This window comes from Micromys minutus (genome assembly GCF_963924665.1).
Source record: "Micromys minutus genome assembly, chromosome: 19".
In the NCBI taxonomy this organism is placed as follows: Eukaryota; Metazoa; Chordata; class Mammalia; order Rodentia; family Muridae; genus Micromys; species Micromys minutus.
In genome coordinates this window covers 25,432,631-25,572,021 of record NC_137954.1, presented here as the reverse complement: position 1 = coordinate 25,572,021, position 139,391 = coordinate 25,432,631, and the positions used below count along the sequence as shown (strand labels likewise).

The window sequence follows — 139,391 nt, the reverse complement described above, 5'->3', positions numbered from 1 at the left end:
AGACCCCACCTCGGGGGCGGGGCCCTCTCGGTGACACGTCGGACAGCAGCTGCCTGGGAGGCCCCCGGCGCGCACTGCTTGCTCTAAGGGCTGTCGACTCGTCCGGGGGTTCCGGGCTTGAGCTACTAACTCTGCTCGGCGGGGAGGGAGCGGGCCCTCCTGCTGGACCCCGGCCCTCCGGTTCCGCCCCCTCCCCGGTCCCGCCCCCTCGGAGCGGCCTCGGGCTGCGCGGGGGCCGGGGACCCGCTGTCGGGACGCCATGCGGGCGTCGCTGCTGCTGTCCGTGCTGCGGCCCGCGGGGCCAGTGGCCGTGGGCATCTCTCTGGGCTTCACCCTGAGCTTGCTGAGCGTCACCTGGGTGGAGGAGCCTTGCGGACCGGGGCCGCCCCAACCCGGAGACTCTGAGCTGCTGCTGCGCGGCAACACCAACGCGGCGCGCCGGCCCAACTCGGTGCAGCCCGGAGCGGAGCGCGAGAGGCCCGAAGCTGGCGCCGGCGCCGGTGAGAACTGGGAGCCTCGTGTCTTGCCCTACCATCCCGCACAGCCAGGCCAGGCCACCAAGAAGGCCGTCAGGTACTGATTCGCTCCGTCCGCCCTACCCCGCCAGGCACCAGCCAGGCACCAGCCAGGATGCGCGCGCTAGGGAGGCCGCCAGAGGCCGGGTCAGGCTCCGGAAGGAAGGGGCCGGTCCGCCAGGAAGTCCTTGGGCCTCGATTACTTCCTATGACCCTGCCTTACAGGGAGACAGAGGGCCAGTTTGAAGCTTTTTCTGGATCCCGTCCGGATCCGAGCTGAGCTAAATCGACTCCACTCACTAGTACTCCAAAGACCCTCTTAGCCCCCCACTGGTCTGTTTAGGATTAGAGAAATTAGTGTTTTGTTGGATAAGTGTCGAAAAGGGGGGAAAGAAAAAGGGAACTGGAATTTACCTGTATTTCATTCCTAGATGGGTTTCAAGGGCCACCTTGGGATGAGATGGGAGAGGGAGGAATGTACTCATCACATTGATGTCTCTGCCCACGAATTGAAGTAATTTCTTCTAAGTAACAGTGAATTCCAGTTGTACAACTTACCTTCTACCTTAGGAAGGTGAGTCACTGTCTTAGTTTGCCCCTCTCCAAAAGACTCTGCACCACTGTGCCATATACTTCTACACATAGGACATATTTGGGGGATGGGATGACGGCATATTCACACAGCAGGAAGTATATGCACGGTGTGCCAAGCTTTTTACTGTTTAAATGCGATCAGTCCCATTTTACACATGGCACAAATTAAGTAATATGCTCAGGGACACAACTACTAGGTTGTGAAATCTGGAATTAGATCGAATGCATCTCTCTCTTAACTGCTTCTGCATTGGAATTGCTGTCTCCTAAATGCAACACCTTCTGTAAGACCAACATTTCACTCAAATCCTGTCTCGTGGGAGAGATGTTATTCTTATCCTCTTCGTGGGTGCAAAACAGGTCCAGAGAAGAAATAACAAGCGAAGCTGTATGCTATCTTGTTCATAACTGTCTTTTCCCAGAACTCGGTATATCAGCACGGAGCTGGGCATCAGGCAGAAGCTGCTGGTGGCAGTGCTGACCTCACAGGCCACGTTGCCTACACTGGGTGTGGCTGTAAACCGAACTCTGGGACACCGATTGGAGCATGTGGTGTTCCTGACCGGTGCGAGGGGCCGCCGGACACCATCAGGCATGGCGGTGGTGGCACTGGGCGAAGAGCGGCCCATCGGACACCTGCACCTGGCGCTGCGCCACCTGCTGGAGCAACACGGCGATGACTTTGACTGGTTTTTCCTAGTGCCTGATGCCACCTACACTGAGGCTCATGGACTGGACCGCCTAGTTGGCCACCTCAGCCTTGCTTCAGCAACCCATCTCTATCTTGGCCGGCCACAGGACTTCATCGGTGGAGAGACTACCCCAGGCCGCTACTGCCACGGGGGCTTTGGAGTGTTGCTGTCTCGAACACTACTACAGAAACTGCGCCCCCACATGGAAAGCTGCCGTAATGACATCGTCAGCGCTAGCCCAGATGAGTGGTTGGGCCGGTGCATCCTTGATGCCACAGGCATTGGCTGTACTGGTGACCATGAGGTAGGAAGATAAGCCTTTCAATTAATGTCTCCTGTCAGAGCTTGCATACTTCCCCAGCAAAGGGTAGCAGAGATACAGGTCTGGGTTTTTTCTGTTAATTTATCTTTTTTTAAAATCCCAGTGGCTCTAGGTAAATGACTAGATCTGAGCTTCAGTAGCTTCATGCATGCTAATGGAAACAATTATTTGTCAGGGGTGTATAGGGATTAGGGAAAAGTAAGAGATCTTTGCACATAATATATATTCAGTGTCTGCTATTTTATTTAGCTCTGTGGACACCTCTGAGGCAGCTTTCACAGATGAGCTCCCAGGGACCGGATCAAACTTGTACAACATCAGCTGGTCAGATAGACTTCAAATCCACAGAACACTGACTTCCCAGGCCATAACTGGTTATAGGATTAGAAGATGAGATACTAGCTAAGAAATGGAGGAAAGACAACTCTGTCATTGCTCCCATTTTTGAATGCTTCCCTTCCTCTCCCCAGGGAATGCACTACAACTATCTGGAACTGAGCCCCGGGGAACCTGCGCAGGAGGGGGACCCTCGTTTCCGCAGCGCCTTGACAGCCCACCCTGTGCGTGATCCTGTGCACATGTACCAGCTGCACAAAGCTTTTGCCAGGGCTGAGCTAGACCGCACGTACCAGGAGATTCAAGAATTGCAGGTACAGCCTGGGCTGGAGGGTAGGGAGCCAAGGGACGAAGGGTGGAGCCTCCAGGAAACTCCCCTTTTAACTTTTAAACTGTCTTAATCTATGGAAAGTTTTGTGGGGCCCTTGGATTTCCAGGGCAGGGGTTTATGGTAAACTGCAGGTTCTCCCTGAGTATCACTGACTGCTCACAAAGCCCCAAAGTGTATCCTGGCTGTGTGACCCCCTGCCTTGCTCATGCCCTATTTTTCCGGCCCAGTGGGAGATCCAGAATACCAGCCGACTGGCTGCTGATGGGGAGAGAGCTTCTACCTGGCCAGTGGGCATCCCAGCACCGTCCCGCCCTGCTTCACGCTTTGAGGTTCTGCGCTGGGACTACTTCACCGAACAGTATGCTTTCTCCTGTGCTGACGGCTCGCCCCGCTGCCCACTGCGTGGGGCCGACCAGGCTGATGTGGCTGATGTCCTGGGGACAGCCTTAGAGGAGCTCAACCGTCGTTACCATCCGGCACTGCGGCTCCAGAAGCAACAGTTGGTGAATGGCTACCGGCGTTTTGACCCAGCTCGAGGTATGGAGTACACGCTAGACTTGCGGCTGGAAGCGCTGACACCCCAGGGTGGCCGCTGGCCCCTCACCCGAAGGGTGCAGCTCCTCCGGCCCTTGAGCCGAGTGGAGATTTTGCCTGTGCCCTATGTCACTGAGGCCTCTCGGCTCACCGTGCTACTGCCTCTGACCGCAGCAGAGCGGGACCTGGCTTCCGGCTTCCTCGAAGCCTTTGCCACTGCAGCACTGGAACCTGGCGATGCAGCAGCTTTGACCCTCCTGCTGCTGTACGAGCCACGCCAGGCCCAGCGGGCAGCCCATGCAGACGTCTTCGCCCCAGTCAAATCCCATGTGGCAGAGCTCGAGCGGCGTTTCCCTGGTGCCCGAGTGCCCTGGCTCAGCGTGCAGACGGCTGCACCCTCTCCGTTGCGTCTCATGGACCTGCTCTCCAAGAAGCACCCACTAGACACTCTGTTCCTGCTGGCCGGGCCAGATACAGTGCTCACACCCGACTTCCTGAACCGCTGCCGGATGCACGCCATCTCTGGCTGGCAAGCCTTCTTCCCCATGCACTTCCAGGCCTTCCACCCTGCTGTGGCTCCACCTCAGGGCCCTGGGCCACCAGAACTGGGCCGTGACACTGGCCACTTTGATCGTCAAGCTGCCAGTGAGGCTTGCTTCTACAACTCCGACTACGTGGCGGCCCGAGGACGGCTGGTGGCAGCCCCCGAGCAGGAGGAGGAGCTGCTGGAGAGCCTGGATGTGTATGAGTTGTTTCTACGCTTCTCCAGCCTGCACGTGCTGAGGGCGGTGGAACCAGCCTTGCTGCAACGCTACCGGGCCCAGCCGTGTAGCGCCCGGCTCAGTGAGGACCTTTACCACCGCTGTCGCCAGAGCGTGCTTGAGGGCCTCGGCTCCCGCACCCAGCTTGCCATGCTGCTGTTTGAGCAGGAACAGGGTAACAGCACCTAAGCCCCTGCACCTGTCCCCGCTCTTCCTCAATAACCTGGAGCCACATGCCAGCCTCGCTGGACAGGGCTGGTTGTAGCCTCAAACCCTAGGGCAGCCCACTGGTCCCTTGTCTCTTGCTTTGTTGGACCCATGGGCTCAGGACAAGCCCTGAGACAGGTGCCCTAGAGCCACCCCTTCTTGTCCAGTCTCCCTGCCCCCTTGACGCTGCTGATTTAGGCTGTGGCCTCCGTGTTTATGCCTAACGCCAGCCATGCTTCCTGGGCTCTTGTCCTGGGGACTGGGCTGTAGATGAGTTGTTGGAGAAGGTGAGAGCTGAGAAAGGAGGGGTACGGTATCTACTACCCTCTCCCTTCTGGATCCATGATGAAGCCCTGGCTTAATAAACTGGCTAAGAGTGTACTAATGAATGAAGATTGGTAATTCGGTTTTGACAAGGTAGGCATGGGGGGTCGGAGAACTGACTAAGGATGGAGGAGCCCTGGTTCTGTGAGAGCCTTCTTTTCCTTTTACAAGGATCAAATCATATAGATGCCTGGACCCCAGCAAGTGCATAGACAAGCTCTCTCTCACCCTCCATCTCTCTGTCTCTCTGTCTCTCTCTCTCTCTCTCTCTCTCTCTCTCACACACACACACACACACACACTGAAACAGACACAGAATTCTTTGTGCCTCTTTATTCCCAATTTCACCAGCACTTTATAAAACCAGTCTCTAGGGAGCAAGGCCTGAGAAGGCCACTCCCTCTCCCCCTAAGCTCAGCCAAGGTCTGAAAGGTCTTTCCACCCACTCCCCATGAAGGGAACTTTGTGGTTGGGCTGGTACAGGGGGAACTGGGAGCTGGGCCAGGCCTGCTGGGCCACCCACTCCCCCTGCCAAGAGGGAGCTGGGCCTGGAAAGAGGGAAGTAGAACCAGCCCAACATGCCTGGGTCCCAAGAAGTTGCCTTCTGCCATTAGGGTTGGAACCCTGACTATCCTGTGTCACCCTCCCCTGTAGTCCCACCCTTCTATGTCTGTGTCCCACCCCCACCCAGTCCCTAAATATATACAAATGTACAGAGGGGCTCTGCCAGGGTTCCCCCTTAGCCCCTCTCTTCCCCCCCTCCCCACTTCAGGGGCCTCTAGTCTGGTCTCCAGCCCTTCCTGGACACCTGCCTGGGAGCAGGGAGTGTGGACAAGAAGGACCCTTGTGCAAGGCAGCTGAGCCTGGGTCAGGGAGAGCAGGACCTTAGTTAGTCCTGGCCTCTCGGTGAGCACCACCCCTTCCCTTAGCCCTGGGCTGCCCCAGACCTGTCCCAGGCATAGAAGATGTGTGGGGTCTTGGTAGAGTCCCAGTTTCATGGGTACTTCCCCACACAGCACCATCCTAGCAAGCAAAGTCTTCAAAGAGGCTTCCTGGGGGGCCAGGGGGATGGTGATGGTTGGGAAGCAGGCTACTAGCCCCCCCACCCTCAGCACGGCCTCGGCTTGGACAGGGACTCTATAAAACACAAAAGAAACAGTGGTCAAGTTGTGTACTAAGTCTCAACAATATCTTTTCAAGTTGTATACTCAAGTTTCAACACCTTTGCCTTCTCCCCTGGGGTGTCTTAGGACTTTCAGGAAGTGGCTCTGGGGAGAGGGTGTTCTTCCAGGTTGGGGGGAGAGGTCGCCCACCTGTTCCTTCAGCTCCTGCAGCCCCAAAGTGGAGATGCCCCCAGTGGATGTCCGAAGTGGGGTCTTGGGCCGTCGCCACACCCTCTTGAGTCGATCCCAGGAGACCTTGCAGGTCAAGGCGGCGTGTCGAAGAAACCTCAGTTACAGGACTTGGTGCCTTGCTGGTAGGGCTCCGTATCCCTCAACCCAGCCTCTTCAGACCCAGGTCCTCAGGCACCTCTAGAACCCTGAATCCACTACCCGCCCAGGAGCCTGCACCACTTTCTGCCTTTCCTTACCTCGTAGATGTAGTCAAGGATCTCCAGCAAGGTGAGGATGCTAGCCCCAATGAACAGGCCCATCTGTCCCCCAAGGTCCCCTGAGGAGAAAGGGAAGGGTCAGTGGGAACGGGCTGGGCTGATCCACACGAGTGGGGCAAGGATCGGGGCTTACCCAGCAGGGCTGACAGGCCGTAGGAGGCTCGCTGTTCCATGGCTTCGGAAGTTAGGGCCTCGAAAAAAACATCCAGAACCAAGAAGTTCTCCCTGGGAGACATGAAATGACACCTGTGGGCTGCTGGTCTTGAGGCAGCTGGCAGGGTCATCCCCAGTCCAGCCACTCCTCATCTAAGGCCCCATGTGCTGGGAAGCTGGCAACCTCAGGCTCCCAAAGGTCCGTCCATGTTAGTACCATGGTTTTGTTGTGGTGGTTGTTTTGCTTTGTCTTACTGAGAAAGGGTCCCATATATCCCTGGCCTTCAACTCCCTGTGCGTCTGAGAAGAAAGACATAGAAATAGGTCTAAAGTAGTGTCATATAAATAAATGGGCTCTGTGCGGTGGCAGGGATACAAGGAGCTGTGGCAGCTCAGACTTGGACTGGGAAGGACTCTCTCGGAAGAGGACCCGGATGTAACTTAGGGTATGAATGACACTCCTAGCAGGAGACCCAGTGTACACAAAGAGGGCAGCTCCTTCCCAGTCTTCTGTGCCCCGGGCCTGTTGAAGGGCTCTCTCCATAAAGCTCATCGGTGGGCATGTCTTACCTTATGTAGGTCTCATTGCGGTTGTACTTCCTTGCCAGGTACCTGGCTGAGCCCCTGTTGGGGATCTTGACCATGGAGATCTCTTTGCCATAACGAGTCAGGTTGCAGGGTGTAGGGCAGAAGCATGGACCCTCAGAGCCCCCACCTAGGGAGTCTGCAACACAAAGGCACCAGTTGCAGCAGGGAGGGCGGCCCACAGGCATGGTAACTATGGGGACAGGTACAGAGGCTATCCTGAGCTGGCATGTCTATTCAGAAGGCTGACTGGAGTCCCTCTAAGACCAACTTTAAATGACCCATGACAGCTGCATCTGCATGTCTCTCCCTCTGTCCCCAGCTCCCTCGGACAAGGAAATCCCATGGCTCAGAAGAAAGTGAAAGAACATCTGCCAGAGTTAGTCAACATGGGATCTCAGACACACAAGCAAGGGATTAGGGAAAGGATGCTGGGATGGGTGATGGATGGATGGATGGATGGTGGATCAAAGGATGGATGGATGGATGGTGGATCAAAGGATGGATGGATGGATGATGGATGGAAGGATGGATGGATGGATGATGGATAGATGGATGGATGGTGGATAGTGTGGGACCATGAAAGGCACCCTGGTTCCTGGTTGAGCTAAGGCTAGAAACCCTGGTGACACTGAAGGGACGGTTGGCATTTCGCCTGACTCCCGGGGAACTAGGCCACAGGTAGAGGATGTGACCACAGGCTCAAGTCAGATCTCCATTGTAATGAGGTACCTAAAGGCCTAGAGGCTTAGCCAATAACCTTTCCTTCCCAGACACTCCTCCCTGCAAAAGGTATTAAATTTTAGGTCCACCTTGAGAAGTAGGGTACAGTTTCACTCATCCACCTTCTGCCATGACAATAAATGTCTTGGCATATAAAACCATGGACTGCCTCTTTTAATTAGGATCTGCCCTGGCAATCCATGGAGAAGGCCTTTGCCTATGCCCCCCATTTAATCTCCCATAGAAAGCCTCTCTGCACTCCCAGCCTCAGCCAAGACCTAGCCAAACTCAAGCCCGCCACAGTCAAGCCAAGGACTCTATCCCCCCGAGACCAGCTAGAGCTTACCCCCTTGGCCCCAGGTTAGATCCAGCCCTCGGGCCCCCACTCCAGCTCCAGCTGTCCCAAGCTTCAGACTGCTTCCCCACCCCCAGAGCAGTGTCCCTCAGCTTCCCTGCAGCCTGGCACCTGCCCAGCCATGATGTGGAGTAAGCACAGTTGAACTTCCTGTGTCCTGCCTCCCTGAGTGGCCCTTGCCCTGTGGTGAAGTTGATGTGGGCTCCCACTCCCAACCCTATGGATGGATGGATGGATGGATGGATGGATGGATGGATGGATGGTAGATGGACGGATGGATGGAAAGAGTCAGGGGGAGGGGAAGAGAGGATGCTGACTGGGAGAATGGAGATGGGTTTTCTGTAGCATCCCCATGGTCAGTCATCACTTACCACACGTCTGAACCTACAGAAGCCATTAGGGCCCGCCCCCACCTCCACATCCTGTTGAGGTGTGAACAGAGCTCAACTTCAGCAAGACCCCTCCAGGACAGATTGGGAGAAGAAATGACAAGACACAGGGGAGATGGGCACACGGAGGGATGAAGGAATGATGAGAAGCAGGGAAGGGGAAGGCAGCACACACCCAGTGTGTGGTCGGCACATTCAATGTAGATATTTGGTGGGCAGATGGTTTCATTGCCTGAAAGGAGAGAAGAATATTTCTGAGATCCAGAGTCCTTTCCTTTCTCCCTTACCACACACCCTTGTAGACATCTACATTTCACACACACTTGTAGACATCTACATCTATGCATGTTGGCACATATGCATAACAGATCAATGTATACATACACACATGCACTAAAAACAGTGAAAATGCATACATACATATAGGCAGGTAATTGTACATTTGCTTGTACATACAAAATCATATGCACATTCTTCAGTTCATGCACACAACCCCAAGACGCATACACATAAATATATTCTAACATGCATGTAAACATGTGCATCCATGCGTTTCCAAATACATGAACACCTGCATAAGTATCCATACATATACACACGAGCACATGCTCGGGAGTGTAAATGCGTGTACACGTTGTACACATGTCTGCCCCTGGAAGTTCAGGAGCTCAGAAGAGTGGCACCAAAGACTGGCTGGAGGTGCCCACCTGGCATGTGCACCATCCGGCAGTGACAGCGCTGAAGCACGGCCTCCTTCTCACAGCGCAGTCGGCAGGCAGACACACTATAGGCTGAGTAGCCCTGAAGCTCAGGCTCCCTGAGCTCGCTTTCCGCCCGGCAGTTGCCCCAAGGCTGGGGCAGATAAGTTAGCTGCAGAGATGGGGCATGACAAGGTCAAGGCCAAGCGTGTCGTCAGGGCCAGTCCTCCAGTGTTAATAGCCCGAGCAGGGGCCGTGGGGCTGGCAGGCTGAGTATCTGCAAGGCAGATCTGGCCAGCATCCCTTTTGAGCAGTGATTTGCCCTGTGCCCAGCCTAGGCCTAGCTGGGGATGCTCACCCGCTGTTCCTGGCAGGACACAAAAGTCTGGAAGCCTGGGGACACACCGAACCCCAGCTGGTGGATGTACGGAGGCTCCTCCTGGCTGTGGATCTGCACCCGGATCCCTGCCTCGAATGATGTCTCATCTGCACAGCAGAGATGAGGGGCTTCAGAAACCCCCTCCGGGGGGAGAGCAGAACCCAAGCCCCATCCCTGAGTTGGCCCTTATCCCTCTCCAGCCTGCATACTTGTCTCCCTCCATATGGGTAGGTATTCCTCCTGCTGGATGTCTAGCATGATCTCCAAGCCACTACCCATGCCGCCTGCCCTGCTGGGCAGTGAACTCTGAGGATCTGCATTGAAGGTGTAACACTTCCCATAGCGAGTGTAGACCTGGAGGAAGAGAGAGCACATCAGACACAGAACTCTTTTGTTACTTGTTACTTTCTTTCTTTTGGCAGGTTTTTACATGTGGTTCAAATCAGATCTGCTCCTCCCCAGGACCTTGCAGTATCCCAGAAATTCCCCTACCCGAGATTTGCTACACTGTGTTAACAAGAACCCCCAGAGTGGCTGGCCTTGAATCCTCTGGCTTTAACCACCCAAGCGCTGAGACTATAGGGATGCACCACCATGCCAGGCTCAGAAAGCTTGCTCCCCTACCAATTCCTGCCCTCCCTCCTCTGAGTAAAGGGTCCTCCTATTGCTACTCAGGGTTTTATTTTGAGTAAGAATCCCTAAAATCTGCATTCCCCCCATAACAATTCTAAAATGGTCTCCACATACTAGATCTATCTTCATCCATCATCCATCCCTTCCCTCTGTTTTCCACACAGCAGTCAAAAACACTCCAACCAACCAAGTCCCCTGCCAAATTCTAGTATCTGTAGCTCACACATCATGTTGTAAACCTCAAGTATACACAATAAAACTGATCTTCTTCTTTGTGCGCATGTGTGTATTTACATGCGGTGGAGGCCAGAGATTAATGTCCATGCCTTCTTCAATCATTCTCTCCCTTACTTTTGGAGACAGAACCTTTCACTGAACATGGAGATCATCAATTTGGCTAGGCTGGCTGGCCAGTCAGCTCTAAGGGTGCTCTTGTCTGCCTCCCTAGCACTGGAACCACACACACACACACACACACACACACACACACACACACGCCCCAGTGCACAGCTTTTTACATGGATGTTGGAAAGCAGTCTTCATGTTTGCACAGCAAGCCCTTCATCAACTGAGCCATCTTTCCAGCCCCATCGAAACTAAACAATGATAGCTTCTCATTTTCCAGAGGATAGTGTCAGACCTTTCCTTAGCCTAAAACTTGCCCTTCAGTGTGACCCTGGCCCTCTTCCTTCCTCCCCTTTCAGTCCTGAATCTGTGAATCAAGCATCTAGTTCTTCTGTGCGCCTCAGGCCTTAGTTGTAGCTCCCTCTCCAGGAGCTGTCCTGCACCTCACTTACCTCAGACCTGAGACCTTGCTCCTCTGTTCATCCACCCATGTCACGGTCCATTGCCCATGTCCCCCACTGGAGAGCAAGCTGTACAGGAGCAGGGAGCCTGCCTGTTGTCCCATGCATTTGTCCCATCGTGGGGTACCTAAGGAACTTTCATAAACCTTTACTATCTTAGGTCTCCTTGACAAGCATTCTCCCAAAAGGACACCAGATGGCGATAGTGACCCAAAGATGAAGTCACAGGCTCAGACTTTTCGAGGCTGCCTGGAGTCACTGAGCATCCGGAGTGGGAGATTCTAGTCGTCCCCTCCCCTCCCCACCCCCACCCCGCCCAGCTCACCCCACAGGATGTGCCCCTGGGTCAAACCCATCACAGGCAGTACCTTCTCTGGGAACGAGGGGTCAGTGTGCTCCAACATTACCCCCACCCCTTTTCTTGGGAACGTGTTCACACTGTAAAAGCTGGGAAAAGGCATGAAGTGGCTGGGAAGAAAAAGATCTCCTCAGACTTGGCTGCAGCGAGAGAGTGATGAAAGCAGAGGACGAGCGGGGGTGGGGTGGGGGTGGGAGTGGAGTCCTGAAGCAACCTGAGGGGACCTTCAGGGGTAAAGTTCCTTTTCTAGTGAGTTAGTTACCTGCAGCTTTGGCAACCCTTCTTCTACCTACCACCCCCACCCCCCACCTAGTACAGCCTTTACCCAAACTGATTTCTGAAACAACAGAATACTCAAAGCAGGCACCTTGACATTTACAAAACATGAAAATGTCTACTGCTACGCCATGTCATCCACCCAGTGCCTCTGATCTCAGATGTGTTTGATGACCTTGGTTCCAGAGAAGGAAAAGGAAGCCCAGAGAGGTGACGTGATGCTAATGAAGCCACACAGCTCGTGAGTAGATGAAACTCATGAGAACGCAAAGCTTCAGATACTCCCATAATTCATTGCTAGCATCCTCCCAACCCAAACCTACCCAGCTCCCACCTCAGGATGAAAAGAGGCAGGATGTGCCTCATACTGGGACTTCCCTTCCTTTGTTCCTCTTTCCCTTCATCTCTGTTCCTCAGCCCCATTCTCTCATCTGCCTTGCCCTTCCTCATCTGTCCCTTTCCAGCTTCTAGGTTCCAGTCCTCGAACAGGCCCACCTCTCTCCACCTGTACCTTCCACCACAGCAGTCCCTGTGGGGCAGGAGTGGGCATCACAGACATCTTAGGTGCTCAGTCTGATGGAATCGCCACAACTGCCCCCAAGGGCAGCATTACTATCGCCTCATTCCACAAAGACGAGGAGACAGAAGCTCAGAGTTTTTTGGACCAGTTTGCAGAAGTCTCCAAGATTAGCTTTCCTCAAATGCCAATTTGTACCCAGGTCCCCTCTGTAAAGTGCTGGTTCTGGTTTAACAGATGCAGATAGACAGATTCCCAGGAATAGAATTCTGCTTTTTTACAAACCTGCTGATCTGTGGACCACACAGTAAGCAGAAAGGTCTAGAGGAATAAGGTGTGGTGGCTCAAGCCTGTAATCCCAGCAGCTCTGGACCAGTGCAGGAGGACTATAAATTCATGGTCTGAGTGGGAACAAACTGGGTTCAAGGTTAGCTCTAGCGACTTAGTGAGACCCTGTCTCAAAAAGTAGAGGGCCATGGGTTTAGCTCAGTGGTGGAGTGATTGCCTACTGTGGGGAGGTCCTAGGTTCCATCTCTAATACTGAAACTAAAATTAACTAAAAGCCACACAGGAGTCAAGCAAGCCAGCTTGGGCCTAGTCATGGACTTTCAGGACATGACTAGAAAGAGAGGAACCTGAGGTGTGCTGAGTGCAAGCCTCCTAGCTTCCTAGTGGTATGGGAAAGGCAGATACAGGAAACACACAAGTAAGTGCCCAACATCTTCCTGTTTCAGGCCAAGAGAATTCTGGAATCAGTTCCTGCCAACTCAGCCAGTTTTGAGTGCATGCTTGAGTTGAGAGGCTAAATGAGGCCCAAGCGATGTGAGGGAACCCCGTGTTTGTGTTGCCCGCATGACGATGTCTGCCACGGTCTCCAAAGCGCTTAGCCTTACTCACAGGTTTTCAACTCCCTGAAGCCTGGGGTCCTGTTTCCCTCTTAGTATTCCAAGCCCTAGGAGACTAGGAAAAGGAAGGGCAGAGAACAGGAGAAAGGCAAGCATGATCAAACATCCTCATTTTGTCCCAGATCAAATTTTCTCCCCCCCCCCTCTCTTTTTCTTTTAGAGTTTCATACATGAGCACGTCTCAGGTCTTTTGAGAAGTGCTTCCGAGAGATCTTATCCTTGGATCCTTTCCCACAAGCCACATGAGGTGATCATTGTCGCCTCCTGTGAGGGATGAAGCTCAGAGAGGGAAAGTGGCTCAGTGCACACAGCAAGCAAAGAGCAGTGGAGATTCAACCAGGACATGGAACGCCGTATAGGGTACAATCAGGACTTATGAAAAAGCTGGTGCAGGCTCCAGGGACGGTTGAGGGGCGCCTAGCCCTCGGTGGAACTGTACTGTAGGCTTATATGTCAATGGGTGTGCACAGGCACGTGCTGCTGGACAGTGAGTCGAGCCCCCTGCGGGATGGAGCTTATCCCTGACCTGGGAGGAGCTGGCTACCTGGCAAATGCGAAGGAGAAGCCATCGTATACTGGAGAGGGAGCAGTGAGTGACACAGGCAGTGGGTGAAAGTAGTCCAGGTCCAAAGGACACTCTATAGAAACTGGACAGGCCAGACTGGCAGGACCGGGCCACCTGCACCGCTTGGATCAGGCCCCACTGCTGGGAAGAGCAGGTCGTTGCCCTGGAGACAGTCCCTGGCCCAGGCAGTAATGGTGGAGCCAGCCACCAGCTCCTAAGTGGTAGAAGTCTGGTGGCAGCACAGCCCACAGCTTCTTCCATGGAGACGGCACGACTGTTCAGCCACAAGGTCCCCCCTGGCTGTCCACTACTCCCTCCCCACAGGCTGGCCTGAAAGGATGTGTGTACAAGAGTTAAGAGCCTAGAGACCCAATCATAGAGAGAGTTGGCGCTGGACCAAGAAGTGTTCTGGTGGTGGAAGGACCATCTCCTGATAACCTCAGGTTCTGAGCTCTGCCCATGGGGCCTTGATCCTATCAGAGTCCAAATGCCTCCTTCACCATCTTGGCTTCTGATCCTATGCTACCTGCCCTAGCTGGAGTATGTGACCTTAGAGCTTCAGGTGACTGGTAAGCAGGTCAGCCTAGGATCCCTCTGCCAGCTTCCTCTAGATAGCCCTTACTGGTCCCTCTCTGACTATCTCTCCCTGCAGCACTGGCCTGAGTCGCTGCCTGTTTCCTAGATCTGTCTCCTGACTGCTTTTGTAGATCCCTGGGTCTACATTTTCTGGGTACCCAACCCATTTTCTCCTTGGTTCTCCCAAAGCCTAGATGCCCTCTGCCCTCTTTGTCCCTTGCCCCCATCTGTACCTCAATTTGCTTTTCTCTCTGTCTGTCTTTCACGTAATTATTCAGTTTCTACATCTTGTCTTCCTCCTAGATTTTACTACGGGAGGGGGGTGTCCAAGGTTGCCCCATTGTCCTCCCTGTTCTCCCTCTCTCCCTCCCTATCTGCCGGAGACAATGATCAGGACCTGGAAGAGATCTGTCCAGAGCTTGCTTTCCTGAGCGATGGCTTCTCTCTCAGCCCTCTGAGCTTCATCCATCCACAGCTCCCATTTCCCAAGATAGCTCTCCCTGCCTGACTGCTGGCTCCCCCCAACCCCCACCCTGGCCCTCCCTAGCTCTTCTTCCTCCCTATAGCCACAGAGCCCACAGGGTTAATAGCCAATTAGTAGGGCCAGGGCTCAGCTATGTGGGAGAAGGCCCTGGGCCTCCGGGAGATAAGAAGCAGCCAGAAGCGCAAGGACCAGGCAGGCAGTTAATCCCACAGCTAATCTGCAGCTTGGGCTTTATCTCCACAGCCTTCTGGGCACCCAGCTTCTGCCAAGACCCCAGTACCTCCCGCCTAGCTACTTCTCTGTGGATGGTAACCCCTCTCCTTTATCCCTCTGCCCTCCTCTGTGAGGACACTGCTATACCTCCTTCTTAGGTACCCTGGAATGACCTCCCCCTCACCCTGTGGTACCCTGGAATCCACTGTGGATGAACAGAAGAGGTTGGATTCATCTTCATCCAGTCCTGACTAGCATCTCAGGTGGGAGTGCTCCTAAGCCATGAGTTTACTCAGGGGTGACCCAGGATACAGGCTCAGTGCTTCATCCTCTCACCTCTCCAGGGGAGGAAGAAACTCAACACAAATTGCTTTGATGTCTGTGCTGGTCAGAAGCTTAGGGTCACTCAGACCAGCCCCCAGCCCCATGACCCATTGTACAAAGGCTAAATCAGAAACTGTAAGATGCCAGCTCCCTATCCAAGAACACACAAATAAGATTGAGCATCACAGCCCAGCTTGCCTCCCCAACCAGTGCTAGAATTCTTTGCTAATTTTGTCCCCTCCCTGGGAGTCAGTAGACACTAAGGCCAGCTGCCTGTAACCTGGATTGGTGGTTTTTTGACTTTCCGAACCTCAGTTTTCTCTTCTGACAAATGGAATCTTCCAGAGGTAGTTGTAAGTCTTGAAGGGAAAAATAAAAGCAAGCACGAGTAGTCCCAGGTACTTAGGAGTCTACGGCAGGAGGATTGCTTCAGTCCTGGAATTTGAGGCGATATAGTGCGCTCCCCTTATGTAAACAGACATTTGTAAAGTGAAATCATGTTCATGACTCCCTAGCATTGGTCTGTGATGCTGGAATACAAGCCACAGAAGGTGGGAGAAGGGACAGAGTTTGGAGCCTGACAAAACGGTGTTCAAATCCTGACTCTTTCACTAATCCTAAACAGCTTGAGACACTCTTTCAAGAGCTGGGTGCCTGACAGCTCTTCAGGCCTCGGTTTGCTCCTCCATAAAAGGCAGGCAGCAATTCCTCCTCCTCAGATTAGGACTGCAGATTAGAGATAAATCCAGAGTGAAGTATAACCTGCACTCAGCTGGGGGGGGTGGGGTGGCCCAGGGGAGGGAGCATCCAGGCAGACAGCACGGCAGGGCCATCTTCACAGGGCATCCTGCCTCTTAGTAAAGATGTCTGCCCTTGGCAGGTGATCAGCGTGGAGCGTTTTCAGAGAGTACAGCTCACAGCAGATAGGAAGCTCAGCCTGGCTCACCTCCAGGACTTGTTTTTATTGAGGTCTGTGGGATTCAGACCGCTTTGATCCCCCATTTTTCATCTGTGAAATGGGAATAAAATCAGGTACACTTCCAAGTTGCCATGAGAAAAAGAGGTAATTCTATCACATATTAGCATCAGCAATGTCTTGGAATGTCTGCTCTGAAACAAGCAGTGATTTGAGTACTTTACATAAATGAACTCTTTAATGTTGGAGGAAGAGATGATAGAAAGCTATTCTTATTGCCCCCATTTTACAGATGAGATGGTGGAGGCACGGAGAGGGTAGAAACCTTGCCAAGGTCACAGATGTAGCAGGGCAGAGAATGATGGGTGTTGGAACAACCCATGTATCAAGCAGTATTCCTTAAGCCTTTACAATGTGTCAGGCACTGTATTTGACACAGGGGATACATCTCAGAACAAAACAGTCTTCCTCAAGTAGTTTGCTGTGGGATGTGGAGGCATGAATTCATTTAAAAACCTGAGCACCTACGCCATGTGCCAGGCATATTCAAAGTGCCAGGGCTACGAGAGGGAACAGAACACAAACCCAACAATCACACAAATAGATACTACTGGCCACGCTCCACGCTGTGGTGGAGATCCCAGCCAAGGCAGCTGCTGCAGCAACAGGAGTTTGCTTCCGGTTGGAGAGTTAGGCAAAGCTTCTTTTGAGTAAACTGGCTGGCCCCCAGGAAGGACATCAGAGAGACCACGTGTTCTTAGTGCCCAGTTCTCGGTGCCCAATGCCACCCACGTGCTTTTCATGGAGTCTTCCTCCCCAAAGTGGGTCTGGGAATGGCGGTAGCGTTGGTTTAAACGTAAGCGTGAGAGCTGTGGTGGCTGCGAAGGAGGAGTTGGCTAAGGTCCAGTAGCCAGAGTGTGTGAGGAATTGTGGAAGCAGAAGTGTGGAACTGGGGGCTCGGGGTTGTTTTTCAAGTGGAAGAAGGCGGGACTCCAGGACCCAGGTAAACAGGCACACCTGTTCCGGGGCAGCCATTGTCTAAGCCTTAAACCCAGGAAAGACTTGTGCGGACGATAATGTTTTTAATCGGTAACTAAGGCCTTCCCTGGCATCCCCAGCGCCTGATGCAAACAAAGCTGTTGAAGAGTTTAGCACTCACAGTTGGTGGGCGGGAGTTTTCAATTCCAACAAGATTTGGGGAATCATAGAGTAGGGTTGTGTGTGTGTGTGTGTGTGTGTGTGTGTGTGTGTGTGTGTGTGTGTGTGTGTGTGTGTGATGTATGTAGGGTGTCCATTCGTCCGTCTGGTTGACGAGTGGGTAGGTTCCCATCAGGGACCCCCTGCACTAGGCTGGCTCACTTTGCCAGCACAGGCCTAGCTGCCCGCCCCGCACTGCGAGGCTGCACCCACGGGCAACGCTTGCTGCTGGCCGCCTCTCCTGCAGGGCAGGCATCCATCACCGAGCAGCGCCCTCCCTCTGTCTCCTCCGGGCTCCTCGTCTCTCCTCCCTGGGTTCGCTTCATTTGCATTCCCTCGGCTCCCGGCTCCCCGGCAAAGTGACCTCCGTGCACACAGCAGCGCCAGAGGCTTCCACCGCGGAGGGAGACACCGTCGCTTGCCGCCCGCTGCGGCCCGGGAGGAGATCAGAGGGGCGGGAGCAGGGACGACGCTGACCGGTGTAGACTGAGCCCGAGCTGGGCGTGGCCAGTGAGCCTGGAAACTACCTAAAGCCCTGGTGCTGAGGCAGCGCTGAAGGACTTGAGTGAGATTTGAACCTGTGACCTCAGTCTCTAGCCCTGCTGAAGGGAAATGTGGAAGTCACTCACCCCAAAGTCTGGGGAGCTGTGCCCCAGAAATGAAACCTTTTAAAACCAAAGGCTCTCAAACATCCCACCCTCCATTCGCATCCCCGCTAGGGAGACGCCTGCTCCACTGTGCAGTCACCCGGGAGTCTCCAACCCTCCCCAGGGTCTGTCCAGTCCCTTGTCCCCTCTCCCCTGACCAACCAAGCTGCCTCCCCCCGCCCCCTGCTTGGTATTTACACCTTTCACACATTTGTAAGCTATTATCCTGTCCACGCTTAGTCACCGCTGAGCCAAGCGCCACGGATTTAGCTCCTTTAATCTTTCCTCCTAAATCAATCCTCCATTTCCCCTTAATCATCCCGTGGCTCCTCACTGAACTCTCGCTGCTGCCTCGCCTGCCGCAGCCTATGCCTATCTTTCTGGAACTGCTCCCCCCACCCCCAGCCCTAAGCGGTGTCCCAAGGGCACTGTGAACATTTAGGGGGTGGACTGGATATTCTGCCCTGCTGCCCCCTGCTTGAGAGCCAAGAGAAGAAACAAAGGCATCCCTGCCCTTTCTGCAAGACACACAGCATTAGAACTTTGCTGTTCTCAGTCTGAGGCTCTCTCTCAGTCTTCCTGCCTACTCCCACAGCACAGGGGGGATGGGGTGGGGGTGGGGTGCTCTGAAGATCCCAAGCCTCTGTCACAGCCCACCAAACACAAATATAATGACAACAAAATGCATAACACGTCTGGTAGATGAGGGCTTTCCCCCACTGCCTGTGGTGCTAGCTGTCCCACCACCTTGACCCAGCTGCAGGAGAGCCAGAAAGGGGGTGGGGAGTGGGAGAGCTGGTATCCCCCCCCCCCAGCCTGAGGTTGCTGTCCTTTATCCTCCTCCAGGGAGCATCCTTAGCCTCCATCCCCACTTGCTCCTCTTCCTGTCCAGGGTTGGATCCAGTCGCCTAGAGGCTGGATTTTTTGAGATCTATAGGACCCTTTTACCTCCAAGTTTGTTCCTCTCTGCCCCCCAATCCAGACCTGAATCAGACAACCTTGCTCTCCACCACAAGAGGGGGCAGGTTCCTTCTGGAAGCCCAAGGACAGGGATGGGGGTTCATGAAGGAGGCCAGGAGAGGTACGGTATGGGGGGCCATTTCTTCAGATGCTAATCAGCATCTTCCAGCAGTGCGAGAAACTGGGTTGATAATGAGCCCAGCTCGGGGCTGATTCCTGATTAATGAAGAGGCTACAGGGCTTCTTGAGTGGGGCCGGGTGGGGCACATCTCTCACGACCCTCCCCACTGCCCTTGAAGACCAGCCCTCTGTGATGATTTCCCCTGCCCTTCCCTTCAGGCACACCACCTTAATCTGATCCACGATCTTCACCGCCAATGCGGCCAGACTGCGAGCGCCCCCTGCAGGAGGACTCGAGGAGCAGCAGCGAGTACAAAGTAAGAGGTGTGCTTTATCCGCCTGGGTTCTGCAATCTGAGTTGTAGGCAGTCTACAGGATTGTTAAAATCGGGGAACTTTTTGTTTTTTAATTGAAAGAAACTAGATTTGGAGCTTCTTTTGACACCTTGGAAGACTACCGACATTCTCACATGGGCAACAGTTAGTTGGAACTGAGACTGAGTCCACACTCTTCACCATATAGGATCTCATTAACTTTTCTCCTAGTCCCTCAAGGTAGGAGCAGCCTTCATCTAGATGTTCACTGAATGTGCACAAGGGTTACACCTCGGGACACAATGAGACCATAGGGACAGAGGACTGCCTGGGGGTGGGGGAGGATCCAGGCAGAATTAATAAAGTTTATCTGGAAGGTAAGAAGCCTGAACAAACATCAGAAGAAACGAACCCCTCCCCAACCCCCAGAGCCAAGGGTTATAGGAAAGGCCTGAACTTGGGAAGAGAGCATGGAGTAGCCCCTTCAACAGACAGTGGCAGTGGGTTAGAGATTGAACCTGCCAATATTGGTCGAACTATAACACTAGGCAAGACCAGGGACCAAGGAGGAGACAAATGGAAAGAGGAGATTGCTGAAAAGCCCCGAATTGGGTGTCAGGGCAACCAGAGTAGCACAGGGCTTACATGAAGTCTTTATTGCCTCGGAGCTGTCCTGGGTATCGAATGGGGAGGGCTGTGAAGGGAGGGGGAGGGCAGGGGGGACTGCCCAGCTGGAAGAGGCCTTGTCTAATTGTGCCTGATTAGTAGAGAGGAAGAGAACAGGGCTAGTGATTAATAGTCACGGCAGTCACCAGCGTGCAGGGAAGGAGGGTTGGGAGGGGGAAGAAGCCTGAGAGCCAAGGGGGGATGGAGAGAGTGAGGTGCCCATGGAGAGAGTGAGGGGTCCAAGGAGCCTTGGCCTCCTGCCCTTCTAGGGGCTGTCTGCACCCTTGATCCCAGGGTGGGGGGGGGGGCTACAATGAGGATCTGGGACCTGCCCCAACCTCTTAAGGGAGTCCCTCATCCTTTCTGCTTCAATCTTCAGGCAGGGGCACGGAAGAGAAGAGAGCAAGGTCATTCGTGCCTCTGGGAAACGTAGTATCTGCATTCACGAGATGCGTTCAGGCACTCCGAAGCCCCCAACCATGCTCAGCTTAACCTGGGACCTCAGCTTGACTTTCTCAGACCCTACAAAGCATCATCATGTAGTTCCATCAGTAACTGCAGCCCTGACTCAGCCAGGCGATCTGAACCTTAGTCACCAGCAGGTTGTCCACGATCACACGCACTCATTGCCCACGCCTAAATCACATTTCAAATGCTCAACAGCTATGAGTGGCTAGAGACTACCATGTTGGAAAATACAGACAGGATGTCTCCATCTTTCCAAAGGTTTGTCATCTAGCACTGGTGTATAGAGTGTGTACTCATGTGCACATGTGCACGCTTGCTTGGGAAGGCTATAACCACACAACAGACAGTGAAGGTCTGCGTGAAGACCGCAGGACGAAGAGCACGTTGCTCCAGGGCAGGGATCAGAAACCATCAGGCGATACTGAGAAAGAACAGTGAGATTGAAAGATGGCCAGGAGCTGCCACCGTGGTGTTTGCGACAACTGGCACTCATAGAGTGTGCATTGCATAAGTGCCAGGCAGTGTACTAAACTCTTTTCAGGCATCTTACCCTCAAAACCACCCCAGAGACAATGTCATAAATACACAAAAGGATGCTCATGAAAGCATTTTGGTTTCCTCGAGGCTACACAACGGAATAGAACTGAGGTACAAGTCCACCTGGTCAGAGGGCTCCAGAACTCACACATGGTGTCCTGTCCCTCGTGGAGAGGGGACTCTTGGCTTTTAGAACTGCCACCTTTGCATTTGTACAGAGCAAGCATGAAGGCGAAGGAGAGAGCTACTGCCTCCTACCAAGCTGACAGACTCAGAATGAGCCATAATGGGGGAAGCAGATCTGGGGCTTGGCACACAGTTGGGGGATAGTGGAAACAAAGAGGCAAGGAGAGCCCTCTACTGTGTGAGGGTGAACGGGGTGATGGGGAAAGTATTAGGTCCAAGTGGGAGAGGGCTGCTGTGGGTTGACTGGAGGAGAAAAGGGAAGAGCTGGGGGCTATGCATGGAGGACAGTGGAGCCTTCAGAACCCCTGCCTGTCTTTCTGTCCTCTCCAAACCTCACTCTGGCTGCCTCATCCTTTAAGCCCCACCAGCCCTCTTGTAGCCCAGTGTGGCCTCTCTCTCTGAACTCAGGCTCTTGCCATCCACGAACCTCATCTGGCAATTAATCCTGGCACCTTATGACATTGCTTGCACGGATGATTAACTCTTGCATGGTTGCTTAAGCTTCTGAGGATCCCTGTCCCTGTCCATGAGACTGAAGGCATCTTGAGGACAGGGTATTGAGGACTAGGGCTTCCATCCCTTGGCTGTCCCCCACAGGTCCTAGCAGGGAGCCCAGCATGTCTCAGTCCACAGACCAGCATTCTGAGCGCCCCGACTAGGAGTAAATGAAGGGATATTTGGGAGCGTGGGGGTGAGAACGAGATCGCAGTGGCACCGGAAGCAAGAGCGGCGGCTTAGGGGACTGGGGGAGGGCACATTACCCAGAATAAAAATAGGCTGGAAAATGTGACATTTATTAACTTGGATTCCGGAGGAAAGGTCACAGTAGAGTGGGGAGTGGGAAGGAGGAAACAGAGAAGGCAACAGAAAACACATAACAGTCCCTTACTGAAGCCTGTCTATCACCGTCACTGGACATTTTGCCGCCCACTCCCTCGCAGGTGCCACCTCAACCAGTTCACATTTTCATCTCCTCACCAAAAGCCTCCAAACCTCCACCATGTACCCCACCTCCAAACCCCACAGGGCTGAATTACAGACTCCCATGTCCCCACCGGAGGCCTCCAGTCCCACCCAGGCAACACATCCAATCTTCTTCTCCAACACCACGGGTCCCAGGCCAGTTCCTAACTGTCTCACACTCAGCTGAGTACTCTAGGCCCGGGGGTGGGGTGGGGGGCGAGTCTATGCAGCAGGTGGGGGAAGGGGTGTGAGCAGGAGGCTCTGAGTCTAGGCAAGGATGGGCACGGGGGAATAGGAACCTCGAACGTGGAATTTTGTCCCACAGTGGTTGCTTTGTCCACTTGCACTGATGTCCCTGGAACAGCCCCACGGCACAGATCTACCAGCCTCCCCCGATCCCCTAGGGTACCAAGGCTATCCCTGTCCTTCCTCTTCTCCATCCTTCCCAGGATTCCAAGAACTTGGGTTAAGCTTCCATCAAGGGAATCCCTGACCCTCTATTCTCTGGACACCGGTACCCCAACAGAAGCCCTGGGCCACCTTCCCTTCATTCCTAACTGCTCACCATCTCTCCTCCATTGATGTGTGTCATCGCTGCCCTCCCCCTTTTCTGCCCACCCCAACTGGAGCTAAGATGCAAACTCAGGGACACAAAGACCCCATTGATTTCTGCCCCAGCAGCACCTGCTGAGACTGAGTTCCTCCCCACCCCCATCACAGAGGGGTGAAGCTTCAAGGCAGGAGTCCCATAGATCCCAAAGGCCACACTCACTTCACACACCACTCCCCTCTTGGGTCTTGGAGAGCAGTGTTATATTTTCCTAGAAGACAGAGTGCGTAGCTAGACAACAGACTGCTATTCCCTAATTCCACTCCTGGTACAACCTCCTTCCTCCTGCCCCTCTCTTCGTGTTAATTCCTCCCACCAAACCCACCCACACAACCCAAAGCAAGAGGCCCTAGACACTGTAGATGTGGTGGGGCCAGGAACCTGGTTGATACATGTTTCCTGGTAACACTGAGGCAGGGAGAGAGGGAGAGCTTGTGGGTGAGGAGCTAGGCTCTCAGGAAGGAACGTGCCCATTTCTGCAGGAGGATGGGTGTGAGTGGGCACCTGGATGGCACTATACATCTGTCCATATCCCAGCCAACAGCCACATGGATGAGACCCTCCCCACATACAGATAGATGTCAACTGGGGACTACTGAGGACAGACTCAAGAACACTGTGAATAGCTTGTGCGTGTATGTGAAAGGAACTCTGATAGACCTGACAGCATCCAAGACACATGCCCCACGCTCACACACCTGATGGCGGGAGGTGTGCAAGGGGAGCAGGCTAGCTGGCACTCCACTTCTGATAAGGGTACACATGTTTGTGTCCACATACATGGGGGTGATGGTGCCAGTTGTCTCTGCCTGGAGAATGGTGGGCAGAAGTTGGGGTAGGTTGGTGTCAGGAGCTAGGATGCTATCCCCAGTATGACCCCATCCTCGGCAGCTATGAGCCGGGGTACAGGCATGCAGTGGGTAGCTCTCTCTGGGTGTGTGGGTGTGCAGGTGTGCATATGAGTGTGGTGACAGGGACGCTGAACACTGAACATGCATGGCAGGGACTATGCAAGGAAACCATGTCCCTGAGCAGTAGGAGTGTGTGTGTGTTCCTGCGCCAGCTCTGAGGATGAGTTATGCACTTAGAGGGAATGAGTGATTCCCAGTGTGAGAGCCAGAGCCAGGCAAGGGAGCAGCAGGAACAGGGACTGGAGGGGGTGGGGGCACTGGCAAGCAGGACCGACCAGGGGGAGCATGAAAGAGGGGTGTGTGAGAACAGCTGTGAAGGGCTGTGTGTGTGTGTGAAAGACACAGAGACGAAAGAGACTGGCATCCAGGATACACGAAGACCATCTCCGTCCAGCTGGCTGGCTGGCTGGGCCAGCTCCCCAGAAGGCAGCCCCGAGTTCTTTCTTAGACAGGGATACCTCTCTCCTCTAGCAACCCTCTCCCAGTCACTCTGATTTGGTGGGAAGAAGAACCCAGGAGGCCCCAAAGCCAAAGAGAACAAGAACAAAGTGAGGCTCGGTCTGTCTAGCTTTGGGATAAAGACCAGCTTCAGGGCCCTGAGTCCCTCCTGAGGAAAACCCCTGTTTCCTGAACCCTGAACACTGCAGCAACAGCAGCAGAAGAGGAAGAGGAGCTACACCACTGGGGTAAGCCCTTTTGAGCATCCACTGCTCCTGGGCTGAGGAACCAGAGGGAAGCACCAATTGAGGAAGACACGAGGCCCGCCTCTGGTGGCAGAAGGAAGGGAAGCCCTCTTGAAGATGCCCTCACGTACCACCCTCCACCTCCACATTAGCTTCTGACCACCCCAGGTTTAGGTGGCCCAGCTCTTAGAACTTACCACAGAGAAGTTGCTGGCGGAGCAGCGGTGCCCACTGAAGTTGCAGCTCTTGAGCATGTCAGCAAGCTGGTGGCCAGTGCGGTTGAGGATGTCTACCATGTCAGGCTCTGGGTAGCGAAGGCCAGCTGCACGGTGCCCATCCCGGTCTTTGGGGGGCAGCCCTGTCAGATTGGCCAGGTGGAAGATATCAGCATCGCTGAGAGCCGAATGCCGGAAACGGTTGATGTTGCAGAGGGTGACAGCCGGAAAGCCCGCCACTGGGGCTGGGGCAGCAGGGTCCATGGCTACCAGGTGAGGCCGGGTCAGGTAGCCCTTGGCTAGGCTAGCTGCCTGGTACAGGAAGGCAGCCAGTGAGGTGAGTAGGGCCAGTGCCCATAGGGTTCTGCGCAGTCCATGGGGGCCTGGGCCACAGGCCCGGCCCAGCCCATGCAGAGTGCTGGTGCTGGCAAAGGTGGCCAGGTCCCGAGGGGCTGTTGGCCCCTGAGCAGCCCCCAGGAGGCTCTGCTCATCCCCTGCCTCCTTCTCCTTGGGTTTTGCATCCTCCTCAGCAAATTTGATTTTGCACACAATCTCGATCGGCATCTGTCCCCGGCTGCTGGGACTGGCCAGAGCCTCACTGCTACTGTCCCTCCCTGGACAGCAGCCCCGGTGCCCTCCGGAGTGGTGGTGGTGGCAGCGGCTGCTCTTCTAAACTCAGGGCAACCAGGAGGAGGATGGGGACAGGGTGGGGGCCCGAGGTGGGGGCGTCACTCCCACTCCCAGCAGCTCCGCAGCCCCGGTGCTGCCTCTGCCGCTGCTGCCTCTGCTGCCGCTTGTCTCTCTCCTCGATCGTCTCCTTGTGGCTTCCCTTATCAGCACCCGCACAGCTGTCAGCCCCTGCGTGTGTCCCTGCGAGCAAGCGAGTGAGCGAGGGAGCAAGCGCTGCTCCGCCACGCCGCGCAGCCCCAGCAGCTCCGCTCAGCATGTGCTCTGGAGCCCACCCCGTGCTTAATAATTCAGGACATGTCAACAGCGTTTCACCGTCGGGCACTGGCACGGGAGGCAGGAGCCAGGCCAGGGAGGGAAAAGCCCCACCCTACCCCAGCCCAGGATGGAGATTCCAGGATCAGGGGTGCTTCTGAAACTCTCTCGCTGTACCTTAGTCAAGTGTGGGGGCCACAGATAGCCTAGTCTCGGGCCAGCCAGGGAATGGTGCTATGTTCAGAGGGCTCAGCCCATTCCTTGACACTTTTTCTGGACCACACCCCACTGAAGGTTCAATCAACCCGACTGCCTGGCATCCTTGACTCCTGACTCCAGCCTTCAGCGGTTCTCACTGCCCCACTCACAGCCGCTTGCAGCAACTCCTTGTGAGAGCCACTTGTTTGAATGAGGGAGGGAAGGAAACGGAGGGCAGGCAAGAGAGATGAAGAGACAACTGTGGCTTCACTCAGACTCCCCTTCCTTAGAGCCTTGCTGCTGATTTCAACATCCACCACACCCCTACCCGCTCCAGGAGGGGCTCTGGCTCCCTTTCTCTGACTTTGCCCCAATCCCAGGTCCAGCCATTCTTGTGGCCGAAGCAGAGGCCACCCTGGCTGGCTTGTAGCCACTTGACTAGTCCTTTAGTCTCCAAATCCCTTGTTATGACCAGGCTTGGGGAAACTGAGGGAGCTGGCTAAGCTAGGCCAGGGAGCAAAGAGTTCAGAGGCAGGGAAAAAGAAAATGAAGAGCCCAGGGGAGGTATTAGAGCTAATGGGAAGATGAGTGGGGGCTTCAGTGGAAATACTATGCTAAGGAAATCAGTGCCCAGAATGTCCTGTCCTCTGGCATTGCTAGGCAGGGTTGCCTCCGAAGGCTGCTACCTTGAAGGGGAAACCAGACACATGGCTACCATCACAAGAGGAAGTGGAAGCCCCTCTGGGCTCACCAGGAGGGGGGGTGCACTACTGTCTCCCACTTAGGGATAACAAGAATGGTCCACTTGTGCTCCCTGGGAGGTGTGTAAAAGTGTGAGTCCTCATGGGGGAGAGGAAGCACTTGTCCTGAGAAGAAAGGGGGGGTGATTAATCGGGGCGCTAATGAGCAGCAGGGAGAGGAAGCTCAGAGGGGAGGGGGAGGCGGCTCCATCGATCCAAGCCGCGGAACCAGCAGCTGAAAAAAAAAAGTGAGAAGGGAATCGATCTGAGGGAAACGGCAGCTGCCGGGGATTAGAGCCCGAGGTCCACGCGCTGTCCTACGGCCACCCCTCCCCTGCGTCAGCCTGGCCCTGCAATCTCAGGCTGGCCCCAAGGGAGAGTCACAAGCTTAGCTCCCCTCGGGGGTTCAGGTTGCTGCTCAGCCCACCCTGGCTGCAAGGCTAGGTCAGGCCCCTGGTGAGGGGCACCCCAGTGTGTAATCCACCTGCACACCTGGTCCTAGCCATGCATGGTGCTCCAACTAGATGTCCCCAGCCTTTCAGCAAAGTGGCTTCCTAGAGCCCCACAGCTGGGTTTTCCCCACAAGCCTCCCGTGAGTCTAGGTCAGCAGGGTTCCCAAAGCTGCAGAGATAAGACCCCTGGGGACAGGTTCAAGTGCTGCTTTGGGCTGGGACACAGCAGAAGTCAAGTTGGCGTTGGAAGCAGGCTCTGAATTCCTATGGTCCAAGTGACCACAGACACCTAGCTCCCTCTCTACCCCATACCTTGGCAGTAGTCTCCCATTCTCTTCCCCCACTGGTCGACTTCCAGACCTTTCCAAAGCCCCACCACCCCCACCCCCTGCACCACATATGCACTTTATCCCTCCTTTTCTTTCTTCCTTTTTCTCCCAATATCGATTTTTCTTTACTGGGTTTTTTTTTTCTAAGGTGATTTAATTGCTTTTTTAAGGTTACTTCAGTTTGGGGCTCTGCCAAGAAAGTGGGAGCTGCCCCCCAGTCTTCACTCCAGCGCTCACCACAGCCCTGCTATCCTGTCTGAATTCCTTGCTATCTTCTGAGCTCTTAGGGTCAAGCAGTCTCCACCGCACGCTGACCTCCACCATGACAACCTCTCCCCCCACCTCTAAAAGGAAAGACGTTGGGTGGTAACTCCGTATGGGGGTGGGGGTGGGGTGTGTGTGGGAACTCCGGGGCATTGGAATGAAGCAGCAGTTTGTAACCCGAAGACTCCCACCACTGCCCGGTGGCCAGCTGTCTCCAATTGTCCGTAAGTCCCTACCATCCAGACTCCCAGACCTCCTGGAATCGGGTTATGCTTTGTGGGGACCCCCATCCTTCCAGCCCATCTCTTGGCGGTTTCCACTCACTCTCCCTCCCACCCCCAGCCCCTTCTGGCCCCCTTTCTATCCCTCCATACCCCCTATGCCTCTGGCCCTGTCCCCTCTCCCCCCCTTCTCCCTGCTTCCCTGCCTGCCTCCTTCTCTGCCCGGCTGCAGTTGGGTGATAATCTCCCTCATTTAGCCTCCCGGCTGCTTCCCCGGCTCATTGCCCAGCTGGTCCCTGGGGCCCGGCCCAGTTTCTTCCCCACCCCCACCCCAGCCCTGCGCCCAAGCTCCCTCAGCCTTTTCCTGTTTCTTTCACCCATTCCCTAGGGACCAGCTGCCCCTGGGGGCGGGGGTGGGGTGGGGAAGCAGGGCTGAGAGGAGCTGGCTAGAACCTGAGTTTGCTGTGAGAGTTTGGTGTGTGGGAAGGGGCTACCGGGAGGGCCGAATGTGAGCTCCACTCAGCCTCCTTTGCCCTCCAGTTAGCCCCATTTCTCAGATTTGTTCACAGCCCAGTTCTCCCCGCCCTGGGATTTGAATTGGGCTTCCTGAAACCGGGAAAGAGCAGGTTAGCGGGAAAGGGGGGCAAAATTCAGATTACATCGGGTTAGGCAAGCCGGAGAAAAGGTTGGAGACAACAGGAAGGGCAGGGTGGATTAGTCAGAGGTATTGGGAGGAAGCTTGGAAGTTTTACTTGAGCAAAATGTCTCCAAAGGGACACCCAAGACTCCCAGGACAGAGCCTGAAGGGTTTCCCTCTTTACAGCCCAGGGACTCCCCCAAAGGAAGCCTTTTCTGTTCTTTCCTGTCACTTGAGGGCTCCTGACTCCCTTGGCTGGTTGGCTATCTTCATAAACTACACAACCTTTGAACTCCTAAGGAGCATTTTATAGATGGAGTCCCCAGCCTCCAGATCCCAAGGGACGCCTCCTTGATACCCACTCCAGCTCAGAAACCAGAACCTGGTGCTGACCAGGGGGTGGGAAGCCAGTGTGGGACAGACGTGGGTGGGAAGGGACAGGGATAGGGGGGTGTGCCTGGCCTGGCCTGGCTGGCTGGCGAGCAGCAGTGACAAACGGGCTGTGCGGGGGCCGAGGGGCGGGGGGCGGACGGCGGCTGATTTATCTGGGTTATTTATGCCACGGACGAGGCAGGAGAAGCGGTTAATGAGAGTCCCAGTGAAGGGGGATGGGAAGGACCGGACGTGATCTGAGGCAACTGAAGAGGGTTAGTGTCCCACCGTCAGGCCCTGCCCCCACTGTCACCAGTTCTCTCTGCACCCCCACAGGGCCCTTCCTGGGCTATCCCAGGTATCCTAGGAAAGCATCCGCTCCTCTGCCTTGCACTTACAGCATCTATCCCTATTTGGGTATTCTCAAGCGGAGGTCATTGGTCACCAGGAATGGAGGGGGTGGGATTCAAGTTTAGGGAAATCCTGGAGGAACTAGAGAGGGGACAGGAGGTGGGGGCAGGAAGAAGAAAGATACACATCCTGACTGGCTAGAAACAGATGAAGTTTGAGGGGTCAGTGGAGAGGGCTGAGGTAGAAGGGGGGAAGTATGTGGGCAGCCCGCAGACCCTGAGCAGACGCTAGAGAGAGAGCAAAGGGCCTTTAGGCACTAATCTGGTGTCAGACAGGGACCCCCAAGATGGGGGTCTGAGTGACAGAGAGGCTAGGCAGGAGGTGGCGCTGGTCAGGGAACAGAGAGAGCAGGAAGGAGGGAGAGAAGATCCAGAAAAGGAGGGGGGAGAGGGCTTTGCAGCGGCGAAAGCTGCTGGGAGCAGATAAGGCAGCGCGGCAGCAGGAGGGATTAAAGCTCTGAGGGGCATGGGGGGGGGGTGCCGAGTGGGATGATGGGAGGGGGCAGGGAGAAAAGGGTTGAGGGCAGGACACGGGCCACAGAGACGGGCAGGGAAGGGAGATCTTTGAGGAAGCAGGTTTAATCAGGGGCTATTAACTAGGAGAAGGAAGAAAACTCTTGATCATCTGTTCTGAAAAGGAAGACTTTCCTGTCATCAACAGTCCCACACCCCACACATGCCCGGGGTGGCAAAGCTAAGCCAAGCGATGAACCGGAGAGGGTAGAGGACTGCCGAATAATAGGGTTGGCAGAGGCTGGCCCCGGGAGCTACTCAGAAGGGATTTGGAAATACTGAGGGCACACTGCGCCTCCTTGCGGTGTCCAGCGGAACACAGGAGAGTCCCAGGAATAGGTCACTGATGCTCAGTCCACTGGCATAGACACCTACTCGACTAGGGGTAGGCCCCTTTATGGGGAGGGGGACAATCTGGGGAAAGGAGCAAGTTGCTACCTAGGGTGGGCTCCCAAGGCATTCCTTATCATCCCTTGACCTACTAGAAAGGTGTGCTTGGTGCCAATGAAACCCCTTGCTCCCCTAAACCTAGCTAGCCTAGGACAGTTCAGAGATGGCTTGGTGACAGAAGGCAGCTTTATTGGGAAGAAAGGAAGGGAGAGGGGGGTGCGGGAGGGGAGCGGAGGTGGCAGGCGGGGCCGGGTAATTGCGTGTTTGCCAGTTCTCAGTCTCTGCACACAGGGAGCGTGTGTTAGTGGGTGTTGCTTCCCTTTGAGGAGTGTCTGTTGGCAGAGGTGACAGTGTGTCTATCTCAGGGGTCTGGGTTCTTCTTGGTTCCCACCCCCTTTTTGTTTTGGGGAGCATGGCTCTGGGCACACCCAGCTGTGCTCGGTGCTGATGCGGCAGATGTGGCGGGCCCCAGCTGTGCCTGCTTCCCAGAGAGGGGGAGGAGGCTGCAATCTGCTCCCCCATAATGGCTGCTAAGTGCCAGGGGGAGGGGCTAAGATAGGGGTAGGATTGGGACCTGGGAAACCCCAGCAGGATGTGAGCGAGTGAGGGCACCGACTCCCTCAGCCCACTCTGACCAATCCCCCCAACACTAGCCAGTGTTCTTGGCTCTCTAATCTCTACCTCGATTGCTCCTGAAGCCCAAATTTTTCTCCATACTCCGTCCCTGTCCTCAGCTCTCCTCCCCTGTCACCTCATCCAGCTTGATGCCAGGGACCCACCCACCCCCATCCCCGGCCCCCAGCTCGCTCCCCTTCGCGCTGATTTTACAGAATAATCTTTTTATGGAAACTGGGGGGGGGGGAGAGCACTAATGGCAGGGAGCATACCCCTCCTCCACATCCTCCCCCTGCTCACCCTCTCCCTACTTTCCACCCCAGTTCCTTCTGGTTTCTCCCTTCTCAAACCCACCGCTAAGCCAGTACCCTCCTACACCTATACTTCCACGAAGCTAAAGGAGGTTGGATGCAGGTCCCCAGAGAAGCAGATAAGGGGGCTCCTGGTTACCCCTCTGGAGGCAGAGTGCTCCCACATCATGGCTGCCCCCTTAGACAGATGGGGCTTTGGCTTCTCCCAGTGCAGAACAGTACTTGGAAGGAGTGAGGGCATCATTTCCTCACCCTTAAGACACTTTGTGCCTGTGACCCCCTCAGCCTGGGCAACGTTTTGAAGGCTTTGGCTTCCCTACTCCATACCACCTTCAAACGCTGACCCTTTCCCCTTCTAGAGCCTCTTGCCATCGTGTCCCCACCCCCACTAGGTCTAGGAGGGGGGTCCCGGGGGCCAGGGCCTGACACAGACTTATTGGATTTCACGGTGTTTTGCTGAGAAAATAATTAAATTATCATATTTATGATGGAGCTGCCATGGCCTCTGCCAACCACTTGGAACAGAAGGGTCAGGGTAGGGGGAGGAGAGGAACCCATAGCTCAGCCTTGTGGTCCAACCCTCTCCTAGCCCCTTCCTTAGGGAGGTGACCCCAGGCCGAATGGGTCTGCAACTCTGCTGATGGTTGCAGACATGACAGGTCTGGGTTGAAGGCAGGCTGGGAAGAAACCAGGGGAAGGGGCTGTGGAGACTCAGGTTACAAGTTAGGATTGCTAAGACCTTGGGCCATCTCCCGTGGCTCTCATCTGGCCCTCGTGACATGGGAGGTCATCTCTAGGGCAGTCCCCAGGTCAGCCTTGGTCCAGTTCCCATATTTCTCTGTCTGCCTAGAAAGCTATAAAATCCTGAGCTCTGTCCCAGCCCCTGGTGTTGACAAGGTCTTGACACCCTGCTGCCTGCCACCCAAGCCGGCTGCCAGGACCCCCTCCTGTCTCCCACCCAAACCCTGCCCCCCTATTCTCTTCGGGTAATTAGATTCCTCTCAATTAGCAGATTACGATCATTACCAGCTCATCTGGCAACTAAACTCAGCACCCACAGCTGTGGAAAGGGGGTGCCAAGAGGGGCACACTGGGGTCATGGGCAAACATGAGATGTGCAGAGAGCAGGGCTATGACCTGTTAAAGGTTTCAGACTGCCAAGAGGTAAAGGGGCCTCTTCTAAATCAGACCTCTGCCAGAGAAGTGGGGGATGGATCCTGGAAGACCCCTAGGTAGGGGCAAAACCCCCAACTCCCCAAAGCCAGCCTGGGAGCAGATGGAGCTGGAAAAGCGTTAAACAGGCCAGGGCTGGGTCTTGGCATGGAGCTGAGGAGAGCTGGCTGCTGGGTGTTCAGCCGGGGTCCAAGCCTCTCAGCAAGTGTGCCCACTGGAATCCTAAGGCTTTCAGCATTCTGGAAAGCCAAGCCCATGGAAGCAGGCAAGCAAGCAGGGTGAATGAAGGTCGTGGGGGGCCAGCAGGCCAGGTAGCCTGGAGGGCCTTCCTCTAAAGCAGCTAGTGCAGAAGGCTGAGGCAGTGGGAGGGGGAAGATTTACCAAGACTCCAAATTCATTATTCATGAGCCAGCAGCAACGACTCCAATTTAAATGCTAATGTGGGGGGGCCTGACTCAGCTGCCCCTCTTGTACCTCCACCCCCAGCCCAGGCACAAGCGGAGTCCAAGCTGACTCCAAGGTTCATAGGGGTTTATTTGGGAGTGGGAAGGGAGGCCAGGTATCCCTGGCCACATACATGGCTCCCCACAAAGTGGCTTCTCAGGTCCTTTCTGGACAGAGCTGGCCAGGCAGGCAGTAGCCCAAAGGAGAGTGGGTGGGAATCCTGGGGGCCTTTTGGCAGCATCCTCACAGGATGATTTGGTTGGTGAAGCTTCGACTTAGCTCTTTATGTGGTAGAACAATCGAGTTCAAGATGAGCACCTCGGCAGGGATCCGTACCCGGCAGCCTGGAGTGTGGATAAGGGCACCAGGAACAGGTCATAAGAGGTGATGAGGCAGAGAGCTGGGGCCATGGCTAGGCCCTGCCCATCTGTGCTCCGGACCTCCTCCCTCAGTGATTCCCTCAGGCTGGGTACATGGTGGGATCTTGGTAAATGTTTACTTATGGGTTATGCATACATACTCATGCACACGCACGCACAATACATACAAGAACAAACGTTCCCTGCAGACCCCAGACATCACCTGTGGAGCTTCCCAACCCTTACCCCCCTAACAAAACCATACCCAGGATCGTGATGGCAGGAAGCAGCTTCCCATCTTTGAAGAGGCTCTCACTGTCCATGCGAGCTCGGGGGTCATTGGGATTGGGGTCATTGGGAGTCCCCTCTACGCGGGCCCAGCGCCCCACGGTGCTCCCCCAGCCCACAATGCTGTGAAGGACACAGGTGTGTTCCTGTCAAATAGAATGGCTCAGGTGAGTGGGGTAGGAGGCAGGCACAAGAACGTGTGGAAGGGAGATGCAGAGCCTGGGGGTAAGCTCACCCCTCTTGCTCTGGAAGGCATACCTGAATCCTCCCCCTCAGCCTCTTGGGTACCACATACTGTGTGCCTGGTTCCTACCTGCAAAGTGGCTCCATGGAGGACAATACTCTCTCGTAGACGCACACCTTCACCTATGGTCACTCCTTTCCCAATGGAGACATTGGGACCCAGCTATGAAGAAGACCATCATACTTTGAGAGTGGAGGGTCTTGGGGACACAAGAGGTATTCCAAAGCAGCAAGACAGACCAGCACCTGAGCTTAGTCCCTAGGTATTCCCATGGATCCCAACAGCCTCTCCCTGAAGTTGGGGCCACAGCTTACCACAGCTGATGGGGCCACTTTAGCAGTTGGATGGATGTAAACATTTCCTAGAAGCAGAAGAAACAACCTGGGGGCAGGTACCCCAAAACACATCTGGATAGGGAGGGGAGGAGACTGAGCCTTCACTTCCACACCTGAGGTGAAGAGTGTAGGTCCAAGGGTCGGGGAGAGTAAAGGGTAATAATGGGATGGGGTGGGTACCTCTGATTCGTGGGCCCCCAGGAGTATGTCTGGCTAAGCGTTCTGGGTGAGTGAGCTGGTATCTCCCCAGATAGAGGCGGGAGGCATAAAGGGCTGAGCTAGGGACCAAAAAGGGGAGGGGCACTCAGGGTCCAGCTGGGCCTGTGCCTCCCACCTCACTGCCACACTCTCAAGAGACTCAAGATCTGTGGCACAGGCTCTTCCCCCACATACCCTGCAGACTTGATCTGGCTCCAGATACCATCGGTAAGGTGCACATAGATTTGGCCCTGCCCAGCCAGGGCTGAGAACACATCCTGCTCGAGTCGGATGGTCCCTGCGCCAGGCCAGGAGCCTGGAGATTCCTCCCTGGCCCGGAAAGGAGGAGACATCAGTTCCCTAGGTGAGTCTGAATATGGAATCTCTCCAGGAGCACATCGAAGGGGCTGTTGCTGCTCTCCAAGCCCTCCTCTAGCTTGGCTCCTTTACCAAGGTCTATTCAAATTCTAGGCACCTCTTCTACCACCCTTGACTGACTGCTTTCACTGGGGAGCCCCAGGCCTAGACCCCACCTCTCCCATCCCTGCCTATGCCCACCCTCCCATCCTCATTCACCCATCTAGTCCCCTCCTTCACTGGATGGCACACACACACACACACACACACACACACACACAAAACCCAAACTCACCCCAGAGCAAGGCAGCTGGTGAGGGCAGACACAGTCACAGAGAGAGGGGGGGAAGAGATGGTAGAGATGCCAGCTCAGCGGAAACAGAGATAGAGAAGCCAGGAGAGATGGAGAAAAGCAGAGACATGGTGGAGTGAGAAATGTTGTCAGCAGATGAATGAGGCGTGAGATAGGAGCTGGGGGGGGGAGTAGGAGGGGGAGACCTAGTAGCTAGCTTTCAGGCTTGGGAGGGACAAACCTGACATTAGCCAGCAAGGCTCTGGGCAGCCCAAGTGAGTGTGTATGCGCGCGTGTGCGTGTCTGCACTTGAGCGCATGTGCACCCAAGTGTATTTTGCCGTCTGTTCTCAAAGATGTCTCTGGGACAACCAGGGCTGGAGAGAAATGGACCAGAAGCAGAATGGGCAGGCGGTGACAGAGGAGGAGCTGGGGTGTGTAAGGAAGAGGGACAGAATGAGGCTGGAAGGGGAGGGAGTAGGGGAGGCGGGCTATAGATGACAGTGGGAAAGGATGAAGGGAGAAAGATGGGGGTGGGAAGCAGGGTGACATGGAACCTGCAGAGCCTAGCAGGGGGCATGGGGCTGGGACTGGGATGCTTGGGTTGGGTCACAGGGTCATGGAGCCTGCCTCACAGTTGCCCATCCTGCTGATTACGCTGGAAAACATCCCGGAGAGGCTTCAGGGCTTCTGGGGAGAAAAGGTAGATGCCACAGTTGATGATGTCACTAATAAAGGTGCTGGGTTTCTCCACATAGTGCAGGACCTAAGGAAGTGAAGGCAGAGTTCATGGTGGAGGGCGGAGAGCCCCCCCCCCATCTCATACTACATTACCCTCAGCCTCCTCTACTGCCACAGCAACTCCTGAAGGGGTAGTTCACACCTTGCCCTACCTGGCTTTACATCCCCAGGGGACTGCCTGTGCTCCATCTTCCCTAACTATTGGTATTTCAGGAAAATAACCGACCACTGGGATGTCCTTTTCTGCCTCCTCCTCTGCACAAGCCTCCGTTTGGAGCCCAGCTGACACTGTTACTTGGCTCTTCGGACCTGACACCCTTAACCTCTGGTCACACTTCGCCCAGGCCACTGTGCCAAGGATTGGCTTTTGACCGTCTTCTGTGCGAGACTGAGGTTTCCTCAGAGGTGGGGAATGCGTTCTGAGGTCCTGTTTCTTTCACGTCTAGCTGGTGCCTGCCACAAAACTGCATACGTATGTCAGCAGACACATGTTCATTCCATGTAGATTTTATATTTATTAAAACTATGAACAAGTAAAATGGATTGTGTGTCACAGTCTATGAGATTCAGGGGCAGGGGGTTGCACAAACAGGGACAAGCCTCTTCTTGCTTTGGTGACTATGACCCCACCTCAGTAATTCTGGGTCACCATGCACTTCCTACTTGTCTCTGCACAAACTGTTCTCTCTGTCTGCAGTTTCCTTCATCTCTACCTGTTTCCTGAAGGAAGCCCTGCTCCCTCACGTCAGGCTCTTGCTGGGCCTCTCCTCTGTGTTCCGTAATGCCCTGTGCATACATTTATTAAGACACGACTCCTGCACCCTTACCCGCCATTCTCTCTTAAAGGGCTACAGGATGATTTACTAGAGAGGGGTAGGGGAATGGCACACAAACTGTCTTATCTGTTTGACATGATGGACCATTCCTGAGAGTGTTCTCAGCATCCTCTAGAGGTGTAGGGTATGGGGTTGAACTTACAGAGAGGCATCCAGCCCCGGCTCTCACCTCATGCGTCTGTGGATTCTCAACGATGCAGCCGTAGTTGAGAGATTGTGTCCTGTTAGCCTGAGACAGACATGTCCATGACAGTGACCTGCCTCCTCCCAGGCATCCAAGGCTGTTTTCTCTCCCTTTCTCTCCTTGCCCCTAGCACCTGGCAGGCAGCTCTGACACTGACAGGCCTTCAGCAGAGTTGAGAGCTGACAGCTGCCCTCCCTCCCCCCACTTCCCAGCAACCAAAGGGCTCAGGGTTGCCAGTGACACCTCTGCGACTGTTGGAGTAGCACATCTCCCTCCCAGCACCCATTTCTACCTATTCCAAGACCCCAGAGTGGCCCCTGTCTGTCCACAGCCTTCAGCTCTCCCAGCCCTCTCACCGTGGTGCCAAGGAGTAAGAAAGGGTGGCGCTGGAGTCTGTGAGCATCCAACATGGCACTCAAGGGGAAGTCAGAACAGACATCAGCGTTGAGCACGAAGAAGGCCTCAGGTGCACCAGCCAGGATCTGGTCCCGAAAATGGTAGAGGCCACCCCCTGTGCCAAGGGGAGCAAACTCCTGCAGGTACCTGTCCCCAGGAACCCCAGCCAGCTTAGTGAGATACCACGAGACACCTGACACACTCTCCCCGATGCCTCCACCCTTGTTAGAAGTACTTATGGCCTAGGCTTGCAAGGAAATCTCATATTAAATAATTCTGATGCCCCAAAATAGTACCTCTTGGGAATGAGGTGAACCCTGGTGAATATTACTGACTCAACCCATTCCCAAGAACTTTGACACACACACACACACACACACACACACACACACACACACACACACACAAAATGTTCAAACACCTGACTGGAACGTTAAACTCCTGTTGGGCAGCTTCCAGGAACTGGGTGAGAGCCTCATCAGGCTGGTAGAAGCCAATGAGTAGAATCTCCTGCATCCCAGGGACCTAGGAAAAAGGAGAAAAACTTCTGATGGGAATTGGGAAGGTCTGGGTACTGGTCCAGAAGTCTGGAGGATACAGGTTCAGCTCCAGTGGGTATCCCGGGTAATCAGCCATTCTGCCCTGCTTTCCCATTGGACAGTGAGGAAGTCAGAGCTCTCAGCTCCAGTCTTTCCATTTATTTATTTATTTTAGATAGATTTATTATGTGAGTACACTGTCACTGTCTTCAGACACACCAGAAGAGGGCATCAGATTCTATTACAGATGAGTGTGAGCCACAATGTGGTTGCTGGGAATCGAACTCAGGACCTCAGGAAGAGTACTCAGTGCTCTTAACCACTGAGCCATCTCTCCAGGCCTTTTTTTTTTTTTTTTTTTTTTAATAGTTTCCCATGCATCTAGACTGGAACAACCTCATCCACCAAGCCACAGTAATGTCTAATCTAGTCATCTTTTCTGCCTTTTCATCTTTGTAACCTCCGCCAACTCACTACTGGGGATTGAACCCAAGACCTCACACATATTGGACAAGTATTCTGTCTCTGAGTTGTATCTGTAGCTCATGTATGTGTGTCCATGCATATGTGGGGGTACACATGTCCTTGTGTAAACATCCACATGGAGGCTGAAGGTTGATCTTGGAACTCCACATGGATCTGTCCTCAAGAGTAGCCCACCTTGTCAGGGTCTCTCACTAGGGTCTGGGACATGATTAGATTAGACTGCCTGGCCAGTAAGCCCCAATGATCCCCTGTTTCTACCTTCTCAATGCTGAGATTATAAGTCCATCACCAAGCCTGGCTCTTTCAAGGGTGACTGACAGAAATCGAACTTATGGCCTCATGTTTGTGCAAGCAAGCACTTACCAAGTGATCCCTCTCCCATTACATAGTATTCTAAGTTTGAAGTCTGATTCCAGCATAAGACGACAGGGTCATTTATCAAGGGTCTGCAGTGACTTAGGCATTTTACAGCTTCAACATGCTACCCAGGAGGTTTAATCTCCTCTACAGATAAGACGACTAGAGCTGAAAGAAGTTGAAATTTTGCTTGCTCCAGGTCTCAGCAGGAAGACAGGACTCAAACCTTGCCCTTCTCAATAATAAAGAAATAAAGAAAAGGAACTATGGCATGGGGCTCTGTGATGTATTATCGATACCTCCTGTTATAGCTCTAACATATCCTTTAAGATACCTGCCTGACTTCACATTCCATACTGTATAACTAGGTGTGAAATCCAAGCAGCGAGAGGCAGGGAAGTCAACAGGGCTGGCTACACTCACAACCTGAAGCAGTGCCATTCACACAGACATCTGTGAATGACAGCCTGTGGAGTTGTACTTGGTGGGAAAAGATCATGCCTGGGAATCGAAAAACAGACATGAAGACAGCATGAAGGAGATGAGCAGGAAGTGTGCACTGTGAGGAAGACCTACAGGGTTACCTGGGCACAGGCTTCTATATGGTGCTGGATCATAGGGACGCCTGCCACAGGAAACAGCGGTTTGGGCACCTCAAAAGACAAAGGCCTGAAGCGAGTCCCTGAGAGAGGACAGGAGAACATTTTAGCTTCCCATTTCCTTCCGTCCCAACCCCATCGACTGCTCCAGCCTACCCACTCCCCCATTCCCCAACTCCTCACCCTTCTGGGGGCCTCCAATGAGGATCACAGCTTTAAGCATGATGGTCGTTGTTACCTAAACCTCAAACCACAACAGGAGAATTAGAACCATACCCCATATTGCAACACATAGTCCTTTCCTAGGATGTCAACTCAAAAGCTCAGTATAGTCCCTTCGTGGCCACACCAACGCAAAGTTCATCCCAATCCAGAACTCAGTTGGCTTCAAAGAACTGTACCCCACCCTTTTATCGCTAATGACTTCTCTTTCACCGTAAACAAATTCTGTAAACTCCGGTACTCAACGGACCCTCTTCTCTGATCCCAAATCTCAAAAACCTGAAACCTCCCATCCCAATGCTTCGTGAATGCCTGCTTCCTCTTTCTAAATGTTCAGCTCCGAATCCCAGTGGTGAATATGGAACCACAAACGTCGAGTGAGCTCTGGGTGTTTAATTTCAATCCTAAGGATAAGCCTCAAGTACTGAACTAACACTAATCTACGATGAGCACCGACCCTAACACCTCTAGGTGCTGAATGTGAATCCTACTTGCATGTGCTAAAGCTCGAAACAAAACACGGATTCCCTTGACATGTCAAACTCGGAGTCTACTACTCCAGTAGTGCGCCTACTGACCACTGATGCGGAATCTCTGGATTCCAAAGACTGATTGCTGGACCTTCTGGATCCCACAATTGAGTCTGTCCAATAGACGTCAGCTTCTCGTAGCCAAAGGTTATGGAGCCAACACAAGCGTGGGTGTGAAGAGAGCAAGACAGGCCCTGAGAGCCCTCCCTACGTATAGGGTCTGTCCCCTACCCCTACCCTGCCCACCACTCCCTCCACCATGTAGGTCCTTTTACCACTAGCTCCCTTTACGCCAGCTCTGCCGCCTGCCAGTGCTTGCTCCTTCCGCATACGTGTCTCCTTACACAACCCGCGAGAGCGCCTTCGCAGGGGTTGCTGGGAATTGTAGTTTTGACAACGTCCTCATTGCAACTCTAATTAGACAGTTGGGAAGCGTGCTGGAAACCTTGGATTTGGTCGAAGCATCGTGGGGCAAGGAGAAAATCCCTTAAATGAGTAGAGAGAGGAGTGAGGATGGGGGCTAAAAATTTAGGCCGGGAAACTAAGATCGAGACCTAAGCTTTTCCAGTATGGGCTTAGGCACAGCGGAGAACTAAGTCACAGGAGAATCCTCTGGGTTGCCAGCTTTGGAAGGGGCAGGAGTTGGGATGGCAACAGACGCAAGGGGCGGCACCTAGACTGAGTAAAAGAAAAGAAGGAAGTCATAGCTCCAAGGTTTGTCCAGCTGAGAAGTCTGACACTGAGAGAAATCCTATTCCGATTACTACTGCCTGTAAAATGAAGCACCAGACTAGGCGTGCTTTCCAGATTTTCTAGAGACTCTAACATTCTGTGACCTTGGCATATAGGTCTTGGAATAAGTATGGGGCAGGGTCAGGGAGAGTAAATGGAAATGAGAAACAAACAAACAAAAGAACCAGCAGAGGGTCAGAAGGAAAGCAGTTTTATTAAGCAAGGCAGAAGAGGGTTTGAATCCCACCAGCACTTTGGGCTCAGCCAAGGTAAAAGGTCTGATGGTCTCTTTCAAGCCATGTCCACCTGAGCCAAAGCTCTGGGCCATGCCCAATGGGATAGGCAGTGGTGGTGTTGGTACTGATTTCAACACCCTAGGGAAAGACGGGGTGGAGAGATGGGGTAGAGATGTGGGTCAGTTTATCTGTGTAATGAACTTAATTAAGTATAAAGCTCTGTTCTTTCCAGTCCAGCAACCATTTCTGTAAAGTTTCTGGGAACACTACCACACAGGTTCCTGTCTCAGACCCTGCCTTTGCTGCAGATCCTAGGCCTCCTTGTCATAGTCCTTGATGATCTATCTATGCTAGGTCTGGCAGACATAGAGTGGGCAGTTAGTGCTACCATGGTGTCTTTGAGGTCCCTTTTGTACCTTAGCACGGACTCGATGAAGAGCAGGAGAACCCAACCAGTAAGGGACCTAATAGAGGGACCAAAGCATCACCTTCCCAAGGAATAGCTAGCTGGCCCTAAATCCACAAGTTACATCTGAATTCACAGTATGGTATCAGACAGAAGACTAGCCTTTAAATTTTATCTCTTTAGCTATTAAACAGGACTTAGCCCTGTCCCTTTTTCTCTGGGTCAAGTAGAAGATCAAAGAGATACAGCTCTCACAAGTGCTTTGGAGACAGCTTTGTGTAAGGAAAGTGACCTGGGTTGGGAGCCAGAAAACTAGATTTTAAATCTCGGCTCACAATGTGACCTTGGGCCCTAGAATCCTAGGATGGGAGCCCAGGGTTGACTTCTCAGTCAGGGTGGGATCGGGTCCTGAAGTAGGAGAGGAAATTACTAGGCTTGTCATGCCCTCCAGTCAGTGTGGAGGCTGGACTCCTCATCACTCTGTCTGGACTAGGCCCAGCTACAAACGCCCTTCTTCCAGGATACTGCCACTGCAGATACCCATGATGTGGTGCTGTTTTGAGCATAAGGCATGTGAGCCTTCCACAAAGATGCCCATGGAATCTAAGCACTGGCAGGAACACTTGGTTATGTTGATACTATACTGGTTCAGGTGGCCGTTCAGATTCTTACACTATCAGAGCCACTGCTACATCAGGGTCCTTGGAGACAAAGTATTACTTAGGCCTATGGAAACATAGTAATACTTAGTCCTATGGAGACATAGTATTACTTAGTCCCATGGAGACATAGTACTACTTAGTCCCATGGAGACATAGTATTACTTAAACCTATGGAGGCAGCTTCTTGTATCTTTGCTCCAGCAAATAGGCAGGTCTGGCAAAGTTGGACTTCATCACATCAGCTTGGCTGCACTGCTTTCGTCAGAACTATGTCCTTCAGAGGCTCTAAAAGCCAGGGCAGGCCCTTCTTGCTCCGTTCCTTCTGAAACACTCTCACCCCATCAGGCTGGGATAATCTTCAGAGCTCTCGGAATAGAACTGAAGCCTGCTCCCAGTCCAGTCTGCCAGCACATCATCTCTGTCCCTTTCCCTTAACCCACTAGGCGCCTAAGCTGGAAATCTGGATAGGTAACTCTTCTCCATCTTTGTGACAGGACAGCATCTGGATGGTCATCATAATTGACTCCCCACTCCTTAGGTCTGCTGAAGTCCTTTGGGGGCATAAACCCCCTAGTCTTGTACATAGGGGACAAGACTGCCTGTGGTAAAGATCATTTCTCAGGGCCTTGAATGGAGTGCTGTCAAGGCAGGCTAGGGCACGGGTGGGAGTGTTGTCTCCCCTACTGGCTTACCTGTGTAGGTACTTGCCACCTTTTGCTCAGAACAATTTTGATACCACTCCGCTGCCATAAATTACCTTTGCTCCTCCGTGTTTGGAATAAGCAGCTAACATGCCATTTCCAATGGAGATGGGAAGGGAACTGCAGATCAAAGGGGACGGGAGAAGAATTTTTTACTATTTATCAAGATATGAGTTCAGGCACCTCGGTTTTATATGAACGCATTTGCAATGTGTGAGGGACTGGAGATCCCTGCAGGCAAACTGTGTATCTTCGTAACTGGAATGATGGCAGGCAAGGTATCTCTCTCTGCTTTTTATCATCTTGTTATTTTATGATGGTGAGCCTTGCCTCCTTCCTGAGGTCCTGGAAGCCAGAATGGCTGCAGAAGCTTGAGTCAAGGGGCCCTCAAACCAGTGCCAAGCACTCTGCTTATAGCCAGAGGATTGTTCCTTCCATTTTGCCAAGAGTAAAGCTTCAAGGTAGAACACAGGAAACCTAGCTCCCTCTGTCCTCTAGCTCAGGTCCAGGACACTCATTTCTGGGACCTGGTGCTGCATGGGTACATCCAGTCACAGTCCAGCAGACTCCTAACTTGCCTTGGAGACAAGAAGGTCTAGCCTGATGTGTCCCTCAACCCTAGGAAAATGAGCACTCACGGCTGCTCCATACAAGTAGATCTGTGTTTTAAATCCCAAGAACCTGAGGCCAGGGCCCCTCCTAGTTCCTTCTCCAGCTCTTCACACTGTTTCTTTTTACCTAATTACTGAGATAAAATCCATTTCTAGTCCTGAGGCAGGGCAAGAGTAAAGGAGGCTGAGCTAGACCTGGGATGTGGCTGGTCCATTCTAGAGCCCAGCATTCTTCAAGTTACAAAGAAGGAGCATATGAGCAGAGGTGGGTCCCGGGTGTCAAGAGCGAGGGTGGTTATGGGAATTCAGTATGTCTCCCCGCATCCTAGAAACTGCCAAGTGACTTCAGTCTATATCTAGCAACACAAGGGGGTGAGAGGCAAGGGAGAGATTGGAAGATCCCAAGGGACTCAGTGGTAGATCCTTGAACACATTGTTCTTGCCTGGAGAAGGTGAAGCTCAACCCAGGACTCCCTCCAAGACACCCAACCTCCTCCTCCTCACCCCACCCAGAGACCACACGTAGGCCCTGCTGCTTGCTGTTTTTTTTTTTTTTTTTAATTTTTTTTTTTAATTTTCCTTGTGACAGACAAACAGCTGGATGGCTGAGGGGATGGTTGGGACAACAAAGGTAATAGGGATTGAATAGAAAGGAAACTCCACAAAAGACAATAAATAAATAAATACAAACGGGAAAGAGGGCAAAGGCCATGGAGAAGCAGTGAAAACACCCCTGGGCCAGTGTAGAAGGCCCAATGCTGCATCAGCTGGGACAGGAGACCAGCTGGGGTGGCCTTAGGCACACATTTCTTTGTCTCTCTCCTTGATCTTTCTTTTCTTTTTAAAAAATTTTTAAAAGATTTATTTATTTTATGTATACAGTATACTGTAGCTATCTTCAGACACACCAGATCCCATTACAGATGGTTGTGGGCCACCATGTGGTTGCTGGGATTTGAACTCAGGACCTCTGGAAGAGTAGTTGGTGTTCTTTAACCACTGAGCCATCTCTCCAGCCCCTTTTAATTTTTTAAAAAATTTATTTATTTTATGTATGTGAGTACACTGTTGCTGTCTTCAGACACACCAGAAGAGGGCATCAGATCCCATTACAGATGGTTGTGAGCCACCATGTGGTTGCTGGGAATTGAACTCAGGACCTCTGGAAGAGCAGTCCATGCTCTTTAACTACTGAGCAATCTCCCCACCCCTTCCTTGCTCTTTTTGAAGAAGCAGCTGCTGGCCTGCCCTGCCGCCCCTAAGCCCATTCCTGTTGCCTTCCACCTTTCTGCCCCTCCCTTACGTCTCTACTCTGGCTCCTGGCATTGTCTCTATGCCCTGTCCTCCTCTCAAACATACTCCCACATTGTGGGATTCTTCTTCCTCTTTAGCCATGTCCTCTTCTGGGTTCTCCCTGAGATATAGCATTCCCACTCTTGCCCAGAACCTTCCTCAAGCTTCTCCCTCCCTCTCCACCCCCCACCCCATTTGTTCTTCACTTCCCAGTTCCTCCCTTGCGTCTTTCTGTTCTGATCCTTGCCCAGCCTGGCCAGTGGGTCTCCTGCTCTGGTTATAGCCGGGGTGATATCCGGCTGAAGCCCCAGGGCCTTGTCCTCTTAGGTCCATGAGGTAATAGCCCAGCCAGATGTTGCTGCTGCTGGTATCTGAAGCCCCCCGCCCGTCCAGCGTCCAGCTCAGCATGGGCTCTGGAATGTCCCTTGGCAGCATGAGTGAGAACCCGAGTTGAAGCCCGTGGCCGGGCTGTGGTCCATGCCACCTAGGGGCTGCCAGGGTAGGAGCGGAGCAGCACCTTGTGACGGGTGGCAGCCTCAGCCCGACGGCGCCGCTGCTCGCCCAAGAATTCCTTGAGCCGGTTGGTGGTGAAGGTGAGTGTCTGGCGGCGCAGCTTCATCAGGTAGGCATCTTGCAGCCATGGGTGGGCCAAGCAGTCCTGCAGTGAGGGTCGGCTCCTGCCAGGCAAGCCAGAGATCATGAACCAGGAAAGAAGCCCTTGGAGAAGGTAGGCTGTTCCCTTTACCAATCCCGATTCCAATACCAGATGGCTCAGTTTCCCAGTCTCTGTGATAGGGAGTGATTCTGTCCCAGGGCTGTTAGGGGCTTTAAATGGCAGGCAGTGTGACAGCTCCTACAGCTGCTGCTCTATATGGAGGAGTTGGGAGTCTCTGGCCAAGCGAAGCCACCATAGTCTGCATTCAGAGGTTTGTAACACTGAAGGGTTGGCAGTTGGGGGCCTACTCACCAGGGATGTACTGAGAGAACCTTTCTCAAGAAGAGAGTGGCACTCTGGGATGTGTTAGGGTACAACTGGAAGGCATCAAAGCGACCCCCAACAATCCGAGCCTCTGTTTCCTGGGGATCTGGCTCATAGAATGGGGAGTACCCACTAAGCCTGTTGCGGAAGAAAGGTTGAGCTGGCATCTCAGATACCCCTCTCGTTGCCTCTACCTTACGATGATGTTTAGTTGAAAGGCTTAGAAGACATTCGTGTAGGGCATCTGGGAGGGGCCCAATATTCAAGGACAGTGCCACTTTGCTATTGGTTGTGTGCTGGGGAGATAGGGCATGCAGGATGAGGGGTGTGCAGAAGAGGGCTGAGGTCTAGAACAGGTAGAGGGAAGGATCATGGGCAGAGAGAGGGAAGGATCATGGGCAGAGGAAGCATGGGGCTGGGCCAGACCACTCACATGATGTAGGTGAGCACACCCGCTCCCCAGATGTCTGTGGCAGAGCCAATGGGGTCTCCCTTCACCATCTCAGGAGCTGACAAGAGACAGAGGTCAAGCTGACCTAGGTTCCCTATGGCAGGGGAACAGGGAGAGGCAGGCCGGGTTGGGGGATGATTCTGGAGCCTTAAGAAGCAGGACCATGGCCGAGTTAACCGCAGCATGATTAAAATCAGAACAGCGGGCCTTAGAGGTCAGCAGGCAAGACAAGAGTGGGGGTGGTGTGGGCCATCCGGGCATTGAGATTCCAGAAGACCCAAGAGTATGGCCAACACCAAAACTAAGAGCCTTTGAAATCAGCCTGGCTGGCTCGAATCCCAACTTGCCCCTTCTCACTATGTGCCCTTGGGCGATTTACTAAACCTGCCTGGCTCTCCACTGTCTCATCTCTAAAGTGTGGCTGGTAGAATAACTCTAAGGAATGATGTTAACAGGTGGCAGTTAGCAGGTAGCTAAATGCTCGGCTTTCCCCACTCTGTACAGTTGTAATTGATTCGCTCGTCTTTGCAGCTTTTGCAAACCCCATTGCAGTTATTTGTAACTGTCTAATTGGACAAATACGTAATGTCAGGGTGCTTCTCCTTCCCCATCTGTAAAAAGGGAGTACCATTATGCGGAACTCCGGGGCTATTGTAGAGATCAATGGAAAGAACTCGGTTCATTATTTACATAATAGTTAATGTTTATGCATGGTACTCGTTTGGGTGAAGCGGGTGAGCTTGAAATGCCCTTTGTGGCAATTCTCCAACCCTCAACCGTGACTGGCTGCTGGTCCTCTTACCCATGAACTCCAGAGTGCCTGTGCGGTGGCCAAGTGGCTTCAGGGCCTGAGGGTTATAGGGCTGAGCGCTGCCGAAGTCCACAATCTTAAGGGCATTGTCAGCGGCCAACAGTAGATTGTCCGGCTTGATGTCCAGGTGTAGCACATTGTGGCCATGGAGGTAGTCCAGGCCTTGTAGCAGCTGCACCACGTAGGTGGCCACATCATCTTCTGAATACCGGAATCTAGGGTTGGGGGTGGGGTATCACCAGAGGCAGAACAGGTGATCTTCCAGTCAGCCTCCTCCCGGACCTGCTGGACCTGCTACCCGTATCCCCAGGAATAGCCAGCAGCTACCTGTCGCTGAGCCCACAGAGAAGTTCCCGGTTGCCACAGCTCTCAGCGATAAGCACAAGGTACCGAGGGGTGATGTAGGCCTCATGCAGGGACATGAGCCGCTCGTGGTGCAGCGTTCGAAGCACCTCATACTCCTGAAGCACTCGTCGCTTGCCCTCTGCGGCGTACGGCACGATCTTAGCAACGAACGTTCGGCCTGTGGCGTTCTCCCGGCATGACCGCACAACGCCAAAGCGACCCCTGTGTGTGTGTAAGAGGGATGCCACAGACTCAGGGTGGACACTATCACTGTGAGAGCTGAAATGGGAAGTGGGAACAACAGTGCAGTGGGCTTGAGTGTGGGCTTCAGAGTTCAGCGCTGGGAACAAAGGATTTCAGCTCTCCTGGCTCTCTACCTTGGGGGAGAGCATATAGTCTCAGTTTTCTCATCTGTGAAAGGGGTGACGGTGACAAGGCTGTGCCTTCCTCTCACAGTTGTGAAGAGCACATGGCTCGAGGTTAGGACAGTAGCTAGCTGAACTCGAATGGTCCTAAAGACCCACATCTCAGTATCTTCCTCCAGGTCTAGCCAGGAGAATCTGCTCTGCTCCCCGAAATCAAACCATATCCCTTGTTCCCTGTGTCCCATCCACTCTCCCACCGTCCCCTCCCTATCCCTGCTTGCCTGGCCTTCTCCTCTAGGAAGGTGTACGGTTTCTGAGGAGGGCCCTGTCGAAGACTGGTGCTCTCAGGTGTTGGGGAGCTGACTATCTCCTTGGCTGGGCTGAGGCTCCGCACAGTCACCTTGGTGGGCTCAGGAGGGGGCTCAGGAGCTGGGGGCTGGGGGGCTGGAGGTGCAGACACGAAGGAAGTCACCATATACAAGGAAGTTGAGGAAGGTGCTAGTTTAACCCCTTGAGGACTAGAGGTTGGGGTCAGGGTTCCAGTGTCAGGGACAAAAGACTTGGGTTCACTGGGGGTGACTAGGATACTGGGTGGGGATGGCTCTGCTTTCTGGGTGGCCAGAAGCCCCCTGTGCTTTCGTGGAGGGGTTGCAGGTGGTGGACCCACAGCCTTGAGAGAGGACAAGGCTTGGTCGGCAGACATGGAGGAAGTTGAAGGGGAGGCTGGGGGAGCAAGAGTGGGGTTGGGGGCCAGTGAGGTAGGAGAGTCAGGCGGTGGGGCCCTGGTTGGCCCTGAGGTAACAGGGGCATCTTGGGGAGCAGCAGCTGGCTGAGCTGGAGAATCTAAGAGGAGACAAAGAAAATCATCTCTGAGTGTTCTGGGAGCAATGCTCCGACGCTGCTCCAAGGAGTAGTGAGGATCCTGGGTTCCGACACTACCACCCTACACCACTCGCTGACCTTGAGTTCCTCGGATGAAGACCTTCTCAGAAGGGTTGCTGAAGGGCCCCTGTCCGGCACGATTGGAACAGGCCACACGGAACCTCACAGTCACACCGGCAGGCAGCTGAGTCACGTTGTAGTAACAATCGGAGATGCCTGAGCTCACAGGGTGCCAGACAGACTCCCCTGCAGGCAGCACAGTGGAGGGTTAGGGTTCAGGCCCTAGAATGGATGACCCTCGATCTCTATGCTATCTATAAAGACCCTAGAGAAGCTGCCTCTACCTAGAGAGGACACTGCCCTTCCCAAACAGCCCCCTCCCCCGTCTGCCACTTGCTCTCCCTTCCCTTCATCCTGCCTTGCTCTCACCATCTACCCGCCGCTCCAGAGTGTATGTGCAAGGTGCCCGGCCGTCTCCAGGCTTCCACAGCACCAGCGCTGTGTCGTGGTAGGTTTGGGGCACCTCTGGAGGAGCTAACTTTCCGGGGATGCCTAGGAGAAAGAGAGTCCCCAGCTAAGAGTTCATCAAGCCCTAACCCACTTCTGCATCCGTTACATTGGCCCTATCCCAACCCCCCCACCCCGTACCACCACTAACCCCACTAACTCACGGGCCACTGCCACAGTACAGGAGCTGGTAATGCTGCCCAGGACATTGGTAGCTGAGCATTCATACAGTCCAGTGTGCCGCTTGCTAGCCCGGGGTATGCTTAGCATCTGCCGACCATCTTTGCAGGACACAATGACCACTGAGGGCTCTGACCGCAGGGACTGCTTATCTGGGGACAAGAAGGCGTAGACGGAATAGCTGAGTAAATCCAGATTTCCCTCGCTTGCCCTTTATTTCCTTCTGCCTCCCTGGGGCCCAGCCTCTCCCATGCCCTTTACTCGGAGCTGCGTGTCACTGCCTCCTCTCTCTATGGAAGGTACAAACTATTTACCTTTCATCCAGGAGATTCGGGGTGCTGGGCAGGCTGCCGGTAGGCAGAGCAGGGTGGCTGCTTCCCCCTCCAACAGCACCTGGTCCTTGAGTTTGATGTGGAAGACTGGGGGGAAATCTGAAGGAAAAGAGAGACAGCTCAGGACCCTGGCTGTTTGCTGCTGAGGGAGAGACAGATGTCTGTGAGCGTGGTAGGACAGAGCCAGTAGGGAACACAGTAGGCTTTCTCCTCTCTGCCAAATGTAGGGGAGTGTGCCTTTAAGGATTTTCTTGTGGAAGGGCATCACCTTCTCCAGGCCCTCAGCATATGCAGAACCATCTTCTCCCTGACTGAAGATGCTTACCTCACGTTTGTAAATCACTTAGAGCTGAGACCAGCACTAAATAAGTGTTCTATGCGCATTTGTTAAAATAAAAACAAACACAATTTGAAAAAAAAATGATAACAGTTCTGACGCTGCAATTTAGACTCCCTCTGGGCCACTGCAGGGCAAGTGAGAAGGGAGAAGTAGTGGCCTGAGCTGCCAGGGGCTGTGTGCAGCTTCTGTAATCAGAAGCTTGGGGCCAGCGTGGTGACAGCTCAGCAAGTAAAGGCACCTGCCACCAAGCCTCATGACCTGAGTTCCGTTCAACAAATCCACATGATGGAAGGAAAACATAAACTCCTGAAAGCTGTTCTCTGCCTTCCACACACATGGCATGCCATTCACACATATGTAAATGTTTAAAAATAAATAAAAAGAAGACTGCAGTCCACACTGAGATGACACACACTTTCAATTCCAGCACTTAGCTGGAGGATCTCTGAGTTTGAGGCCAGCCTGTATTACACAGTGAGTTCCAGGACAGCCAGGGCTACACAAAGAAACCCTGTCTCAAAATAAATAAATAAATAAATAAATAAAGACCGTGCAGTCTCAAGAGAGCTGAAGCCAGCTCCCCTTATGGGCAGCCCATGGAAGTGTGTCTCTCTGTCTATCTCCTTGGGGTATAGGGGAGGCTCCTGACATTCCTGCAAACTCCTTCAGGCCACTAAAAAAACGAGCAAGAGAGAAGAATAGAGACTACATGACTCTAAGCAAGTTGCAGGCCCCTTTGGAAGCTGCATTTCTAATCTGTGAATTGAGAGACTGAGACCGATCAGGCCTGGGTAGGGAGGGTCTGCTGTAAAAAATGAAAGGAGAAAGGAAACAGTCTTGACGTGTTTGGCATGAAGGAAGCGCCCCCAAACATTAGCTTTTCTTGAGGTTGTTACTATGATCTCTTTATACTCCCAGCAGAGAAGGCAGGAGCTGAACCTGGAAAAAGGGATTGTTTGAGCAAAGCAGAAAAGCTGCCTGGACCCTGGCTGGTGACCTTGTCCAAGGCAAGGGGCCTGAGTTCTGTGCCAGTTCTTCAGGGCTGGAGCTCCTCAGAAATTAGGCACGGTTATTTGAATTTGTGGTTCCTGGATTGTTCCTTAAGGAAAAGAAAAATTCAATCTGGTTTAGGCCACAAGAGGTGGGGCACGATATCTTCACCTGGGGAGAGAAAGCTAACCCCCCCCCCCCAGCCAGTGTTTGAAGAACCAGGAGGGAGTTGGAATTCAGTGGAAGTACATGAACTATATGTCTCTTCTCCCTGTACCCTATTGTTCCCCAAGGAGGGGACTCAGTCTTATCCAATGTACTTGCTGCCCCCAGTTCTAGTGGGGGTACTGGGGAGGGAACAAAGCAGGCTAGCATAAGAGGTAAAAGACAACCTACTGTCATCAGCCCAGGACCAGCCCCAGTTGATAAAGTGGGCCTGGGAGGGGCTCCTTCATTCAGGGGAGGGGGAGGAGAATGGGGTCTAAAGGCACTACTCAGCGAGGAATCAGCTACACAGAAAAAAATGGAGGCCCCAGGTGGGAATCAATCCTGCGTTTCTCTGCTGATGCTCTTTCCATATCCACCCACCTCTTCCAGTCAGCCTGTCCCCCACTTCTTCCTACCAGCCATTCGGGCCCACAGCCCTGACCAGGGCTTGGAAACAGTCCTCTCAAGCCCAACAGAGGTAAAAGCGAGTTTGCATCCAGTCTACCCAAAACGGAGCCAGGACAGAGTAGATGGCTTCTAAAGATCATGTACACACACCCTGGCTTGGTGGCTTCCTCCTGAACAACCTGCTGGCCTAGAAACCTGGCGGCCTTCAGTAATGCTTCTTTTCCAGGTAGGAGGACATCAGCTGGAATACCTCCTTCCCTGCAGCCCCAGGACATTTGAACAAGAGATAGACAGTGGGATACTGCAGGCAAGAGTGCCTGATGACCATTTGTGGGTGACGAGGTGTGGGTGTGGGGGCAACCAGAAATTCAGAGTTGTGTAGAGTGAGGGTGTAGTCCAAGCTGGAATGTGAGTTGTGTCTTTGAATGCACATGGTCTGAGACTCTGGGTGCACAGAAGCAGGATTTTGAGCAGCTTTAAAACTACACCCAGATGCAGAAACCTTCCAAGAGACACAAGGCCAGCCAAACAAAGGCCTCGGCAGAGTGGCCTAGAGACACTTTCAGACTCTGGCTGCTCCCCTTATTAGACCTGAGATTCGGACAAGCCACTCAGCATCGCTTCACTAAGCTCTTTCCCCAACGGTAAAATAGGATGCTGAGGATCATCCTTCTAAAGAATGCTGTGGTGTTAAACAAGACAGCGTTTGTGACATGCTTAATAGGACACTTGCCTTCGCTAATTAATGGCAGCTGCTACTGCAATTATCGTTGTTGTTTTTCCTAACTCGAGGTCTCTTCCAGGGCTGCCCAAAGTCCTCATGGTGGTCCGTTTTCACCCATCCCTGAGAGCAACCTAAGGCTTCTCACCTGACTCACTGGGCACATACTGGTGACCCAAGTCCTCTTGGACACTGGCGGAGAGGTTTGGCTGCGATAAGCCCTTGTCCTTGCGCAGCCTGGAAAGGCCCCACCGTCGCCGGCTTCGGCTTTCCCCTGGAGCTGTACACACCCAGACTCATGAGCTCTTGTGTAGCCATTACCACCACACAGCACCCACATTCCTGTAGCTCTCAAAGTAGAAAAACCAAACAACAACAACACACACACAAAACAACAACAAAAAACCCAAACCCAAACAAGCAAAAAGCCATTCCCCTCCTCTTCCTGGCCTCTGCCTTCCCACCATCCTCTCTATCCGCTCCTGCCCGGCCACAATTCCGACTTCTGGAGCCCCCTTCTTCCAGAGCTTTCTCTAGCACACCACCCCCCATTCCTTGCCTTGTCCCTCCTTACCTGAGGAGCCCGATGTGCCGCTGGCCTCTGAGCCGAGAGACTCAGCGGAAGGTGTGGTGGCACCAGCCTGAGTGGCCAGTTGATTGTGCGGAACACCGAGGCGTCGCAGGCTCTCCCCTTCGGAAGTAGCCCTGCGCAGCCGTCCAAACAGCGGCGTGCTACGGCCCGAGGCGCCCCCAGAGTCCTCGCTGCTGCCGCTGCGCTGCAAACGGCTGGACAGACGCTCCAGTGTGGAGCTAAGCCTCCTGCGCACCGCCAGGACCGGGGAACCCCGAGCTGAGCTGCCGCCCTCGGAGCTCTCCCCGTCTCCACTGCGGGACTCCCAGGCAGGGTGTCGCTGCCCCGGCGGTGTCCGCCGCAGCTTCTGCGACAGGGACAGAGAAAGGCGACGCACAAGGCTCGGCTCTCCGGCTACCCTGAGGTCCTGCACGGAGCGCGAGCGCTCCGGCCGTCGCACCAGCTCTAGCGGCGTTCCCGCCGGGCTGGGCCGGTATATGCCATCGTCCTCTGCCCCACGGAAGGGCCCGCGCTCCTCCGAGCGCGAGCGGCTTAGTAGCCTCAGGCCCCGCGACAGTGGCGATTCGCGGCTGCGCTTGAACTTAGCCTCGAACACAGCCTCTGATTCGAGGTTCTCGATGCTACCGCTGAGGCTGCTGCCTGGCCTGGGGGGCACCGTGGGGACTCGGGCTTTCTCGGCTAACACTGGAGGAGTCCTGGCCGAAGGCACGCGCTTCTCAGAGGCTCCAGGCGGCGGGGAAGCCACCCTGGCAAACACAGCCGCATGGGGCTTGGGCTCTGATGGAGGCACAGCGGGGTCCTGTGGGGACAAGGTGGGACTGGACAGTTGGAGCGACTGCATGATCTGGGCATAGGGGGTGAGAGGCTGTGCTGGCATTTGCAGAGCCAAAGGGGGTTGTGCTGGTTTGGCAGCTCGGACTGGTTCTGGTTTGGGTTCTGGTTTGGGCTCTGGGACCTTTTCTGGGACAGGCTGAGTTGCTGGGGGTTGGGGAGAGTCTCTGGATGTGGCAGCGGAAGGTTCCGGAGACTTGGTGATGGTGCGTTTGGAGACACTGGGCCTCACAGGACTTGGTGGCTGGGTCTCGCTAAGGGCAGATAAGGAGGGAGACTCCTGCAACCTGCGGGCCCCAAGTCTGGCTACGGGGATTTCAAGGGGTGCCCCTGCTCGGCGGTGTCGACCCCGGGGCTCTGCCTCACCCTGAGAGAAGCTGCTGCTCTTTTGCAGACCCCGGGACTCAGGAGGGGGCTGGTGGTGGGGTGCAGCCTCACTGGAGGCAGCCCGCGCCATCCTGGGATCCCGTGCACGGCCCCCCAGACTCTCCAGCAGGGGTCCCCTGAGGCCGCTGACCTTGCCATCCTCGGGGCCTCCCCTCTGCAGCCGCTGACGCAGGGCCTGCAGCCTCTGGGCATACTCGCCCTCACCCAGGCCTCCCCGAGTCAGGCGAGTGGCACCCGGGCTGGGGCTCCTGCGCTGGGGCAGCTCTACCGATGCTGCTTTGTGCAGGCTCCGGCCCGGCTCCCGCGACCCGACCCGGGGCAGGGCGCTCTCAGCAGAGCTGCCCCTACGGAGCTCTGGCCGCCTGGGGCTAGGCCCATCAGGGGACTCCTGGCCTGGAGAGAGGAGTGCCTCAGGGCTGGGGGCCTCCTGGTCCTTAGAGGGAGCCCTTCCCTGCTCTTGCCAGTCCATAGGGGTAGCAGCCCCAGCTTCCGGGGTCCCCAGAGCCTCATCTTCGGTGGGAATATCGGTGAGGGATACCCGAGAACCTGAGAACTCAGGTTGCAGGGGGCGGGGTACTGAGGGAAGTTCCTCCAACTCTTCCTCTTCTGAGTCTGACGAGGATGACAGTCCCCCGCTCGGGGGTTGTCTTCTAGGCATGGCAACCCACACCCGCTCCGGGGGAGCCCGCAGCAGTTCCGGAATGGGGCGCAGCACCAAGTGGCACTTGTAGCTGATTTGAGAACGCTGCAAACAAAGTTCTACAGTCAGACCAGAAAGGCCCAGAGGCTTAATGGGCCAGAATGGGGGGAAGGGTTTCACCAATGAAAAGAGATATCGTGGGAGGAAATTAGTGTGAAAAGGACAGAGGCAGGGCCAGGACAAACTCACCTGCCACCTCCTCCGTGACAGAAAGAGCTTCAGGTGATCTGTGCTAATCTCTGCACCCTTTGCTTCTGTCTGCAAACCCAAGAAAAAGGGCCTGAGGGACAGCACTCTGTCAACCCAGACCTTTGTGAGAGACAAAGTCCACTGTGGGGCTTGGAGCAAGGAGTACAGATTACTGAGGGTCTTGTCCTCATGAACTGTCCGTCAGGCAAGAGCTACACCTGAGACAGATTCTTTGACAACCGGAGGAGAGGCAGGGAAAAGGCAATGCCCAAGAGTGGTTTTCCCTGGTATATTGGGTATTCTGACAGTCCCTAGTTCACTTCTGTCTCTGTACCACCAGCATCCTAGACATTTGAAATCCTGGTGGTCCAGACTTATAGGCGCTGCCTGCAGCAGCCCACCCAGGCTCACTCTGATGCTACTTGTTCCTGATTCAAGGAAGGGAGCTCTTCAAGAGCTGCTAGCAGAAAGGCTTGTCTTCAGCTGACTCGGCAGTGTTCAATGACAAGTATTTTGTTTTGTAGGATGATGTGCTGTTATGCCCGGTGCCTTGAACATGCTAGGCAAGCAGTCTGTCACCGAGTTATACGGCACCATCCAATGGCAAGTGGATTTAGATGCCTTCTCTGAACTCATTTGCCGACCACCTCCTTACCAGTGCCTGCCACTGCGTCCCAGGATGTTGGGGCTCAAAAATGATAAGAACCACTCACATGAAATTCATAAATGAGTGAGTCAGGCCACGCAGTCACCGGTGTGTGGAACCAATCCAGGACAGAGATGGCCACACAAAAAGGAGGCAGTTAGGCCAGAACTGGTCTTGTGCACCAGTAAGAACCCTAAAGAGGATCCCCCTCCCCAAAGATAGGAAAAAGAGTCCAGGCCTATGCTTATAGTCTCTGCTACGCCAACTTGATCACTGACTTGGGCCTCAGTCCTTATCAACAAAATGGGAATAATAGTACAATCCTTTACAGATCTACTGTGAGGTTAATAGGTCACACCCATATAAAGAAAGTACATATCATAGTTAACATGCATAATACTCAGTAAGTGAAGCTGTTTGGACTAGACTCACTTTGAACCAAGGATGTTCCAGTGTCTCTTCTGCTGTAGGTCTCCTGTAAAGGAATAAGAAGTACTAATTTTCCATTCATTCTCTTGTGAATGGTTGAGAAAATGGGACCTCTTAACGATCAGGGATTTGATGCTATAGAGATGTCTCAGTGGTTAGGAGCAAACTATGCTCTTCCAAAGGACCGACTGGGTAGATTACAGCTGTCTGCAAATCCATCTCCCAAGGTTCTGATGTCTCCGGCCTCCACAGACACCATCACTCATGTGCAAACACACACTCATGTGCAAACACACATGCACACATAATTAAAAACGATAAAAAATTAGCTAGGCAGTGGTAACACATGCCTTTAATCCCAGTATTCCCAAGGCAGAGACAGGTGGATCTCTGTGAGTTTGAGGCCAGCCTGGTCTGTCTACAGAGTCAGTTCCAGGATAGCCAGGGCTACACAGAGAAACTGTCTTGAAAAAAAATCAATTCATCAATCAATAAAAACAAATCTTTGATTTAAAAAAAAAAAGCCAGGGGTTGCATACTTAAGGGCAGGGGTTTGGTGGGAGTAGGCAGGTAGTTTGAGGGGGGGTTTGCAGTTAAGGACTCTTGTACTCACAGTCGATCCTGCACCAGCACTTTGATGAGGAAGCCCCGGGCCTCCCTGCTCAGACTCAGGAACGTGGTCTCTTCAAACGCCACGTTGTAATTTCGGATATTCATGAGTGTTGTCCGGTCATTCTCCCCAACAAATGGGGAGATACCCGTCAAACTGCAGGGGCAGAGTGGGTTATGGTAAGAGGTAGGCAGGGCCTTGAGGTGAAGTACAATTCCTGTGGTAGAGGGCCAGGAATAGGTGGAGACCCAAGGTTGTGGGACACCAGAGGCTGGGCAAATCTGGACAGGAAGCCACAGTTTTCATAGGCTTGTCCTGCTCCCATTTGACGCCTTTGGATAGGCAAAGAGATCGTCCCTTGGGAGTTGATTGCCTGTGCTCTGGAGAATTTGTTCTATCCCTCCTCCAGTGTGGCTTTCCCATGAGGAGTTGTATTCCCCCTTTTAGTCTAGGCTCTGGGCTTTCTAGGATCAGGTCGTTCCCTGCCAAGATGATGCTAAACCTTCACTGGCCTTTGGATCCAGTGTGCCCACATCTCATGGAGCTGCAACATGCCAACCAGGGTAACCAGACTGGTGTTTGGTTGTGAAACCCCTTAAGTGTGGAAGAGAAGGGAGAGGGATATGGACCTTGCAAGTGTTAGGGGTGTCCTTACCAAAGGAAGGCAACGACGCCCACGGGCCTGTGGGAAACAAGAAATATATGTGAGAGGCCAGCTAGACTACTCAAGGCAGAAATGAGGAGCTTTCTCTACCACCATTTTGAAAAGGATGAATCCTCCCTGGGAAAACTGTGTAAGAGTTCCAGGGGTCATGGCAGGTTTGGCTGAGGAAGCTCAGAAGTCTGAAGACCAGTAAGCTTATACCAGGTCTCATGTGTGGAGGCCCAGCCCCAGGGAAGCTGGAAGCCAAGGCCCAGGAGGACTTGGTTAGTCCCGAATGATGAAAGGTGAGAATCACTTGGGCAGAAGGGAAACCTTCAGGTCACTGCTACCCACTGACTGTCAGAAGAGGAATCCCAGAAGCTCTTCCCAACCAGTAAGCAAGTCCCCAGCGTGGCCAGCATTACCAGATGTCAGTGACTCCAGACACAGGGCTCTGGTTGACAATCTCAGGCGCTACAAACTCTGGTGTGCCATACTGACAATACTGGGGCTCCCCCGGAGTGAGTTCCTGGGCGTTCCCGAAGTCACAGATGCGCACCTGCTCTTCACCCCCGGTGCCATCCCACACTAGCAGGTTCTCTGGCTATAACCAAGGCACAGGAGCTGATTAAGGAAGAACAGCCTACATGGTAGCCCCTCTTTCTGCATGCTTGTCACAACCCTCCTCACCTTGACATCCAGGTGCAGCACATGGCTCTGATGCAGATAGCATATTCCCTCTAGCACTTGCCGCATATAGGTCCGAGTCTGTGGAAAGAGGGAGGCCAGAGTCTGTGGAGGTGGGGGAACACTCTACTTGATCATCGCCAGAGATGTGGCAAGAGGTCAGGCCATGCCCAAGCAGTGGTCTTTAGACGGTTCATGAAAACTTTCGCCATACAGGATGAAGGATGCTAAGGCTCAGGATTACCATGTGCTGTTGCACAAGTTGTGCACAGTACACATACAGAGAATAGTGATTTCTATTATGCTAATAGGACCGTGCAGTATACAGCCATGCAGTGAGACCAAGGTGAGTCTTGGTGGTTTTCCCAGAATGTTTATGTTAGGGAAACTGGGAAGCAATGGAGTTAGAAATGAGTCTCCTGTGGTTCAGAGGACAGTACAAGTCTCGTCTTGTGGAGTAGGGAATTGTGCTGTCTGTGTAGCTAAGCTCTCCACCCCCAACCCTGGCTTCCTCGTGGGCACAAATGGCTTGTGAAACACCCACCCATCATTCTTGGAGTTCACACAGGTAAAAGATGGTACACAACCTTGCCCCTTCCACCCACTGCCCTCACCTCAGACTCACACACGGTGGGCTTCCTGGCCATGCGCTCTAGAAGTTCTTCTGTGCAGCTGTGCTATAGGTCAAGGAGTAAGGGTCAAGCACTAACTGCCCCACTCAACCCCAGAACCAAATCCAGCCCAAGCTCAGAGTTCCTAGGGCCCTCATTCCCCACAAAGCACATCGATGTGGTCAGACAGGTCAGATACTGTGTTTCCACTTTCCTGGCAGCGGTTACATAGATAAGGAGACCTGCTTGAACTTGAACTCTAAGGCAAATACCTTACCCATCTGAGCATAGATTTCCTCAAGGCATGAAATGAAGGTGACAGAACCTCTCCAGGCTTATGAAGCATTTTATAGGGCTCGAAGTATAGTAGAATCCTATTGACTACAGATGGAACCTCTTGACGATATTTGAGAGTAACCCAGAGGTCCTCATATTGAAATTATCTGCCATTTTGCTGAGGTCTGGACTTGAACAATGCAGACTGTGAGACTGTGAGGCTGGGGTGCAGGTCGGAGTCACTCTGCTCCAGGAGGATCAAGCCAAGCGCCAGCATGGCTAACTCAGTGTGTCTTTGTTGAGCCAAAGGTTTTTGTACAAGAGAAAGGCGTGGCTTTATGAAGAGAGTCCTGATGAGTAAAGCAAAGTCTGGGGTCTCATCTGGAGCAGGGTCCTGTCAGATGTGCAGATACAGTGCTACTCAACCTGTGATGGAAGACTGTGTTTGCCAGCTGCCAGACCTTACACTACACTAACCACTTTATGCCTCTTTCACCAGCCATAAAACAAGGATGAAGTTCTACCAGGAAGATACACATGAGGACTGGGTATGTACTAATTATAAAACCCATGCAGCATTTCCAGGCACACACTAAACGCTGTATAAACTTAAGGTTTTTTTTTTTTTTTTTTTTTTTGAGACAAGATTTTTTATGTAGCCTCTACCTGTGTAAACTAGGCTGGCCTTGAGCTCACAGAAATCCATTTGTCACTATCTCCTGACAACTGGTATTAAAGGCATACACTACCATTCCTGGTATAAACTTAAGTATTGAGGGGAGGGGCTTGCCTTTTTGTTTTTTAAGACAAAAGATCTAGAAATGGCTTTCACTCCAACTGTCAACATGCCCACCTTTTATTAAGGGTTTGGCATAGCTTGGACTGGGGCTGTGTAGACAAGAATGACCATAAGTTTCTGATCTACCTCCCTGTAATGGGGTCAGAGCATATGTGTCTCCACACACATTTTTATGCACTGTTGTAAACTGAACCCAGGGCTCTGAGCGTGCTAAGTGAGCTACATCCCCACCCCAGTTATGGCCCTACCTCAAAGTGGCCCTAGACTACTTTGCAAAGGGTAAAGCACGTTCCAAATTTGCCTTTACAAAGAACAGCCTTTTCATCCCTGTCTCGGCCCAGGATACAGCTCTGTGACTATGACAAGTCCCCTGCGCCTTTCAAAGGCTTCGTGGAAGTAGAGCACACAGTCATGCTGGAGTTGGGCCAGCAACCGGGCCTCGCGTCTTGCTGATGCTTTAGGCTTAGCCTGGCTAGGGATGAACTTGGCTGCAAACTCCAGGCCAGAGCTCCGCTCCACTACCCGCCGCAGGTAGGAGAAGGCACCCCTGGATGGCACAGGGAAGGTGACAAGAACTCCTGTTATTACAGTGTTGACCTTCCCTCCTTCCTGGCCCTCAGACCCAGCAGCCCCTCCTGGTCCTTGAAGCCAGCTCTTCCTCGTTCCCATACCTGCCGATCTCTTGGTGGATGTCATAGTAGTCACTAAGTCTTCTTCCTCGGTGTTCCTCGTCCTCTCCGACCCCCTCGACCTCCATGGCTGTCTGAGCTAGTGAGGAGACAAATATCCCCATGTCGGGAGGACAAGAAAGAGACAAGGGCAGAGAAGGGCAAAGTGGGACAGATTCAAAAGGCAAAAGACAGAATGCTGGTACAGGGCAGGATACTGCCTGTGTCTTCTCCCTAGAACACTAACCCACCTGAATGCACAGACAGCTCTGCCTTGCAGGAGACTTCACCGGCCAGATTCCGGGCTATACAAGTATAGACACCTCCATCCTGGCTTCCCGCACTGAGCACCACCAGGGAACACTCGTTCTCTTCATACACGAAGCTCACGTGATTGCTCTCGGCCAGCAGCCCCTCATCCTGCAGAGGTGGGTTGTCACTTGCGGTCTGGGTCTGGCTTTACTGACACCTGGGCCTAGCTATTCCTCCGCACCTGACAGCCTCTTTCATCTGGACCTGAAGGCCAAGAGCCTGCCTAGCAAGCCCCTCTTCCGTCTCTGCTTGGTTCCTCTGACCTGGGGACCAGAATCAGCTTCTCCATTTTCTCTTGGTGATAGCCCCTAACCCATGCCAGGTGATAGTGGCACACCTTTAATTCCAGCACTCACTCAGGAGGCAGAGGCAGGCAGATCTCTAAGTATGAGTCCAGCCTTGTCTACAGAGCAAGTTCCAAGTTCCAGGACAGCCAGGGCTACACAGAGAAACTCTGTCTTGGAAAAACCAGAAACCCAACCCAACCCAACCCAAGGAAGGCCTTCCAGGACTCCACAAACCCCTATCTCCCTGTAAGCTACCGCAGCCTGCATTACCCACTGACCTTGTACCACATGATGTCCGGCAGTGGTTTCCCCTCAACCACCACAGCAAAGCGAGCCGTTTCTCCGGGTGCCACCTCCACATCTTCCATGATCGACTCAAACCGAGGTGCCTCTGCAACAAGGATGGGAGAGGACCAGATGTCATCACTACAGAGGCCTGACTCTTCAAGTCCTGTCCTTATCAGCAACTGGACGGTGAGAATACCAGGCCCTGCCCCCAGCTTCCCTTTCGCCTGAGGATACCAGAGTTCCTGGCTCGGCCCTCCCTGTAAATCCTAACAAGGTGCTTTCCAAGGCTCTGAATCATGGTCACCGGTAGAGGTTGCTTTGTGCGACCCTCAGGAGTCATTTGATGGTTTTGAAATCAGGACATTTCCATACACAAAAGAAATCCGGATGTCCTATCTCTCTGGTCTGGCTAGTCAGCGCTTCCTTTCTGCAGTAACAATGAGGCAGGTGCAGTGTGGCTCAGGGCTGCCCCCTGTGCGTGACTGCTCTCCTCAACACCCCACCTGGTGGCCTCAGACTGCCTGTACTTGGCCCCTGCAGGAGGGAGCTGGGGCTGTGACCTAGCATTCAGCTCCTGAAGGGCATAGCCTCTACCGGGAGGCCTCTCTCTCTGATCTCTCTGATTGTTGTTTAAATTGTCTAGGAAGCCTTTTACTTCTAGAAGGTAAGTAGAACAAAAAAAAGAAAAAAGAAAAAAGGAAAAAAAAAGCACCGCCCAGATATTAACTGGACAGTCTAGGAGTGAACTCTCCGCTTACTTCTGCAAAGCACATGAAGCCACAGTATCCCCTTCCCCTGCAAAGCAGTTCTCAGGGTAGAGTTAAACACACTTTGTGGTGTGCCTTGTGAAGACTGTGAATCCCAGGCCCTGTGTTCTGAGTGCATCTCGAGGACCCCAGAGGAATGAAAGTAATCAAGCCCCAAAGGGGAAAATTTGAGCAGCTGGGTATAGATTACCACCACCATAGGGACCTGCCTAGCTTTATATAGACTACAGGAGAGGCTCTCATGGGGCTAAGGAAGAGGCTGTTTTGTGGCAGTCAAGAGAAGGGGCTGTTTTTCTACCTCCCCTCCACAGCAAAGCAGGGCATTGCAGAATGGGGCATCTGCTATAAGACCCTGGTCCTTTTTGGCTCTGGGTGGTTAAGATAGTCTTTCTCCATCAGTATCCATGTCAGGCTAGGGTGCAGGGCTCCTAGGCCTCTCCAAGCCCCCTGAAAGGGTGAACAAGTCTAGGAGATACGACAGTCAGGGGATAGAGTGGTGACTGAGTCAGAAACGTAAGGTAGGAGCTGGACAAAAGTAAAACTCCTAACATGGAAACCCCATCAATGCAGGGCCAGAAGGGCCCCAGCTCCCCCTCATCCCGCACCCCCCTCGTGGTGGCTGCTCCTTCCCTCTAGGAACTTGGTGACCTGTCTGCTGAGAGAGGAAGCAATTTGTCAAGATCAAAATGCTGGGGGTTTTAAGTGAGCTTCAATGATTTTTTTTTTTTTAAACAACAACTGAAAATGTCCATTTGCTCATGGATTGTCTATGCTAACTAAAATGTCACTTTGTTTGCTTTTGGCTGGAATTGTATCCACTCAGCAGGTAACAATATTCAGTTCGGGTAGTTCTGAAGTTTTAAGTGGAGGTTAGAGATGCTGGAGTGAACTAGCAATTCAAAACACAAACAGCGGCCACACAAGGCATGCTTTATCCCCCGGAAGGTCTGACTTTGGGAGGGGGGAGACTTTGGTTCTGGACCGCTGTGCTGTCAAAATGGCTGTGCTAAAGGGCAGCTGGGAGCTTTGGAGCGGGGCACAGGCGACAGGCTGTGCTTGAGGGCATTTGCTTCTTAATCAGCTTTTCCTTTCATGCTGTTTTTGCTGAGACAGTTTCCTTACTGGTTTTAGCACACAAATTAATAGTACTCAGAGCTTTGCAGTCTGGCATGGGGACTTGAACCTAGCTCTTGTACTTAGAGTCTGTGTTAGGCCAGGTTACTTAACACTTTGACTGTGTTTCTTCATCCGAAAAATGGGAATGACAGCCTGCCTCATCTCATAGGGTTGAGGCAGTGAGATATGTGAAGTACTTCACAGTGGTCCTGACACTATGAGACGCTAAATACTATATACAACATTGTACATAATGTGTATGTAGGGTGTGTGTGTGTGTGTATGTGTGTGTGTGTGTGTGTGTGTGTGTGTGTGTGAATGATAGGAATATCCAACCTAAGGCCTTATCTTTGCTGGACAAAGATTCCACAGTAAGTTACATTCCAGGCTTTCTTTCTCTCTTTTTTAAGTTTAAACCACGCTGGGCAGTGGTGGCACATGCCTTTAATCCCAGCATTTGGGAGGCAGAGGCAGGAAGGTCTCTGTGAGTTTGAGACCAGCCTGGTCTACAAAACGAGTTCCAGGACAGCCAAACATACACAGAGAAACCCTGTCTCAACTAGACCTCCTTCACTTATAGCCCAGGTTGCCTCAAACTCACAGTCATTCTGCCTCAGCCTTGAGTGCAGGGATAGAACACGTCGCCGTGCATGATCAATAAATATTACTATTATTTCCCCTATTATCACTAATACCGGCATTGTTACTAGAAGGACAGGCCTGAGCGGGAGGACATGGGATCGAATCTCCAGCATGCATCATGCCTCAAAGGGATGGAGAACTTGTCACTTACCTGCCAGCTCTAGCGTGACTGAGCAGGCCTTTGTGCCATGGCGGTTTCGGGCACTGCAAGTAAGGGGTCCCAGGTCTCGTCGGCTAACCCGGCAGATCCGAAGGCAATATTGGTCGTCATCTGGCTGACTCAGTTCATACACACCCGCTCGCGCCTCGAGGAGGGCTCCCCGGCAGCTAAGGAAGAGATGACGTGTGGCCTTACCAGGTGGGGTTGGGGCTGGATGATCCCAGGGAAGGGGCAACGGCGAGCAAAGACTCTTGCCTCCTCCAGACGACCTGGGCCTCCACATGGTTAAAAGTGACGGTGACACAGGCAGGCTGGCCCTCTACCACATACACGATGTCCTGCTTGTCCAGCACAGCAGGTGCCTCTTCCAAGGGTGGGCCTGGGGATGGGGAAGAGAACACAGGCTCTGTGCTGGGCTGGCACTGAGGTCATGGTACCCTTGGCACCATCATTCATTCCCCTGCCCCTCTCCCCCAGCCCTGTGTACTCCTCTAGAGCTCCAGTTTTACAGATTCAGAGAAATGGAACATGGCCAGGAAGCACTGACAGGATGGGGTCCAGCCAAGCAACACTGTCCACGCTACAGCTACCGATTCCAGACAGCCTCTGAGCCTTCACCGCCAACCCCACCCCCCACTCCCATCCACACAGCATCGGACTCACCGTGTTCTAACAGCTGTACAGGTTCCGACGGTGCCGAGGGCTTGCTGCTGCTCTTGCCGCTGGAGCTGAGGACCCGGAAGACGTGCTGGAGCCCCTTCTTCAGCCCTGTGGCTGCCCACTCCGGCTCCCGCAGGCCCGTGACGAGTGCCGTCCACTGGTCCGAGCCCAACACCTGGTGCTGGACGGTGTATGTCAGGGAATCCGGGTCTGGTGAAGAAACAGCAAAGATGTTCCTGATCCCACTTCTAGAGTACTACCCTCTCCGGTCCCCCATCGTATGCTCAAAAGCCTGGGCCTTTTCGTACCCCTGTCTGAGCCTTCTCTGTTCATGCTTCATCTCAGTCCTCTGACTGTATGACCCTCACCTACCAATAGCCATGTCCAGACTCCTGGGTGGGTTCCACGCTAGTGTGACCATCCTTCCGGTCACAGCCACTACTTGCGGAGCACCATCTGGAGGGCCGGGAACCACATCTGAAAAGCGGTGGGTGGGGGAGGTGGGAGGGTGCTTTAGAGCCTCACTGCTCCACAGGCACAGGGACAAAGCCCGCTGCTCCTCGGAGAAGGAGCTGGTGTACAGCACCGCTCCCCCAGCCTCGCCCTTAGTTGGTGCCAGTGGACAAAGCTACTAGAGAAGATGCTGGCCTCACCTGTGACATAGAGATGTGCGTAGCAGGCCGCTTTGCCCAGCTTGTTGGCGATGACACTCTTGTAGACACCAGCGTGCTGAGGCCCCACAGCTGGGAACACCAGACGATGTATATCCCTGTCTGTGGGGGAGGGATGGCGACACCATGGTTGAACAGGAGGAACTGCCCATGGCAGCTCAAGCTTGACCATACATATATGACCCACTGCAGAGAGAGGAAAGGGCAAGGCAGCCACCAAGAGGCATGTGCTCCCTGTAGCCAAAGCTAATACTTGCTCCTTCAGCATGTCAAACCTAGCCACTTGACACCTTCTTCTCACACAGGGTCTGTCTGCGTCTGTATGTTGGTATGTCTGTGACAGCTTCCTTGTTCCTGTGTACCTCCAAGGGGTTACAACTTCCAAGTCAACGTTCTGATCCAGATTTTTTAGTGGACCCCCTCCCAGTCTCTTCTCAGCCTAATAGCCATTGCTTGGCCCTCATCTCTAGTAAAGACCGAGGAAAGCCCACCAGAGATCAGCTAAACCAGAAACTCCAATATCCATCCCTCCATCTGGATGTGATTCCTTCCCGACTATCTGTCCATCAGGTTTCTGGCTCCACCTCAGAGTCTGCTCGACATACTCCTCCCTTTCAGAATGTTCTCAACTCTTACCTTCTTTAAGACACTGTTCAGGGGCATGACCATGATGAAGTCCACCCTGTCATGGCCCCACCCCCTCCTTCCAGTTCCCTGATACCCTCCCTGGGTCTCAAGCTCTCTTGAAGCTCATCGCTGGGTACCAGGTCCCAGTGACTTTAGAGATTTCTCCTCCCTTCCATGAGTGACAATTCCTGTCCAGCTCTGCTTGTTCCGCCTAGAACACAATGCTTTGCATGCAGTAAGTGCTAAATACACATCATATTATACATTATAATAAGAGCTGCCTGCTGTGTTCATCCGATGCCATGTACCTACACACCTTGCTCAACCCTAATCCTTTCAACAACTCTACAAAACGATCCTCATTTACCCAGGAGGTCAGGGCCATTAATTGACTTGTCCAAGGTTACACAGCCAGTAACTGATGAAGCAATGCTTTGAACTTGAGTTCCATTTCATTCCAAAGCTCCTTCCCTGCATCATTCTCCTCCATCAATAATAAGGATGCTGTGGTCTGGTGGGACGTGGAGAAGTGGTGGCCTGTGCAGTTCTCCTTCACGCCAGGGATGTCCCCAAACACCCCTGCCTTCCTTTAGTACTTATCTCGCTGGGAATGGGCATCCATTCATTTATCTCTGCCTACATTATTTAAAGGGGAAGAGACCAAAGGCTGCCAGTGACCCCAGGCACAGCGGAGGCACCTATTCCGATCCCAAGGCAGACGTTTAGCCAGGGTCTCCAATGGGGATACAGGAAGGTCTGTGACTAAGCAGTGAGAGCTTCAGCTGCTGCTGGCACTAGGAATGAGATGGGAGTGGGGTTGGGAGGGGGTAAGCGATTAAAACCAGTCTGGTTCTCCTTCCTTCATTCTCTCTCTCCATACTTTCTTTCCCTTCCCTTTCCTTCCCTTTCTTTAACAGGGTTTCATGTAACCCAGAGCAGCCCAGAAATCACTGTGTAGCCTAGAATCACCCGGTCCTTCTTTCTCTATCTCCCAGATGCTGGCATTACAGGGGCATGCCACCATGCCCAGCTTAAACAGGAGTAGAAATCACACCCAGGCCTCCAAGGATGCTAGGTAAGCATTTTACCAACTGAGCTACATCCCCAGTCAGGAGTCAAGAACAGCCCTTAAGAGGTGGGCTTGGGTCAGGAGGTCCTTACCTTTAGGGAAGTGTCTGTACCTCTCTAAGCCTCAGTTTACCCATCTGTAGACAGGCATACAAATACCTGCTTCATAGGTCTATGGCAAGGTAAGACTGTCCCTATCAGGTCTTCAGGATTTGGAGTGCACCACATAGAAAGCACCTACTAAGGGACTCGTAGGGCGGCTCTAGAAGAAAACCATCATGAATGGAGGCAGGAGGAACTCACATGAGATTTGTGTTGCTTCAACTATAGAACACAAGGGTTACCTTGGGAAAACAACCAGGCAAGAGGATGCCAACCCAAGTCCTGACTCCTTTCCTATTTCCTATTTGTCAGCGACCCTGGATCGACTTCCCTTCAGCAAGACTCTGCACATACCAGGCTTCTCGGGCTTGTGGGCAGCTCTGCCTTATCAACAGTGAGAAGAGTGATGATAAAAAGTGTAACAAGAGTTATCATTTGCTGACCTCTTGGTGTATCCACCAGGCCCTGCTTTGGGGTGATGGTGGTGGAGGCAGTGTGTGTGTGTGTCTGTGTTTGTGTGTGTGTGTGTGTGTGTGTGTGTGTGTATTGAGCTGATTTGATTCTCATCACAACACAGCTGAAAGTGAAAAAAGGCACTCTGCATTCTGTGACCTGCTTGCTGTGCCCATGTTGGTCAGCAGCAGGGTGTGCTGCCTGCCCAGTAAATACTAACACAGCCATTCAGGGGTGACTCAGCAGATGGCACTATGTGGACTCAAGAAGGGACAGACTGACCTCAGAGCCCTGAAGACTCTGTTCCCCCAGGCCCTTCCATCTGAACCCAGACTTCGAAGGGACCCTGAGGCAGTCCTAGGAGGAAGATTTAAAAAGCCAAGAGGTTGCCGGGTCTCTCCCTGGTCACATACACTGAGTCATGCGTCGGTCGTCACTGCTTTGAATGCGGTGGCCATTGTGGAACCAGCTGATGGTGGGATAGGGCAGGCCGGTCACTTGGCACTCCAGCATGGCTTCCTTAGCTAGTCCCACTTCCAGGTCTTGGAGTGGCCGCAGGAAGTCGGGAATAGACAGCCTCTCTAGATCTCCATGCTCCGGCTCCTCAGGGATAGATGGCATCTTCTCCAGCTTCGAGCTGTAAGAACCACATGGCTACCCAGACGAGCACAGCTATACCCTCCTGGCTCAGGGTAAGGGCCCCTCAGAGACACTGCAGGCAGACCCTGGGGTCCTCGGCAGTACCTGGGGCCAGAGGCGGCTGTCCGAGGCTCCTCTACGTACAGCTGGGCAGAGCAGTGAGCCTGGCCATGAGTGTTGGTGGCACTGACTTCGTAGAGTCCCTCGTCCTCACTGCCCACCCGGGCAATGTGCAGTGAGTGTAGACCCCCATCCTGTCTTAGCCGCAAGTTGTCACTCTCATTCACAGTGTGGCCTGGGGGTAGGAGGACATACATGGGAATCTACGAAGGCAGAGGGACCTGTCCTCTGGGCACACCCTATCACAACCATGACGTTTGCTCAGCATATTCGGAGTGGGGAACCATACCAAAATGGGTCCAGGTAATGGAGGGAGGCGGGGTACCGCTGATCTTGCAATCCAAGCGGGCAGCGCGGCCTTCTAGAACCTCCACATCTTCCAGCAACCGGGTGAACAGAGGAGCCAGCGATGGCCGGACCGTCAGCCGGGCACTGCAGGTCAGTTCATCTGGGAGGAAGTGGGCAGGACTGTGTCAAAGAAGGCCATGGAGGCCCAGACTCCTAATCTCTCAGGTCTAGTCCAGCCTTAGAGTTTGGGCTGAGACCTGTGAAGGCTCAGCATGAGGGCTGAGGCAGCAGCCAAGATCCCAAGACCAGGTCTTCTTAGGAGGCGGGGGGAGGGGGGTCAACAAGGATGGACAGCAGCGTGCCAAGGTAGGCTGGGGACATTATAGCACGGGGCCTGATTAAGCTCTTACCTTACCATGTTCATTCAAGATGAAACCTGACTCTGACAAGGTTCATGAAGATAAGCCCACTGCCCAGACTTTTCTCTGTGTCTGGTTCCTGACCACACTCTGTCTCACTCTGTGGGTCTCACACACCCAGAATAGATGCCTCTCGGTCCCACTCTGTACCCCCAACCCCAGAGGCAGGTGCCTCATCTCTGCTCTCCACAGAGAATAGGATCCGGCCATTGATTGTCACAGCAGTTGGCAGCCCGAGTTGCCAACCTTTGACTTGTATAAGGCTTTGTTCTCTGTAGAGGGCATCTCCATAACCCTGCCAATGCTCTCTGCCTGGTAGGTATTAGCACTGTCCCTTTCACAGATGGATACAATAAAGCTCACACAGGGGAGGTGACTTGTCCAGAGACACGTGTTTGTCAGCTTACAGGGCAAGAATAGAGATGGCCACGTTGGGTTTGTTGGCTATAGCTCAGTGGACTTGCTTTGTCTCTGGAATAGGGGACACAGGAGCATTTCTGTCTCAGGTATCATTCTAGGTCAGAGGTTCTCAACTTGGAGTCCAGAGGCCCTTTCACGGGGGTCACACATCAGAGAATCTGCATATCAGATATCTACAATTCTTAACAGTAGCAAGATTACAGTTATGAAGTAGTGATGAAGTAAGTTTATGGTTTTGGGGGGGGGTCACCACAATGTGAGGAACTGTGTTAAAGGGTCACAGCATTAGGAAGGATGATAGCCCCTCCTCTAATTGCTCATTGTTTAAAGGGCCAGTAGCCCATACTATCCCCTGGCCCTAGCAGTTAGAGTTCCATTTCCTGGACCATATTCTGTACCCAGCTCCTTCCTTCCCCTCCCCAGCTCTGGGGACCACAGAAGCCCTAGTACCTGAGTGAGTACTTACCTTTGGCTGTGCTCAGCTTACAGGTGTAGACACCACTGTCGTCCTCATGCACAGAGGTGAGCAGCAGCTTGCATTTGCGGCCATCAAAATGCATCTTGCATTTGAGCAGCGCAGGTTGCAGCAGGCGGCCACGGCACAGCCAGTCCACCTCGACGTCAGCTGGACCTGCCACCAGGCACTCAAACAGCGCCATCTCCCCGGCCCCCACGTCCACGTCCTGCAGGGGGGCCAGCACGGCCAGGGACCGGCTTTCAGGGTGTGCTGAGGGGAAGGTAGCCACAGGGGGCACAGACAGAGCAGAGACACACAGGGCAAGGAAGACACACGCATACGCACACACAGAGAGACAGACAGATACAGAGAGAGAGATGCATTTGGTTCCTCTGGAGACTGGGAAAGCCCATCCGCCCCAGGCAAGACAGCAAGGAGCCCCTAGACCTGGCTTTGAGATGGGAACCCATGTTGGAGCCCTGGGAGGGAGAAGTGACGGTAGGTGAATCGGAATTGAGGGAGGGAATCCAAAACGATAGTGGTAACGGCGATGGCGGCGGCGGAGGCAAAGAAAACACAGCACACTAGCTGGGTACAAACTGGACTTTATTTGAGCTACGAAATAGTGTTTCCAAACCTCCACCCCCACTCTGACCCTGCTCCAATGCTCAGTCTGGCTACCTCTCTCATTCCCAGACAGAGCATGTCGGATGTGTCTGTGAAGAAGGGTACCCCACTTGGTCCTAAGCTTGCCAGCAGCCAGGGCTTAATCCCAGACCTCTAACTTTTGGTCTCTTGTGGAATAAAAAAAAATGTTGTGCCATTTAAAACCCATTTCCAAAATGATCAGTGCCCTGCCCCTTCCCAGAGCCTCCTATCCACTGTACCCGTCCCTCTGGGCCCCTGCATCTCATGGATACTGTGTTCTGTCATCTCATTCTGTCTTACCCCACTCCAGCTCAAAGGCTTTCTTCCCTGACTATCACAGACACACAGACAGACAAACAGATAGACAGACAGTGGCCTGTAGCAGCATAGCACATGCACTCGCTGGATGCTCCCTACAGGGAGACCGGGGGAGCTTGGCACCCCTCATGGCCGTCCCTTCCCAACACTCAGTCCTTCTGGGGGCCTCCTGGTCTGCACAGCCACATATTCACTTGGGGAGGGAGGATCCACAGGGTTATCCCAGGGTGCTGTATGGGCTAGGGAGGGAAGGGGAGCATGGGCTATGTCCGGGCCGGCGAGCCGGCTGGGTCTGTGGGCAGGAGGCAGTGAAACACAGCGAGGTCCGAGAGGTGCCTGAGACAGGGGCGCAGCTCGGAGGGCAGCGGGGGCAGCGCAGGTGGCCCCCCTGAGCTCACTCGCCTGTGTACAGACAAAAACCTCAGTCAGCAAGCGGCAGGTTAGTGCGGCACATGTGCACACACACACCACACACACACACACACACACAGGCAGGCACGCACACACACATGCACGCAGTACATGCACACACACCACAGACCTCACTAGGACCCCTCTGGATATGATGCTGCCTCTACAGTGGTCACTTTTGACTCCCCATAGACCAGCACTGAGATGAAAGGGCCAGTGGCTGGCCTAGTCCCTGGGGTTCCCCAGGCAGAGACTCCGAGCAACAAAGGGGAGAAGTATCCATAGCCATTGGGAGCATCCCAAAGCCTATGTAATGTTGGAAGCAACCCCAAAGAGAGAGAAGCACCAAGACACAGGTTAACACAGAGAAGCAAGGCAGAACCCAACCCCAGAGAAGGAGGAGGGCAGAGGCTCAAGAATTTAGAGCTCAAAGAGGTGGCAACCATAGCAACAAGAGGAATAGGGGACAGTGAGGCAGGCGAAGCCTGGCAGAGGAACCAGGACTGTAGGTTTGGGCTCTAACGGGAGCTTAGCAGTGCCTTGGAAAGCCCCTAGACCTGGCCTTTGCCAAGCATGAAGGAATAGTGCCCAGTGAGGGGCAGGGAAGGACAATGGTATGATAAAGGGCCAAGGAGATGTTCTTAGCCCTATGACATCTCATGGAAGGGAAGGACAAACAGATGGCCAGCCTCTGAAGGGGTGACCCAGCACCCTCCAATGGGCAGCTTAGATAGGTCCTGTTATTCCTGCTGCCCAAGAGCCCTGCCATACGTCCCTAACTCTCTATCCTTTAGGGTTCTGTAAGCCCTGGCACCCCTGATGTCCCTCCAACTCCACAATGATGATAACATAAGGGTCTCTTCGAACGGGTCCAGCCACCAGCCACTCCCCACTACTACCCCAACCACAACAGTTTCTGAACAACAATCAAATGCATAGGGGGAGTGGGGGAGGGGGCGGGGCACAAAAGGAGGGTAAGAGAGTCGGTGAAGAACCAGCAGCACAGAGCAGGTGGTAAAGGTTTAAGGGCGTGGAAAGAGGGTGGCTGGCTGCAGGACGCAGGGCTTCCAGCTACTGCCAGGAGAAGTCATGATGGGACGTGGGGAAAGCAAGTTGGGGAACCAGCTGAGTATGGAATTATTTTCTGTGTGATCTTGGGCAAGTCACTTCCTTTCTCTGGGCTTCAATTTAGCCAACTACCATCTAAGGAGGGGGTCGGGGACCTCCATGGTCCTCTCAGTGTCTCAGCCTATAACTGAGGTTGTATGTGAGCTGTCTGTAGGGTCAGGATGGAGAAAGGTGGGGATTTCATGAGTATATGGCCTCTCACCTCGGACCTCCAAGCGGGCCTCACACTGCCGAGCGCCATATTCGTTGACCGCCTTGCAAGTGTAGAATCCAGCATCTCCCCGCTCAGCAGCCAGGATCCTCAACCGGCAGAGCCCGCCCTCGGCCTCCTCTGCAAAGCGCCGCTGGTCTGGGCGCACAGGCTGTCGATTTCTCAGCCTGTCAAAGAGACAAAGCCAGAACCTAAAGCTCTTGCCGGCATTTACAGCTACAGGGGGTGGTAGGCTGCAGAACCACCGCATCCCTTCCCAGCTGGCTTCCTAAATCTATATGGCTGATCGATGCGCCCCAGGGATCCAAAGCCAGGTTTACTGACTCTACTTGGTTCTCTCCCATCTCAGAACCTGGTTCACCTCTCAATAGTTCTTAAAATGTCCTTGTATCTTACTGCCACTTATTTGTAGCAGAAGCATAGATTCCCATTCCCTAAAAGGGAATGAAGAACAGTCTTTTAAAAATTAAAATTACACTGGAGACCACATAATCAATTAAAAATGAAACCCAGAACCCAAACCAGTGTAGAGGCAGGGGGGTGGTGGGGGAAATGATATGCTGGGGAATGGTCCAGCTTAGAAACAGTGTGTGTGGAGACTGTGTCTACCACAGGCTAGGTACAGAATGGCTTGGCTTAAAAAAAAAATCACCCTGTACCAGCCAACGGTGTAAGGACAATCAACCTACAGGGCAAGAGGTGTCAGTCAAAGCTGGCAGACATGAAACCACTCATGGCTCCAGCAGGTCCCCAACAGAGGAAGCCCTGGACAGGGAGGTAGATGAGACAGGTTCCTAAGGGAAGGTCTCTAAAGTTTGCTCCGTTCTACCAAAGCTGGCTTAGCCTGGGAAATGGAGGAGCAGGAGGAAGGGGTGTCACTGGTGGGTGGTAAAGGTCACTTACCAGGAGACCACAGGCTTGGGCTCCCCCTGCACACGGATGCTCATAATAACATCTTGACCTTCTCTTACTGATTGATCCATGAGGGAGACCTGAAGGAGAAGCCCAAGGTGTGAGGAGTGACAGAGCACAGCACCAGCTGCTGAGAGCTGGGTGACTGTGGCTGTCTCTGGGTGACAAGGGTTAACGGGGCAAGGTTCTGTCTGACCTTGAAGGTTGGGGGTGCCTTGGAAGAAGAGTCAGAGGAATCTCGATCCTGGCTGGGACTGAGCTTCATGGTAGGGGTTCGGGGCCAGGTCTCCCCAGGCTCTGGGAACTCCTCTGGGGGGCTCAGGTACTCCTCATCAGAGGTGATAGGGCTGCTGAAAGGGGATGCGGACCCGCCTGGAAGAGAGATAAGGGACATCAAGGGAAAAGGATGAAGAAAGCCAGCCAAGATTGTTGCAGGTGAGATAGCTCCAGCTCTGGCTTCATCTCCTGATGACCATGAGCATTTCCTCTCCCTGAGTCCAATTCCTCCGCTGTCAAGGCCTGCCAGCTCTGACCCTGATGATATTTCTACAGAGAATAGCCTGGAGCAAACAGTTTGGCCAGCAGAAGGGCCACTAATGGCTTTAGGGGCAATCCTGAATTCTACTCGAGCAGTTGATTTATGTTACTAGCATAAAGCTCCAAAGGAGGTAGTAGAAACCCTGGGACCCCACAACAGCAGAACAAAGCACTGGTTTCTTAGGTGAGCTGGGCCTGGCACAGAAGAGCAGCACACACCTCAGACAAGCCCCATCCTGACCTCTGTCCCGGGCCAATGAGGTGGCAGCGTCCAGGCAGCCCTTCCCCCTCTCTCTTCTTAGCTTCCCCAGGGGCACCTGTTAGCCCCACCCCCACAGCATGAACCCCAGATTCTCAGGAAATGGGAAAGCAGAGTTATCATCCATAGAAAAGATTGGTTCAGCCTAGGAAAAGAGGAGGGGGACACCTGAGTCTGCTTTGGGGGAGGGGTGTCCCCAGGGCCCTGAAGCTCTCCCCTACAACTGGCCAGGGGCCCAGCTTCGCTGAGCTGGCGCTTATCCGACTGCCAAATACAGACATGAATCTGCCACAGCCCCCTGGCCCCTCCTCTTGATTCCCCAGCCCCAAGCCCCCAGCATTGCTGCACCCCAACTCACCCTGAGACTTTGCACACGGACCCCGGCCTGCACCTTCCTTAAGTCTCTGCCCTGGCACCAGGCCCTCTTGCCCACTACCCACTGGCCTTAGCTCCCCAGGGAACAGGCGATCAGCCTGCCCAGCCCCACTCACTCGCTGACCCAGCAGAGGCCCCGCACTGAGCCAGCCCTGGGGGAGGGGAAATGAGCCTTGGAGGGGGGAAGGAGGAGGCGGGGTGGGTGGCTAGCAAGAGGCTGGGCAGCAGGCAGGCGCTGGCTGGGAAGGTGGTGCCTGCTGAGACCACGGGGAGCAGCCCCTGGAGTGGTGGAATAGGAACGGGGGAGGGGCGGAGCCCAGACCAGCTGAATTTAGCTGTGGCTCATTCCAAGCAGCCCTAGGCATCTGCCTTTCCTCTCCTTACAGCTTGGGACACTGACAAGAGCTGAGCCCATCAGTAGGGCCTGGACTCCAAGTGTGGGGACCCCAGTTCTCAGAGGGAAATAGGAATAGGGTGGCACTGCACTGCAGCATTTAATATCCTTGCCTAAGCCATAAGTGTTAATGATACACCACAGGAAGCGCCATGCTTTGCCCAAACCAACAAGACTCCTGACCTGGGAATGCATAACCAGCCAGTCTTAAACCCTAGAACAAACCACAACCAGCTTTGTCAGACACAGAGAACCAAAGAACTGCGGAGCTTTGGCCCTCCTTCCCAGATTGGTCCCCTGTCGACCTAAGGAAACTTAGTACATGGCTGCAGCCTCCCAGATCCTGCACTAAGCAAGTCCAGGAGAGCAGGTACTTCAGGACGCAGACCTGCTCCCAGCTCAACCATGGGTTCTACTGGATCCCCGCTGGCAAACTGCCCTTCATCCATCAGCCCATCAGGGCCCCAAACTAGGAAAGTGTGGGCCACCCCTCACCAATGCTCAGATCTCACTAGCATCCATTTGCACCCAGTGGGTGGGGAAGGGGCTTGGAAAGAACAGAGGCAGAGGTGTTGAGCTGAGGTCACAAGTCCCTCTCCCTCCTCTATCCCCTCACTCCACCCAGGGCCACATTCCCAAGCTATGACCTGTGTTCCCCAGCACTGCCAGTGATAAAGAGGTGTGGGGGCCAAGAGGACAGCCCACTTTCAGGCTGGCTGTCTCAAGGTTGGGGAGGAGAGAGAAATCAGAATGGCATTTGTGGTTAGAGGCGTGGCCACCAGCTGATACTGAGGTCATAGGCACAACCCTTGGAGGGGGGGGACTCCTTTCCCTCTACAGAGTTTAGATTCCTGGCTCCAGGGTCACCTCCAGGCTGGGCAGTGCTGAGGCAGCTCGCAGGCTAAGGAAAGGAGGGCGGGGCAAAGACTTAATTCTGATTGCCAAAGGTCTGCGCGAGCTTCAGAGACCCCTGGTGGCCAGTAGGGAAATAGCACCTAGGTGCTAGCCAGCCAATGGGCAGCAAGTCTAGGTCAAGTCACTTGGCCAGATTGCTTGCCAGACTGCAGGCTCAGGCTCCAGAGTACGGATGAGAGTTCTCTGAGAAAAAGAAGTGGTCTCTGTTCCTCCATAACCCCAAAGTACGTCACCAAGCTGTAGAATCCCAGGTTCTGCTGGCCTCGTGGGCAACTTTGTGGCCATTTCTGTAACATTCCAAGCCTGATCCATTGTACAAACCCAGATTTCCAGGTTGGAGATAACACCAGCAAGGGCACAGCATGGTTTTTCTCCCAAACCTTCCCATTAAAGGACCAGTTCTTCACATCTGACCCAGCTCCCCATGAGCTGACTCTACTCATACAGCTGCCCTTTGGACAGTTCTTTCAGGCCAGCATCATTCAAGAAGAACTGGCATTAGAAAACCCACAAACAGGAACTCCCCTAACGTCCCTGCTGTCTGAAGTCTCTTCACTACAGACATGGCTTCTGCTGCCACTCAGTATCTAGTGCACGATAGCATCACCCAAGGCCCTCTACATCAGCACTGTGTGAATGATACTTGAACCACCCACACCGGTACCACTTGGGGCTTATTTTGAAACACAGATTCTTAGACCTTATCCAGGCTACAGAATTGATTTTCTGGAGTGAGGAGTCAGTCAAAAACTGTAATTTTTTTTTTTTTCCAAAAGCACTCTAGAGATTCCTAGGCACGTGAAAGTTTTGAGACCTAGGCAGATCCTCATGGGAGGATGGAACTCTTAAGAGGTGATTTCATTGAATCTCACAGCTCTTGGCCATTCAACTTCAAAGCAGGGCTGTAAACCCATAAGCCTCGTTCTACAGCCCTTGTGTTTCCAATTACAGCAGCCGGCTTTCCAGTTTGAACTAGATCTTTAACTCCATGCCAGTGATTTCAAACATTTGTTTTGTTTTTCAAAATGCTTCTTATGTGGTTGGGTTTTTTGTTTGTTTGTTTGTTAGTTAGTTAGTTTTTTGAGACAGGGTATCTCTATGTAGCCCTGGCTATCCTGGAACTCAATCTGTAGACCAGGCTGGACTTGAACTCAGAGATCTGCCTGCCTCTGCCTCCTGAGTGCTTGGATTAAAAACATGTACCACCACTGCCCGGCTTCATTAGTTGGTTTTCAAAGTTTGCTGAGCACTGGAATCACCTGGAGAGTTCCTTGGGCTATGGCCGTCTGGGCCCATCCCCCATAGTCTGATTTATAGTCTGGACCTGGGCTGATGGCCTGTTTGAGTCATTTGTTTCTCAGTACTGGGGGGTTGAATTTAGGGCCTCACAGATTTAATGCAGACATTCCACTGAGCTATGTTTCTTTTTATAAATTTTGAGACAAAGTCTCATTATGTCTCTTAGGGTTGCCCTGAACTCGCTTTGTATCTCTGGCAAGTTATGATCTCAGCCTCCACCTTAGCTAGGATTACAGGTTTGGGTCACCAGGTCCAGCAGCGGCCTGTGGGTCTAACACATTCTCAAGGGGTGATGATGCTTTTAAAAACTCAGGGGACCACACCTCTATGGCTTCTGCTGCTAGCCCAACCTCCCCTCTCAGACAGACCCTTGTTACTCTGTGTATCCTCCCAGTGTCCAGAGGCTACTCAAGGACAACACTTAGCTCATTCCTCTCCCCTCATCCCCAAGTCCTGTGGTCCACACTGCCCCTAATCTATCTAGCAGTGTCTCCAAACATGGCTGGGAGGGCCAAGGTGTAGAAAAGACAGTCACGTAGTCAGGGGACTTTGGCTTAATAAGAAAGACTAGCCAGACACACTTGGATAGAACAGGGAACAGGAAAGGGGATAAGTGGCAAGGGAGGAACCAATAAAGGCCACATATATAGGTGACTCTTGGCTCTGGGAATGAGGGAAGATGTGGTATTTAACATAGAGCTTGTTTTAGAAAAACTAAGGCAAACAAACTATGTGAGGTAGAAAGTGTTGGCTCAGAGGCCTGCAGACTGTTTAGGAATGGACATGGTGACAAACAAGAAAGTGGCAACAGGGCCGTGGTGGCACACACCTTTAATCCCGGTGCTTGAGAGCCATTGACAGGCAGACCTCTATGAGTTCAAGGCAGCCAGGGCTACAAAGAGAAGCCCTTTTGAGAGAGAGAGACACAGACAGAGACAGAGAGACAGAGAGAGGAAACCATGTGTGACCAGTAATCCCTTGTCACCTGCCACCATCCAGAGAGACCTCTGCTCTATTTGTCTAGAAGGTGGAGTCCACTGAAGGACTGGCTTTTGCCCTGAAGCCCCATATGGGAGCCTCACATGGTTTGTGGGGAAGGATGAGCAGGGGATTAGCTAGCACTTCCATGTGGCCATGCTTTGGCCTTTGCCCTCCATATGTGCTTCCTTGGTAGGTCCCACACAGACTCTTTTTTTAAAATGGCTGCCACGGTGATCACCAGAGAAGAAGTTAGGAGAAAGGGGGGCTGGGCTTGGAGGTGGGACTTGACTCAGTGTGTTGGCATGACCCTCTCCCCAGAACTTCCTGGGGCAAGAAGAAACACTGCTGAGAATGTTTCAAGTTTAGTTTTAAATGTATGAAACGCTAATGGGAATTTCACTTGGTCAGCATGACCCAGCCAGGCAAGTGTTGGATTTCTCACAAACCACTGTGCTGGATTGGTCTGGGTCAGGTAATCTATTTGTATTCATACTAAATTAGGTGACATTGTTCTGTGTGACAGATAATGCTCCATTCTAAGTGACAGCCTTGGGGAGTCAGCCCACAGGTACCCCAGATGCTGACAGTTGAGAACAGGGAGGGAGAGGTGAGTCTGGTTGAGAAGACCATGGTGCTCCACTTTCTCAAACGTCCAGATCCCAGTGAGATGGATAACAGGGGCTGTGTGGTGTTCTCTCAGTGGTCAGACATTGCTAGGGAGGAACCTGAAACCATGTATTTGGACCAAAAGGGGAGGGGTTGGTGGCACATTCTTCTTCTTTTCCTTTTACATCCACGTTGCCCAATAAATAGTCTCTTTCCTAACAAGTTAATGGAAGTTTTAAATATAAGGCTAAGAAAAGTCACATACGAATGCACTCTCTTGGTCCAAATATTGGAGGGCAATTCTCCATTCTCTTAGAACCTCATCAGTCTTACCCAGTACATTGCTCATTCATTAAGAGGAAGAGAGAGAGAGAGAGAGAGAGAGAGAGAGAGAGAGAGAACAAAAATGAAAAGGAAATGAGTCCAGCTAAGGCATAGTGGAGAGGCCAAGGCCATAGCTGGGTTCAAACACACGAGGCATTGCAGGTAGAGGGATGGAGGATGGAGCACTCTGAGTCTTCTTCTTCCTCCTCCTCCTCCTCCTCTTCCTCCTCCTCCTCCTCCTGCTACCAGCTTACAGTGGAAAAAGACCCAAGAGCATCAAGAAACAGGACCAGGGCAACATAGGACAGAGATGGAGAGTCAGGAGGGGAGACAGAGACACCTCCTCCAAATCTGGCTACTCACAAAGGCCTGGGCAATCACCTCCCCACAATCTCAGGGAATACCTTAGCCCCAGTCTCTTCAGAGTAGCAGGGAAGGGAACTGTACAGTGCAGTGGTTAGGGATGTTCAGCCACCCATTGCCTTATCTTAGTATCCTAACTGAGCTGAAGGGAACCCGCATCTGAGACCACTAATATTCACAACAAAGAAAGTGACACTGTACAAACGCTGAAGTTCCTAATGGGACTAGCCACATTTCAAATGCTGGATGCTGTGTGTGACTGGTGTACCACGCGGCACAGAACACAGAACACTTCTCTGGTCACGCGAAGGTGTGGTGGTCAGTGCTGCCCTGGAGTGCTTTGCTAACACTCCTTAGCCTCAGTTACCTTAGTAGTGAGTGTCAGGGACACAAGAGAACCTACTTCAGAGTTGGGTTAATGTTACTAATGTGATCAACAGTGGGTCTAGCACACAGGAAGCACTCAGCAAATACCAAAGGGTTGTTATTTTCATCCAAGACTCACACTAATTTGTTACTTGAGTTATAGTAACTTCCATTACTATAACACTTATTGCTAATAACATTCCCAGGCTGATTCCCAGGCTGCTGGCCTGGCCTGGCTATGAATCATATTCTGTTTGTTTGTTTTTTTTTTTTTCCATCTGTAAGATAGAAGGCTCACATGCATGTGTGAGACATACACACACACACACATCATCATCATCATCTATTCAGGCACATGCACCATGCACACATACAGGACTCGATAGAGTCCGAGGAAAGAGACATGAAAATATTTTTTGGGGAAAAAAAAGTACATGTTACTCTGCAAACAGAAGCAAATGGTCAGAGACAGGATCCCTGGCATTAGTAGGTACTCAATGGAGGCTTATGGGACAGATGTGGCAACTATTAGAAGCTTCCCTTAGGTGAGGCACTCACCTCACACTCCAGAGACCCCTTCCATCTACACCCCACTTAGAGTTATCCAGCGGGTGAAACTGACTTCGGGCTCTGGCAAGGCTGCCTTCCCAGGCCAATGGCTGTATTCTTTAGTTGCCCGGGTCCTGGCACCTGAGGGTTTTCAAAACCAGGCTCTGATGGGATAGTTACCCCTGAAGCACACTGGGTATCCAGCCTGGTTTCCATGGCTCTGGGTATAAAGGTGGGGAGGTAGTAAGAAAGGGCAGTGCCTCAATAGAGTTCTTGTCCCACAAGCCAGCACAGTTTCCCTCCACATCCCTGTGCCCCCCACAGCTGGACAACCCCATCATCACTACATACAGAGATACCCAGCCGGGAACCCCTCTATTGCCAGTGTCTTTGCCACCACTGGTTCTGCCTGCTCCAGCTCCTCTCTGGGCCCCGTGGCCTCCATCCAACCACTCTAGACCAAACAGTGCCTTGTAGGGTAAGAAAGTCAGCTTGGTCCACAACCAGTGCAGAGTCTGGACCTGCCTCTTGGGCCTCTTGGGCCCTGGAGCCAGTCTGACTTATGGGGCTTGTTGTGATGCTTGGTATAGCCTCATGACATAATGAAAGTGTTCTGGCTGCCGAGGTGAAGCAGGCACAGGAGCCACGATGAACTGAGGACTCAGGGGCTGGAGGGCACAGAGGGTCAAGATGGAATAGGGGGCTCTGGAAGAACGGGAGTGGAATCCCCAAGGCACAGACAGCACGAAGGAAAGGGCAGGGAAGGACATAGCAGTTTCCAGATCCTCACGGGAAGCTGAGCTCATGTGCAAAATATCACCCCTGAAACGTTAACAACTAACATTTGTCTACAGCTTTACAGTTCATAAAGCGCATTCGCGAATTCACTTCCATCCGTGAGGATGGTATAATTATCTCTGGTTTACAAATGAGGGAGCCGGAGCTCGGGAGGTTCAACGTGGCAGACACAGAACTCCCAGTCGAGTGCTGACAGCTGCTGTGCCCCAAGCTGCTTTCCAAACCTTAAATGGCTCCCAGGTGGCCAGCAGCCAGGATTGGGGCACCTCATACCCTGCCCCTTGCCAACTCTCAGCCCAAGCCAGGTATTGACTGGAGTTCTGGAGCCAGGCCTGGGGCTCCTAGGAGAGCTGGAAGCTGAGTCAGAGGCCAGATCCCAGAGGTGATGGAAGGAAGGAGGCAGGAAGTGGACGGGTGGGCATGATTCAGCGTAGTGGGAGGGTAAGAAGAGGAGAAAGCCTCAAACAGCTCCAGGGAGGGATGTGGGATAAAGGAAAAGACCACAGGCCAGACATGCCACCAAAGAAGCTAACACAGCCCAAAGATTGATACCAGAGCCCACCAAGAAATCCCAAATTGGGAATGTGTTAAGGGCTGAAGCTCTGGCATATGTATCCATGGGCTCCAACCTTGTCTCTGCAACACTGAATAGAAAGGCAGGGCATGAGATGTGCTGCCTCCCAGCCTCCTCCAGAGCCCTGAAGCTACGTACGGATCAAGCACCCCAGAACACTGTTCTCTGAGCTCTGGCCTCCTAGAGAGTTTGAACACCCATTGGAAATATCTATTTGGTAACGTCTGTGGTTTCGCCATCATCTTTTTCTGCTTCAACGCCCTTGCCCATCCCCTCCCCGCCACCCAACATCAGCACACCGTCAGACATAACCACCTAGATGAGTAGAACAGACACACAGATACTGGCCCAGCCCTACCTGAACTAGTGAGAAGTGAGATCCTAGGCTGAAACTCAAAGGAAATAGCCTGGCACCAAGTGAGGGCCTTCGTAAAGAATAGAGAGGACAGCCTCAGCATGGCTGACACTGAGCGGTATTCTCAGTGCTGCTTTGGTAGGCCAGAGATCCAATGAGAACAGATACAAAACTTGACTCTTTTTGTTACTTCTTATTTTCTTCTTGTCCTGGGAAGAAATGGATCTCAGAAGCTCTCAGTGCCTCTTAAATCCCTCGAACCAAATCAGTCTTTTTCTCATAGACTCAAAGACGATTTTGCCTTTCCACCAGACCCCATTCAGAGATACCATTATAGCAGAGGTTCTCAACCTGAGGGTGTCAACCCCTTTGAGGTCTAACGGCCCTTTCACAGAGTCACCTAAGACCATCAGAAAACATAGATATTTACATTGTAATCTCTAGCAGTAACAAATTATGGTTATGACATTGCAACAAAAATAATATTGGGGGCATTGTCACATCCTGAGGTGTATTAAAGGGTAGCAACATCAGAAAAGCTGAGAGTCACTGCTCTTTAGGATGTTCAAAGACCAATTTTGACAACTTCATGGATTTTTCTGGCTTAGAGTACCCCTGTCCTGAGACTAAGATCACTTAAACTTCTTCCTCTAGAGAGTCGAACCCAGCACAAGGAAGGATTGTGCACACTAGGAAGCCAAGACTCGGAACCCACATCCTCACGTTCACCAGGCAGAATCCACAGCTCACCCCACCCTGAGCCCCTTCTGGAAAGTTCCTTACCAGGTCTCACAGCCAGTGAAGAAGCACAGGTAGCCTGGCCCAGTTCGTTGGTGGCAGTGACGGTGTAGCTCCCAGCATCAGCAGCCTGGGCCTCTCTGAGCAGCAGTGTGTGCCGCTCGCCTTCAGCCCGGATGAGAAGACGACCCTCACTGTGCAACATTGACCCATCCTTTTTCCAGCACACTGTAGAAAAGGAGAAAGAACCAGCTTGCCATGACCAAAAAGGGTTTGCCGGGAACTCCCATCTTTGCCTCTGCCCCACAGGAGCTCAGTTTCTTGTTTGTCCATTCCAATATTTTTGATATAACTTTTTAATTGAGACAGGGTCTCCCGTAGCCCAGGCTCACTTATGTAGCTGGGATTAAGAATGTCCCACCCTATCATGCAGTGCTGTAGGGCAAACTCAGAACCGTGTATAGGCTTGGCAAGCATTCCGCCAACAAGTACATCTATAGCCTTATTCCCTTTGGGGAATTTTGAGGAATTTGCCCTCAGAAGCTGAGGCTGCCTTACCTCTGAGCTGGGGAAGTAGGGAACAATCTTCCAGAATACACCAGAGCCAGGGCAGCCCCATGCACTGACAATTTCCCTCTTTCCCATATTGCAGTAAGAGGAAACCCATCCTGTCCCCATACCACAAGCTCCCTACCACAACCTGCCAGCCCTCAGCTCTACCTGCAGCTCACCTTGGGGTGGGGGATTGGCGGTGATGATACACTTAAGTAGTATGTCAGCTCCTGGCGCCACCACCATGTTCTGCAGGGGTATCTCAAACACTGGCGCCTCCAGAGGCTCTTCCCCAGCGGACACATAGGAGTCGTCCGAAGACTCTGCCAAAGGAGCCGAGGTAGAGAGGGTAAGGGGACATGAGACTGTGGGGGTATTGGGGGGGACATTTCTGGGGAGAGGGGATATTGGCAGTAAAGAATCCTAGAAAACCAAAACCCAACATGAAGAGCTTCTGGAAGGCAGGGTCTGCGGGGAGCAAAGGCCCCTTTCTCTTGAAGGTCCTGAGGAAAGGAAGGGGAAGCCAGAGCAAATGTTCATAGTCAGAACAGGGTGGCAGAGACCACGCCTCACTCCCAATTACTGCTGGCTTGGGAGGGCAGTGATAATGCAGTGGGTGTCTTCACATGAAATGGTCATTTTGTATGTCCTGGCAGAGCTTTGAAAGCACTCTAGGGGCCATAAGACTACCTAAACACCAATGGGCAGAGAACAAGCTACTAGCCAACTAAGACCAAAACAGCAATACTAGGTTCACAGGGAAATGTGGCGGTTTGACGTGAGGAGAGAATCAAACACGTAAGGCCACCAGATTCCCCGAGAAGCAGTGGTAGAGAGATCAGATAGTCTTAGGATAATCAGCTTTGATTCTGTCCCTACAGGCAGTAAAACTATACTTCTCTGAGCAGAGAGTGCCAGGAATACAACAGGAAATTAGATATGGCGCCTGCTTATACGATACTATACACAGAGAGATAAGGACCACACTGTTGTGGATCTTGCTAGGTATCTTCTGAATGTATGCTGGAGATTGAGCTCAGAGCCTCTTGCATACCGGACAAACGCTTTCTCACGGAGATGCTCTCCCTCCTCTACCTCTTAACAGTCTATCAGCTGGATAATGGGCAATGTAGGCAGCCACAAGGGCAGGGAGGGCCTCAGGTTGGCTCTCTTAACGAATGAGATCATCTGTCAAAGCCTCAGCTTTGTTATGGGGAAAATGGCAGGGTAGCATTCGGTGTGATGTACAGCTGGTACGCAGACAGAGAGGAGGTAACATCTCTATGGGTCTAATTGACACAATATCTGGGACACTGTTGTGGGAACACGGTAACCGTGGTATGTGCGGTGAACAGGAGCCTATACATGTCTGAAGATTTTTGAGGTACTGACAGATAAATAAAAAATTATTTTGATGGAGCAAATTACAAGGTGGCGAGTGTAATAATGCAGATACTGGCAGGACTGGGACATACTGGGAAGCAGCAGGGGGTTAGGGGCAGTGGCATTCTGTTGCTGATGTTGCTCTTCATCCATAGGAACCAGTGAGGTGGGATCCAAGATGAGACTGGCGGCCAGAAGGTGAGTGTACCCCAGACTTTTGAGGCTACAAAGGGGCAAGGAAACCATGCTAGAATTGGGGCATGTGGGGGGCGGGGCGACAGAGTAAAGGGTTAGGGAAGCTTTCAGTTTTTTTTTTTTCAAGAATTTTTAGACTGCCTCTTCCCACAAATGGAAGGGGGACCATGAGAACGCCTTAGGTTCCAGCCAGCACCTCCTCCAGCTGTTGGTCCTTGGCCCCACTGCTTAGCAGTTCACTGGACCAGGAAGGACCTACCGCAGACACCCGGGCTTTGCTCATAGCATTGTTCTACTGAGCGTACTCACACTGCACCTCATCAGTAGCAGATCCTAACATGGCACCTTTACCCCAGTCCCTGCCTGTGTCCGTGCTAGAAGTCGCTAAACCGGCTTCCGCCCCCAAGCAATCTTGCTGTTTTCTGAGCTCTCTCAACCGGTGCCAGGGGACATTCTCAGCCCTCTCTGTTCTCTTACCGAGCTCGGGGGAAGTAGGCCGAGCACGGCGACCTTTGCCTTGGCTGCGGGTCCCTCTGCGGTCCCAGGCCCCCCAGGGACCATCTTCCTCAGGTCCTCTGCGAAGCCTCTTCTCAGCCTCAGGTCCCGCTCTATTCTTCTCCGAGGTTTGGGGCAGAACAGAGTCCTCCACTCCCGGAGTGGCCCAGGGCAGAAAGCGCACCGCTTGTGCCGGGGGTTCCCGCTTGCGACCGGAGGGGGCTTTTGTCCTGCTCTCTGGAGGATCCGCGGTGAAGGGCGGCACAGGGCTCCTGCACTCCTGGATGGCTCTGCTTCGGGTGAGCGGGAATTGGTCCCGACGCTTGATCTCCTGCTGCGGGCCTTCCCCCGGTTCAGTCCTGCCCACCGGCCCTCTGCTTCGGGGCCTCCCAGCCTCATCCCCAGATTTGCCCGCGCCACTGGGAGGAGGCGGCTGGGTGGCAGCCGGGCTTACGGCCCGTGAGGTCTTGGGTGTGGAGGGCCGGGAGAAGAGCGGGGGCTCGCCGGGATCTCGAGGGGATGGGGCACGCTGCAGCGTGGCACGAAGGGACTCGTGCGAACGCACCAGCTCCTCCCGCGACGTAGATCGGCGGATGCGACCCAGCTCCTGGGCGAAGCGGAGCTCGAGGTCCGAGGTTGCACTGCGTTGTCGCGTGCGCTCGTCCAGGGAGGCCGCCTTTTGCTGGAACAGGCGACGCCGCTCTGCCACACTGCCCCGAGGTGACCGCAGCTCCTCCTGCGAGACCCCGGGTGTGCCCCACGCCGCGCCGTCCTCAGACTTCGGCTGCTCCAGCGAGCGAGCCTTGCGCAGGGGCACCCAGGGCCGCAGGGGCGCTGGCGGGGAGTCGCTGCGCTCCAGGCTGCGACGCCGCTCCTCGAAGAACTGCAGCTTGTCCAGGATGCGGGAGCCCGCGCGCACCAGCCGGGGCGAGCGGCCCAGTGCTGACAGGAGACCCGAAGCCTCGCTCAATGGGGTCTGGGGCCGAGACTCCACTGTGCCCGCCAGCGATGGCCCCGATGACTTAGGCTTTTTCCCTCGCTTCTCTTCGGTGGCGGTGATGTCCTCAGGCAGCGAGGGCTCCTGAGCACGCCGATGGGGCGAAGTGGGGGTAACTGGGGGCTGGGCACTAGATCCTGGCAGAGCCCTCTTACCCACCCGAGGAGATGGTGGGGGAAGCAGAGCGGACTTGGAGGGAGGAGGAAGGGCAGGACGTGGACGAAGGGCATCACTGGCTGGTTGAGGCTGAAGGTCAGGCTCCTCTCTGCGCAATCCACTCGGAGGAATGCTGCTGCAGAACCAAGGCCGAGAGGGGTGGAGGACTCAGGGGGCCTTCCCTCCTAAACCCCTAGCTTGTGAGAAGGATTGAGCAGTGGGGCATGCTGGGCAGGCTTGGGTGACATGGGCCAGATTTTCCTGCCCCACCCCCACGAGGGCACAGCCAGAGCAGGTGCTGCTGGGGAGAGGTCAGCAGCTCATGCACCAGAAGACTGGGCTATTGGCTGGGTCCAAATACACACTCAGCCCCCTCCCCCAAGCCCTGGAAGCTGGGATACGGCGAGAACTGAGTTTGAGGGTGGGAAAGGAATGACATTGAGGCGGACCCAGAGATGAGATGGAAGGGAAAAATAGAAGAGCAGGATGGGGAGGGGCTCCTCTCAGGAATGTGCCTCCTACTTATTCCTGCCCCACGCTGGTCCGCACAGGAGCCCTACCCTTGTCCTTCACAGTGAGCAACTGCTCCTCACGAGGCAGAGCCTTTAGGGAGCAGTATCATATCCCTGTGGTGACCTGAGTCCGCTCTATAACACCAGCTCCCATAGGTTCTGGATGGACACTGCCTATGGCACATGGGGTCTCTGGAAATTGAATATCCAGACTCCCATTCGTCTTGATCAGTTTTCTCCTTGTATAGAGTTTCTGTCTACCCCTCATGGGGAAAAATCTGAGTCCCTGGAAACTCTTCTGAGAAGCACGGAAGTCCTCCCTCAGAATTAGTCCTCCTCAGAAATAACTAAATGGGATTGAACAAAGAGTGGGGGAGACGAGGAGTGAAGAAAGCCTGTCAACCTAAAGTACCTTCTCATCAAACAGAGTTTTGATGCCCAGGAGCTAGGCCTCAGCTTCCCCTATCTGGATGGGGAAAGGGCATGTTATGCATGAAGATTGACAAGAAAAGATACCCATTAGCTGTTATACCTGACATATTAGAGCTGAAAACTCACAAGCATGCTCACTGAATACTTAGTGTGTTCCAGGAATGGATTAAGGCTTCACTTGCATTAAGCTTTTTTTTTTTTTTTTTTTTTATGAAAAAAAATCCTTACAAAAGTCCCTCAACAGAACAATCGATACTGTCCCTATTTCCAGATGAATAAACTTGAGGTTGGTCAAAGAGAAGCAGTGCCATCCCAAGGTGGCAGCTAGGACTTGGTTCTTGGAACAGAACACAGCCTGATCCCTAAGCCATTGCTCCTGTCCAACTGTCTCGGTTTCTGGGAACACAGAAAGGAGAAGAAATAGTACCATCCAGGGGCTTAAGTTCTTTGGCTGCTTCAATGTAAGGATATTTTAGACTACCTGAGTCACCACCCACTCTATAGACCCACCCCTGCCTGGAAGAGGAGGAAGGGGTAAGGGCGGGCCAGCGAGGAGGCAGTCTACCGAGGGTGGGGGTAAAGGGCAAGAGTCCTTAAGGAATCAGTCCTCTGGGAACTGGGTGAGGCCTGAAGAGAAATTGGGGACAGCAGAGGAGACCTCTTGCTGGCAGCTCCTAGCTCCAGGCCAGACTCTGTACCATAGATATCACTAAGGAAATGGGTTCCTCCGAAGTTGCCATAGCAACTCCTGGCTCAGGCTGGGGCCTGGAAAAGAAAGGCTGGGAAGGAGTGCCTGATAACCCTGCAATAAGATAAGCAAAGAAGCTCCCAAGGGCCCTGCCCTGCCCTAGGCCTCTTGTTTGCCCTTTACTAACCACTCCAAGAACAACTCTTAAACAACCTGCTAGGGCCCCTTGCTTATCTTCCATATGTCCACCCGACACCCACACCCATCATAAATCAAGCCCCCTTTCAGTTCCCCAAATATCCCATCACGTCTCTCACCAGCAACTCCCCACTTCTGACATAGCAACCACCTCCCCCCATTTCTACCACTCCACAAATCTCCAAAAACGGCTCCAATACCTCATGCCAATACCTCCATGTGTCATCTATCCCCTTACCACATCGGCCATGGAGCCATCCTCAGGTATGGTCCCATGAAATCATCACACACCCCCACCACTGTTACTCCAACCTCCCCCCTCCACCCGGCTCCCTATTTCCACCCCCTCCTCGTCTCTCAATCCGCTGCCTCCCCCACAGCCCACATCCTCCACAGGCCCCTTGTCCCAGCTGCCCCTGACCACCTCGCTCTCTTCTCTCTCCTGGGTGCTGTCTCGTTCCCCTGCTCTCTCCTGCTCTCCTGGGAGCTGCCGTGCAGAAAGGTTCTGTTCCTCCCAGAAAAAAGGCCCACATGGGAACAGGAATGTGCAGGGAGAGGAAAAGGCAGCAGCTGCTGAGACAGCAGGCACGGAGGGGGCCTCTGAGGGGGGGGGGGAATCCTAGGACAACTGGAGCCTACATGGGCGAGGCAGGAGAGGGGCCTTGGCAAACTGGAGCTCTAAGAGGGGATGTGGAAGGGACAGAGGGGGGTCCATAAGACCACGAAGACGGCACAGGTGGGAGCGGGAGCCGTGGGTGGGAGTGGTGTGAGGAGAGAGTGTAGCCAAGGCTAGGCGTGGGGAATGGAGTGCACAGAGATGGATGAGGCAGAGAAGACTGGGGTGGAGGCTGGTGGAGCAGTGATGGGGCCGCACAGGACAGCATGGTGAGATGAGACAGTATGGACCCAGGCGAGGCAATTACTTACACGTGAATCGAGAGCGCCCGTCCTCTGTACAGACTGAACGCGCTGCCATACAGGTCACTGGCCACCGAAAGGCTATCCTCTGACCCCCAGCTTGCGCCCACCAGATTAGCTCGCGATGCCCGCACCAGCGGCTCCACCCCCAGGTGCCGTGGCCCGGCCCCGGTTGTCTGTGCTTGCCTTGGGCTGCCTGGGAGGGGGCGGGTGCCACCCCCGCTGCCCGCTTCCTGCTCCAGGACCGTCTGCCCGCTGCCCCACCAGCTCACTTGCTCCTCTGAGGTGCCTGTCACGGAGGTCGGGGGTGTGTCCAGGGAGGTACCCACCAGGGTGTCAGAACCCCCTAAAGAAAGGAGCACAGTGAGGCAGAGGCACCCTTTGGAGGAAGCCAGTCTGCTTGCTCTTGGAGAACCCAGAAAGCTCACCCGTGGGGGTGCTGAAGGCCCTGTCATCCCGAAGCTCCAGTCGCTGGGTCCCCGGCACATCGCTGATGTCATCCTCAGCAGTCTCCGAGTCTGGATAAGAAGGGGTCTGTGTGGGCAGGGACCTCCTCCCTATGCCTCCAACTCTTCCCTAGTCGCCTCCTGGCTCCCCCACAGCAAGTTCCATCTTAACTACAGGGAGAATCCAGGACCCAATCTACTCTCTTTTGCTTCTGACATCCCCTAGTCCAGCCTGGGATGCTTGAAGTAGCCCCTCCCATTCCAGTGCCCTGTCTCCATCTCTGGACCACTCATCCCCCGGATGCTCACTCTTACTTCCATGGACCCTTTCAAATAGGACACCCCCACCCACTTAATGGCTTACCGGGGCTTCATCCACCCTCTCCATGTCCACAACAGATTAAGGTCTTGAATAGTAGCATCCCACATAACAAGACCCTAACCCGCAGGGCTCAAAAAGTCTAGGTTCCAGTATCCCAGGAACAAAGAGGAGTCACCTCAGAGTTGTACTGTCAAGGCACGCAACCAACAACAGCAGGACCAGGCTGTCCTGAACCCCAAACCAGCCGGAAGGCACCAGGGTGTGACTGAGGCAGTGTGAGGAGAAGCCCAGACTGGGTTGGGGAGGGGAGTGAGGGGCTAGAGCAGGAGCCAGCTTCCTACCGTAACTTTGCTTTCTGCAGGAGCGGAAAACTTCGCTTCCATAGGAGCAGCAGGAGAGAGATGTGGACAGACAGTTATCAGTGTGTTTGTGGGATGGGGCACGGGAGGCAGGCAGAACATAGGGAGGCATGAGGGTCCCTGCTGTCCAGGGACACCAGAGATGTTCTGTGGGATGGGGAGGTGAGGGAGACCGGCCCAGGATGTACCAACACTGGGGAGCCAAATGCTTAGGTTGTCTGTCATCTCAACTGCCCAGTGGCTCTGGTACCCTTAGCACTTACTGATTCTCTCACTAGCCACACACACACACACATACACACGCACACATATATACACATACACACTTGTGCCCAGCCACAGATTCAGGGCTGGTTCCTTAACTAGGAGTCAGGCCCAAATTCTATTACGGTGTTTGCACAAATGCATTCCCGTCTGTCTGCACTGGGTTGTGGCAGCCATCTTCCCCCAGGAATTCCTCCACTACTGAACGGTCCTCAAAAAATGCTGTGGTTAGGAATAAAGATTCCTGGGCACTTTTCAGTATCTTATAGTCCATCATGTTCTGTGCCTCAGTTTCCCTTTGAGTACCAAAACAAGCAGTGGCCATGTAATCATTGCCAGACATGGCACTTGGTCCCACAGATGGACAACAGAGAGCCCAGGCCCATGGTAGGTGTGCTAAGGAGCCCCTTCCCAAATACTAGGACTTCTTGGGGATGGATAGATGGGGAGGGGGTTCCACATCTCATGGGCTATCTTCAGGGTCATAATGCTTCATGAAGGGACATGGACCAAGAAGAGAAGCGGGCATGTGCTACAGCAGCCAGAAGTCCACGCACCATGGGTAAGTCGGCCAAAGGCCCGGCGGGAATGGCCGGTTTTCTGAAAGAGAAAAGCCAGAATGAGTTGTTGAGGGGGAGGCTTGCTCCTGAGCCCATATACCTCTCATTCCAATCTATTATCAAACAGGAACTCTACCAGCGGCCAGGGCACAGAGACCAGAGCCACTAGATTGCCCTAATCAAATGGCCCAGCTCTCCTTCCTCCAGGGTATCCAGCTGGGCTCTGGGGAGGAGCCGAGGAAAGGAAGCTAAGCGGTAGAGCAAACCCTAGTACTTCCTAATCAGCCTGGGGTCAGAGCAGCACGCCCAGAGATACAGGGGAGGAGACAAGGAAGTCAGCGTGACTGAGGGAAGATGGTGTGGGGGCGCTGGGATTAATAGAGATGGAGGGCCGAGGACACAGATTCCTGCTGCGGGGAAGGGCAGATACCTGGGGTAGGTGTCAAGCAGGCAGGATAGGGGCTAGCAAAGGGTAAAGTTATCTCTCGCTAATGCAGGAAGGAGGCCCCAGTACGTAGAGGACAGAGCTTGGGAAAATTTATTGAGCTCCGCGCGAATCCAAGCGCTTTGCTTTCAGGATCTCCGGAATACCGAAGGCTGCAGAGTGGGGGGCCCAGGAAAAGCCGGGCGGGGATTGAAGCCAAGGCTGGATGTGGGTGAGATGGCAAAGCAGCCAGTGGGCGCTACGTGCTGAGGCTGCAACCGGGGCCTCCAGGGGTCAAGGGGGTTGAGGTTGATGGGGGCTTCTGCCCTTCAGCGCGGGGAGGGGCCTATGCTTTCCAGTCTCCAGCCAGGGCGCCCCCTCCCCAGGAACATGCCCGGCCCGTCGCCCCCACTCTGCAGGGCTGGGGTGGGGCCAGCGCTACTCCATCGCCCCCTCCCCTGGGCCTAGCCGCGGTGACCCGCCCTCCCTCGGGTCGCCCAGCCCTTCCTGCCCCCACCCGGAGCCGCCCGCCCCCGGAGCCCTCACCTGGAAACGCTTCTTCACCCACAGCTTCTTCATGGCGGGGGAGGGGGCCGGGCCGGCGGCCGGGCGAGGAGGGGACAGGCGGGGGCGGGGCGGAGTCGGAGGCGGGGCCGGGGGCGAGTTGGGGAGCGGGCAGGAGCCGGTGCGGGTGGCGGAAGGAGCCGCCGGGCCTCCGGAGCCCGGGTGGGGGTAAGACGAAGGCGGCGGCGCCCAGAGCCCGCCCTTCCTCCGCCAGCCTGCGCCCCACCTGGCGACCCTTCCCTTTCCAGCCCTTCTGCCCACCCTGGGACAGCACTCGCCTGTTTTCCAGCTCTCCCACGAAACACCTCCCGACTCTGAGAGCCCGCACCCCCACCCCACATCTGCCTTTCGGGCCCCAGGCACATGGGGAAACTGAGGCACAGAAAGGGGTGCTGTAGCCTTTGGTCAGGCCACTTTCGTAGGCAGCGAGAGGCGGCCTCCTTGCCGCATCCCCTTTCCTTCTGCAGGCTGGCTATGGAAGGTCAGCAGCATCTTCGCTGGCGTACTCCGCAAACATGCGCACGCGCTCACTGTCAGCACCCAACTCACTTCAGGGTACAGCACCGGGTGGGGGCGCCTAGGTCATGCTCAGCGCAAAGGTCCTTGGGTTGGGACTACAAGCTGTCTTGGACCCAGGTTCCTCAAAAAGGGCTTGCCTCTTTTGGCTCTAATTTCTGGATGTTCTTGCGATGTCCCCTCCCATCCATCCATCCATCCATCCATCCGTGTCTGTTCATCCATCCACCCATCGGTCCAAACATACCCGGCGCGGGTAAAGGTTACTCGCAGATATTCCTAATAAAGTCAACTCACGTTCCCACAAGTGAACGACTTACATGATTTTTTGGTCTGGTCTGTTCCCCCACTGCCCAACCCATCTTATTCAGCACCATGCACACACATTGTGTCTAAACAAAGTTCCAGCTTCCTTTCCTGATAATGATGTAGCTAGGTTTCATTAGCGTTTGCCAGGGGCCTGGTACCTTACAAATGTCAGCTCATTAAAAACAAAGGCAAGAGCCTGAAACTCTTAGGAGTATTCCCATCCCTGTTTAACTGACAGGTGGCTGAGGCTAAGAGAACTTGTATCCCTACAGGTCTCATCCCAGCATGCACTGGGTGGTGTCAGGCCCAGCTATGACTACAGTAATAAGTACTGTACTGGGTCTGGTCTGTACTGGGCTAAGTTATGCTGAGGACTTTATGGGAGTAACTCATTTAATCTCCATAAGCAATTACTTGTCCCACAAAGCCATTGCTTGGCCCAGGTCACAAAGCTAATAAATTGAGGGAACCTGGATTCTCGGACTGGGTTATTGACAGTTAGGTCATAAAGAACTGCATGCTAGTTCTTTGGTGTGTCTCCTGACCTTATTGCTTTAAAACCTTGGCATGAAGTAAATACAGACACAGACCCAATGCATTTGGTTGGATTTAGGGTGAGACAATACACTTACATTCAGATGCTGACAGCAATTACTATTTCTTTTTTTCCCCTCCGTAGCTCCTGTAGTTGTTTATATTTGAGAGCCCCTTCTTAATTGTCATTATTTGTTTTTGTTTTGAGACAGGCTCGCATTTTATAGCCCTGGCAGGCCTGGAGCTCATTATGTAGACTGGGTTGTCCTCAAATTCAGCCTTTCTGCGCTGGGATTAAAGACACGTGTCACCATATCTGAGTACATATGTACATATCTCGGCACACGTGGAGACGCATGTTTGAGGAAGTGCACTAAGATAGAACACTTGTCCACCCATACTAGTTCCAACCAGAGGACCCTAGACACCCCACCCCACAAACACAGTAGCTCACAGATGGAGGAGCTGAGTGGACAGAGGGGGTAACATGAGCCCCTGTTCCCCAGGAGAATCCGAGGGGCTGGCACATTCCACAGCAAAAATAACCAATGGGTAGCGGGCGTGAGTGATGGCACAGCTGGGCTTGAACAGCGACTGGCAGCATCTCATGTTCCTGCCGAGTCTGTGCCGCAGCCTGAAGGGTTGAGCTGGAGGGTGCTCACTCGCAGCTTGGCCGACTGTCCCCGAAGCCACACAACCACTCTTCTTTCCTCAGCCCCCTCCGCTCAGCTCCTCCCCTTCCCCCGAAGCTCTGTTACTCTCATACTGTCTCATATCGTCTGTCTCTCCTTGCTAGAAACTAATCCCTAGGAGGTCAAAGTTTCTGATCCTCCTCATTCCCCATCCCCGGGTCATGTACCCCAGGCACCTAAAACAACTTAGGAGGCACTTGACAAACACAGGAAGGAGCCACAGAGCTTCAATAGGTAAGAAGTAAGGAACAGATGGTGAGTCTTCTAGTATAGCCGCTTTCATCCATCTTTCTTCCTCTGTTCTGCCCCAGCTCATTCCCAAAAAAACCGCTGGAGAAGTGACTACCCCCCATTCTGCCCAGATCTTTAAGGAGGCCTTGCTCTGATCAGCAAAGCAAGGGAGGCCTCTCTGCTCCTCTCTTGTTCCTCCCAGGTTTCCTCTATGGTTCTACTCTGGCCCCTCCTCTTCTCTTTGATTGGCATTTGCTGTGATATGCACACATGGCCGATGACACTGTTCCCATTTCCAATTCCACAGTAGTTTCTCATGGCTTTTTAATACAGACATTCCAAGTCCAGGTGGGGAAGATGATAACTATAGAACAGTCTTTCCTGGAGGTTCTGGTGGATTCCTCTTCTTCCTGCCTAAACACTCTAACTCTAACCTCTCCCTTCCATGCCTTCAGGTATCCAAGATGGTTCATTGCCATCTGTTGAATGTTAGCCTTTCTGATAAACACCTTTCAGGTCCTGGTTGTAAAACTTCAGCTGATACACACCAGCTTCCCCTGCTTGTCCTTTCCCTCGGCTGCTCCATACATTGCCTCCTCTTAAGTCACACATGCTCCATGATCTGAGGGTACCACTTGTTCCGGTCACTCAATGAGGAGCCATGTAAGGATGGGAGCCAGATGCTTCCAAAGAGATGCCCAGAGAGGATGCTAGAGGCAGGTGGAGGAGGACTGGGATACTGACAGGAGAAAGGTGGGCATGAGAAGCTCTTGGCTTACTCTTCCTGCACCTTTCTCTTTGGACAGGCGACGAGGACACAGACTCAGAGACCCGGCTTTCCAGACCTAACCCTGATAGCTCACCTACAAGCCTTTCAACCTTGGGCAAATTAGAATCCCGGCTGTCTTATATATTAATAAAGTCCAAACAGCAATCAGGAAATCTGAAAGGTTAAATCATTAAACAAGATACCACATCTTAACGAATTTAAGGATTTTGCTAGCATTCTAAATTTCTGCCGTTTTCCCTCATTTATTTCCCATTTCAATGCTCTAAACCCTTTGCCTTTGCCACCCAAGTTTTCCCATCTTACAAAACTCCCATCCAGCAGCAGAGTTATTTTTTCAGTGTCTTGCCAATACCCTTCCATCCTGAACTAACATCCCAAGCTTCTAAAGTGCCAGGAACCTTCATACCACCCTGTCTCTCCCAGCCAAAAAGCATTCATGGCCAGCAAACTGTTCCTTCCATCTGCAGCCAGGTCCCTTCTGGCTTCCTCGAGTTCCTTGCATCTTTGTGCTGCTGATTCCAAACAAGAGTGTTTTCTATGAAGTCTGAGCAATGCCGAGCTATTGGCTCAGTTTCTGGACCCAGAGCTGTCACTGAGCAGGGACAGGAAGGATGGGCAATAGAAGAAGCCAGACTCATCTAGTTAACCTTCCAATATCACCAAAACCACCCCTCAGCCCCTGGCAGAACTGTTCTGCCACCTTGTAACTGTATATACAGACATGCTCTCAAAGGTGACGTGCTTCAGCTGTTTTCTCTTCCTGTCTAAAGTGAATGTCAGAGACTTTAAACCCAGCCCCACGGCACTCAAGGCCTTTCTTCACTCCGAGCCCTTTACCCCTGATGTTCACCAAGACGGCCCCAGCCAGGAGACTGTACCCCTATGTCTAGGTGTATCCAGTCAATGCTCATCTACTCCTATCTAGCACACCACCCTGATTCAACAGCAGCAAGGAAACAGTCCTGCTGGGGGCAGGGAGAATGCATGCATCTTCACAGATGACAGACAGACCAGGCCAACTGATTAGCAGCTAATACTATGACCCTGCTCGTCTCCTTCCCTTCCTTCATCTCTCCCTCTCCGAGAACATCTTGAGTAGTAGAGAGGCCCAAGATCACCAATCAAACAGGATGCTGAGTCCGACATGCCAGAATTAGCCCTTCTCTCAGGCAGACCTCCCTCCTCTCTGGTGCACACTGTTCTCACCTGCACAAGGAAGTACTTGGAGCTGCAGTTCTCTGTGGACCTGTCCAACAGCTAACAAGCACCACCATTTTCTTCCTCTGTCCCTTTCTTTCCTGACTGCCTCTCTCTTTCCTCTCAGTTGTATTCTTATTAATCTACCTACCTTAATCTTTAAGTTATAGTTTGTTTTCAGCTTCTTTTACTCCAGATTACAGATAGATTAAAAACTACAAGAATCTATTCCTTCAGCTCAGAATTTTTTCTAATACATGCTCCAGCTTCCAGGCCCAGGTTAAAGCAGTTTGTACTGGCAGCTTCTAGGCCATTTGGAAGCTTGGGCCCCGGGACCACAAAATAACTCTAGGAAATGGGCAGGGTGATGCTGGGGAGAGAAGACACCAAAAGAGACAACACTAGCTTCCCCTATCACATTCCAGTGCAACCCTTTTCCCTCCACCCGCCGAGGTCTTTCATCCCTGGACTTCCTCCCCAGATCCTAAAGACTAACCCTTACATTGTACCATGGAGTGGAATGAGATGTCTCTCTAGAAAATGACCAAAACAGCGGCACTCCCTCTCAGCCTCCAGCCCTTTGCCATCTCCCCCAAGTGAAACCTACTCCCTCAGGATTCCATGTTTTTCCCCCCCAAAGTTTGGTAGGTCTAAGCCTGTTTTTGGTTTAGAGAACCATTTGATTCAGAGACTGAACAAAACCCCCAGATTGACCCAAGGACAATCTAGCTGTTCTGACATCCCCACCAGTTACATCAGGACATACAAGACGAAGGCTCCTACCCCTCCTCTTCTGCCTCAGTACATCAGCCTAGAACCCCACCTTCACTAGAACCAGAGCACCAGCCCAAAACATTCCGAGTCTGTGTCCTCTGATTACTCACATGGGAATGTCAGGAGAGAAATGTGTTTCACAGGCTTTCAACACCACCCACATCTGTCCTAGCGCTGTGTGTTTGTATTAACACCACGAGAGTTCAGTGCCTCCCCCAACTCACAAATGCCTGACACACACACACACACACACACATACACAAATACATACGGACACACACGTGTGGATTCTCAAATAGCCACTTCTCATGTTAAGCCTCAATTCTATCTGCTGACCTCAATTCTATCTGTTCATATACATCTGAGCCTTTCCTCTTTGCCTAGTCCCGACCGCACAATCCTTGTCTCAGTGTTAATCGGAAAGAGAGAAGGTCTGGCCATCCTTCTCCCACGTGGCCTGGAACAGGAGAACTGGTCTGTCTTTTAGACATGCACACATGTCTGAGTGACTGGTTACTAGGTCTCAAGTCTGTCACTGGAGCATTCGATTCTCTCCAGGGGGCTTTTCTCTATTATTTTCGCTATTGGATTAGAAAAAACTTCTGCACTATTGTCCGAGATGTCTGTGTGGGTCTCAGGCTAGACCCACTAACTGCTGACCCTTGACCTCTGACCTTCATGTGGGAAGCGTCTCTACCCTGATACATTTTTCTTGCCTTTCCCTTGATCTGCCTGCCCTTCAGAGTGAGCACAGCAGGGAAAACTGGGCACCTGGGAAGATGGTGAGGGACTGCAACCTGCATCACATGGCCTGGGCAGCTGTCTCTATCCCGGGTGCCCCCAGCCCTGCCAGGCAGGCCCCACCTCCGCATTACCTCTGACCTCCAGCACTGTGAGCACAGCCTCACAGGAGGCCTGGCCCCGCTCATTCTGGGCACTGCAGCTGTACACGCCGGCGTCCTGTGCCCCGCAGCTCCGCAGCCACAGGCAGCTGGCTTCTGGGACCGGTGTAGGCAGGAGCTGCCCATCCCGGAACCAGCTGAGGCTAGGCTGGGGGGTCCCGCTCACTACCACCCGCAGCCGCACATCACTGCCCGCACACACCGCCGCGTTCTTCAGGGGCCGCAGGAAGACCGGCGCCCCGGCCCCTGCCCCGGTGACGAGGACCCCTTTGCCGGCCCCCACCTTGGCTCTCTTCGGGGGCACCCCGGGGCTAGGAGGTGCCCTCGTGCTGGCGTCCTCGCCTCGCGTGGCCCGGGCTTTTTGCATGGCCTCTATGAGCTGGACTAGGGAGACAAGGACCTTAGAATTGGGAGGCCAGGGGGACACCCCAGGGGGTATGGTGCCTTAAGAGATGAGTCCGGTGGGGCCGGCGGCCGGCCTTCCTGCTGCCCGCCCGCTTTCAGCCTGTGCTACCCAGAAGGTCACCAGGGCGGCCGGCGATTGCGCCTCGGGGACTATTTTTAGGGCCCCCGGCTCGGGTTGCGAATGAGCAGTGGAGGGAGGGGGCAGCAGAGGAGGGGATTTGGACTCCATGTGGCTCCTCTCTCTCCCAGTGCCCCATCGCCAGAGCCTGCCTAAGAGAATCTCCTCCCCCACCGTGTGTGTTGCCCACCCCCACCCCCAGCTTGTGAAATCTGGGGAGTCGAATTACTCCTAGGTTTAGGCCGGCTTCCTTCCTTCTGGCCCCCTGCGCCCCAGCCTCACTAGGTCGGTGGAGAGGAAGAGGAACCCTCCAGAGGAGATGTCTGAGAGGTACATGGAGAGACAGGCCCCAGTGGAGGTGAACAGACTGCAGCAGGAGGGACCGGTGGCCTCTCCCCCACCTCCATAACAGCTGGTAAGCACCAAGACCCATAGCCTAGAGTTCAGGTGGACTTTTAGCTCCCAGCTGGTCCTGCACTCAATAGACCACCGCCACCACCTCCTCCTCTTTCAATTTGCCCTCATTTATAGAAAGGGTCATTGGCCAGGATTGGAACCGGTAACAATAACCCCAAGGGGACACACACACACACACACACACACACACACAGAGAGAGAGAGAGAGAGAGAGAGAGAGAGAGAGAGAGGGCAGAGGGGTTTGGAATTTCGGCTTGAACTGTGGTTAAGGACAAAAGCTTGGGTTGGTAAGGATTCCATTCTCAACGCAGGGATCTCAAACTTTGGAAATTTCTTTGTCCAACTTGTGGAGATTGTATATACACACAAGGGGTAAAGACGAGTACCCAGGCCACTCGACACGGCTGCAGGCCCTCACCATCTTCCCAGATGCCCACTTTTCTCAGCTGTACTCACTCTGAAGGGCAGATCAACAGGGAAGGGCAGGGAAAAGATCAAGGTAGAGAGGCTTTACACATAAAGGTCAGAGGTCAAAGGTCAGCCATTGGTGGGTCTAGCCTGAGACCTGCACAGTTTTTTGAGGATAATGTAGAAGTTCTTCTTGTCCAGCAGAGATAAGCTCCTGGGGACAAGGACACACACACACACACACACCTTTACAGATCCAGAACTGACCTTGAGCTGCCAAGGGATAAACACTGAGAAAGACTGAAAGCCAGGGTCATTCAGAGATGAAGAAGAGTATTCTTCATCTGTTGGTTAGTTAAATAAACCAACCACCTTCTTTCTGGGATACTGAAGTCAAAATGTGTATATGTATGTGTGTGTGCATCACTGTGTGTGTGTGTGCTCGAGTGCTCAATTGAGTGCATGAGCATGCATTCCCAGGTGCACAGTACAGAAGAAACAATTTAAACACTGAATTATGTCCATAAAGATTACGAGCCTTAGGCAATGTCTTTTCATGTAGCTTGCATACATTAAAGCTGACTCTTTGTGATGTGCAGGCCTCTGGTTTTTGACAAATGCATGAAATTGTGTATTTTCTACCCTGGGAACATACAAAGCAGTTCCTTCGCCCTAAATATTCACGTGTGCACCCTCTTTGTAGCTAGCCACACCTTGTCTAGTCCCTGGCAACCTCCAATGATGAATTGAATTCTACAATGTAAGTTGAATTCTGAAAAGGCTTTTTTAAAAAATGTGGGAGAAGGCATAAGACATAGAACACCAAGAACAAAGGAACAGCGACTGTTTTATTTTGTTTTTAAGCTCACAGTCAGACTGAGGAGGATGGCTCAGTGGTAAAGTGCTTACTGTGCAAGCAGGGGCCAGTGTTTGGCTCCCCAGCAGCCTTGTAAAAATCCTGGTGGGTGACACTTATCTCTAACCTCAGTGTTAAGGGGCAGAGACAGATGAATCTTAGAGATTCACTGGCCAGCTAGTCAGCCTACTGGAATGAAAATGTTCTAGATTCCGTGAGAGAGCCTGTCTTAAGATCTAAGCTGAAGAGCAACAGAAAAGAGGCTCCACATCTTTTGGCCTCTACACACGCATGTATGGGTGGGTACACCTGTACACCTCCCCCTATCCACACACACTCTCTCTCCCCGTGTTGCACACATTCTCTGTGTCACACACACACAGACATACATACACACCCTGTATGTCATACACACACATGCTTTCTCTTTGTGTCACACACACACATGCTCTCTCTCTGTCTTACACAAACATGCTTTCTCTCTGTCTCTGTCTCTGTCTCTCTCTCTCTCTCTCTCTCTCTCTCTCTCTCTCTCACACACACACACACACACACACACACTCACACACAGCTCATCACTCAAAGCCATTTAACTCACACCGTGCCTCACCATTACAGGGAATGCAGTGGATAGTCTGTAAATGCTGGCTCATTGACTAGTTGGCTGGTTAAATAAATGAGCCAGGTGCCCTTGAACGAATCACTTAGCATCTCTTAATCTTGGTTTCCTCATCTGTGCATGGGAGTAACCACACTAGGGGTGTATTTGTTCCTTTAGCAAACATTCTTGAGTTCTTCCTATGAGGCTGGCATCATTTTGTTGACCAGGAACAGAGCTATGAGCAAAACAGACATAGATGTCAGCCCCTGAAGTCGCTTATCCTGGAGAAGACAGACACTTGACAGAGCAACAAAGAAAAGGTAAAGACTGAGATGGAGAGAAATACTTTAGTGTAGATGACTCAGCAAGTGCTGAGGGTTACAAATGTGGCTGGGGGTGTGCTTTACGATAGGGTGGTTAGATCAATATGGTGGTATATGCCAGTAATCCCAGCGCCTGAGGCAGGAAGATTGGGAGTTTGAGATCAGTCTTGGCTAAACAGAGAAGACCTGTCTCAAAATAAATTAAATAAATAACAATAATATAGGGTAACTGGAGTCGCCTCCACAGCAGCTCTGGAACCCATCTTTAAAAGGATGAGGAAGGAAAGATCGCACAGGGCTGTGCAGGATCATTTCAGCCCATGTGGGATGTACCTGGCAGATACTAGGAAGAGCCAGAAGGCTAGCAAGCCTGGAGGGAATGAACACAGCATCAGGATAAAATGGATCACATAGCTTGAAAAAGCCAGATGGCCCAGCATCTTGCAGGTCATGGTGGTTTTATTCTCAGCGAATTGGGAGGGCATCTCTGGATTTTGAGAAGAAGAATTACACGGTCTGACCTATGTGTGATGGTATTAAATTATATTAAATATTAAAATGAATATTAACTATTTAAAAGGCCCTGGCACAGAGCCTGGAACATGGCTTGTATCCTGCCTACTAGGTCCATTCAGAGGTATCTCTTGACTTGCTCCCAAGGGTCTATGGGCCTGAATAGAGAAGGTTCAGTCCCCTGCTGGTGGCTGGCGCCCTCTCCTGGACCAGTCTGGACCAGCTGACAACTGGAAAGGTCAGGCTGCTGCCAGGCCAGTTGCTCAAGACAGTTGGCTGAAAGGTGTTTGTCCCTCAGCATGGGCCTCATGGTGCCCTGTATCCTGGCGCCAGGCTGAGAAAGTGTACTGCCAGGTTGCCCTGCCTTCTGATCACAAGTCTGTGGTGTCATGGAAAGATATCTGGGCCCCAGAGGCCCTGTCTTCCTTTGCTGTAGATGGCTGTGTGACCTTGGCCGATCATGCCACCTCTCTGGGCCAAGGAACATTTTACCTAAGCTGTTTGGCTTGCTTATTTGTTTGTTTTGAGAAGCCAACCTGGGAGTTGCTGTGTAGCACAGTCAGGTCTTAAATTCATTATGCTCCTCAGTCTCCCAAGTGCTAGGAACCATTGAGCCTGGCTCCTCCTGAGACTTAAAAAAAATTTTTTTTTTGAGATTTTATTTATTTTAATTTTATTTTTGTTTATATGTATGAGTATTTGTGAATGTATGTCTGTGTACCACATGCATGCAGTATCCACAGAGGCTTGAAGAAGGCGTTGTATCCTCTGAGACTAGAATTATAGATGGTTATAATCTTCCATGTGGGTGCTGAGACTCGAACCTCAGTTCTCTCCCTGAACAGTCAGTGTTCTCAAGTGCTGAGCCACCTTTTGACTCCTGAGTCTTATGTGCACATAGGGTGAAGGGGAAACTCAGTAAATGTCCATTGTGTTGGTGAAGAAGTGGGTGCTACCAGCTCTCCCTAGTGAATATTTAATATAGAGAAAAGTAAATAAACATGCCCAGTGGGTATTCATTCAAGAAGTATTTAAATATTTAATGAGTATCTACTGGGTACCAAGTATAAACTTTGGGGGTCTGAGGAATATTGTAGTGAATAAAACAGATAAAAACAGTCCTTGGGCAGCTGACATTTTTCCATATCGAATCAAAGGTCACTGACTCGTTCGTGTTTGTGCTCTGGTGAGCTGTGTAGAGAGGAAGGAGGGGGAAGGACTGACCTCAGAGGCCAGGGCTGGAGTTCAGCCAGAGTGGACAGATGGGACAGGAGGGTGCCCACTGAGATGGAGATGCCTCTAGAGTTCTTCCTGTTCCCCTCCTCAGAGAGAACCCAGCCAGCCTGAACCTGGCCTTTGGACTGTGGGAAGCCTCTAAAAGTCTGTTCCCTTCTTGCTGTGCAGCCTTGTAGAAAATCCCACAGCAACTTAAGGAGCGGGGAGACATTTTTGCCGAGGAAGCCACTGGGAACCTGAAGCTCACTGAAGAGCTGATTCTAGAGAAACAAAATCTACGTGAGCCACAAACCGTCTGTGGTTTGCTTTGTCCATTCCCTGGGTCACTGCTAGCTCATGGGAGCAGGTTCAGAAGAGCTGTCCTCAGAGTGTTCCCTTTGGGTGTGGAGGGCAGCAATGGCATCCTGCCTGAGGAGAGGACGTTATAGTTACAGGTGAATGAAGAAAAGACTTACCTTCTGAGCATTCCCTAATGGGGGGGCCTCCAAAGAGCTGCCACAAATGGCGAGCTGGAATGAAGTTGGGAAGAAGATTCCCTGATTGAATCTGGGACCCTCAGCTCCCCCAATCTTAAGGCCTAGTCTGATCTGTTCTTTTAGGACAGTGAGGCTAACCCCCTCCCCTGACCTATTCGTCCTTTTGCCCTGTGTGGAGCAGATGAGTGCACATAATTCACCCAGGGTGTAGAAGAAACAGCAGGACTCTAGAAACTTCTTTCGGACCCCTGCCATTGCAGCCTTAACCACTAAAGCCACACCCTCACCCCAGGGGTTCTCCAGAGCAGTCAGCACACATATTCTCTCTGTCTTTTAAAAATTTATTTATATATGTGAATATGCTGTTGCTGTCTTCATGCACACCAGAAGAGGGTGTTGGATCCCATTACAGATGGTTGTGAGCCACCATGTGGTTGCTGGGAACTGAACTCAGGACCTCTGGAAAAGCAGTTGGTGCTCTTAACCACTGAGCCATCCCTCCAGCCCCCCCATCTTCGACTTTCAAAGGTGGACAACACCTTGCTGGTCCTGTGTATAGACACTGACTGTCATTCTAGCCCACATTTTGCTAGAGTTTGTCTATAATGTTGACTCTGTCAGAGCATGTGGGAGATAGGAATGAAGGGGTCATTTCCACGTCTGTCACAGGGGACAGCGGTGGGGGATTGGGTTGGATCCTCTCAATGGACCTGCTTCAAGAAAGTGGGGGCTGGTAAAAACAGAGGTGCATCCAAAAAGAGGGGGAAGAGGATTTTGGCCAGTTTTGCAAAGCTACTGTAGGATGACCGATAGAAATATTATAGCCTCATTAGAGTCATTCGTCTATACTGGTATGAACTCATCATCATTTTGATTTTTATATTCTTCCATACTCTTCCAGTCACTTAGATATGGGGTGGGGAGCAACAATGAACCTCAGGTCCAAGGACTTATATCATGTTCTTTTTTTTTTCCCCTTTGATTTGAAACACGTCTTAGGAAGAAGTGGGAAGAGAGATAAATTCCATGCACCACCCCCAGACCTTTAGGTTGTTCAATTGTCTCCAAATTCTCTGTTGACTAAGTCTCTCTCCCCATAGACCTAGATGCCTCCTCAAACATACTCCAGCATCCCATCCATATGTGAAGCCTGTTTTATTCCATTTATGTCTTAGGCGATTCCTTTTTATTTAAAAAAAAAAAAAAAGTTCTAAATCAGCAGTTCTCAACCTGTGGGCGTCAGATATCAGATATTGACATTATGATTCATAACAGTAGCAAAATTACAGTTAAGAAATATCAGCAAAAATAAGTTTATGGTTGGGGGGCTCTCCACAGCATGAGAAACTCTATTAAAGGGTCTCAGAGTTAAGAAGATTGAGAACCATTGTTCTATGTTATCATGGCCTCATTATACATATACATGTTTTATTCAATTGATTTCTCATTTCTTTAATAATTCCTAGCTCCCCTTGAAGCCTGTGTGTTTTTCACACAGGCCTCATTAGGAAGCAGAGGCTGGCTTCGAACCTGAAGTCCTCTGGGCCCAACCTCTTGAGTGCCTGTGTTAGGATTACAAGCAATACACCTGCCCTGGCTCCCTTTGGTATTTTATTTGAGACTGAATTTCATTGGAATTGCATATGGATGAAAGGTATGGTGGCTTGACGTTTTCTCTTAAGAGTCTTTCAGCTTTTTAAAATCCGAGTAAAAAGTCTTGTCTTTGCACTTTTGTGAACAATGTTCATTTTGCCTGGACTGGCTTTTGTGCATTAAAGAAAGGGTTAAAGGGCATTAGAGTGAAGCTTGAGGCGCAAGAGTTCAAAGTTGGATGGTTGGGTTTGGGGCCAGTTAAAAAAGTACGTGGAAAGTGACTGGTATCTTAGGGGACAGGCCTGAGGGAACGTCCTCCACAGACAGTCCGTAGAAGAGTTGACCCCTATCCCTGCCTTCACCCAGTTGCCCAGATGATACTAAGGAATAGGAAACCTAAGGGGATAGACTGGACTGAAGGCTCTATGGCTTTTTAACAGAAGCCCCTTCTCCAACACCCATGCTCTCCAGACTGCACCCAGACTGCAGCGCCCGGATGCTCACCCCTCAGTCTAGCTGAACAAGAGGCTGACACCATCCATTCCAGGGTAGGGGTGTGTGACAGGGTCCAGGGCCCCCAAGACACAGTCAAGACGGTGGGGCCATGGAGGTTTGTGCTTGTCTCTTTATTGTTTCTGTCCAGGGCCCCTGCGGTGGGAGGGGCAGGCAGGGGAGGTGGTACCCTCCCACCAACCTGAGCCCACTCTCTGCCTCTCTCTTCTCTCCAGCTTCTCACCCATCCTCTCTCCTTCTGTATCCCCTGCTCTCACATCTAGCACCTTCCAGTTCCCTCTTACAGCCCCTGCTTTCCAAGCCCATTCTGGGCTGGGATGGGAAAGAGAGGGGCCATGAGGACATTTTTTTTCAGGCCCCATTTTCCATCTCAGCTTGCTGAGGCTTCATTCCGTCTCTGACTCAGGCTGGGGTTGAATGTAGGGATGTCCACAAAGCTCTGCCCTGACCCTGCAGATCCCAATACCCTCTCTGGTACCCTCTCCTAAGCCAGAGGTCACAAAGACGAAAGGGAAAGGGTCATGACTCTAGGTTTTCTCTTAAGAGCCAGGCTTGCTAACTGCCGATAGCCAGAGCTCACGGGAGGGTCTGCAGAGGCAGCTGAGGGGTTTCCTGGGGCTGAGCTGCATGAAGACCACAAAGGGGTGATCTGTGAGGAGGGTTCAGAGGCTGTGAGTGGAGAAAAGTGACTGGGTGTGACATCGGAGAGTGGAAGAGGCTGGCTTCAGGAGGCAGTGAGGACGGGGCCAGGTCACTGGACTCCTGGCTTACAGCACTTCATGTTGCTGCTGTGTGGCCTCGCTGACGACCTGAACAGGAGGAGAAAGCCAATCTAGACACTGCTGGCTAAGAAGAGACTCACCCCCAATTACTCTACCCCAAGGCAGCATGGCCCACTCAACCCCCATTCAGGTTTGGAAGCCACCAAGCTGGTGAAAGACACTCAGCTGTCAGACACCCTCACTACTCCTAAGGACAAGGGGTCTGACACCACTCACCTCTCCATCCCGGGTCTCAATGGTCTTGATCATCACTGTCTTTTTGGTGTGGACTTCGGAACCCCTTTGCTCAGGGCTGGTTTCTGTAATAGACCCACATGCTCAGCCTGGTCAGGTTCATACCTAAACTGCACAGTGACTGGAGGTCCACCCTAGGCTGCATTGCTCCCAGTACTAGCTGATTTTCACCTTCCTCGTGACAACCATCTGACTTCTTCAAGACCTCATTCTCGAACCTGGCATCCAACAGATGATTCTATAGAGCTAGGGAATGGCGTCAAGAACCAAAAGATTGTACTGTGGGCTGGTAATAGCAAGGGACCCAAGGCCCAGGACTGTATTCGTGTTTCTTATCTCACCTTGCTCTCTCTCCACCTCTGGGTTTTCAGAAGAGTCCTGAGTAATAAGTATACATCAATGGACTCTCATCAAAGACAACCCCAAAGCCCAGTCCTATAGACCTGCTGGAGGAACTTACAGGCTCCAGGATGAGCTGTTTAATACCTTAATGAAGCAGGAGCTGGTCACTGAGTCATGGACCCTACCTACTGTGCCTCAGTTTCCTCTCTGGGACCCAGCAGCCATGATACTTCCCTTATTGTGGCTCAGAGCTGCTGATGGGCAGCAAAAGTGATTTTATATGCAGAACACATACTTGGTATCTGAATAAACAAATAAGCAAAAAAAAAAAAAAAAAAAGTCTGAGTTTCGTTGTGGGGGTCGCATCAGTTTCATGGTGTCGGGAGTTTGGCGTTCATGAGTCCCTTAGCAAGCAACTAGCCTGTAATGAACGTTTGACTCGATGGAGCACATCTTGTATTTTTCCTGATGGAAATGAACATCGAAGATATAAAAGGTTTGATCTAGGAAAGGAGAAGCTGCCAAGATCTCCAACTTGCTTTCCTAATGTATCATTAGTGAATGCTTTCCTGCTCTCTGGGGTTGGAAAGCCACTTGATCTGCATATTACTAATGTCAGGATGGCAGGGTGCCCTCAAAGATCGTTCGCCTCATTGTTTGGCTTTGCTGAAATCTGGCTTTTCTTTTTTTTTTTTTTTCCCAAATGTGCATCCAACATCTTGCTCCCACAAATAGGGCACTCCACAAACAGCCCGAGAATGGTATGCCAAGTGCACTCTGGCAGCATTCCAGACAGTTCATGAGCAAGGGGTACCTTCCTGGGCAGAGATGCTCCTGCTGCCAGGGGAACACCCCTGCAGCTTCCAGAGTCTGGGATTCAGGATATATCTGATTCTTGAGAACCAATAATCCAGAAGGCTGGGGGGATGTAGTCAGCACAATAAAACACAAACCAACACCAGCACCAGCAGCACAGGCAGCACCGGCAGCACCAGCAGCACCTCGGTGCATGATCTACAGTCCTCTCTCTCTTTCTTTCATGCCTGGCCCGCTCCAGGGCTCCATCCTTCTCTCCTTGGGCTTGGGCTACCCAACCTGAATCCCTGCAGCCCACCCCTGCCATCCAGCACACACTCACCTCGGAAGTTGAGAGCAGAGAAGGTCTGGATAGGAAGATTGATCCTGAAGAGGGAGAGACCATGTCCCCAGAGGGTTACGAACACTCAAATCTCCCCTGAAATCCTGCTCATCACTCTTTAGGCTGGTTCTCCCCCAAGCACTTCCAGCTGTCCCAGCCCCACTGACGCTATTACTCTTACTACTCACAATGCACAGATCAAGAGCCAACTCTAGCTGCCCCAGAAATTTCCTCTTCTAGAAAGTTCACTCATTCTAATTCTGACCTCAGGCATGACTGACCCTACTGCACCCTCCAGGCCCCCAGACCTTCCTTGTTCCTGGCACTAAGGGAGACATGGACAGTAGCTGTAAAACCTGCTTTGTGCCCAGGCAGGCCAGATCCAGGAAGTTAGCCATTCAGGCCTAGTCCAGAAGAGGGGATCTGGCTCTAGCTACCCTAAAAGGTCCTTCATATTGTGTTAGGTATACGTTCTACAAAATGCAGGGGTTGGGAATGGAGCTCGGTTGGTAGGTAGTTTGTTCAGCATGCACAAGGCTGTGGTTCAGTCCCTGGCACCACCTGAACCAGGCATGGTGGTGCAGCCTGTTTAGGTCCCATCGTTTACGAAATGGAGACAAGAGGAATGCGTGTTCAAGGCCATCCTTGTATGAGGCCAAAAGAAACAAAAACCCTGAATTCTCCTTATGAGTCAATGCCTAGACATGCTGCCATGCTTTTTATGAGTATTGAAGAGTACCATTGGTTGGCATAATTGATCTGTCCTAAACTGACGTTAAACTTACATACCACGAAAATGCTAGAGTACAGCTAGTGAGTTTTCAGAAGTATATCTCCCATGTAATTGCCAGTACAATCAAGATTCATAATATTTCTGTCTTCCAGAAGATTCACTTACAGGATTCTCTCTCTCTCTCTCTTTCTCTCCCTATCTTTTTCTCCCCCCCCCCGTGTGTGTGTGTGTGTGTGTGTGTGTGTGTGTGTGTGTGTGTGTGTGTTGATCTTTGTTGTTTTTGGATTTTGTGGGGGTTTTTTTGTTTTTTTTTTTTTTTTTTTTTTTTGAGACAGGGTTTCTCTATATAGCCCTGGCTGTCCTAGAACTCACTCCGTAGACCAGGCTGGCCTTGAACTTAAAGGCACTACCTGCCTCTCATGTGCTAGGAGTAAAGAAATGTACCACCACTGCGGGGTCCTACTCCTGTTTCTCATGTCTGGAGTTTGGGTGGGTTGCTCAAGCACAGCATGTGTGTCTTTTCCTTTGAGCATAAGTGGCTGTGTTTGTATGTGTATTCACTTTAGCCTCCACTCTAAGGCTTCCTGCTTCCTGCTTCTCCACTCTGTCTGTAGCCCCGCCCCCTTCTCTCCACTCTGTCTCTAGCCCCGCCCCCTTCTGGCCTCATCATTTCCCACTCTGCTTTCATGGCTCCCTTGACTGGCAGTAATATTTTATTACTGATTGCCAAATATGATTTTATGCTGTGGATTCTTAATTCTAAAGGTGGATAAGGGAATACTTACACTTCTCATTTTTAAATAAAAAAGCTGTTAATTACATCGTGCTCTACCCAGGTGGCCCTCGTTAATTTTCTGCAATGGGCAGAACGGGTGGCCTCTTGTATAAAACTGTTTCCAGGTCTTGTTGAGATATGGGGTGGACTGAGCTCTCAGCACCCTGTTCCCTGGGCTCTCAGCACCAACCCAACACTTAACCCCTCACCTGCTCTCCTCGCCCTCCAGCAGCTTCCGGTAGGTGGCGATCTCCACATCCAAGGCCATCTTCACATTGAGCAGATCCTGGTACTCCCGCAGATGGCGAGCCATCTCATCCTTTAGGTGCCGAATCTCCTCCTCCAGGCGCGCAATGTTGTCCTGATAGCCACTGGCCTCGCTGGCGAAGCGATCCTCCAGCTCCCTCATCTGCCTCATCAAGGAGTCGTTCTGCAAGGGATGAGGAGGTCCAAGTCAAAGCGATGCTCAGAGCATGTCTAGGAGGGAGGGTCTTAGAGAACCCGGATGGAAATGAGACCCAGTGTTGGAGGCACCTCCACGTGATCATGGTCAGGTAGAAGAACCCTCAAAGGCTTTTTTCTTAGCTGTGGAACCCTGAGCTCTAGTAAAGTCTTACGTGGCCATTTAGAACAAACCACCTAAAAAGGAACATCTATGCCCGTCATCCAACCTTACAAGGAGACACCCGGAGGACTCATCTGATTCCTTAGTTCACCCATCTGGTTTTATCTCTCTGTGTTGAGGGTCTGGAGGCCCCCAGAGGGTCTGTAATGGGCCTAAAGTGTCACAACGTGAGGGTATGTGCCAAGCTGCAGGCAGAAAGAAGCTGAGGTTGTGGGGGTGGGAAGGGACTCACGGTGCCCTTGAGGGCATCAATCTCGCAGGTGTAGGACTGGATCTGGTGTCGGTATTCCATCATCTCCTGCTTCGCCTGGCGCAGCGCGTCGTTGTTCTTATTGGCTGCCTGAGTCAAGTCTGAAACCTGAGGGCAGAGAAAGGGTCTGAGACGGAGCTAAGGTTGCAGTGTAGGCAAGGGAGTATGGCGACTCTAGGTTCCCCTTACTCAGTGAATGATGCAAGGACAGGAAGCATTTTGCGTGAAGACAGAGGAAGACAGGTGCTAGAGTTCCTAGGCTAGACCACCACCTACCTTGGACTTGTACCATTCCTCAGCCTCAGAGATGTTCTTAGCCGCGATGGTCTCATACTGAGCCCGGATGTCCCTGAGGGCAGCTGTGAGGTCTGGCTTGGACATATCCATCTCCACCTGGACCTGCTGTTCCTGAAGTTGGGCTTGAAGCTCACGGATCTCCTGCAGGGCACGGCTGGGTTTCAGTCTCCTTCTGCACCCTCCCGAAGCACCTTCCACGCAGACCCCATTTTAGAGTTAGCCCCACCCCCTCTCCTGGCTGCTTTCACCATTACCCAAGGGCCCTGGTACCTCTTCGTGCACTTTCTTAAGGAATGCAATCTCCTCGTTGAGTGACTCGATTCTGCGCTCTAGGTCAATTCGAGCTAGAGTGGCAGCATCTACATCCTGGATGGAGGAAATTACAATGTCAGGGTCAGGAACAGCTCAAGTGGGGACCAGAGAAAGATAGAAAGGAGAGATGACCGCTGGGGACGATGGCTCACCGCTCGGAAGGCAGCCAAGTTGTTCTCTGCTTCTTCTCTCAGTTGGATTTCCTCCTGTAGCCTAGCCAAGACAGACAGACAGACACATAGTGAGGGACAGAGCTGTAGAAAACTATTGGCTGGGGGACCTATCCAGGAGCCAGCTCAGGACACAAGGACCAATCTTAGTGCTTGGTTAGGTAGAAACAACAAGGGGGGGGGGGAGCGGTAGAGGCCCCGCCCACGGGGGGCAGGAAATGGCTCAGTCTCAACCCTGGAGCCACACCCTTGAAGTCTTATGTCCCAGATAGACTGACCTCCCCTGGGGTTAGGAACTCTGTTTTTATTTTATCCACCTCTGTGTTCCCAGGCTTAGCCTGACCCATGTAGGAGCTAAATAAATGTTTGTGACTTTGGTGGCAGGAAGATGACTCTGCTCATTTCGGTAAACAGAAACAGGACCGTCAATATGGAGTCCTTTAAAAAATATTGCTATGTAGGCCTGGTTGGCCTTGTGATTGTTCTGTATCCCAGGCTTGCCTAGAACTCATGGCAATTCTCCTGTATCATCCTCCCAAGTGCTGGAATTACAGGGGTGTGGCCCCATATCCTGATTACTCAGCCGTTTTTACTGGATCATGGTGGACAGGCCATAGCCCTTATCCACTGTCTATTTACCTAGTGCAATAGCATTGCCTCTGCTAGGCCCAGGAGTCAAGCTCTCCCTCGCCTCCTTCTGCTCCTCCCTTGAACCTCATCACAGCCACTGCCTGGCTTCCCTCCTGCTCTTCCCAGCCCTTCCAGGCTCCCATCAGCCTCTCTTCTCCCTCTGACTGTGGCCTGGCCCTTTCCTTGGTTATGGTTACCGCCACACCTTCACCCCAGCAACTTAGCATCCTTTCAAAGGCAGCTAGCTGCCCACTGTGCACATAGGCAAGGTCTCCCATTTCTTCTTTCTGCCTACCATAGAAGGAGCAACAGAAAGATCCGGAGTCCACCTATACTTAGCGAACACCGGGGCATGACCTTTTCCAAACATGGGCTGAAGAGGGTCTCAGGCTCCGGGCGCGCGCGGGGGGGGGGGGGGTGCCTGCAGGGGGATGGGTATGGGGGAGGGAGATCTGGGAAGCGCTGGACCCTCACTTGGCCTTGAGCCTCTGCAGGTCGTCTATCAGGTTGTCACGCTCCACGTCGACGCGGGCGCGCTGGTTGGTGAGCACCTCCACCTGGCGCCGCAGCTCGCGCATCTCCTCCTCGTAGAGCTCGGCGACCCGAGTCGGCTCGCGGCCCTTGAGCCGGTTGACCTCGGCGGCGAGCGCGGCGTTCTGCTGCTCCAAGAAGCGCACCTTCTCGATGTAGTTGGCAAAGCGGTCATTGAGCTCTTGCAGCTCCACCTTCTCGTTGGTGCGCGTGGCCAGGAACTCCTGGTTCACCGCGTCGGCCAGCGAGAAGTCCAGCAACTCGCCCGCGCCGTAGGATGGCGCTCGGGTGGTCCCCAGCCGGCTGGCCCGCAGCGACCCCAAGCCTCCGGCCCCGCCCGACGTGCGCGACACCTGGTACACGCGGGATGTCATTGAGCTCGAGGAGCCCTTGGTACCAAAGCCTGCTCGAGGGAACACGGGAGAGCTCAGCGGGGAGCCCAGCGAGAAGCCCGGGGCGCCGCCGAAGGTGCGGCGGTAGGAGGACACGCGCTGGCTGGACGAGTAGGCCTGGCTCATGGTGGCGGCGTGGACGAGGTTGGGCGGACGCACAGAGGAGGCAGCGGGCGGGCAGCCGGCTGGAGAGTGGATGTGAAGAGGGGAGACGGAGCCCCTTAGCTGTCCGCACTATTTGTAGCCCTCCTGACATCACCCCCCGCCGCCCCTCCCCTGACAGCTGCAGGATCCCTCTGTCCTGCCAGGAAAAGGGCGGCCGCAGGCGAGGGGGCGGGGAGGCCAGCTCCCCCGCAAGAGGCCTGCGCCCCTGGACAGCCCCAAGAGGACAGAAGACAGGCAGGCCTGCTGGGTTTCACAGGGCAGGGAGCTGACAGGAGACCCCTGGCCGGCCCCTTTTTTTCCATTCGGATGCCTGCCTTATCCTGGGGAAAGCGGCCTAGAGAATTTCATTTGTTTGAGGCCGGCTATTTTCTCCGAGGAGAGGTTTTAGGTTATTGGAATGAACAGGAAGGATCCCCGAAGTGTTTTATTTGCAAAAGTTGACTAGAAAATACTGAGGTTTCCAACGACTGTGGGCAAAGCCCAGGCAGGAGTCTACCAGCACATCAAAAGAGCCTCTAGGTAGGCTTGAAATGGTAGGCACCTGGTAGTAACCCTGGCCCGTGCCTGATTGCTTGTATATACCACTAACACTTGGGTTTTAACTCTGAGGCTCAGTTTCCCCTGGGAGGAATGTAGGCCTTCTGTTTCCCTCAAGTTTATAGCCAGCAAGATAGTTTCCAGAAAGATCCTGATGGCTGTTTCCAACTTCGTGCAGTCACACCCCCGCATCGCCTTTGCCTAACTCCTGCGCCCCTGTCTTCCTCACCCCCTCTCTGATTCATCCCCCTACCCACACCGCCCACACCCACTTACACCACGGGTTTTGTGTTTTGTCAGGAGGTGCGTGTCAAGCCAGACATCTCCCTGGCAGCAACAGCTGCCAAGGCGAAATACCAAAGGTGGTATTTATAGAGGAGAAGGAGAGCATGGGCTAGGAGGAAGCAAGGTACAGGAGAGGTGTTTGGGATCTGGGAGCCAGGCACCTGAGGAGATAGAGGTGTCAAGGAAGGCTGGGAGTGAGAAGCTTCGACCACCCCAGGAGTCCCCCAAAATACGAACCCCTGGAGTGTGTTTGCCTTCCTTTTCCCACTGATCCCTAAAGGCATCCACATTTCTCAGTGCACATTGCTGTGCCTCTTCACTTAGGCGTAACCCTTCTAGACTGAAAACCCTGGAAGCAGTGACTCCCTAGATTAGGAGTCCATAGGTCAGCCTAGAAACGGAGCTCTGGATTAGGAGCCGTAGTCCAACCCCGGGGCTGGTCAGAAAGAAAGAGGTGCTTAAAACCGGGTCTGTGATCTCCCGAACTCCCCGGGGGTCCTTAGTCATAGAGTGCAGCCTGGGCAGATTTGCATCACTGTGTAATGAGCTTCTGAACAGGCCAGAGAGACAATAAAGCATACAACAACAATAACAACAATGCCTTATAAGTACTGATCCCTGCTGAGAACTGTGACTCCCCAGTTCTCTAACAGCACCAGGAAACAGGGGCTGTGTAAACGCCATTTTTATAGTTCTGCATAGTGAGGGAACCTGACTAGGTGATAGGTAATCTCTTTGAAAGTGAACGGAGCCAGTTCAAACCAGATTAAATTATATTAAAGGCAGGTTTATTGGGGAGCTGCTCTCAGGGGAGTTCATTGCCCCAAGGATTGAGGCTAGGGTAATTGCCATGAGGAGGGGTTGGGGAGAGAGAGAGAGAGAGAGAGAGAGAGAGAGAGAGAGAGAGAGAGAGAGAGAGAGAGAGAGGGCTCTAGCTCAGAGAGAGAAGATAGACCAAAATGTCTGAATTGTATAGGGAGGAGCCTCTGGCGAAAGGGCAGCCCAGTCCCTGGGCTGGAAAGTTCAGAGTTGGGGGCAGGGTGTGCTAAGTAGGGACTAAAGGATGCTGGGAGAACCTGGAGGTCAGGTTCACTTTGGTGTGTAAAATATGTGCCTCAGTCCCTTGTCCCCTGGTCTGAAACCAAACACTAGGCTTTGGCTCCAGACTGGATGTGTCTACACCAAGTGAACTGTGAAGGGCTTGCTACTGCAGTCTTTTCAAAGCCTTTCACATTAAGCAGCTAATTTTTATCCCCGAGACACATTTATGAAATGAACGGGGAGCTCCAGATATTCTTATCCAGCCTTCAAGTCAGCGCAAGCTGTTATGTTCTAGTTATTTTGGGGGCCTCAGCTCCCAATCTAGATTATATGCTAGTAGGGGACTTTGGAGGCTGTGTGGATCCCAGGCAGCACCCTCAGCTGGCTGTCATTGCCATTTTGTGGCCCCTTTCCTTCTCTGGGATGACCCCCTCCCCCCCAGTACAAAAGGTATCTACATGACTCCAATTCCATCAGTCTTATCATTGGGTCTCTTGACTGTGAGAAAATTGGCTCAAGGGGTACAAGGCTCTGAGCTGGGTCAGTCAGAGATCTCTGGAATTTATGAATAGAATGAGGTTTGCCTAACTGTTTTGGTGGCCTTGTTTTTCTGACTTGTTTGGTGGGGGCTGTCATCATACTACACAAGGAAAGCTGGGGAGGAGAAGCCGTTGGCCTGGGTGTGGTTGCCAGCTCCAACTCCTAGGCCCTTGTCACACTTTGTCCCCTATTTGGATTAGAAACTCCTTTTTCTACCAAAGGCCCTTGATGTTGACTTTAGTCATCCACAGTCCAAAGAAACAGGGTGTGTAAGGACATTGCTATGAATGTATAGGACACTCATATGGAGCTACTAAGAAGGACCGTGCTGGAGCTTTGTGGGCCATACCTAGTACACATAAAGGATTGGCCTTCAGACCAGCCCTAGCCTTTAGCTGCTTGGTGAAATGAGGCAGAAAACAAATAAATAAACCGCACCATCTCTAGTCAAAATCAACAGCTACGAGGCTCTTGGCTTCAAACCAACTGGGACTTTTTCCAAGATGCGGTTCCACTCCTGAGGATTTACCGCCACTGGTAGCAGCAAAACAACACCCTGGAGCTCGAAAGGCACAGAAAAAGGAACGTCTGAAAACATGCTCGGAGAAGGCACTGGAGCAAGACCTTGACTTCCCGTGGGGGCCGCTGGGAACTGTACACTAAAAGTAATCATTATCTTCCTGGATGGGCAATGCCCATGATCAAAGTGTACAAAAAGAATTTAAAGTGAAAAGTTACTGGTTTTCATTCTTCAACAGTTAACTATTCCAGCCTGCCCCGCCCCCGAGCAACACGCCCAAAGTTTAGGTGGCAGCTGCTGTGGATCATATATATGGAGCTGACCTTTATATTATTTATTTTATTTTTTTTGTAGCCTAGACCCATGATTTTCCTGCCTTAACTTCAAGAGTGCTAGGATTGCAGGTGAGCAATACCACACCTGGCTTTTTCCCCTCCTGAAATATTTTACATGCTGTTCTGAGACAAGCTGTTGTCAGCAAACACAGGTGTCTTAGAAAGTGTCCTGTTTTAGTTCCCTTCTAACTGAGTCCTGTTTTATTATCATAAAATATATGTGACATAAAATGGACCTTTGCTTGAGACAGGTTCTGCCATGTAGCCCTGAATAGCCTGAGTCTCAGTACGTAGACCAAACTGGCCTCAGACTTGCCTTGATCTTGCTGTTCTGCCTCCCTCCCCCATACACACACTCATTGGGATTACAGGCCCGTGGCACTGCCTGGCCGTTTCACCATTTCTAAGCAGAATCCGAAGCAGCAAGTTCGTTCTCAATGTTTTTATCACAACCCTTCTTTATTTTTATTTTTTAAAGTAAATAGAGGCCTGGGAATAGAGCTAAGAGATCAGAGATAGAGTGGTTGCCTAGCATGCGCTAGATTCGAAGACTTATTTATTTAATTTATATGCATACACTGTAGCTGTCTTCAGACACACCAGAAGAGGGCATTACAGATGGTTGTGAGCCATCATGTGGTTGCTGGTAATTGAACTCAGGACCTTAACCACTGAGCAATCTCCCCAACCCCACACCCATCTTTTTTTTAAAACTTTATTATAAAAAACAAAGATAAATGTACAGATTTTTAAGCATTTTTGCATAAAAGTATACAAATACATTTTTATAAGGTTGTAATTAAGTATTTGTGGGTACATATACATACACATATGTATATATGTAACAATAATATAGGAAAAGAGGTTATTAATTTGAGGAGATAGGAGAGAAACTGGGAGGGACTGTAGGGAGGAAAGGGGGATGTGATACAGTTCTATTTTAATTAAAATATATTCTTTTTTTTTTCTTGATCTTCACACAGTCTGTGGGTTGTTTCTGGGATGTTCAGAGCTTTCTGGGATTAGTATCCTATTATCAGTGACTGCATATTATGTCTGTTCTTTTGTGACTGGGTTATCTCACTCAGGATGATATTCTCTAGATGCAACCATTTTCTTAAGAATTTAGTTAGGCCATTGTTTCTGATAGCTGAGTAGTACTCCATTGTGAAAATGTACCACAACTTTTGTATCCATTCATCTACACACACCCATCTTTAGAATATTTTTATTTCCCAAGCTGAAACTCCTCAACCATTTATCAACAATGTTCCACCCATTTCTCCTTCCTACCAGGTAAAACTGTTGTCAGTAAACACAAGTGTCCTGTTTTATCATGATAGAATATATGTGACATAGAATTGGCCTTTGTTTGTTTTGTTTCTTTGTTTTCAAAGACAATCACGGTGGCCCACGTATTTAATCCCAGCAGAGGCAGTCAGATCTTTGTGAGTTCAAGGATAGCCTGATCTACATAGTGAGTTCCAGGGCAAGTCAGAGCTACACAGAGAAATGGTATCTCAAAAAGCCAAACCAAACAAACAAAGCAAAAGATTAAACAAAACAAAAAACTTTCAAAAAGTAAACAGAAGTATTAATCTTAAAAAATTTTTTAATTATTTTTATGTATGTGGGTGTTTTGCCTGTATGTATGTATGTATGTAAGTGCCCTATATGAATGTGGTGTCCAAGAAGTCCAGAAGAAGGTTTAGGACTCCCTGGAACTGGAGTTACAGATTGGGGTGACAGAGACCTCAGCCAGCAAATGAGCAAGATAGGGTGAGCCAGAAGGAGAGGAGACAGGATTCAGAAATAGCTTGTTTAGTTGGGGGTGGGAGAACAAAGGCTTTCTAAACTTTTTGGGATGATCGGGGCTATCTAGGTTGTGTACAGGATTTGTGGGGCCAGGGTGCCAGGGATGCCTCACTTGCATAAAGGGGAATTCCAGGTGCTGCTGGCATGACCTTATAAGGAGAGGGGAAGTTGAACCTGGCTGCAACTATGTGACTTCCTGTGATGTGGGAAAACATGGGGGATGCAGGACTACATGCACCAGGACTTGCAGGCCCCAGGCAGGGGATGAAGGAGTCCCAATTCCTACCTTTCTTGAGATGAGATTTCCGGGGTTGGACAGGACTAGACTGCACTCCAGACTGGTTCATCTCCATTCCACGATTTCCCACCCCACAACTGTGAGCTTTGATGTGGATGTTGGGAATTGAACCCAGATCCTCCAGAAGAGCAGCCAGTTCTTAACTGCAGACTCCTCTCTCCTGTCCCAACAAATACTGACTCATTTGAACTCAGGAGCTAGGGATACAGCACAATTGCCCAACATACACAAAGCCTTGGGTTTGATCCCAACTACTGCATAAACTGGACACGAGCCTATACTCCTAGGACTTCAGAGATAGAAATAGAAGAATTAGAAGTTCAAATTTATTTTTGGCTCCATAACAACTTCAAGGTTAGCCTGGGCTACAAATTTGGTTTAACAAACAAACAAATGTTGGAGTTTATTGGTGCTAACAATGATTTCTGACTTACACAGCTGCGAAAGGAATTGGTTTGAGCTCCATAAAGATGCGTGATGGGAGGCACTTCCTGGTCAGACACAGAGAAACCAAAGATGGTTGATTACTTCTGTCTGGGTTGCCTCCCTTTGTCTCGTCCATTAGAAATCCTAGTCTGTACTTGTTGGTTGTTTCTGCTTATTTGAGCTTCATTCTCTACGTTCTTTTCTTTCCTTCTTTCCTATTTTCTCTCTTCCTTTCTTTGTTTTGTTCTGAGATGGGGGTTTGTGGTCTAGCCCAGACTCACCTTGAACTTATTCTGTACCTCATCCTGACTCGGAACTTTCGATTCTTCTGCCTTAGTCTTCCACACTGCTAAAATTACAGGCCTGTGGCACCAAGCCTGAATCTATTTCCTTTCAGTATAGCCTTTGAAAAGAAATAGCTCCAATTAAGTTTCACTTCTATTTGCAGAGCAAGCAAGAATTCCATTACTTATGAACCCTGGCTGGCTTTTTCTACTCAGGGATTCTTCAGCCCATTTAAACACCATATTTTATTTCTGTCTCTATGGATTTGATTGCAGTAGGTAACTCATGTACCTGGAGTCATATGATATTTGTCTTCTCATGAGTGGTTTATTTAACTTAGCAACACAATTTCAAGGTTCCTCCATGTTAGAGTAGGTTTCAGAATTCTTTTCTTTTTAATGGTTGAATAATATTCTCTCAGGTTGGAGAGATGGCTCAGCAGTTAAGGGCACTGAATGCTCTTCTAGAGGTCCTGAGTTCAAATCCCAGCAACCACATGGTGTCTCACAATCATCTGTAATGAGATCTGATGCCCTCTTCTGATGTGTCTGAAGACAGCGACAGTGTACTTATATATAATAAATAAATCTTTTTAAAAAAGAAGAATATTCTCTCATTTATAATGTTACTCTGCTTGTCTCTTCATCTTCTGATGGGCATTTGGGTTGTTTCCACCTCTAGTTATTATGAATAATGCTGGACACAGCATGTTACTATATTGACCTGCCCAGCAAGACATGCCATATGGCCACTGTTGGGGTGACTACTTTCTGGTTGGATTTGGGGCCTGTTCCATAGGAGGGAATGTATGCCTGGTGATGTCATCACAGTCAAGAGCTCATGGCTGGGGGAGGGGGTCACAGGCTTGATTATTGTTTTGATACATCGTTATGATGTCAAATTGCCTACTAAAAATTTGTTTAGACCTGCAGTGAGGGCTGCTCTCAACCTTGGTCAGAGAAGCTTCTTTTTGCAGTTAATACAGAGACTCATAACTGTTGAGGCTGCTGAGAATGAGTGACAGTTGAATGTTGATCCCTAAACAGGACAACCTCTTTCGGTGTCCACCTCTTCCTGACCACAAGGCTCAAGGGGCGTCTCAGAAGAGGGGGCAGGGTGACTGTAAGGAATGGAGACTAGAAAGGATGGATGTGAAATTCTGCCTTCTGGGCATGGCATAAACATTAGCCATCGTTGTCATGAACTCACAGCCACTGTGGCTTCCCTGCACAAGATCCGGGCAGTCAAAGTTCCAGGATGGAGAGGTAGGGTGGGGGCGGGAGGCTCCTGAGACCTCACCCCTAGCTGAGGAGCCAGTGGCAATGTATAACTTCTAGAGGAAAAGAAGTCATTTTAATTTGGGAGGGTGGCCCATGTTTCAGTAGATAGGCTGCTCTGGGGTGTTTCCCAGTGTGAGTGTTACTGCTCAGAAGGGAGAGGCATGCTGGCAGCCAGGAGCCAAGGAATCCCGCAAAGTCACACCATACAACAAACCTCAAAGGAGAGATTTCTTGCGAAGGAAAATCCCAGGAGGGGGGCTGCCGCTGTTCAGGTGACAATCGACAGAACACTGTGATCCCAGTCAAGAGTCCACGGTGGCCGGGAACTCACGCTCGCCTTAGCACGAGCTTCGTCCCTTAGCAGAAGACAGAGTTTATATGGGGTTTCTTGGGGACAGAGCTTTCCAGGGTGGAGATTGGTAGCATTGCAAGTCCTGAGCTTGGCCCCTTGTGTCTGGAGGAACTGGGTCCTGTCTTTAGGCTCTTGGGGTGTTCTGTGGTTGAAGTGTGATGGTTAGAGGTCCTCACGGGCAGGGCCTGGCTCACCTCCAGGATCCTACAGTATGAGCAGTGTACAGGCACCATTAAGTGAACTCATTGGGGTTTGCTGTTGTTGTTGTTGTTTTTAAAGACCATAAGAAGTTGAGATAAAGATGTGTTGGAGGGAGGAGGGCCCAGAGCAAATTAAATGGGAGAAACTAGGGGTGGACATGACCAAAATACATTATAAGGGACTCATGGTGCAATGGTAGCATGTCTAACTCCAAAATTCAATGTATAAATTTATCAAATTATTAAAAATAAAGATAAAAAGTAATAAAGTTTCGTCTTATAATAAAGTTTCTTCAGAGTCAGCGATGGCACATACCTTTAAGCCCAGCACTTGGGAGACAGAGCAGTTGGATCTCTGTGAGTTAGAGGCCAGCCTGATCTACAGAGTCAGTCCCAGGACAGCCAGGTCTAAACAGAGAAACCCTGTCTCAATACGGATGATGATGATGATGATGACGACGACGACGGTGATGTTTCCCGTACTGCCCCCAGCACTCACTATGTTCTGATCTTACTTTTTTTGTAACATCTGTCCTGATGAGTGGTACCTCACTGTGGTTTTAATTTGCATCCCACTGATCATCAGAGATGCTTAGCATCTTTCCATGTTTGTTGGTCATGTTTGGATCTTCTTTGGATAAGCGTCTGTCCTAGTTGGGATTTCTATTGCTGTGGTGAAACACTATGACCAAAAGCAACTTGGAGAGGAAAGAGTTTATTTGGCTTATACTTACACATCATAGTCCATCACTGAAGGAAGTCAAGGCAGGAACTCAAACAGGACAGGAACATGGAGGCAGGAGCTGGTGCAAAGGCCATGGAGGGGTGCTGCTTACTGGCTTGTTCCTCATGACTTGCTCAGCCTGCTTTCTTATAGAACCCAGGACCTCCAGCCTAGGGATGTTGCCACCCACAGTGGGCTGGGCCCTCCCCTGCTGATCACTAGTTGAGAAAATGTCTTACAGCTGGATCTCATGGTGGAATTTCCTCAACTGAGGCTCCTTCCTCTCTGATGATGCTAGCTCATGTCAAGTTGACACAGGAAACCAATTCCTGGCTGCTCTAAAAGCTGGCTGAAAACTCACAGAAATTCTCCTGCCTCTCTCCCCAGAGTATTGGGATTAAAGGAGTGCACCACCATGTCCGGCTCATAGTGTCCTTTGAGACACAATAGCTTTTTAGTTTTTGTGAAAACCAAACCAATTTAAGAATCAATTTATCTCTCTTTCACATCCCTTTGAAGTCATGTCCAAGATATCATTGCCAAATCCAGTGACATAAAACTTTCTCATTATATTTTTTCCTAACATTTTTATGGCTTTTAATTCTATGCTTAAGCATAAATATATTTGGGTTAATTTCTATATAGGGCATAAGGTAAAGGCTTCTAGTTGGCTCTTGAATATGGCTAGCCAATATTCCCACCATTTGTGGAAACCTGCCCTTTCCTTGTTGAATGATGATAACTGTGTGACTTTGTGAAATTTTATGTCTGAGTTTTGTTCTGTTCCACTGACCGATACATCTGTATCTTTCCTAGTACCACATTATTTTGATAACTGTAGCTTTAGTAGTATTTTGGAATCAACGAGTGTAAGTTAATTAGCTTAGTTCTTCTTTTCCAGTTTTTGTTTCATTTTCTAGTTGAAACCCTTTGAGAAACCATAGGCAGCTTAGGACATATTATTCTGTAAATAATGGGGTTTTAATAGAGATCAAGCTGAATATATGCTGAATACTTTGGGAGATATCAACATCTTCATAATATTTCAGTGTATATGCACGAGACATTCTACATTTATTCAGGTATTAATTTCAACAACATTTTTACAGTTTGCAAACCTTCATTTTGGTTATTGTTACGAGTTCTAACCAATGAAGTTGTTATAATTTATCATCAACCAAGAGGGCTATGTGAGGGTTTCCCCTTATTTCTGCAGTGTGGAATATTACATGCTGTGGAAATGTCTCATACTGCAAGAATAAGTTCTATGTGTTGGTGATCGTTTTTTACTGGCTCTTGAGTTTCCTTTTCCATGTTGTTGAAATATTTGGTCAGCCCATAGTTCTCTCTTCCTCTCTCCCTCTCTCCTTCCTTTACCCCCTCCCCCTCCCTCCCCCTCCCTCTACCCCTCCCTCCTTCTACCCCCTCCTCCCTTTCTCTCCCTCTTTCTAACCCCCTCCTTCCTTTCTTTCTCTCCTCTCTCTCCCCCCTCTCTCTCCCTCTCATGTTGGCATTAAGGTAGTGTTGGGCTCACAGAATGACATAGGAAGTATTCTTTCCATATCAGGACCACTAAGGCCATTGGGCCTGCGCTCTGGGCCTGAGGTATCAGAGCCCACAGGGTTTATGTTCTTCACCTTAGTGTCTTCCCTTGTATTTCACTGTGGATCTGGCATAGTTTATTCCGAAGGCTCCCTATTTATGGGCATTTAGCTGTTGCCAGTTCTGCTAGTATAAGCAATGCTGTTGGTAACATCTTCAGGACACCTTTGAATATTGTAGTAAATGATTTTTAATGTAAACTCATGTAATTTCATGACCATGACGCTCACTGCAGCTCCTTAGTCCTGGGGGATATGAGGGCCACCAAGACCAACCTCTTTTTTTGTTTGTTGTATCAGCGGAGGCTGTGACAAAGTCAGCGGTAAAGCGCCATGCACGGTGTTCTGAGTTTAATCCCCAGAATTCAGGTTATGGAAAACAAAGTTTAGGTAAGTGATGTACGCTTGTGAGTCCAGCACTGGGGAGGCAGAAGCAAGTGGATCCCCGAGGCTTGCTGATTGGATCCTCTAGCCTACTTGGGAAATTCCAAGCCAGTGAGAGACTCTGTCCCCCCCACCCCCAAAAAACCCCAAATCCTCCCAAACAAAATCTAAAGGGACAGCAATGAAGAACGACAACAGAGTTTGTCCTCTGGCCTTCACACATACCAACACACAAGTGCATGCACATCTACATACCTGCATATGTCAGCATACACATATATTCTTACTCTTGTTCTCTTATGTGTGTATGCTTGCACACATGCCCCTCTTGATATATGTGTATGTGTGTGTGTATATGAGTGTGTGTTTTATCTGTATATATATATCTGTACCTAGAGCCTTTGGTACCTAGAGTCTATGGAGGCCAGAAGGAATGTTAGATCCCCGAGACTGGAGTTATAAATGCTTGTGAACCTACATATGGGATGCTGGGAATTGAACTCAGGTCCTCTGAGTATGCAAGTGCTCTTAACTACTGAGCCATCTTTCCAGGTGTGTGTGTGTGTGTGTGTGATCAGAGGACAGCTTTCAAGTGTTCTCTCCTTTCAACTAGTAGAGCCTGGGGATTAAATCAGGTCATCAAGCTTGGTGGCAGGTACCTTTGCTTAGCTTACCAATCTTTGTTTTATTTGAGACAGGGTCTCATATAGTCTAGGCTGGCCTCAAATTTGCAATATAGCAGAGAATAACCTTGACCTCTGATCTTTCTGCCTCCACTTCCCAAGTGGTGGTATTATAGAGATCTGAGCTCCTATACCCAATGTTTTAGTTAGGGTTTTACTGCTGTGAACAGACACCATGCCTAAGGCAAGTCTTATAAAGAACACTTAATTGGGGCTGGCTTACTGATTCAGAGGTTCAGTTTATTATCATCAAGGAGGGAACATCGCAGCTTCCAGGAAGGTTTGGTGCTGGCAGAGCTGAGAGTTCTATATCTTTATCTGAAGGCTGCTTGAGGAAGATTGACTCTCAGGTAGCTAGGATGAGGGTCTTAAGCCCACACCCACAGTGATACACCTATACCAACAAGGCCACTCCTCCTAATAGTGCCACTTCCTGGCCCAAGCATATACAAACCATCACATTCTACTCCCTGGCCCCCATAGGCTTGTTCAAACATAGGAGGCTATGGGAGCCACACCTAAACATAGCATAATAATACAAATTTAGTCCACCTTCCAAAGTCTCTGTAGTCTATAGCAGATTCAACAATGTTAGAAGTCCAAAGTTCAAAGTCTCTTCTGAGATTCATCCAATAACTTAACTGTAATGCCCAAAGCAAGACAGGAAACCAGCTGGTCAAACTCCAAACATCTCCATGTCTGATGTCAAAGTGATCTTCAGATCTCCAACTCCTTTTTCATCTTTGTTGACTGCAACAAACTTCTTTCTCCTGGGCTTGTTCTACTCCCTTTTAGTGGCTTCCCACAGCTCTGGCATCTTAAACATCTTGGGTTCTCCAAGGCAGCTTCAATGTTACAGCTTCTTGTTTCAATGTCTGGGATCCACATATAATCTTCTGGGCTCCTCCAAAGGGTTGGTGTCACTTCTTCAGCTCTGTCCTCTGTAGCACTCTAAGCTCAGGTTGATCCACACCACTGCCACTGCTGTTCTTTGTGATCAGCCCATGGTACTATCATCTCCAATATGCTGGGGTCTTCTGATGCAACTAGGCTTCACCAATAGCCTCTCATAGGCTCCCTTCATGGTGCCAAGCCTCATATCCTTTGCATGACCCCTTCATTCCTGGGCCATCAACTACAGCTGAGGCTGCACCTTCACCAGTGGCCTTCCATGGCCTCTCACAGTGCCGAGCCTCAGCTGTTCTTCATAAAGCCTTCATGTCTTCAAAACCAGTGCCACCTGGGTGATTACAAGGCCACACCTCTTAATAGTGCCACTCCCTGGCCCAAGCATATACAAACCATCACACCCAGTTTGTATCTTTCAAAGTCTCTACCACCTAAGACCATAATTACAGACTTTGTCAGCGATGCTTAACATGACTACAAAGCCACACTTCCAGCTCAGAAAGCTGTAGAGGACAAACCATGTCCAAGTGGGTACTTCTAAAGTAAGACTTTGCTCCTTTACCCAGTGCCTACAAAACAACCACCCCCCCCCCTCAGCTATCACATGAGGGTGCCCTGGGAACACTGCACAGGAGTGAACTCTGGGGGTCTGAGCTCTTACCAACCCTTCAGCTCTTAGAAAATGGTTAATGGGCACAAACACAGAGCCTGGGGTAGAGTTTCAACTAGAATTCAAGATGGATGCTCAACTTGGGGTTTCAACCTATAGCCAGCCATCTGTGCCACCGGACAAGTGCCATTTTCTCTCTGACCTTGGCATGACCTTTGTGAGAGTGGGGAACCAGGCCAGATCTTGTTTAGGTGGGAAAGTGCTCGGTTCTGACAGGTTGAGTCTCTGGGCACCAGAGGGAAGGTTGCCTCCTGACAGGCCCTGCCTGCTGCCTCTGTTCACCTTCCCCTCACTAGCAGCTCCTCAGGCTCCACTACAGCAAGCTCCTGAGTGACTGTAAAAGGGAAGGAATGTCCAGAGGCGATTGTTTCTTCCTGAAGCCCTAGGGGCGGGGCCTGAGCTGGGGGGCCCAGCCAGAATGGTGTCAAGAGTCTCCCCGAAATTCATCTCTCTCTTGCTGCATTGGGGGCAGGGGAGTGGCTTAGTCAGAAAACCCCATCCTCTGCCCCCTCTCCTCTGGTTGGCTTAAGATCTCCCAAATACATCCTCTTGTTCTCAAGCATCTCTGCCTTCTGCCCCCTCTTCTTCCACTGGCTCCCCATCCCCAAGCCTCACCCCCAGCCCTGCTTCAGACTCCCCCCACCCCAACACACACACATACACACTCCTTTTACAGACATGAAGTAACTTGAGTTTTCTGCCAAAGTAGGAGACGTCTGGGGCTAATCTCACCTCCTTCCACCCCAGCTTCTACCAAATAGGACATCTGTGTCCATGAGGGAAGGTCAGAGTGAAGGAATGAAGGTGGGGGTGGAGGAGGTGGAGGCCTGGTCTTAGAGTGATTCCTCAGGGACTATCTGCGCCACAAAGTTCAGACGTAATGAAAACAGAGGTCATAGTGAAGGTTAGAGGGGAAAACCTGTAATTCTAATGCTTGGAAGGCTGAGACAGGAGGATCCAGAACTCTTTTTCCAAGACAGGGTTTCTCTGTGTAATCCCTCAATGTTCTGGAACTTTCACTCTGTAGAGCAGGCTGGCCTCGAACTCACAGAGATCTACCTAGCTCTGCTTCCCGAGTATGGGGTTAAAAGGCCTATACCACCATGTCTTTCTTAACTTTAATCTTTAAAGCATCTACTTGTTTCCTTATTTGGGGCTATGCTACAGTATGCATGTGAAAGTCAGAGAGAAATGTGTCCAGTCTTGTCTCTCCTTCTACCATGTGGGGGCTCTGGGCACTGAACTCAGGTCACCAGATTTAAAGCCAAGTGCCTTTACCCACTGAGCCATATAGCTGACCCAGAAGCTAAATCTCATGGACTTTTCTGAACAGTGTGGCCTGGAGTCTCCTCATTAGGAGAAACCAGATTATCCCACCACATGTTGACATGCTGTTCTGCCAAACCTCTGTGGTACTACCATCCCTCCTGGGGATGGATACCCTGGCTCCTTCTTCTCTCATGTTTCTTGACTCAGCCTCAAAGCCACTGGCCCTCCTCACAGCAAATGCTGACCCACCATCCTTCTGGGTTCTCTGAGTTCCAGTTTCCCCACGACATGTCTCCTACTCCCCAGTCCCCACAGACTGTAGGGGACACCACTGAACTTCTCTGCTTGTCCTTAGTCCTGTCCATCCCTCAGCTTGCCCAAGGAGCAGATGAAGCAGAGCTGCCAAGGTTGACACCCCAAGGAGAAGAAGAGGTCCCACTCTTTGGCCAACCTTGGAAGTGCTTTTGTTTGTTTGTCCGTGTTTTTGGCTTTTTCTCATTATATTGCTGTCAGATAGAATCTCTCTGTGTATCCCTGGTTGCCCTGGAACTCCCTCCATAAACCAAGCCAGCTACAAATTCACAAAGATTTGCTTGCTTCTGTGTCCTGAGGGATTAAAGGTGTGTGCCATCACACAAAGCATGGCATCAGATTCTGAGGGCTGCAGAAAAAAGGAGTCAACAGGTTTAGACAGGGCAGGGCCCGTCAGCCACCCTCAGAGCCAATTTCTTAGGACCCTGCCAGGAGATAAGCTCTGCTGGCCTTTCCCTTCATGTAGAGACAGACCAGTGGCCTTGATCCTGGGTCATCATTCAACGCTTGCCTCTCCCTGATTCATCTCCATTCCTTTCATCTTTTCTCATCGGCCCTTTTGGTTCCAGCTCCTCTAGTTTGGTCATATTCCTGCTGTTCTGGGAACTCTCCAAATTTTCTCTGAGGCTCCGGGTGCTTTAAACAGGGCCCAAGTGGCTGGCAATGACCTCACAGAGCCACTATGCACACGTTGCTATTTATAGCTGTATAGGATCACACTGCTCTTCGTAAGCCCTAGTCACGGTCTTCTCTGATGTTTCAGATCGTAGAACACAACACTACCCTAAACTGTGCTTGCTGCGGGGAGAGGGGGATACTGACCCTCTGAACCATTCAGGTACTGGATCTGAAACGCCAGAAAACAGCAGACAGGGTCCTGCACACCAAACCACGCTTGTCATATAGTCTTAGAGACCTAATGCTTTACTCTCTCCTCTTCTTAGACCCACTGAGAAATAAGTTCCACAATGCCTCAAGTTCTACCGGACTCCACGGAGCTCTGAGCAAAAGAAAGAATTGGGGAAGAGCAGGTAGGCCCTGCCCAGGCTCAGACCCTGGACCGATCTCTCTAGAGTGAGTTTATTCTCCATGAGCCTCAGCTGAGTCAGCCATATGGCTGTTGCCAAACCTGATAACCTGAGCTCGATCCTTGGGATCCACTTAATGGAAGGAGGAAAAAGTCCTACACATTGTCTTCTGATGACCACACATTAGCCAGGGCCCATATGCATCCATACACATGCTGAAACTAAAAATTTTTAAATGTAATTTAAAAATAAGTAAGCTGCTCAGTGGTGGCACACAACTTTAATCCCAGCACTTGGAAAGCAAAGGCAGGCGGATCTCTGAATCTGAGGCCAGCCTGGGTCTGTAGATTGCATCCCGGGATAACGAGGGCTACTCAGAGAAACCCTACAAAACAAGACAAGACAAAGAAAGAAGGAAAGAAAAGAATGTAGGAGCTGATGAAAGCTGCATGTAATATATGCAGAGTGGCCAGGGTTAGAGTTCCAGGTCAGCCTGGGCTTCACTGTGAACTGGAGACCAGCTTGAACTACATCGGTGAAGGGCTGGGTGTTGTGTTTTATAAAAATAAGAAAAGGAACCAGGGATATGTTTGATAGAGGCACAGTATGCTGAGGTAGAAGGGGGTACTCTGTGGGTCCATGCTGAGACTTCCCTTCCCCCTGAAGTACCAGCCATGATGGATATAGTATGGAATTGAGTTTACTTAGGGTATGGGGAGGGGAGTAGAGACAGAGAAGGGGGGGATGAGGCAGGGAAGGAGAGAGACAGAGAGACAGAGAGAAGAGGCCAGTCATGAAATTATGGAGAGAGCAGGCAGGGGCGGGGGATGGGAGAGAAGGGACAGAGGGAATAAAGTAAAAAGGTAGAGGGGCAATCAGCTCCTTTTATACTGAGTCAGGCGGTACCTGGCTGTTGCCAGGTAACTGTGGGGCAGAGCCTGGAAGGAATGCTAACACTGGGGACTTAGCTCTGTGGGAGACCACTAGCACACAGGGTCCTAGGTTCAAACCCTAGTACTTCTGGGCCTCAGTTTCCCCATCTGTGAAAGAGTAAGAGCATCTTGGAATGAGAAAACTAAATGACCTATCCCAGTAAGGGCCAGCTGTTACCACTTTGTCCCGCCTCTCCACAACAGGGTCTAGCTCTAAACCTTGCTTCTAGTAGGCACAAAGCTAAAACTCATAGCCACAACCTCCTGACTCCAGGTCTCCCACTCCTCTTCCCACAGCCCGTACTGCTTACTGCTTCCGGTAAGACCCTAGCTGCTCCCCAGAAACTCCAGCTCTGTACTAGGCACGGTACTGTGGATCTCTGCCTTCTGAAACCGTGTCTAATCCTGCCGACCTTGTGAAGCACCGGCTTCTGTCTCCCTTCTACAGAGCAAGTGAGCATTTTGGAGAGGGAAGTGGTAAGTTCCCCGGGGGCTTGCACTGCAAAACAAAACAAACCCACGGGGCTGGAGAGATGGCTCAGTGGTTAAGAGCACTGACTGTTCTTCCAGAGGTTCTGAGTTCAAATTCCAGCAACTGCAGGGTGGCTCACAACCATCTGTAATGAGATCTGATGCCCTCTTCTGGTGTGTCTGAAGACAGCTGCAGTATACACACATACATTAAATAAACAAATCTTAAAAAAAAAAAAAAAAAACCAAACCCATGTAGATTCGGCCCTTCCTAGAGTCCCTAGAAGGTCTGCTCTTTTCTCTGTGCGGGCCATACAACAGATAGACTTGGCAGCACCAGCCTCGGTCTTTCTCTTTAACTCAGCTCGATTAGGGGATTTCCTCGGGAAGGGGGGGGGGGGACGGGGGGGTAAGTCCCACGTTCAGAGTGAGGTTGCTCAGGACAAGCTTCTCTCTCCAACCCCACTGCCCTCTAGGAGGAGGAAGCTGAGGCCTCAGGATGTTGTGTGTGGGTGGGGGAGGTAGGGGTAGAGGTTTCCTAGCTGTAGTGCAAAAGAGCTGGACACTCACTCACACTCCCCTTGGTTGCACCCCGGCCACAGACTGCCCCCAACCGGCCTCATCCACATATCCCTTCTGGTTAGGCTGCCTGAAGGCTAAAGGGCCGGAGCCAGGCTTGATCTTAAGGCCTCGAAGTTGGAAAGAAACTCCGAGGCTAATTGCCAGCTAGCTGCTGGGGATTCCCATCGCCTGAGCACCCCAACTCCCCCAGGCCAGAGTCCAGATGTCTCCCAATAGGCTCTTTCCCCCACGAACATCCCTGCAGCGCTGCAAGTGTTTCTGCCGCCAGAAGCTGAACCTACAAAAGTCCCAGAATTCCTTCGGACCCCCCTCCTCATCTTGCCTCAGATAAGCTAGCCCTCCTCCACCCTCCCATTCTGGGTACGAGAATAGAAGCTCTGAGCTCCTACTCTTGGGACTGGGAGCGGCCACAGCCGCTGCTGCCACTCAAGATAGGGGAGGGGCGGCAAGAAGAAGAGGGCCCAGTGGGGGCGGGGATTCGAGTTGCTCCTCAAGTCTTTTCTTCACAGCTTCATACCATCACAGGGTAACTCAGAGTCCGGATTTTGAGGCTACCAGCACACACACACACAAAATCTCAGTACGGGGTCAGCACCCTAATTTTTGTCTCTTCTCAGCTTGGCTCAGCATCTTCTTCAACTGGATATCTGCCCCTAAGTCCAACTAAGTAAACTGTCTCTACAGGGTGACCCAGCATTCCAGCCTTACCACGGTCAAAAGGGCTTCCGGCCTGACTTGGGATCCCCACCCCCACCCTTAGGTCTCAGACCCGCTCCTCTGGGCCTCCCAGCTGCTGGCCCTTTGCATTTCTTTCTCCTGGCACCTCCCCCAGCCCCGGCCAGATTTAGCCCCTTTAATCTTCTCTGAAATCCAATCCGGGCCATTTCCTAAGCACACGCTGCACTTCCCAAATGGCCTGTCACTGGAGAGGGTCCCGGCCAGGGAGGCCTTAGCCCTTAGCTAGACTGAAGGAACCCCAACCCTGGACCACTAGTTGAACTACTCTTCTTCCCACCCCAGGGAAACCCCGGGAATCTCTGGCTATGCCTTTCTTTACAGGGCCAAGAGTACCCTGTTCAAATGCGCCATCTCTCTGCCCGGGGTGCCTTTACTCAACGAGGTCTTTCTCTTCTTTCCCTTAGCTGCAGCTGACCATCCAGTTCTTCCTTCCCTTGCTGGAGCCCAGACTGGAACCAGTACACCTCAGGCGCTCACGCGAGTTCCTCCCGTGTGACCTTCGGTGTGTGGCCATCCTCTCCAGATCTCCAGGAAATGGGGACCATAACTTAGACCCTTAGCTTAGAGCCTTGAGAAACAGCTAAGAGACTTCATGCCCTGGGCAAGTTTGGGTACATGACAAAGGCTGCTTAGGCACTAATGAAAGGGCTAGAGGTATGACTCGGTGTGAGAGTACTGCACTAGCTTCCACAAGGCCAGAGCCTTCATCCCCTGGACCACCAAACAGCAGAAACAACATGCTCATTATAGTCTGGATTCCTCTGAAAAAATTGTAAAAAGTGTCTAATGAAAACTCCATTTTCTGCCTTGAAGCTCTGAGACTTTCTTCTGTGTTAAGATACCATGGATTGTGAGACACTTCATTTATTTAATATCATCGTTTCTGGAGGAAACAGCAACATTACCACAGGAAATGTACAAAACTGTCGGCCATCCATCTTCTGATCTCAGAATGTGTGAATTGTTCTGGAATGGAATGTCTGTGTGGCACCTCTGCTTCTATCCAGAGATCCCCTGTTCCAGCTTCCTTGTGTTTATTTTTGTTTGTTTGTTTACTGTTGGTGCTTAGAGACTGGGGTTCAAGTCATTTCTACAGAAGATTTGTTGTTGTTTTGTATTTTTTAGCTAACTGGCCTTAGGTAAGAATATTGATTTTCCTCATGCCTTGTTTTTTCCTTAAGCAATTCACAATTGTAGTGAATATTAAGCAAAATGTATGTATATGTTATACAGCACTGAATTGGATATTCAACACACGGGAGCTATTATTATTGTAACGATTTTGAAACGTTGGTTGAATTCAATCAGTTTTCTGAAGACGTGGGAGGTGGAGCTCCTGTATTCCATGGTCCAGATGCCCTCCAGTGGTCATCATGTGGAATGACAGGCTTCCTGTAGGCTTTGGGACTCCCTTAACTACCCACACCCACGCCAGGCTCATTCAATCCTCCTGGAATTCGTCACGTTACCCTTCCTTTTAAGGAGACCTTAGGGACTTCTAAAAGAATACTGAATAATATCAGAGACTAGAAAGCATGGTTTAGCAATGGAAGCTAACCTAGACTCATTGTTTCAGAGTTCAGAGTCCCACAGAAATAGACTGTGTTAATCCCAAGGATGGGAAGAGAAAGACTCCTGATCCAAATCATCCCGGCCAAACTAATTAAAGCAGGCAATTATTTAAGGCAAACTTTTAAATTTATGTTCATGGGTTTCCTTCCACTAAGGCAGGATTTGGGAGGTCAGTTTGGAAGTGAGGGAGACAAGGTTTTTACAGGTCAGGGGTTTCCAAATGGAAGGTTTGGACAAAATAGGAGGGGTTACAAGGGCAGAACACAATATAGCCAGTTAGTTATAATGACCTCTTGAAACAAAGACATGATTGCAAGGAGGTCGTAACAACAGAGTCATAACAAGGTAGCCAAAATAACCCCTTTGAAACAAAGGCAAGGTTGCCGTACAGATCTGTTTGTAGTTAGGGTTGCAAGTGGGGCACAGCCCGGTCCTTGAGAATCTGAGGTGTAATCATGAACAGGAATGAACCTAGTTTGTCTTTGCTGTAAGATGTTTTTAAGCCTAAAATGGAGGCAGGTTGGTTCTTCAACTGGTGGAACGCTATGAGAGGAGCACTGTTCTTCTGTGACCCAGACACGGTGGGATCTGGCCTGTGAAAACACCCTCCTGTTGCCATCTCCAAAAATCTAGCCCAGGACAAGGTTAGCCTGAATCCAAGAGTCTGAATCTATGGTTTAACCTATCTACACTCTGCTCTCTTTCTTTCCTCTATTTACCCATTCACCAATATGTATTGAATGCTGGATATGTACCAAGCCTCATATTCTAAGTGCCGGGGGTTAAAAAAGATCAATTTAACACAGATACAGACACAGCGACTAAGGGTTGTTCATAATGTCCCAGACACCACATGGGGAGCTAATCCTTCCATTCAAGTGTTTACAGCGTCTGTGTGTAGAGTGGGGGTGGGGGGAGGTGGGAAGCAGTGCCAGAGACAGAAAAGCCAACATCACGTTAGATTCCAGCTGCCAGATTTCCTGGACAAAACATGACCCAGTCTGGGTAAGGTAGAGCCTGGTCCCTCTAGGGTCACTATGGTGTTTTATAAAAAAAGAAAAGAAAAAGAAGCCAGGGTTATGGTGTCATGGAAGGAGGTGCCTCTGTGGGCCCATGCTGAGGCATCCCTTCCCCCTGAGGTACCAGCCACACACAGTATAGTATAGAATAGAGTTTATTTAGGGCAAGAGGAGGGGAGTTTAGGGGGTAGAGGAGACAGACAGACAGACAGACAGATGGACAGACATAGAGGGGGTGGAGTAGAGGCCAGCCACGAACACTTTGGGGGAATGGGGAGAGAAGGGAAAGAGGGAAGAGAAAACAGCAAGAGGAACAAGAGCAAGAGAGAGAGAGAGAGAGAGAGAGAGAGAGAGAGGAGGGGGCCAGCAGTCCCTTCTAACCTGAGTCAGGCACACCTGGCTGTTGGGGCTGAGCCTAGAGGAAATGCCAATAGTCACCCTGTTTCCTGGGGATCTCTACTCACCTCAAACAGATTCCCATTTCTAAAGGCACCAGAATATGTCTCTCCTTCTTTGCCATGGCCCTTACCCAGGCCCAGCACAAGAAGCCAAGTAGGAGCAAGGGTTTTTTGTTTTATTTGTCTGTTTGTTTGATTTTTTAGAGACAGGGTTTCTCTGTGGAGCCCTGGCTGGCCTAGAACTCAATCTATAGACCAAGCTGTCTTGGAACTCAGAGATCTGCCTGCTTTCACCTCTGGAGTACTGGGCTTAAAGGCATGCAGCACCACTGCCTGACTGGGAGCAAGTTTGTTTATTTTTTTGCACAAGGATCTCACTGTGCAGCTCAAGCCTCCCCAGGATTACAGCTGTGAGCCGTCATGCCCAGCTTTGGAGTACCTTCTTTTTAAAACCCATGTTTGCCGTGGACGACCCAGCTAGTGACTTCACTCGCCAGTACTTAGCACTGAAACACAGCTCCCCATTTCTGACCAGATCCCTATCTGGGATCCTGGGAGAGAGGGAGGGAGGGAGGGAGGGAGGAAGGGAGGGAGGGAGGGTGTTTCAAGGTCTGTCCCAGAAGATGGCTGAAAGAAGGTAGAGTTGATATGATCAAGTCACTGATGTATCCAGTGAAACTGCCCTTCTTTCCAGAGAATTTCCAAAATATCCTCCCTACCGCCTCTGCTGGCTCACAACCAGCTGGGCCCATTTCCTCAGAACCCTTTGCAGCTTCGATAGCACAGACCATGGGTCCTAGGTCATCTCAGCTGCCAGACTGGTGCTGGCCAACAAAAATACAACGGGGGCCACGCAGAGAACTTTAAATGTCCTAGAAGCCACGTTTCAAAGGAAAACACAATAAACGGATGGACTTGGTATCAATAATTGAATATACTTAATCTATCCGAAATACGACGTTACCATGTGATCAGCATTTTGTTTACAAGCTGACGTGGACATTACCTTCTACTGATCACCTCTCAGCATATCAAGTGCTTGAGTCCATAGCTCCCTTTCAGGAGTTCAGTAGCCACATGAGCCTGCTGCATTGGACACCAAGGTTCTAGAACCTTCCTTTGCTGTTTGGTATGTGCATTTTTTTTTTTTTTTGGACTCATATGGTTCATTATCTCATGTCTTGTCTCCTTAGGGAGATTAGGAGCTGCCTTGAGACAGGGTTCTATTTTATTCTCCTGCTTATCTCTCACAACACCTAAAACCTGAGCTCCACACTCAGACGGCGCCCCAAGCATGCTCGTTGATGGGAGTGAGCGTTGGGGGATTGATTTTTGTGGTTTGGTTATGGCTGTAAATGGTGTTTTATAGATTGCTTCTACAGAGGCTCCCTGCCGCAGTCTTAGCAGGAACAAGCAGCCGTGGTTGTCAGCAGAGGCAGAGAGGCCTCAGGGCAGATGGGGCTCCCTGAATCAGGAGGGGGAAATCCTGCTAGACAAGACACCATTTCTCTAACTTAAAAACCTGTCACTGCTGCCGCTTGCTCCTCCGTGCAGCCCCGTCTCCATCAGACCTGAGATCTAGGCCTTGTCAGGGTGCATTACACAAAGGATATGTCTCCAGTTTCCCACCACCGGCCTCGTAGCAGCTCAGGGTTGAAAAGGAGTTATTCAGGCTGACAAGAGCCTGGCCCACAGCAGATGCTCAGAACGTGCTGTAGGATGAGGAATGGAACGGATTGTGGGTGGCAGGGAAGCCTTTCATTCATGTATCCATGTGCCAGAAGCGCATATGGAGAAGCAGCTACTGGGTTCTGGGTCCTACACGGAGCAAGGCAGGTGTGTCCTTGCAGAGCCTGACTTCTCATGGGTGAAGCAGACCACAGGCATGCCAAAGCATGCAGATAGAATGAGGAACACCCTGACTATGAAAGGAACCAGGGGTTCTTTAAGGAGACAAGGTCTCTCTGCCTGTGGCCCAGAACACAGGATGTCCTGACCCAGGTCAGGAATATAACTGTTTAAACTCGGGCTCCTACAAACTAGCCTGGGGCTCTATGGAACATCTGTTCTAAAGTACACTCATGATGTCACGACAGGCTAAGGCAATGCCGTGAGTAGTAGCCTTCAAATTGTGCCAGAGGGGAGTTCGTGTCCACATCTGCCACCTTGGAAAAGTGTGTCTGGACCACAGCCTCAGGAGGAGTGGCCAGGTCACCATGGTGCACATTCTCTTTGCTACATCTGTTGCCAACATCTGGGTAACCAGGTAACACCTGGGTAGCCAGGCCCATCTTTCCTGTTCAATGAGGTGTCCTGGCTCAGGCAGTTATGGCCACCTCTCTCCAATGACAATTGTCAATAGGTACACTGTCGTAGAGATTATGGGGGGGGGTGGGAGGGATACATGGTCTCTGTCCTCCGTCTGCCAACAGATGAGACCTGGAGCAAGTGGCTCAGCAGAAGATTGCTCCTCATCGCCCTGCCTTATTCTGGCTACAGTGCCACCATTCCCAGCAAACCAGTTTGTCCCTAGCTCACCGTCGCACCCAGCAACATAGCAATGAGCTGGAGCGCAGCCCACCCATCCGCACAGGGTTTTTGAGATTCTAGACCACTGCTTCTCTGAGAGGCCCAAAGATAGCACAATCACTTGCTGTTCCTGCTAACAATGCAAATCCTCAGGCCACAGGCCAGATCTTCCACGCCAGAGTTTTCAGGTGTAAGGCTCACGAATGTGCATTCTAAAAAGCAGCCCTGAGAGTATGGACCCTCGGTCTTGCCCTAAGGTTTAAAGAGTCTTCACATTTCCCAGGCTGGCTGGGCAGGGTGGGGGTCGGTTTCTCTGTTCAGCTGAGCGTGGGCTTTGACATTTTTATTACTGATGAAAAGCCATGATTCATGGGCTGTTGGTGACCCCCCTGTCAGCCTGAAAGGAGTCAGAGGCGACTCAGAACAGAATCCTCCTATCTTTTCGATCTATCTATAAAATGCTTACCTGAGCAGACACTGTTTAAAGGCCATTAAAATACCAGACACAGAATAACCCGGTGCCTGGAACTTTATGGACATGTTTACTCAAAGCCAAGTGCTTACAACGAGTAAATAAAAGGGAAGCAAAATGAGTAAGCACCCCCAGAACTGAGAGCTGAAAGTAAACAACCCTGTTCACTAAAATAAACATGGCAAACCCAGCAAGGATTAAATGACCTCCAGTCAGACAAGCTAGGAGCCAAAAATGCTCCATGGTAGCTTCTGGGGGAGGGGGTGGGGAGTGGGAAGGCTGTTTCTGCTACTTGAGCGAGGGCTCCAGGAGCATGTACCTTTGGAGGCTAGAGCCAGGGGAAGGCAGTACCCTTGTGTCTGTGGAGAGTATCCCAGAACTCCACAACAGAGAGCTCCAGGGCCTGAAAATCCCCAGGATTAAAGATGGTGTCTCTCTAGGCCTAAGGCCACATGAGAGTTTCCTAAGTCACATGACACTAAGTTACTAATAGTTTCCACTTATTTAGCAATTCCACAAGTATTTACTTAACATCTAATATATAAATACTGTGTCGGTTATTAAAGAGGCCAGAATGAGTAAATCTCTCTCTTTCTCTCTCCCCCCCCCCTCTCTCTCTCACACACACACACACACACACACACACACGTGTACGCCGTATACACACATAAAGACCAATATATAACCTCACCCTCAACTTTCTCAAAGTTTAAAAACAAGACAGTACAGTAGGAAAGGTTCCATGAACTACCATTTGCCATTTACGGAATGGATTTAGCCATGGGAACCCCAATTTGCATTCAAGATAACTGCTCTTATCTCCCACACTTTTTTTTTTTCCAGATGAGCAAACTGAGGCTCAGAGGAGAAAAAAAGATGAATACCGATTTGTGACATCTGCCGATCTGGGTGGCACACTCCCAGGCTGCTTTAACCACTGAATGGAGAATGCAATGAGTTGAGTGTCTGCTGGTTCCAGCAGGGCAAACTCGGCCCACGGTTAAGAGGTGGAAGGACCAAGAGGTATGATGAGCCAAGCACACATTCATAACCACCTTGTTATACGGCCAACAGCTGAGTGGCATTGTTGACATGTGAAGGTGATACTGCCTGGGGCCTTTAGCAAGTGTCACTTTACAGTGTCCCATAGACCCATGAGGCTGGGTTTTTCCTCTCTGCCTCATCTAGCAGAAGTGTCTGGTTTTCCTTCTAGGGCTGTTCAAAAACAACAAAACCATATACACACACACGCACACACACACACACACAAACCAAAAAAACAAAAAACAAAAACTAAACTTTTCATTTAAAATAATGTTATACTTCCAGGTCATTGCAAAAAAAGTACAAGGAGGGGCTGGAGAGATGGTTAAGTGGTTAAGAGCACTGACTTCCAGAGGTCCTGAGTTCAATTCCCAGCAACCATATGGTGGCTCACAAACATCTATAATGGGATCTGATGCCCTCTTCTGGTGTGTCTGAAGACAGCGACAGTGTACTTATAGATAATAAATAATAAATCTTTAAAAAAAAAAAAAAAAAGAAGTACAGGGCGGTCTGTGTTTCTCTCTCAGTTTCCCTCACAAAACACATAACCATAGTCAGAAAACTGGCATTGCGAATGTGGGCATATACTAGGCCATTCCCTACCCACCCACCCAGGATTGTCACATTAGTATATTAAAATACAGGACGCTATCTTAGTTATTCTAATTGCCAACTTGACACAGCCTAGAGTCATTGGAGAAAAAAAGTCTCTAGTAAGAGATTGCCTAGATCAGACTGTCCTATGGGCATGTCTATGAGGAGTTGCCTTGATTATGAACTGATGTGGGAGGGCCCAGCCCCCTGTGGGCAGTACTATCCCTAGGCAGCTTGGTCTTGGGCTACGTAAGAAAGCTAGCAGAGCACGAATCAGCAAGCGAGGTTCCACCGTGGTTCCTTCCCTGACTTGCTTCAATGATGGACTATAAACTGAAGTCCAAGCCAAATACACATTTTTCTTCCCTAAGTGTCTTTTGATCATAGTATTTTTACCACAGCAATAGAAGGGAACTATGACAAAGACTGAAAGATTATTTTTAGCTTACGTATGTACCATGCAATATTTGGAACATGTATTTTTCTGAAACTATTTCTTGCTTATTTTAAACTCAAGCGGAACTACACATCCTGTAGTTTAGCTGGCAGATTCCTTCCAACCCCTTGTGCTGGGGACTCAGTCTAGGGCCCCTGTACGTGTTACGTCAAAGCCATGCCACTGAGTTGTCTACCTAACCCTTGGCAACCCCTATTTTATTATGTGCAGACTCGCAAGCACCACTACCATTAAAATACAGAGTAATCCATCACACAGATGTTGCAGATGAAGCCAGATGTGGTACAGTGTACCCATAATTCCCAACATGGTGGAGGCTGAAGCGGGAGGCCTGCCTGGAATTCAAGACTACAAAACACAGGCAGGCTACAAGACCGTATTAAACAAGCGAGCAGCAACAGAGGATGCTGCTCATGCGCTCCTGTTGGTGTCCTGACTTCTTCCTCCGTGCTCCCTGTGTCTGGAGCCTCCCTATGCTTTCTCCCTTTACTGTGTTTGCTTTTTTATTTCAACTGAATGTCCAC

General features: G+C 51.7%; 5 protein-coding genes and 1 long non-coding RNA gene across 14 annotated transcripts; 2 read left to right on the top strand and 4 right to left on the bottom strand.

The window, feature by feature from the left end:
* The first annotated feature begins 60 nt into the window (after nt 1–60).
* CHPF (chondroitin polymerizing factor) lies at nt 61–4,606 on the top strand. The gene is made up of 4 exons (XM_080932910.1): nt 61–573; nt 1,532–2,105; nt 2,594–2,773; nt 3,018–4,606. The coding sequence occupies exons 1-4, from the start codon at nt 260–262 to the stop codon at nt 4,272–4,274; spliced, it is 2,325 nt and encodes a 774-aa protein (XP_080789036.1). The 5' UTR covers nt 61–259; the 3' UTR covers nt 4,275–4,606.
* Nucleotides 4,607–5,639: 1,033 nt separating this feature from the next.
* On the bottom strand, nt 5,640–25,124 carry ASIC4 (acid sensing ion channel subunit family member 4; the record flags this gene model as incomplete). 2 transcript variants are annotated; one of them, XM_080933222.1, is made up of 10 exons in its annotated part: nt 5,640–5,753; nt 5,930–6,034; nt 6,208–6,287; nt 6,362–6,453; nt 6,952–7,105; nt 8,609–8,665; nt 9,141–9,303; nt 9,490–9,617; nt 9,720–9,864; nt 24,543–25,124. In XM_080933222.1, the coding sequence occupies 10 exons, from the start codon at nt 25,122–25,124 to the stop codon at nt 5,640–5,642; spliced, it is 1,620 nt and encodes a 539-aa protein (XP_080789348.1). The 2 variants fall into 2 exon arrangements, with proteins under 2 accessions (XP_080789348.1, XP_080789349.1); XM_080933223.1 differs by lacking the exon at nt 8,609–8,665.
* Nucleotides 25,125–32,653: 7,529 nt separating this feature from the next.
* On the bottom strand, nt 32,654–39,887 carry GMPPA (GDP-mannose pyrophosphorylase A). 4 transcript variants are annotated; one of them, XM_080932953.1, is made up of 14 exons: nt 39,809–39,887; nt 38,965–39,025; nt 38,767–38,864; nt 37,222–37,325; nt 36,761–36,947; nt 36,390–36,449; nt 35,279–35,409; nt 34,648–34,662; nt 34,191–34,325; nt 33,978–34,075; nt 33,777–33,823; nt 33,532–33,624; nt 33,196–33,364; nt 32,654–32,915 (listed from the first exon to the last, which is right to left on the bottom strand). In XM_080932953.1, the coding sequence occupies exons 2-14, from the start codon at nt 39,002–39,004 to the stop codon at nt 32,815–32,817; spliced, it is 1,278 nt and encodes a 425-aa protein (XP_080789079.1). In that variant the 5' UTR covers nt 39,005–39,025; nt 39,809–39,887; the 3' UTR covers nt 32,654–32,814. The 4 variants fall into 4 exon arrangements, with proteins under 4 accessions (XP_080789079.1, XP_080789080.1, XP_080789081.1 ...); XM_080932954.1 differs by lacking the exon at nt 39,809–39,887 and adding an exon at nt 39,582–39,701; XM_080932955.1 differs by lacking the exon at nt 39,809–39,887 and adding an exon at nt 39,582–39,659 and having other exon boundaries at nt 38,965–39,019.
* A 3,536-nt stretch (nt 39,888–43,423) lies between these two features.
* Nucleotides 43,424–98,226, bottom strand: SPEG (striated muscle enriched protein kinase). 5 transcript variants are annotated; one of them, XM_080932998.1, is made up of 43 exons: nt 97,701–98,226; nt 90,792–90,834; nt 89,953–89,987; nt 89,272–89,361; nt 89,030–89,189; nt 84,925–86,231; nt 83,049–83,192; nt 82,363–82,545; nt 73,081–73,256; nt 72,876–72,964; nt 71,964–72,139; nt 69,266–69,526; nt 67,962–68,120; nt 67,658–67,847; nt 67,327–67,550; nt 64,646–64,765; nt 64,365–64,469; nt 63,996–64,202; nt 63,588–63,711; nt 63,324–63,499; nt 60,638–60,750; nt 60,012–60,180; nt 59,764–59,860; nt 59,439–59,639; nt 58,021–58,078; nt 57,410–57,487; nt 57,145–57,323; nt 56,732–56,758; nt 56,080–56,232; nt 55,470–55,512; nt 54,392–54,460; nt 52,267–54,247; nt 51,841–51,972; nt 49,009–49,125; nt 48,679–48,846; nt 48,437–48,559; nt 48,086–48,253; nt 47,407–47,968; nt 46,743–46,982; nt 46,407–46,630; nt 45,587–45,662; nt 45,142–45,291; nt 43,424–44,851 (listed from the first exon to the last, which is right to left on the bottom strand). In XM_080932998.1, the coding sequence occupies exons 1-43, from the start codon at nt 98,092–98,094 to the stop codon at nt 44,659–44,661; spliced, it is 9,684 nt and encodes a 3,227-aa protein (XP_080789124.1). In that variant the 5' UTR covers nt 98,095–98,226; the 3' UTR covers nt 43,424–44,658. The 5 variants fall into 5 exon arrangements, with proteins under 5 accessions (XP_080789124.1, XP_080789120.1, XP_080789121.1 ...); XM_080932994.1 differs by lacking the exon at nt 90,792–90,834 and having other exon boundaries at nt 89,953–89,982; XM_080932995.1 differs by lacking the exons at nt 89,953–89,987; nt 90,792–90,834.
* A 7,054-nt stretch (nt 98,227–105,280) lies between these two features.
* DES (desmin) lies at nt 105,281–112,622 on the bottom strand. The gene is made up of 9 exons (XM_080933074.1): nt 111,949–112,622; nt 110,827–110,887; nt 110,633–110,728; nt 110,342–110,503; nt 110,048–110,173; nt 109,400–109,620; nt 107,683–107,726; nt 106,185–106,267; nt 105,281–105,995 (listed from the first exon to the last, which is right to left on the bottom strand). The coding sequence occupies exons 1-9, from the start codon at nt 112,521–112,523 to the stop codon at nt 105,954–105,956; spliced, it is 1,410 nt and encodes a 469-aa protein (XP_080789200.1). The 5' UTR covers nt 112,524–112,622; the 3' UTR covers nt 105,281–105,953.
* Nucleotides 112,623–127,798: 15,176 nt separating this feature from the next.
* On the top strand, nt 127,799–132,020 carry LOC308433410. The gene is made up of 4 exons (XR_013975438.1): nt 127,799–127,866; nt 127,973–128,059; nt 129,286–129,465; nt 131,184–132,020. It is a non-coding gene; the product is annotated as an uncharacterized lncRNA (long non-coding RNA).
* Nucleotides 132,021–139,391: the final 7,371 nt, after the last annotated feature.

Coding starts and splice junctions, on each gene's coding strand:
- CHPF (XM_080932910.1), top strand. CDS start 260: ATGCGGGCGTCGCTGCTGCTGTCCGTGCTGCGGCCCGCGGGGCCAGTG. Junction 574..1,531: donor GCCACCAAGAAGGCCGTCAG/GTACTGATTCGC, acceptor GTCTTTTCCCAG/AACTCGGTATATCAGCACGG. Junction 2,774..3,017: donor AGGAGATTCAAGAATTGCAG/GTACAGCCTGGG, acceptor TTTCCGGCCCAG/TGGGAGATCCAGAATACCAG.
- GMPPA (XM_080932953.1), bottom strand. CDS start 39,004: ATGCTTAAAGCTGTGATCCTCATTGGAGGCCCCCAGAAGG. Junction 36,948..37,221: donor GAGTTTAACGTTCCAGTCAG/GTGTTTGAACAT, acceptor TCCTGGGGACAG/GTACCTGCAGGAGTTTGCTC. Junction 35,410..36,389: donor AGAATCCACAGACGCATGAG/GTGAGAGCCGGG, acceptor TCACTTCCTTAG/GTCCTGCACTATGTGGAGAA.
- SPEG (XM_080932998.1), bottom strand. CDS start 98,094: ATGCAAAAAGCCCGGGCCACGCGAGGCGAGGACGCCAGCACGAGGGCA. Junction 83,193..84,924: donor GCCTACTTCCCCCGAGCTCG/GTAAGAGAACAG, acceptor CTCCTTTGGCAG/AGTCTTCGGACGACTCCTAT. Junction 69,527..71,963: donor GGCCCGCTTGGAGGTCCGAG/GTGAGAGGCCAT, acceptor CCTTCCCCTCAG/CACACCCTGAAAGCCGGTCC.
- DES (XM_080933074.1), bottom strand. CDS start 112,523: ATGAGCCAGGCCTACTCGTCCAGCCAGCGCGTGTCCTCCTACCGCCGC. Junction 110,888..111,948: donor CTGCAGAGGCTCAAGGCCAA/GTGAGGGTCCAG, acceptor TGTCTTGGCTAG/GCTACAGGAGGAAATCCAAC. Junction 110,174..110,341: donor AGGAATGGTACAAGTCCAAG/GTAGGTGGTGGT, acceptor CTCTGCCCTCAG/GTTTCAGACTTGACTCAGGC.